This window comes from Neofelis nebulosa, chromosome 1 (assembly GCF_028018385.1).
Source record: "Neofelis nebulosa isolate mNeoNeb1 chromosome 1, mNeoNeb1.pri, whole genome shotgun sequence".
NCBI classification, from domain to species: Eukaryota; Metazoa; Chordata; class Mammalia; order Carnivora; family Felidae; genus Neofelis; species Neofelis nebulosa.
Genome location: NC_080782.1, coordinates 159,386,230 through 159,529,959, shown reverse-complemented (window position 1 = coordinate 159,529,959; position 143,730 = coordinate 159,386,230). Strand labels below are relative to the sequence as shown.

At 48.7% G+C, this 143,730-nt stretch overlaps 1 protein-coding gene and 1 long non-coding RNA gene across 2 annotated transcripts; one reads left to right on the top strand and one right to left on the bottom strand.

Annotated features, from left to right (window-relative positions):
- Nucleotides 1-39,878: 39,878 nt before the first annotated feature.
- On the bottom strand, nucleotides 39,879-78,986 carry LOC131506891 (uncharacterized). Its single transcript, XR_009259217.1, has 6 exons — nucleotides 78,878-78,986; nucleotides 65,264-65,394; nucleotides 61,846-61,992; nucleotides 56,347-56,454; nucleotides 48,573-48,678; nucleotides 39,879-42,287 (listed from the first exon to the last, which is right to left on the bottom strand). It is a non-coding gene; the product is annotated as an uncharacterized LOC131506891 (long non-coding RNA).
- A 2,175-nt stretch (nucleotides 78,987-81,161) lies between these two features.
- LOC131488312 (nuclear pore membrane glycoprotein 210-like) lies at nucleotides 81,162-142,610 on the top strand. Its single transcript, XM_058690038.1, is given in 33 exon segments — nucleotides 81,162-81,609; nucleotides 82,139-82,245; nucleotides 84,013-84,117; nucleotides 84,200-84,301; nucleotides 92,431-92,491; nucleotides 92,494-92,558; nucleotides 93,640-93,767; nucleotides 93,857-93,992; nucleotides 95,597-95,659; nucleotides 95,827-96,006; nucleotides 99,061-99,140; nucleotides 100,214-100,346; nucleotides 101,454-101,612; nucleotides 104,679-104,770; nucleotides 106,386-106,560; nucleotides 107,980-108,155; nucleotides 110,138-110,358; nucleotides 111,583-111,719; nucleotides 114,496-114,613; nucleotides 115,636-115,782; nucleotides 117,339-117,589; nucleotides 118,577-118,793; nucleotides 120,567-120,766; nucleotides 129,380-129,405; nucleotides 132,545-132,782; nucleotides 132,814-133,010; nucleotides 134,116-134,237; nucleotides 134,448-134,533; nucleotides 134,636-134,708; nucleotides 138,529-138,594; nucleotides 140,764-140,948; nucleotides 142,115-142,163; nucleotides 142,528-142,610. Coding segments are annotated over 33 exon segments (4,545 nt in total). The 5' UTR covers nucleotides 81,162-81,242.
- Nucleotides 142,611-143,730: the final 1,120 nt, after the last annotated feature.

Sequence of the window (143,730 nt, the reverse complement as noted above, 5' to 3'; positions counted from 1 at the left end):
TTAGGATGTGTGAAGTGTTTGCTTTAACCATGGAACTAAACCCCACTTGTTGCCAATGACAGGCAAAGAAGTCAGACTAGGGGATGATTGTGTAGTGCTCAAAGAGCAGGCAGGTCCAATACAATCAAAGGGATGCATGAATTCACGTAGATTAACTGATTTTTAAAACAAAGTTGGCTAGATTTGTGTGTAGGGAGACATGTTTTAAAAATACATGCAGCCATCTTCTACAATCCAATTAATGGCAACAGCTTTATGCAAGGACGCTGAAGAGTAGGCTGGAAATATAAATGTCCCAAGAAGGAGGGCTCTGCAAACAGGGCTGCCTCAAGACAGCTTTGCTATATTCTCTCGGATCCAAAAAGGGAAGTTTTGTCAGGTCCTTCCCTCCATACACACACATCATTTGATTTGGATGTCACACGTATGATTACATTTAACTGGGAGGACCAGTGGAAAACCATAGCATTAACAACATAGTTTTTTGAGGAGAGATTCTTTCTGCCAAGTGCAAAGGAGATAATTCTGAAAGTGGTGAGCTAAGAACTGCTTTCAGCATTTTTTAAAATCTAGAGGTACCAAGATAAAAAATCTCTGCTCATTATGGCACTGCTTCTTAATAACCAAATCCGGGGAGTGACCTGGGTTTTCATCATTTGGGCTCCTGGTGGAAAAAAAATCATAGCCCATATAGAAGAGATTATCTGTTTACATAACTTATAGAAGTTAATGTCTGTGTGTGTCCATGTGCCCAGTTTCTGGAAGGTTACAGAAGAAGTAAACAGAAGTCATCTCTGGAGAATAGAACAGATTGGGGAAGGAATGTCTTTCCCTCTCCAGTTTACACCCTTTTGTCCTAGCTGAAATTTTATGCTAAGTATTACTTTTATAGTAGAAAAACTAGCCATGAACATATGTTTAAAAATCACTTTAAGAGCCCAGAGGCCAGGAATCCCAGAAAGCTCAGTCTCAGCCCTGCTCAGTCACCAGGAAGCTATAAAGCTAGAAACGCTCTACAGCTGTAACACTCCCTACAGTTTCCAGGGCCTACACTGCCTCCCTTTATTCCTGTAACACTGTCATAGGTGTCAAGACAAGACACTACTCTGATTTCACGCATAAAGAAATGGAGGTTCTGAAGACTAAATGTCCTGCCCGGGGCCACGGGGGCTACAGCTGGGGAAGCTGCACTTGAACCCAGGCCGACTGCCTCATTGCCATCCTGCCTTCATTCTGGAAACCTTGTGCAGGTCACGTCTGGGTCTTGGACCACCCATCAATAAAATGGAGACATTATCATAGGCATCCTTTCAACAAATAAGTAAATAGTAGCTTATTTTCCTAAAGACAAAACTGAACTCAGGTCAAGTAACTTCTTGTCCAGGGACAGACAGCACTTGAACCCAGAAGCCCTCTCACTCCGTTTCCTGGCTGCTATTCCAGACATCTCTCCCAATTGTCCCTTCCACCTAAAACAGGGCTGGTTTCAGGCGCCCAGATGTTCACAACAGTCTTGATTTTCAAAAATACGTGTCCTAGTACATTCATGGCAGGGACAAGGGCTGATAACCCATCCACAGAGTCACCCACTGTTAAAGCATTTGCCTAAAATCTGCTCCGTGCCCCAGAAGACCTCAAGCAATCTCAAGGATTCCAAGCTGCTCTGCAGGAAGGAAAAAATAAACTTCAGCTCTGCATAACACTGACAATTAGGGCAGAAACTTCCAAGGAAAGATTCTCAGGACTTTTCCCCAAAGTTGGAGCCTGCACATTCCTCCAGGAGATGCTGGGAGAATGATGGTCTCCCCCATTCCCCTGCCTGAGCTATGCCCTGATCTCCAGTGCCCACTCCAGCTGTGCAGAAACAGACTTGCCAGCCCTACCTGCCCTTCCCCACAGTGTGACAGGGAGAGAAGAGAAGTCCCTCCTAAGATATGGACTAGACGTGATCCGCGCAGGGATGGGAGACAGGCACTACAGTCGTACGGGCTCACTTTTAGCACATGCCATGAGAACAGCTATCAATGTGTGAAAAATACAGTATAAATGTAATTCCTCCTGCCCAGGAAAAGCAAAACCCCATCCAGAAGAGCCGGGAGGAGGAGTCCAACAGAATGGCCAATGCAGAGGGAAGTAGCTCCATCTGTAACCCTAACACACAGGGAGCTCACCCCAGGAACCTTTCACACTTGAGGCCTAGCTCCCTTGGGGCATCAGCCACTGGCCACAGCTCAGGAGCCTGTAATGGGCCTGGGGCCCTCACCCACACCCTGGGGCCAGCCGAGGGTCATCCCTGCAGGGCCCTCAGAGTCCTCTCCCAAGTGCCCTGCAATTGCTCTACAGTTTCCAATCAGTGCAAACTCAGTGTCCAGTTAATCTCTACAAAATCAAAATCTCTACTTGGCTCTATTCATGAGCAATCTTGTAGGGAAGCCCCCACATGGCCAGCTGAAATGCTGTGAACACACACAATGACCACGCACAATGTCTGGCTACACCAGTGACAGTGAATACCTAAGACTGGGACTAAGACATTCACTTGTATATGTGAGTTGTTTTGTTTCATTTCGTTTTGTTGTCCCCCCACTAAGATTTAAAGCCCAGATAGCCAAATAGTTTTGTGGAGACTGGTCATTGCTACACATTCCTGTGGCATGTGGTTTCTGTCCAGGTCTGGAGTAGCAAATGGCAAACCTTTAGATTTCCAAATGGTGGCCAGCTTTATTAACAATATCCAAGTCCTTCTGAAGGAAGCCTGCTTTCCTCCACACAGGTTGGCCCTGCCAGGGCCAGCGACAGAAGCCAGAGATACCCAGGAACCCGTGAACTCAGAGGTGCCACATGAAGACTTCAGAAGAAAGTGCAGTGCAGGCTCCAAAGGGGCAGGTGGAATCTTGAACTCTAACTCACCAGGCACTTTCCATTCACTTTCCTCCTCATCATTTTCCTCCATTTGTGGATAGGTCCCCAGGGTCAGAGAGTTGCTGAGAATTAGGCTGGTTTTGGGGGTAATGCAGGAAAAGAAAAATGCCCACCAAAATATCAAGGTGAGGAAAGGCATTTGGGAAAAGGCGATCAATGACTTTTTATCCCACAACAGAAATTTTCCAAGCATCATTTTCCCCCCATCATTGAATGCAAATCCCCAAGACGTCTTTGTATTCTTGGAGCCCAGCTCTTTTAGGAGGACCCAACACCACAGAGTAGCCCTCCCAACGAAGAAATCCTCAGAATCCCACAGCCTCAGATCGCTGTGTGACTTACACTGTCAGGGCAAAGCTGTTGCATTAACTCCCACATGTCCCTTCCCAGCTTCTACATAGTCATGTACAACGTGACAGCCACACCATGAAAGCTGGAATCTGCTCTCCACAGAGGAGTAACTGCATCCCCACAAAATACAAAGGAAGTAGGCGAGACATGTCACCAAAGAAGAGAACCCCTTCTAACATAGCCATTTATTCTTTACACGTTAAAAAAAAAATGCTTATTTTTGTTTTTTTTTCTTTCCACAGAAAAACGCCATTTCCCTGAGCCAGCCAGACCTGACACATTAGTTTTTTTTGAAATAACTCAAAAATCCAATGGAAGGCAGGAAAATGCCCCTGCAGAGGCCATGGCATAAAGATGCACAGAGCTCCAGAGGTCCTGGAGCTACCACTAAGCATCTTAGTCTTTGGTTCACATGCACAGCGCCACGCAGCCCTGGATAGACTCAGAAAAGCCACTTAGGATTCAATCTTGTTCCTTGCAACACTAGAGTGGGCGATTAAGAAGACACACATCAGAGCCAGAGGGAAGGGCTCTGTTCAGATCTTGATGCTGCCTCTTACTCTGTGATCTAGTTACTCCAACACACTGGGCCTCAGTTTCCTCAACTATAGAAATGGGGATGATAAGAGCATCTACCCCACAATATTGAAATGATTAGATAAATTTATAGAACATAGTTAATATACTTCTTGAGATATAGCAAGCATGATGTAAGTGTTGCTTATTATTTTTTTTAAATTAATGTTTATTTACTTTTGAGAGAGAGAGAGAGGCAGAGCATGAGTTGGGGGAGAGGGGACAGAGAAAGAGCGGGAGACACAGAATCCGAAACAGGCCGCAGTCTCTGAGCTGCATTGGCACAGAGCCCGATGTGGGGTTCGAACTCCCAAACCATGAGATCATGACCTGAGACGAAGTCAGATGCTCAACAGACTGAGCCACCCAGGTGCCCTAAGCACTGGCCATTATTAGCTAGAATTGCTTAATGCACTGAGGGCCTACTAAGGACTGAGAATACAAAAGCTTCTAAATTGCAATAATAACTCTATTCATAAATTTCTGACTCGGGTACTTGAAGGTTATTGGTGCTATGCATTATCAAAATATACTAGTGAGGCCTGCAAATTCTGTCGATTCGAAATGTGTACACCTAGATATTTTTTAAGGTGTACACCTAGACTTCCAGATGTGCTCACCCTTTGTTTTTCAGGATGTAAAACAAAATTCAAACACAGCATGTCTTATACGTGGATTGGCTTGATTCTGTGGTTTGGTCTCTTCTGGCAGATGCTGCATAGAGAAGGTGGGCATGTTCAAATGCCAGCTGCAGTCCCTGAAATCTTGAAAGACCTGTTCCAAGCCCTTAGGATCTAGCTCTCACTTACTGATCCATGAGACTGTGACAAATTGTGCTTCTTGATAGAACTGTATTCAAACCACCATAGTCCTTTGCATCTAGCCAGAACCTACATAACCAACAAATACACCGCTGCATTCATTTTCCTAGAGACCTGATATTTACTGTGCACCTACTATGAATGAGACGCCGTGCTAGACACTGATATACGTACACTCTCTGCCCCCACATAGCCATCCAGGCCGATTTTTTTAATCATGAAAATACACATAAAAGTATAAATTGAGATAAATGTATGAAGATAAAAACAGGGTTATGAAAGTTTATATGGAAGAGACATAATGGACACTGGCCTTAGCCAGTTCTCTGCTGGAGAAATGACATCCAAAGTGAGACCTCCAGTTTCTGGTAATGGTAGACTAGGTAATGGTAGTTGGGCCAACTGTACCACCAAAAATAATGAGCAGATTAAAAAAAATGTCAGATAAAATTATTCTTTAAACCACTGAAAAGTATAGGTGTGCCTGGGTGGCTCAATCAGGTAAGCATCCAACTCTTGATTTTCACTCAGGTCATGATCTCGTGGTCCATGAGATTGAGCCTGCATCGTCCGGCACTGTGCTGACAGCATGGAGCCTGCTTGGGATTCTGTCTCTCCCTCTCTCTTTGCCCCTACCCTGTTTGTGTGAGCAAGCGCTCTCTCTCTCTGTCTTTCTCTCTCTCAAAATAAATAAATATTTGAGACAAAAAATAAATAAATAAAGCATCAAAGTGTAGATGAGATAGTAGTGAAGAACTAGGGAAATTTCAGAGAAATAGGAACACAAGGAGCCACTTTTGCCCTGAGGGTATTTGCCAATTCTGAAAAATTTGTTGTTTACAAGCCACTCAATCTATGGTATTTTGTTATAGCAGCCCAAACAAACTAAGACAGAAATAGCAGACTTGATGGGATAAGACAGAGACTCCAGCCCTAAACTTGGCTTAAGTTGGCTCTGGATACGAGGCATTAAGCAGAAACAAATACTAGAGGAAGGCACCTTCGTAACAGGTCCCAAATACAAATCAGCACAAAAACCAAAGATAACTAAGTCCACAAGGAAAGAAGCACCATGAGTAAGAACTAGTTGAAAATAAAAATAATAAAAACAGAACTACAAAAACTTCAAGTATTGGAACTGTCAGACCATAAACTCTGCTTACAACATGGGAAGATTTTATTTTTTTTTTTTAAATTTTTTTTTTCAACGTTTTTTATTTTATTTTTGGGACAGAGAGAGACAGAGCATGAACGGGGGAGGGGCAGAGAGAGAGGGAGACACAGAATCGGAAACAGGCTCCAGGCTCCGAGCCATCAGCCCAGAGCCTGACGCGGGGCTCGAACTCACGGACCGCGAGATCGTGACCTGGCTGAAGTCGGACGCTTAACCGACTGCGCCACCCAGGCGCCCAACATGGGAAGATTTTAAAAAGACCACTTGGAAAATATGTACCAGGAATAGGAAAACCAGTGACCTAAAAGATTTAAAGAAGAACCGAATAGAAATCTAGAAATTAATATAGTACCAATAATTCAAAACTCAAGATTTTAATACCAAAATAGATACAGTTGGGGAGAGATTTGAAAAATCAGACGAAATTATCCAGAGTACACCATTTAAAGCCAGAAAGGATGGAAAATACAGAAGACAGGATAGAGAATGCAGAGGAAGAGAAAATGAAGTGTTCTGTAATCAAGACCTCAGAAAGAGAAAAGGGGATGCCGTAGAGGTAATATGTGAAGAGATAAAGGCTGATCATTTTCCAGAATTTTTGTTTCTTTTTTTTAATCACAAAAATTTTTTTTACATTTATTTTTGAAAGTCAGAGCACAAGTCCGGGAGGGGCAGAGAGAGAAGCAGACACAGAATACAAAGCAGGCCCCAGGCTCTGAGCCATCAGCAAAGAGCGTGACATGGGGCTTGAACTCACAAACCGTGAGATCATGACCTGAGCTGAAGTTGGACAATTAACCCACTGAGGTACCCACGTGCTCCTTTTTTAAATTTTTTAATATTTACTTTTTAATATAATTTTTGTCAAATTGGCTAACATACAGCGTGTAAAGTGTGCTCTTGGCTTTTAGGGTAGATTCCTGCAGTTCATCGCTTACATACAACAGCCAGTGCTCATCCCAACAAGTGCTCTCCTCAATGCCCATAACCCATTTTCCCCTCTCCACCACCACCCCCATCCAAGCAACCCTCAGTTTTTTCTCGGCATTTAAGAGTCTCTTTTTATTTTTGAGAGACAGAGCGTGAGCGGGGGAGGGGCAGAGAGAGAGGGAGACACAGAATCCAAAGAGCTGTCAGCACAGAGCCTGACACAGAGCTCGAAACTTGAGATCATGACCTGAGCCAAAGTCAGATGCCCAGCAGACTGAGCCACCCAAGTGCCCCTCCAGAGCTTTTGAAAGACATTAATAGGTAACTTTAAAACCTCATTCAGTTCTAAGAAGGAAAAATGAAAAGCCAAACCTTAACATAATACGATTAAAATGTACACCACTAAAGATAAGGAGAAAAATCTTAAAGGCATTCTGAAATAACGCCAAACATATTACCTTCAATAGTGACAGCCTGACGGGTATCCTCTCAGTGAGGACAATGCACGGTAGTGGAATTTTTCCTTTAATGTGCCAAAAGAAAATAACTCCCTACCTAGAATTCTATACCAACGAAAGCAACAAAATCATCCAAGGATAAAGGTAATCAAAATATTTTTTTAAAAACCAAGAGTGTTTGCCATCAGCATACTGAAATGTGAATTGTAAGGGCAATTTTAAAGGACGTACTTTAGGCAGAAGTATCCTAAATGATAGACTTGAAGTATAAGAAGGAACAAATGGCAAAGAAAGTGGTAAATATGCGGTACTATCAACAAAATATTGGCTATGTAAAACAATAACAATAATGTTTTATAGTCTCCTTTAATTAAAATTTTTATCATCAATAAATAGCATGTAAGATGAGCATGGGGAAAATAAATGTAATTATTCTAAGAGCCGCGTATTATCTGAAAAGAGGGTAAAAGTTTGATTAAACTTTAAAGTTTGAAAGTTTGAAAAATTAACTGTTAATTTCCAAGGTAATTACTAAGAGAAAAAGACATTTTGGAGTCATGCTCACATGTATCCCAAATGCAACTCCTTATCATCCTCACCACCATGATCCAGGCCACACCATTCCACTGCTGGCCTGACTCATGACTCTGGTTCTGCCTTTGCTCCTCTGCTTTCCACTCGTGCACGGCAGCCAGAAGGATCCTGTTAAAACCCAGATCACCTCTCCTCTGCTCAGAACATTCCAGGCTCCCCACGCTCCCCCCACCTTTCTTCAGGGCAAAGGCAAGAGTCCCAACTGTGATCTGCAAAGCCCTATGTAAGCTGACTCTCTGCTGCCCTCCGACCTTGCTTTTTATCCTTTGCCTCTTTATTCTCTCTGCTCCAGTCACACAGGCTCCCTTACAGTCTTTCCCTTGCTGTTCTCTCTGCCCAGAATGTTCTTCTTCCATTTCCGCAGAACTCATCCCCTGATTTCCTTCAGGAATGTACCCAAAGATCTCCCTGGTCCCCTAACATCTCAGGGTCTGCCACCCCCTAAAATTCATATCCCACTTTCTTAATGTTTTCTCCTTAGCAGTTACAATTAGGTAATGATCCCTCATCTTGTTCGTGGTCTGTCTCCCCCACCAGAATGTAAGTGCTTGAGGGCAGTGATTTTGTGTTTTGTCCAGGGTCCAGCCCCAGGGTCTACTACAGTGCCTGGAATAAGGTAGGTGGTCAAAACATCTGTGTAACAAGGGAAGGAGTTCTGCGGGTCACTGGTCTGGCTGGTCCAAGGTCTTCTGGTGGCCCCTTCTCCACTTGGTCACCAGACCCAGACAGCAAACATCTCAGGCCTAAGGGGACAATTCCAGCAAGGCATGATAAAGGCCCATCCCCATAGCTTGGGCACGGTCTTGGGAGGGGACTGCACAGACGTCCGCTCCTCACAAATGCCCCAGCTTCCACAGCTGCTGCTGTGCACCCTCATCTCTGCAAAGGAAAATACCCCCTGGGATGTCTTTAAAAACCAAGTCCCATGTAAACCCTTCAGCTGTTTACCTGAATTCCTTTTAATCTCCTATAGAGATGCCACTAAATAACCAGCTCTCAAGGACTCAGAGGGGGTGGGGAACACCAACTCCTCCTCAGAAAATGTTTTTATCACCCTGCTGCTGAGAAAACAGGATTTAATTTCCATGAAGAGAAGTACAAAGCAATAGAGAAATTATTCATATTTTTCCTCAGTGCTGGATTATCTAACCAGGGGTCTCAAAGCATTTAATCTCCAACAGGTAAAGGGTTTTACCCAGGCAAATGGACCTTCAGACAAAGATCTCGAGCCCCACTTGCAGGCTTGTGTGTGAACCTGCTGGACCTTCCATTTGACCTCATCGTGGAGGTCATGAAATACTCTCAAAGGCAGAGCCATTCACAAATGAGAACTTTCTCTTTTGGGGTAGGAGGTGGGGGGCAGAGAGGGTCTCTTCCATCTCTGTGGTTCATGGGATGTCTGCTGTCTCATTCCACATCCAATGGCATTACCTCTGAGAGGAGCAGGACACCCCAGTGGATCTCAAGACAAGAAGCACCTGGAAGGCCCTGAGGCACTCTACTCTCTGAGAAGTCCCTTGTACAATGTCCCAGACAACCGGGACCCCAGGTCCACTGTTTTCCCAAATGCTTCTGGGGATAGGACATTCACTCCCCGTCTTCTGGAAAGCCTGTTCTTCCTAAGTGCCATTGGTCCCCCCGGATTACTCTTTTCAAAGATCCTGGGTCTTTGTAATCACTGAGTGTTCACACTGTGCCCAGCACTTTACATAAGTTACCTCATTTAATTACTCTAGTCTGAGGAGAGAATTGCCATCCCCATTTTCAGATGGGGAAACGGAGGCTTCCACTACTTCCATCCCTTCCTAGTCGCTCTCCTTGTGACGTGGATTCTAATGCGGCATTTTATTTTAGGAACGCTGCAACCATGACTGTAATCTCTTTACCTCTTATTCTAGAAACACAGGCTAGCACATGTAAACACACTAAAGTCTTCAAAGACAGGGAGAAAAAAAAAAAACAAAAAACCACAGCATGCTTAGCCTAAACACCAAGAAAGAATCTGAAGAAACTCAGGTTCATCACAATATCAAATAATGTGGCAGGTCAGCCTCTTAGCTGATATGACTCAAAATTAGATGCTGACCCTGTGCACCTTAAGTTCACCAAGGCCCTCTATCGTCTTTGAAATAGCTTTTAGAGTACTTTTAGTTTTATGGGAAAATTAAACAGGAAGTACAAAGTTCCGAAATACCCCCTGTCCCCAGAAACACAGTTTCCTCTCTTATTTACATCTTGTCTTAGTGTGGTACATTTGTTATAACTGATGAACCGATATTGATACATTAGCATCTACAGCTTCCTTTAGGGGTCACTCTGTATTATGTTCTATGGGTTTGGACAAATATATAGTGACACGTGTGCATCATTACTGTATACAAAAGAGTCCACCGCCCTAAAAACCCCCTGTGCTCTACCTGCTCATTCCTCCCTACCACCCCCCTCCACAACTCCACCCTCTGGGAACCGCTGATCCCAAATGACAAGAAACCCTGGAACTAATAAGCAATTAGAGCAAGGTTGCCTAATACAAGCAATTGCTTTCCTATATCCTAGCCATGAACGATTGGAACTTGAAATTAAAAACACATTAGCAAAAAACAAACAAAAACCAAAAAAATGCTCAGGTATAAACAGATATGAAGCTAACAAAATATTAACATGATGCATAGGAGGAAAACTATGAGCCTCTGATGAAAGAAATCAAAGATTTTCGTAAATGGCTATTCCTTCGTTGAACTTGAAGAGCAAATCCTCCAATCCCCTCTGTTACCCCGATCTCAAATTGTAGCAATAGTTAACAGACAAAATCTCCAAGCAGAGGTAGCCCCATGGATGTGCTGCTACAAAGTTCAGGCCCTCTGCCTACTGTGGGCTGTGGCAGGGAAAGAGGTGCCCAACGGCGAAGGCATGTAAAATACAAATAAGTTCTTAGTATGCATACGTCCCAAACATTGCATGGAACATATTGACACTAAAAAATTAGAAGGTAACTGTTAGTGTCAGGCGTTGTGCGGGGTAAAGATAGGAGTGAGAGTCAAAAACAATTTTTGCAGTATAAGGCCTTATTGGGAACTAAGGTTCCAGGCGAGGTTCCATGACTCAAGGAGGGAATCAGGGAAGTCTCACCCAGGTATGGTGGGGTAGGGTTTTTAAGCTGTAGCAGTTCCGGGTTTAGGCTCAGGTGGGTCTTTCTCTCCTGCCAGGTTGTGCTGTTGCTCGGTAATTGGTTGACCTTCAGTTGTTCTGGAGAGCCGCTGGGAGCTCTCTGTTGGGTTGTGCTGGCGCTCGGTGATTGGTTGCCCTTCAGTTTCTTCTGGCCCGCTGGCGATGTTTCTTCCTGTGTGCTGGCGAGAGGGCCGTCCCCCTCCAGGGACATCCTAACAGTAACTTGTACTAAAGCTAAATTTAAAATTTACCTGGGGCTCCCGTATGTTTATTTGCAGTATCTTGCAACCCTACTCCAAGGCCTCACTGAAGCCAGACTGGGGGTGGGAGGAAGGAAGACAAGGCAAAGTAACAAACCTGTTATTGTACCCAGTGCTTCATATTTTTCAAAGCTTTTTCAACTCTGTTTCTCCAGATTTGCTACATGTCTGAGAGGAAAACAAGACAACAATCTCCACCCTCATTAACCAGAGGAGAGGGGGAAGACAAGCACCAAGCAATGGAGCCAAGACTGTGAGAGTCAAGAACACAGCTGGCTCTCATTACGCCTTAGCGCACCTGTTCAATTAGTCCAGTGGTTGAAACGTGGGATCACCTGGCGAGCTGCCAAAAGCCCCTGAGGCTTGGGCCCCACTCCTAATGCCTGGGGATCTTTTAAAAAAACTTCATGATAGGGGTACCTGGATGGCTCAGTCCGTTGAATGTCTGAGTTTGGCTCAGGTTATGATCTCACAGTTCGTGGACTGGAGCCCCGCATCGGGCTCTGTGCTGACAGCCTAGAGCCTGCTTCGGATTCTGTGTCTCCCTCTCTCTCTGCCCCTCCCCTGCTCATGCTCTGTCTCTCTCCCTCAAAAATAAATAAACATTAAAAAAAAAAAAACTAAAACACTTCGTGGAGGAACTGCTTTTTTGGTTTTTAAAAATGTTTAGTTGAGGGGCGCCTGGGTGGCGCAGTCGGTTAAGCGTCCGACTTCAGCCAGGTCACGATCTCACGGTCCGTGAGTTCGAGCCCCGCGTCGGGCTCTGGGCTGATGGCTCAGAGCCTGGAGCCTGTTTCCAATTCTGTGTCTCCCTCTCTCTCTGTCCCTCCCCCGTTCATGCTCTGTCTCTCTCTGTCCCAAAAAATAAAATAAACGTTGAAAAAAAAAATCTTTAAAAAAAATAAAAAATAAAAAAAAAATAAAAATGTTTAGTTGATTTCAATCAAAAAGTCACAGGCAGCTGGTGGCTATATATTGAATACCACAGATCAATAATCTCACCCATTTCTCCCCACCACCATGTTTTTCATTTTTAAGTTTTTATTGAAATTCCAGTTAGTTAACATACTACCATGTTGTTTTAAAGCAAATCCCAAACATATTATTTAATCCATGTACCAGTATCTTTTAAAGCTTTCCAGATGATTTAACTGTGAAACCACGGTTGGAAACCAATCACTAGTCTATCAAATACTCAAAACTGTAACACTTCGTTTACTTAGGGGACTTTCAGCAACTTCACAACCTTGACAACCTGGTTCTATCCTTGAGTGCATATCCCATCACCTGATGAGCCCAGACTCTACTCCCAGAGATCTGGATTTGGGGAGATAACTTTTTCTCTCCCTCCTCCTCTTGCTCCTTCCCCATTTTCCCACAAGCTCGTTATGTGATTCTAATGTTCAGTCTGAATTGAGAAGCACTGCTTAAAAGTCTTTCTATATAAAGCATGTTCCACAGACCAGCCTCACCTGGAAGCTGGTTGAAAACAGCAGAATGTCGGGGCCAAACCCAGACCTTCTGAATCAGAATTTACATTTTAACAAGCTTCCCCAGATGCACACTGAACATGCACACTGAAGTTTAAGGAGTACTACTCTAAAGCAGTGGTTCTCAGAGTGTGGTCCCCTGACCAGGACCCTTGGGCTGCAAACTTGTTAACGGTATAAGTTCTGGAGCCTCATCCCAAGCCTACAGAATCAGAAACGCATGGGGCGCCTGGGTGGCGCAGTCGGTTAAGCGTCCGACTTCAGCCAGGTCACGATCTCACGGTCCGTGAGTTCGAGCCCCGCGTCAGGCTCTGGGCTGATGGCTCGGAGCCTGGAGCCTGTTTCCGATTCTGTGTCTCCCTCTCTCTCTGCCCCTCCCCCGTTCATGCTCTGTCTCTCTCTGTCCCAAAAATAAATAAAAAACGTTGAAAAAAAAAAAAAAAAAAAATTAAAAAAAAAAAAAAAAAAAAAAAACAGAATCAGAAACGCTGGGGGGCAGGCAGAGCAAGCTTTATTTGTACTTTCACCAGCCCTCCTGGTGATGCTGAGGCACATTCTAGTTCAAGACCCACTGCTCTGGAGTCTAGAACTTGGCTGTATTGCCCAAGCAGCAAGTACTGCTTACAAAAACAACACTTCACTTCAAAAGAGAAGCTGAAGCCATCCTTGGGCTTCTACACAAACAATTCTACATAAATTAAGATATCTCTTTTTAACTCTTTGACCTATGAAAACAAGGAGTGCAATTAAAAACAAAGCAACCTGGGATCCTTAGGAAAGTATAGGCCAATAACTGATGTTCCTAAAAGCATCCAAGATACTAAACATGTCGGTGATGTTCCATACATTCTCCTTGAGAAGGCACCCAAGTTTACATTTTAGAAATAGTTCTATTACAATGTTGTACATTTCTTCCAAGCAAAAAAGAATTGCTTAGAATAGTCTATTGTGTCACATAGTTCATTCCTAAAATGGAGAGGTGGGGAGGGGCACAAGAAGAAAAGTCCTTCTAGGATGGCATGGGAGGACCCAACACCACTCTCCGGAGAAGCTCCTGTTAAGCTTTTTGAGGTCTTGAATTCTTCTGAGAATTGGAGCAAAAACCTTCTGCCTTTAAAATGCGTGTCCAGAATGTACATAAAATTTTTCACACAGTGTCAGAGGAGTCAAGGCCCCTAGGCCAATGGGTATGATGCTGAGGATGCCTATTCCGGTACAGAAAGCAGGCAGAGAGAAGAGAATGCAGCTGTCTCCGGGGGAGAACCATCAGACCCCTGCCAAATCCTAGCTTATTCTCTCACCAGCTAAACAACAATCAGAGATTCATATTCCACTGAAAAAGTGGGTGCAGGAAGGCCGGTTTTACTGCTGCCATCTACGAGTAAGGAAACTGAAATCCAGAACAGTGAGAGGCTAGTCTAGGTGGGCCAGTGACAGTCAAACTCGGGCTTTCCACTGGCCCATCTCCTGCATACTAGGATGCATGAACTCTGCCTTCCTCACAGCTCCAGGACTGCCAGGCACACCGGTCTCTCTCTCTTTACTGCCCACCTTTTAGAGCCCATCTCCCACACACAGTCACAGCCTGCCATCCATTACCCTTTGTCCCCTCCTGACCAGGGAAAGCCAATTTCTGCCTCCAAGCCTCTATTCCAAGCTGGGTAGGGTTGGCCAGCCCATCCTTGAAGCCTCAATGAATCCTGAACAGGAAGAAGTCTTAAATCAATGACACTCTGGTGCTGACTGTTGTAATGCCTTTTCCCACAACTAAAAGCATGAGATCCTTACGAGTAGAGTCATGTGCCTCATCTCTGCATCCCCAGAGTTGGTCAATGAGCACTCAACCAACCGATGAGGCAGGGAGGTCAGACACCACTCCAGACTGTGGAGATGAATAATGGAGAAGACTTCAGGCCTTTGCAAGTGTTAGTTTACCCTGGTATTGTGTTTGCAGACAAGGCTGCCTCCAGGACTAAACTTTAATCCCCTGAGGACGCAGGTGAGTTTCCTACCTTTATGTGAGAAGTACCAAGGGCCATGTTGTATAGGTGTTATATATAGAGCGGGTGGCCTTAAGACCCTCCATTTTCCTGAAGAGTCAAGTTCTTCCAAACAAAGTAGCCATAGGGTCTAGGCTGAATGCTAATGAGATATCAGGAAATGGGGAGCCTAATCCTACACACCCGCCTTTCAGGAACCCCAAACACACATTAATGGGACAAACTGCAGGTCCGGCCGCCCTCTCCCACAGCCTCACAGCTCCTCAAACCACACACGCTGTCCCCAGCTTCTCTCTTCTCCTCCAGCAGAGCCCCAGCAGGCTGCTCTTTGCAAAACTGTTCTCATCCATCACGCTCTGACCTGGGGTGGGAGGGTGCCTGTGTTTCCAGCACCAATGTTGCTTCTGAAGAGCTTGCGGAGGACATGGCATCTGGCAAGCTTGGAGCCCAGGGGCACACCACACAGGTGACTGTGAATGCATGTGAATGTGTGTGTACGTGAATGTGCACAAGCATGTACAAGCACAATTCTTGGGAGCTGGAACACAGTTGACTTTAGTAACTGGCTGCCTGCCCTGAGTCCTAGCAGCAAGCAAAGCCCTGGGTATTGCGCCCTTATTCCTATCACCTGTAAGGGGATGAGGTAGTATACGTTTCCCAGCACAGCAGCCCTTGGGAATGGGCCTCAGAGGTTGTGACTCAAGTTCAGCTCCAGGAGCACAGACAGCCCAAAACGCCAGGCAAAGAGATCCTTGCCCCTCAGGCTGCAACTTGATGTCTCCTCGTACAGTGTCACTTTCTCTCCTGACAGTCTATTTGAAGAGCAGTGATAACCGTGAAATAAGGCAGAGAACAACCTAAGAGAGGCCTAATGTATTGGTAAGCTGTGCAGTCAGAGAGTTCTGTGGGGCTTCAGAAATGAGGCCAAGCTGCACCTTGCGGAGGGGTCCCGGGGTGCTATGGCGGGGGCGGGGTGTGAAACTTGCAAATGTGACGGAGGAGGTAGTAGTCATGTATGCTAGGAGACAACATGGTGAGGAGTGCAGATGAGCAGATTACAAATATATTCTCAAGATAAAAAGGACATGGGGGCAGGAAAGAGTCCTTTTGCTCCCATTCCAACTTGTCAGAGGTAAAATTTTGTGTGTGTACACATGTCCAGCACATATATGTGTGTGTGTTTCTTTTTGCACGATCATACCATATCTATGATTTCAACTTACTTACTTTACTCAACCATTAGTTTTGAACATCTCTCCCTGTTAATATATAAAAATCAGCCTGAAAACTTGTAATGGTTGCTTATTCCATTACAGGAGGGTACGGAATGCCCCTTAGCTGTAGGATTTTTGTTTGTTTCCAATATTCTGCTATTTCAAATCCAGCAACTTGTCTTTGCCAGTGGGATAACCCTACAGAAGAATTTCTGGGTCAGGGGCAACTCCAAGTACATTCTTACCAACAGTTCAAATGGCACTTACTGAGCATTTGCTATGTGTACACAAGTGGTAAAATAAAACGGCTTTTAATGGCACTGAAAGTGAACTGATCCTGAGCTACTGACCCCAACAAGGAGGAGACCATTTATTGAGGGATGAGTTCAGGGCCTTTCTACTCTTTGTATATATTTTTCTATTGCATGCACATATATATTTTATTATAAATATTAAATGTGCATTCTAACATGTGAGTTATGAAACATCAGTGCATATCAGGTAATTACATGGCATATTTACCCCAATCTAGTACACATCATAAATTCTTTTCACTGTCTTCAGCACAACCCAGTGTGAGATTAAATTATGTGCAAAAAAAAATTTTAACCTTCACTTTTTTAGAATTCTCTCCCAGGGGTTTCAAGAATTGCCTGTGGGTGAGAACCAAATTAGTCTGTAGCCTCAAACCCACTCCCACCCCTCATACCACCCCAGCATGAAGGAACATTAACATCAGGCAATAGTTCAGCTTGCTGATTTTCCAGCTGGAAAACCAGTGAGTAGGAAGCAGGGCTCCGTACTTGGGTTCTGATTTCCTACAAAGCCAAATTTTCATTGCTCTCCCCACGCAGACCCTTTCTCTGCACCCACCCTTTGATCAAAAGTGAAAGTCACTGCCACAGCACACAAGCCTTGGCCTCAAAGATCCGTGTTACTCACTGGTTCCCAGAAAAGCACTTGTCTGGGACACGGCTTAAGGAGCAGCCAAGAAGAGTTCATTGATCTCTGTCTCCAGGGCTCAGTGGCTTTGGCACCAAGAGGGGCCAAGACTTTCCAGATGTTCCACGGAATGGCTGGACCAGCTCCAGGAAAGCCCTGCAGACCTACAAAGGGACGCCTGTTCCCCAAGTGTGCGCCATTCTAAATCACAAGCTCTCTATGGAGAGCGCCCTCCAAAGCAGGCAGGGCCTTCATAGAGAGGTCTGCAGGGTCCTCACTCCGTGTCCTGGGCCACCACCCAGCTCTGGAGCTCTGCCACTTCCATGACACCCCTCCCCCAGCATTCACATGCACAAACATTTCCCCCAAACTACCAGCTCTGGTTTCTATAGCAACAAAGCAAAAGCCAACAGGGTTTGAAAAAGCAGCACACTTGATGGCAACCATGCAGATGGGCAGAGAAAAAATCCTGGGAAACTCTGGCCTCTTCCTAGCAATCTGCCCTCAGAGGAGTGCCAGCCCACCAGGGGCCAGAGCTACAAATCTAAAAACTGAGCTCTCTGCTCCCAAGGGTGCAATTCCCTTCCTTTGGCTCCACCTACCCTCCCTGGAAGAAGAGGGCCAGAGAATACACCGAATAATGCCCTACACAAGTTGGAAAGTTATCTGAACAGGGAGAAAATCCTAAATACAGCATTGGGACGATCACACTGCGATGATACCATGACTGCTACGAATACCACTGGCTCAAACTCACTGCACATTTTTGAGCATGTAGTTTGTGCCAGGCACTAATCCAGATTGCCAGGAATGCAATGACAACCCAGCAAGATAAAATATTTGCCCTCTACAGCCTTTATGCTAGAAAAGCAAATAGATAACAAGTGAAAAAAAATGTCAATAATAATTTCAAAAGGCACCCAGTGCAATTAAAAAAAAAAAAGCAACTCAACAACAAAAAAGATTTCCAGAGAAGATGTTATGGTATAGAAATGAAGACTGTATGACAATGTAGAAAAAAGTACACTTTCCATCTATGTGTATGGTGCTTGACTTTCAAAGTGGGTTTTCATGCATATAAACCCCTCCCGCCGTCACTCTCTGTTAGTGAGTAGGATGGGAATGCATCAGGACGCTCACTTGATTGAGCAGAAACAGAAGCCCAACCGTGTGAAATGACATGTTCTAGGTCCACACGTTTCACTCCTAGGATCTCTATTTACCAGATGGCCATAGAGAGAATGTAAATATCAGCCTCATATAAACATTAGGGGAAGATATTGACAACAAATGTAACTGACTCTGAAGCTATAAGATTTAGAAAAAAGCTATGTAAAAGTTTAAAAAGTAACGAACAACTATCTTTCAGGAGTGATCAAAAACCTGTAGATACATAAAAAGTTTCTCAATATCACTAATAATCAGAGAAATACCAATTAAAACTCCGAGGAAGCATTCCCCACCATACTAGCAGAAATGTAAAAGTCTGATAATACCAACTATGAAGCTATAAAGCGATTGGAAACCGTAAACATATCTGGTGGTAGCAGCAACTGGCATGATAGTTTGAACAACAATTTATCATTACCTAGTAAAGTTGAACATACACAAAAATATTGAGCCATCATTTCCACACGAAAAGAAACCTAAAGAAACTGTAGAAGCAAGTATGCCCCAGAACACAGTATTGTCCCTGATAGCAAAAACTTAAAAACGACCCAGGTATCCTGAATAGAACACCTAAATGAATTTTAATATATTAATGTAATAGAATAAAAAATGAATGAACTACAGCCACCCACATCAATATGGATGAATCTCAAAAATATAACACTGCATGAACCACAAAAGAATTTACATAGGATGTTACCACTTAAATAAACCTTCAAAAGTAAGTAAAAACAGGGGTGCCTGGGTGGCTCAGTTGGTTAGGCGTCTGACTTCAGCTCAGGTCATGATTTCACGGCTCGTGAGTTTGAGCCCCACGTCGGGCTCTGTGCTGGCAACTCACAGCCTGGAGCCTGCTTCGGATTCTGTGTCTCCCTCTCTCTCTCTCCTCTTCCCCCACCACTCATGCTCTGTCTCTCTCTCTCAAAAATAAATAAACAGGAAAAAAAAAAAAAAGAAAGAAAGAAATTTAAGTAGGTAAAAAAAAACACACAATGTATTATTTAAGGAAACATACATACAGGTGGTCAAATCATAAAGAAATGGGAGAAAACAACACACAATTCAGGACAGTAGTTACCTTTGGGGATAAATGGTGAAGACAAGATCAGCAAAGGGTCACAGGGGACTACAAAGGCACCAGAAATGTGCTTTTTCTCTATCTGGATCATAGGTACATATGACCCATGATATATAATATATAATTTCCAAATAAAAATAGTGGGAAGAGAGTAAAGGAGAGAGAGCGTGTAAGGCTGATTTAAATTAACCTCAAAGGAGAGATTGATACAAGGGAAACAGATCACAAGAGGGTCTTATTTCCTCCAGTCAAACCAAGAAATGATCATTTTTCATTTTCTAAGGCAAGACAGTCTGGTGAGGGCCTCGGGCAGTATGGGAAGGAAATTGAAAGTACTCTGGTTTGATTTATGTTCTAAAAAAATTAAAAATAAGAACAAAATAGGTCCTTCTGCAGTGCAAGCTAGGTCTTTCTAGTTCGCCTGGCAGTATAGTGGCTTCAAAGGCCATAATTACAGCCAGGGAGAAGTCCAGTGGCTAGACGGACATCTGTAATTAGGCAGGTGAAGTCTGCCTTACAGGCTCCAGGTGCTTGGCCGACAACCCTGCTGACCCCAAACCCACCTATGACAGGCAGTTCTCGGCATCCATACATTTCGCATTCTGACAACACACATGGATGCTCGGCTGACAGCTGGAAATCGCGTTTCACAGTGGTGTTCTCTGCCTGCCAAGCCACTGTGCCACCTTCAAGCCTTCACCATACTTTCCTGGACAACCGTCACTCATTAATTCATGCAACAAACATTTCCTAAGTATGCCTGGACTCTGGTGCTGTGTGAGGCCATGAAGGTAGAGCAGAGAACAAAACAGACATCGTCTCGGCCTCCATAGAACTTAGAGTCTAAAGAAAGTGATTTTGCAATTATCTTAATATTTTGCTGTTTCCTGCTTTTTTTGTTGTTAAATGAAAATAATAGTAAGAAAAAATGAGGATATTGGCCTTTGTGATAAGATACATCTTTTCTACTTCGGAGAATAGATTCTAATATAGCAAATCAGCAAAGGGTCCTCAGGGGGCTGCAAAGGGCCCTAGTTAGCCTCAGCTGGACCCTCCCAGCCTGTAAACAGGTCGACAGGTTGCCCAAATGACCAAGTGGGGAAGAATGCTGGAAATAGGATTAAAGACAGTATCTAAACAACAAGACACAATGAGAGCCATTTTATAATATATTTTTGTTCTCTGACATACGTAGAAAAATGCTGCTACAGACCACGTCAAAATAAATTACTGCCTATACTTTGTTCTAATAGATTTATGGTTTTAGGTCTCAACATTTAGGTCTTTAATCCATTTGGAGTTTAGTGTTGTGCATGGTATAAGAAAATGGTCGAGTTTCTCCTGCATGTAGCTGTCCAGTTTTCCCAATATCATTCAAAAAATGATATTGAAAAGACTCTTTTCCCCACTACCTTCATCATAGATTAGTTGGCCATAAACATGTGAGTTTGTTTATGGGCTCTCTATTCTGTTCCATTGATCTCCATGTCTGTTTTTGTGCCAGCTCCGTATTGTTTTGATTACTACAGCTTTGTAATGTATCTTGATATCCGGGAGGGTGATACCTCCAGCTTTGTTCTTTCTCAAGATTGCTTTGGCTACTCAGGGTCTGCTGTGGTTTCATACAAAATTTAGGATTATTGGTTCTGATTCTGTGAAAAATGCTGTTGGCATCTTATAGGGATTGCACTGAACCTGCAGATTACTTTAGGTAGTGTGGACATTCTTTTTAATGTTTATTTATTTTTGAGAGAGAGAGAGAGAGAGAGAGAGAGAGAGAGAGAAATGGGGGACGGGCAGAGAGGGGGGGATACAGAGAATCCAAGGCAGACTCCAGGCTCTGAGCTGTCAGCACAGAGCCTGACACGGGGCTCAAACTCATGAACTGCAAGATCATGACCTGAGCAGAAGTCAGACCCTCAACCAGCTGAGCCACCCAGGTGCTCCAGTAGTGTGGATATTTTAACTGTATTAATTCTTCCAACCCATGAGCATGGAATATTTTTGCGTTTGTTTGTGTTGTGTTCAATTTCTCTCATCAGTGTTTACAGTTTTCAGAGTACAGAGCTATTATTTCCTGGTTAAAATAATTCCTAGGTATTTTATTCTTTTCAGTGCCACAGTAAATATTTTAACTCTCTGCAATGTAATGTCCCATTACAACATTAACTCAGTTATTCAAACTTTCACTATTTTCACCTCCAGACACCTTTTTAGAAGTGTGTACAAATTTAAGGACCTACCTACAAACATAGCTGTTGGTTCTCTGAGCATGAGGAAATTCAAGAGATACTTAGGATTTCATCTTTCTGTAAGGATTGGTCTTTTCTTTTCTTTTCCTTTTATTTCTTTATTTCCTTGTTTCTTTCTTTACTTCTTTCCTTTTATTTCTCTCTTTACTCCTCTATTTATTCCTTTCCTTACTTCTTTTTTTTAACAAAGGAATAGTTAGATATTCCATAAGTATCAAGAGGTTAAACCAGCAACACATGAAAGTTCTGAAGGTAAAATATCAAGCATTTAAAAATATATAGGTAAACGTTAAGGGGAAATGGGTCACGTGCCTTCCTGGTGCCTCAGCTCATACAGGCAATAAATTATTAACTGGAGTCTTCATACCAATACATCACAAACCATGGAGAGAATTTATCTACTCAAAATCAAACCATTTCTCAGGGCAAGAAGTTAAGTCAAGTCTAACCACAGGAACTTCCATTCTTCCTACATCTATAGCTCCTAGGCTTCTTAAATGTGAGGAGAAAGAAACTCTTTACTCACGGCACACATGAACTGATGCTGTTTCCCCAAAGCCTGAGGAGAAGATACCCTCAGCACGCATGAACTGATGATCTTTCCGCTGAGTCTAAGGAGAAACTCCTGATGCCCAGCACACATGATCTGGTGCTGTTTCCCTCAAGTCTGAGGAGAAACCCCTTACGCCAGCACAAATGAAATGACGCTGCTTCCCCTAAGTCCGAGAAGAAATTCCGTACCGGCAGCACCCATGAACTGATGCTGTTTCCCTCAAGTCTGAGGAGAAATTCATTACCCCCAGCACGCGTGAACTGATGCAGTTTCCCTTGAGTGTGAGGAGAAACTCCTTACCCCCAGCACACCTGACTTCCTACTATTTCCCTGACTCTGAGGAGAAACCCGTAGCCCAAGCACACAAACACTGAACCTGTTTCCCTTAAGTCTGAGGAGAAACTCCTTATGCCAAGCACATATCATCTGTGGCTGTTTCCCATAATTCTGAGGAGGAACTCCTTACCCAGCATGCTGAACTGATGCGGCTTCCCCTTAGTCTGAGGACAAACTCCATGCCCCCAGGATACATGAACTCATGCTGTCCCCCTAAGTCTGAGGAGAAACTCCTTACCCCCACCACGCATGCACTGATGATCTTTCCCCTAAATCTGAGGGGAAACTCCATAATGCCCAGGACCTGTGTACTGATTCTGTTTTGCCTACGTCTGAGGAGAAACTCCTTACCCTCTGCCCACGTTAACTGATGCTTTTTCTATTAATTCTGAGGAGAAACTCCTGACCCATGGCACGCATGAACTGGTGCTCTTTCCCATAAGTCTGAGGCGAAACTCCTCACCCCAAGCACACATGAACGGATGCTATTTCACCTAAGTCTGAGGAGAAACTCTGCACTACTGGCTTCCTCAACTGATGCTGTCTCGCTTCTGTCTGAGGGGAATATCCTTACCCCAGGCACACTTGAACTGATGCTGTCTCACTCCATTCTGAGAAGAAATCCCTTACCCTCAGCACCCATGAAGTGATGCTGTTTCCCTTACGTCTGAGGAGCACGCATGACCTCATGCTGTATCCTTTATGTCTGAGGAGAAACTCCTTACCCCCAGCACCCATGAACTGATGCTCTTTCCCCGAAGTTTGAGGAGAATCTCCTTATACCCAGCACACATGCACACATGAACTGATTCTGTTTGCCTTAAGTGTGAGGAGAAATCCTTAGCCCCAACCACATGAACCGATGCTGTTTCCCCTAAGCATGAGGAGAAACTCCTTAACCCTGTACACATGAACTGGTTGCTTTCAGCCTTTCTTATTGCCAAGTAGCATTCCATTGTATATACAAACCAAATCTATTTTATCCATTCATTAGTGGATGCACATTTAGGCTCTTTCCATAATTTGGCTATTGCTGAATGTGCTTCTAGAAACCAAACCATGCCATCTGCAGCAAGATGGATGTAACTGAAGGGCATTATGCTCAGTGAAATAAGTCAGGCAGAGAAGGACCGATATCATATGTTTTCACTCATATGTGGATCTTGAGAAACTTAACAGAAAACCTTTGGGGACAGGAAGGGGGAAATGAGTTACTAACAGAGAACAGAGAAAAATTAAAGAATAAAAAAATAGTTTTAGACAGATTTCTTTTTCTTTGTATATAATACTATTTTGTTGTAAATGATAGGCACCCATAGATACACATTTAAGTAATCAATGATGAGGTTCTCCACCAGGGACACCTGTTATATTGATACATCCCTTCCTTATTTAAACCTAGCCCAGGAAAACTTTGTTTGCTGTTTTATTGTTGTTGTTTGTCTGTTTTCACAAGTGTAAGCCAAATATATTCAATAAACATGTTAAAATAATAGTTCTGTTTCCAAAAAACCATTGAAGTCAAAGTGTTTTAAATTAATTCTATTTGGATTTCAATCCATCTTTCTTTGTTTTTGAATCCAATTAATACTAATTTGTGTAAGGGGCCTGGTAAAACCAGAAATGCCCTTAACCCTTTCTATGTTGGGAAAACTTTGAAGTTTATGTCACTAAGACTGAGAGTCTTTAATTATAACACTGGGAAGTACAGGGGTTACACTGCAGTGATCAAGGCACTTGTCTTTCACCATCACCTTCTGTGCTCATGTAAGTACAGGGAGGGGAATTCTCATCCACCCACTGGGTCACACTCTGATTCCATATATTCAAGAAGGCAGGTATGCCAAGGGGAACCCTGAGGTGTGCTGTGTCCCAGAAATACACCTACCCTAACAATGTATTTTTCCCTCAGGGTTCCCACGCGCTAGATCTATGAAAAGAACAGAATCAGGGCCCAAGCCTGGCACAGAATGATTCAGTGAGAAGCCAAGACGTTCCCCATGCTGCCTCCAAGGCAATGATGGGGCTACAGAAGGGGAGTTTCAACTCAGTCCTACACACTGCCCACATACTTGGCCGGCCCCCGAGCCCAAGCTCTCAGCCTGAACTGCAACCTGAACCTCCCCTCATCTCAGGCATCCTGGGGAACCACTGCCTGCTGTTGCTTTGGATCATGTCTCCGCCCAGGACCTACCCTAACCAGAGCCTTGCCTCTGGCCTTAGGTGTCCCTCGTCCTAGCTCTGAGGAATCAATGGAATTGAGGCCCATGACCTCGCAAATCTTGTCAGGGAAGAAGGGGGAAGATCACCATGACATTTTCATGTATGGGATGGAGCTCCAGAAAGGGATCCCCAGCTAAAGCATAAGCCTTTCCCACAGGATCAACCAACGCCTGAACCCAAATCCTAAGGCTGACCGGCACCCTCACATTGCCCCCAACTCACCCTGCCCTGGAGATCACTGCACAGCTGGCTGTTTTCCCCTTGCCACCTCCGGGAACCGAACCCTAACCCCATGATGCCACTGCACATGCTCCTGCAGATAGGAAGAGAAAGACAAAGTCATTATTTCATCCCATGTAAATGTGAACTAAACACTTCTTTCAGATCCTCCATTCTTACTAAGGAGCTTCTATTACCATAGAGCAAAAGTCAAACTTATGAGATCTATTCAGAATTTAACCCAGAAATGACTTTCAGAAAATTTCTTTTCAGAAAGAGCTTTAAGCAGTAAAAGATAAATTCTAGATTCCTTTTGTCTATGTTCATGAATTTATTTCTTACTCAACTCTTTCCCTTACCATTTATGTAAAATGAGCTTTAGATTTCAAAAAAATGCAAAATTTTGATACCCAGTTGAAAAATACATTGATAATTAAAGACATCATAAATTAGTGCTTATAGGCACTGCATGAAAGGAAACTGGATAGTCAAACCTAATTCTGTAACCAGGCATAAACTGGTCACTTTGGGGAATAATGATTGAAAAAAAATGTCCTTTTATATTTCACTTTAATCCCCTATATTTTCAATGTTCTTAACATCAGCAAGTTGGCAATCCATAACCTGTATGCGTAAGTTCAAAGAGAGATGTCCTCCAGACATGGTCCCCTGTTTCACTGCTGGTCTAGAGAAGAAATAGGTGCAATAGCCAGAATACAGGATGAGTTGAGTGCTCAGAAAAAAATCACAGCATGGACATAGTAGGAGAAGGAAAGAACTCTTCTGACCTCTTACTCTAAAACATGATACAAATCCAGTTCCAGAATCAATTCCCTTAGTTAAAAGATGTACCGAAGGAACTGAGAATGTTGTAAGATGCTGTCCCATATTTGTAGGGCATTTCCTAAAATGATCCAATTAATATTAGCAGGGTCAGTTTATACTGAGAAGCTGGTGTCCTATACTGCATCCTGGCTTTGCACTTTCAGTCCAGGTAAAGTGGTCATGAAGCTTGTGGCCATGGTGTACTGGGAAACACATGTCTGGAACTTCATCACTGAAAACAGCTTAAGACAAAGTGCCCTCATTTCTCATCGACTGAGGCTACAGAACACCACCATGAGTTGGAGATATAAAGAAATTTAATATCTGAACTATCGAAGGGCCCATATAGTGGGAGAGGCAGATACATAAACAGATTGTTTTAAAAACACTGTGGTCAAAGGTAACACCCGAGAGTAAAAAGTTGCAAGGTAGCATAAGAAGTTGTTTGGAGAAATGACGAAATAACTCATGAAGCAGCAAAGGTTGAAAGTGGCTGCCTGTAGGAAAACATACTGTTGACTGTTGTAGACTGCTGACTGGTATTTTAAGGTTTGTGTACATGTAACTTTGATGACAAACACATAAAATTTGTTTCTTTTTCTTGGTTTCAACATCCCTGGGGGAAAAAAAAACACCCATCACCAACCCTTGATATACATTCTTTTATTTTTTTCTTCAAATTTCCTCAAAGGTGTTTTGTTCAATCCTTTGTGAAAACATACAGTGGCAACACAATGCACCCAATTTTTTAAAAATTTTTTTGAAATTTATTGTCAAATTGGTTCCCATACAACACCCAGTGCTCATCCCAAAAGATGCCCTCCTCAATACCCATCGCCCACCCTCCCCTCCCACCCACCCCCCATCAACCCTCAGTTTGTTCTCAGTTTTTAAGAGTCTCTTATGCTTTGGATCTCTCCCACTCTAACCTCTTTTTTTGTTTTATGTTTTCCTTCCCCTCCACCATGGGTTCCTGTTAAGTTTCTCAGGATCCACAGAAGAGTGAAAACATATGGTATCTGTCTTTCTCTGTATGGTTTATTTCACTTAGCATCAGACTCTCCAATTCCATCCATGTTGCTACAAAGGGCCATATTTCATTCCGTCTCATTGCCACGTAGTACTCCATTGTGTATATAAACCACAATTTCTTTATCCATTCATCAGTTGATGGACATTTAGGTTCTATCCATAATTTGGCTATTGTTGAGAGTGCTGCTATAAACATTGGGGTACAAGTGCCCCTATGCATCAGTACTCCTGTATCCCTTGGGTAAATTCCTAGCAGTGCTACTGCTGGGTCATAGGGTAGGTCTATTTTTAATTTTTTGAGGACCCTCCACACTGTTTTCCAGAGTGGCTGCACCTGTTTGCATTCCCACCAACAGTGCAAGAGGGTTCCCGTTTCTCCACATCCTCGCCAGCATCTATAGTTTCCTGATTTGTTCATTTTGGTATTCTGACTGGCGTCAGGTGGTATCTCAGTGTGGTTTTGATTTGTATTTCCCTGATGAGGAGTGACATTGAGCATCTTTTCATGTGCCTGTTGCCCATCTGGATGTCTTCTTTAGAGAAGTGTCTATTCATGTTTTCTGCCCATTTCTTCACTGGGTTATTTGTTCTTCGGGTGTGGAGTTTGGTGAGTTCTTTATAGATTTTGGATACTAGCCCTTTGTCCGATATGCCATTTTCAAACATCTTTTCCCATTCCGTTGGTTGTCTTTTAGTTTTGTTGGTTGCTTCCTTTGCTGTGCAGAAGCTTTTTTATCTTCATAAAGATAGTTCATTTTTGAACTATAAATGAACAGTAGTTCATTTTTGCTTTTTAATTCCCTTGCCTTTGGGGATGTGTCAAGTAAGAAATTTCTACGACTGAGGTCAGAGAGGTCTTTTCCTGCTTTCTCCTCTAGGGTTTTGATGGTTTCCTGTCTCACATTCAGGTCCTTTATCCATTTTGAGTTTATTTTTGTGAATGGTGTGAGAAAGTGGTCTAGTTTCAACCTTCTGCATGTTGCTGTCCAGTTCTCCCAGCACCATTTGTTAAAGAGACTGTCTTTTTTCCATTGGATGTTCTGTCCTTTGTCAAAGATTAGTTGGCCATACGTTTGTGGGTCTAGTTGTGGGGTATCTATTCTATTCCATTGGTCTGTGTGTCTCTTTTTGTGCCAATACCATGATGTCTTGATGATTACAGCTTTGTAGTAGAGGCTAAAGTCTGGGATTTTGATGCCTCCTGCTTTGGTCTTCTTCTTCAAAATTACTTTGGCTATTTGGGGCCTTTTGTGGTTCCATATGAATTTTAGGATGGCTTGTTCTAGTTTCGAGAAGAATGCTAGTGCAATTTTGATTGGGATTGCATTGAAAGTGTAGAGTGCTTTGGGTAGTATTGATATTTTGACAATATTTATTCTTCCAATCCATGAGTATGGAATATTTTTCCATTTCTTCATATCTGCTTCAATTTCCTTCATAAGCTTTCTATAGTTTTCAGCATACAGATCTTTTACATCTTTGGTTAGATTTATCCCTAGGTATTTTATGCTTCTTGGTGCAATTGTGAATGGGATCAGTTTCTTTATTTGTCTTTCTGTTGCTTCATTATTAGTGTATAAGAATTCAACTGATTTCTGTACATTGATTTTGTATCCTGCGACTTTGCTGAATTCATGTATCAGTTCTAGCAGACTTCTGGTAGAGTCTATCGGATTTTCCATGTATAATATCATGTCATCTGCAAAAAGTAAAGCTTGACTTCATCTTTACCAATTTTGATGCCTTTGATTTCCTTTTGTTGTCTGATTGCTGATGCTAGACCTTCCAACACTATGTTAAACAACAGCAGTGAGAGGGGACATCCCTGTCGTGTTCCTGATCTCAGGGAAAAAGCTCAGGGAAAAACATTGAGATAATGTTAGCTGTGGGCTTTTCATAAATGGCTTTTATGATGTTTAAGTATGTTCCTTGTACCCCGACTTTCTCGAGGGTTTTTTTAAAGAAATATTGCTGAATTTTGTCAAATGCCTTTTCTGCATCGATTGACAGGATCATATGGTTCTTATCTTTTCTTTTATTAATGTGATGTATCACTTTGATTGATTTGTGAATGTTGAACCAGCCCTGCATCCCAGGAATGAATCCCATTTGATCATGGTGAATAATTCTTTTTATATGCTGTTGAATTCGATTTGCTAGTATCTTATGGAGAATTGTTGCATCCATATTCATCAGGGATATTGGCCTGTAGTTCTCTTTTTTTACTCTGTCTCGTAAACGGTCTCGTAACGGTCTCTGTCTTGTTTAGGAATCAAAGTAATACTAGCTTCATAGAATGAGTCTGGAAGTTTTCCTTCCCTTTCTGTTTTTTGGAATAGCTTGAGAAGGATAGGTGTTATCTCTGCTTTAAACATCTGGTAGAACTCCCCTGGGAAGCCACCGGGTCCTGGACTCTTCTTTGTTGGGAGATTTTTGACAACTGATTCAATTTCTTCGCTGGTTATGGGTCTGTTCAAGCTTTCTATTTCCTCCTGATTGAGTTTTGCAAGTGTGTGGGTGTTTAGGAATTTGTCCATTTCTTCCCAGTTGTCCAGTTTGTTCGCATATAATTTTTCATAGTATTCCCTGATAATTACAATGCACCCAATTTACATGAATCAACACGTCAACAAATCGTCATACATGATTTTTGAACAAACAGTACTAAAGTAGCTCATATTCTGTTTAACTAAACTTATGGTGCTGCAACAAAGAAATAGCTAACATGAGAAAGAAGATTCCAGTTTCAATCTGAAGGAAGGTTATTTGTGACAAGTACCATGAAACAATGATTTTATCACATCACTATCTTAAAGAGTACCATTTTTCAGAAGTTACAAAGCACCAATACTCATGTAGAATAAGATCTTGAAAAGATATAAACTTAAGGCAAAAGGTCTCCATTTTTTGAAAATTAATTGTCTGAATGATTTGAATTTTTCTTTCAATAAATTAAAAGATCTTTCAACATGAAGGAAATATATACTATGTTCTGACACCTCAACTAATTCTGCAGACATTCAGCTCAGCTGAAAGCTTCTGTAGGACTACTTTCAAGACCAAAAAGTGGAAACCAACAATCAAAAGCCCTTTCAATACTCAAAGACAAGGACTCTGGATATGGGATCTAATGAATAAGAAAATTTAAGTATCACAATAAAATACTTTTTTAGAAAACAGAAAGGACTGGCAATATACAAGTTAGGAACAAAAGCATGTATATGTTTACCCCCACTCCCCAAATTGTTTAAATAAGCACTTGAATCCTATCAGCTAAAGTAACAAAGAAATTCTTTTTGGTGTGTGTGTGTGTGTGTGTGTGTGTGTGAGTGTGTGTGTGTAGTACTAGGTGGAAGATAAAACCACAATTCCGTTTAAGGAGTCAAGTTCTGTAATTCTAATTTGATCAAATGAGTCTGTTGTATTACGTGTTCATAATAAGAAAGTTATACATTAATTTGTACATTATATGATTTATTTTCTTCTTTTTCCTTGAAATCTATGATTAAAGGATAGCTTCAAATTATTTTGAAACTCACAGAGCAAAAATTATGTCAAATGGCTTTGTAGGAAAAAACAGCCCCTCTGAAAATAAGAGGTCTAAGTAATTATGTGCAAATAAAACTTCAAAATAAGGTAGCTGAAAATATATCCTTCTTAGAAGTGTCCCTTCTGTTGTCTCTATTTAGAATATAAATAATTTCAGTGGCCCAAACAGTAACTTTCTTTTTTTAAATATGAAGTTTATTGTCAAATTGGTTTCCAAACAACACCCAGAGCTCCTCCCAACAGGAGCCCTCCTCAATGCCCATCACCCAGCCTCCCCTCCTTCCAATCCCCCATCAATCCTCAGTTTGTTCTCAGTTTTTAAAAGTCCAAACAATAACTTTCACTTCACTTTTTCTTCTCCATGATGTTTACTCTTACAAGTAAGAGTAATTTTAGCATATGCTAAAAATAAAACTTATGATTCCTATATACTTATGCTATATTTCAGGTATGGAAGGCTGAACATAAGTAATTTCAACCTAGAACATTACTTGAACATCACAAAAGAAAAAAGAAGACAAAAAAGATTTCTCCTCACATCACTTGGACTACTAGACTATTCATAGAAAAAAAGCAAAATATAAAATATATAGTTTTCAGCAACATGTAATTATCCGGAAATAAAATTCACTAAATGAGATAAGACACCAGGATTATGAGTATGGAGTACTCAGAGTCGTTCAAAGCAGATGAGAAGACACTTTGGGGAAACGAAATCCATCCCAAACAATATAATTTTATCTCAACCCTCTAAACACCACAACTTCACCGCTTATACCATAAGCCTTCTCAACAGTTCCCATTTTCTTCTTCTCAAAAAAAAAAAAAAAAAAAGGTTTTAGAGTCCTAATTTCCAAGTGACATTTCAACCCCCTTATTTTACCCTCATTCCATACTCCTGATTTATAAAAGACGCTAAAGTAATCATTTTCTTCACCTAAGCAGTTAGAAATGACCATGCATTGACTCAAAATTAAGGAATTAAAGTTAAAAAATCAACTGAAAATACACTTATTAACATTTATACTTTTATGTAGTAGGGACACCACATAATACCTCATTCTGATTAACCTCTGGCTCTTGAGATAGTGAGGTCAGAAAATTAAAATGAGTAATAGATATGTAAAATACTTGAAGTGTGCATCTATCTTGAATAGGATGAGTTAATAAAGTGACTGAAATTATGTGATTATAAATGTTTACTGTAAAACAGTACAAGATTGATGTTGTCAAATGGGGAAAAAAGAAAAATCTTTAACTTGACTAAATATCTTCAGTACTGTGGAAAAAGGTCTCAAGGTTGAATAGTAACTAGAGAACAACAGCCACAAAGGAAGACCCTTTCATGCATGCACACACATGAAATAACAAATAAGGAAACCCCAACTCAGTACAGTACATCAATGACTGATACTTAAATGATATTTTGATATCTAAAGAAAAGCTAAAATGTTGACTGCCATTGATAAAAAAGCATTTCACCAATTCATACAAATGATACTAAACATTTTTTAAAAGATGTCCTGTGAAAACCAAGCCACAATAAGTTACTGTTTTCCATTAAACATGCTGAATTATTTGACCCCATATTCCATACACTTTTATTGTGTTAAATCCTAACTGTTGTGACAGCATGCTTAGTAACTAGGGTACATTAGTTTACATCTTTTTATAGATAATCTAAGAGGGTTAATTTTTTGTGCTGACAACTCAGAGTCTGGAGCCTGCTTCAGAGTCTGTGTCTCCCTTTCTCTCACCTCTTCCCCACTCATCCACGCTCTCTCTCTCTTTTTCTCTGTCTCTGTGTCTATGTATCTCTCTCTCTCTCTGTCAAGAATAAACATAGGAAACTCAAAAAAGAAAAGAATGACTTTAACCAAGAAGATGAAGACCTCTGTACTTAAACCAAGAAATCAGTGGAGAAAGAATTTGGAGACAGAAATAAGCGGAAAGACATTCCATGCTAGTGGATCCCAAGAATTAAGATTGTCAAAATATTCACACTACTTAAAGCCATCTGCACATTCCCTAGGTACGATCCTTATCAAAGTTTAAGCACGTCTCCAAAACTAGAATAATCCTTCAATGTGGACAGAACCACAAAAGGCTCTGAATACCAAAGTCATTTTGAGAAGGAAGAACACAGTTGGATGCATCATGGTTTCTGATTTTAAACTAGATCTCAAAGCTACAATAACCCAAGCAGTACGGTATTGGGGTAAAAGCAGACACACAGATCATTGGAACAGAACTGAAGGGCCAGGAAGAAACCCACACATATGTAACCAATTAATTCACAACAAAAGAATCAAGAATATAACATGAGGAAAAGGCAATCTCCTCAATAGACGGTGTCAGAAACACTGGGCACAGAAAAACAACACGCACAGAAAAACAACTTGACGTCAATTTACACCACACACAGAAACAAATTCAAAATGTATTAAAGACTTAAGACCTAAAACCAGAAATATCCTGGATACAAACTTGGGCAGAAGGTGGGGTATCACACAACTACGTCCTACGTTAGGAGATTATAGGGAAGGCTTTGCAAAGCAGATCACTGCTCTCTGGCCTTGGTGCAAACAGCCAGCAGCAGTTCACTCACCTACTTGGTGTGTATCTGGGGGGCAGGCTAGACTTCACTGATCCAGTGGATGTGTATCTAGGGGTTGGGTTCTGCATGTGCTCACAAAGTCCTTAGAACATGTTGTCGCATGGAATATTTTATCCTATCTATATTTGGTTTTCACCATGTCTTCACTACGTTCTTTCCAATATGTGGCCCACTGACGTGTTGTACATTGTTTGTAGGCTTAATGAATATGGGAGCTTGAGAGCAGCTCACGGAGATGTCCCTTAAACTCCCTCTCTCTCTATGGGACGCCTGGGTGGCCCAGTCGGTCAAGCGTCCGACTTCAGCCAGGTCACGATCTCGCGGTCCATGAGGTCGAGCCCCGCGTCAGGCTCTGGGCTGATGGCTCGGAGCCTGGAGCCTGTTTCTGATTCTGTGTCTCCCTCTCTCTCTGCCCCTCCCCGGTTCATGCTCCGTCTCTCTCTGTCCCAAAAATAAATTAAAAACGTTGAAAAAAATAAATAAATAAACTCCCTCTCACCTCTCTTGACTTGCATGGAGTCTTAAGCAATCCTTTCTGCTCTCCTTGGCTCTGCTGGACAAACCCAAATGTCAAAACCACGAGGATGTTTTTCATCTCAGTCTAAACACTGAGTTTTTGGATTCGACACCAGAAGCCAAAGGTACGAAGGAAAAATAAAGAAGTGGGACTACATGAAACTAAATAAAAATGAGTTCTGCACAGCAAAAATATCTTCAAAGGAATGAAAAGGCAACATAGTTAATGGGAGAAAATACTTGCAAACTACATACATGGTAAAGGGATAATACACAAAAGATATGAAGAACTCCTATAGGACAACAATGCAAAAGCAAAGAGCAATGATGAAACTGGCAGAGTCCTCAAGAGGCATTTTTCCAATGAAGACATGCAGATGGCCACCACATACATGAAGAGATGTTCAATGTCACTCCACATTAGGGAAATGAAAAGCCAAAGCCAAAGAGATATCACCTGAAACCTGTCTGAATGATCTTATCAAAAAGACAAGAAATTACAAGGGTTGGGTAAACTGTGGAGGAAAGCGAATCATTGTGCTCTGTTGGTGGGATTGGAACTTGCTGCAGCAGCAGTCGAAAACAATATAAAGTTTCTTCAAAAAATTCAAACTAGAACATCCATATCATCCAGCAATTTCCCTCAATAACCCCCCTAGGTATTACTCAGAACACATGAAATCACTAACTCCCCAAAATACCTTCACACCTGTATTATGCCACATTGTTTTGAATGGCCTGGAGGGCATTATGCTAAGTGAAATACATCACACAGAGAAAGCCAAATACCAAATGCTCACACATATATGTAGAAACTGAAACAAAAATAAGAAAACAAAATACAAAAATCCTCAAAACATAATAAAACAAACTCATAAATACATAAAGATGATTGCAAAGGTGAGGGGCAGGAAGGAGGGAAATAGACAAAAGACATAAAGGGCAAAAGACATCAGCAAATAAAAAAAGACCATGTCAACAGGGAAATAGAGAGTAAATATGACTTCCATAGCTCAAATTCTAGCTTCCTCTATTTCAAAGACCTTAGTTCATTCCATTACATTCACCAGACCTACCTGAATAATAAGGAATTATGATGACTCAGAAGTTTTTGAAAGATGATTTCTTTACTTAGTATTTCATATCAAAGAGGACAGAGTGCTTAGATTACTAGCTATGTCAGATTTTCAATTATTTTTATGGTTTATTGAAGTATCATTATATCACAAAAATCTCCTTAGATCTAAGTGGACACTCTCATCAGTCAACATATGTACATACCACTAAAACAGTACAATAAAGGTAAGGTACATTGTCCATCACACAACAGTGAGTTTTTCCTCCTTGTTGTAGCGAGCATTTTGTGATGAAAACATTTCGGGTATCGAGCACATGTATCAAATTCCATGCGATGGGATATGAAGAATATAGCAATCATGGTAATCATGAAAATAACAATATTCAAGATAATCATAATCTCCTTAATTTCTGAGAGAGACAACTCACCCCCTGCCCCGCAAGGACAAAACAGATGCTTAGGAGCAGCTGCTGCTGAAAGTGGCCTACACCACACCATGTTACTGAAAACCTAAAGTACCAGTCATCTTGATATGTAAGTTTGTGAAAGCCTCTGCTCTTAGGCTTTTGCTTTCAGTGAGGTCATGGTGCTGCCTTCAGGATGTTTTCAACCTTTGAGACAATATTGGAACAGTCTATTGAAATGAGATATTCCCATGCAACAAAACAGTGTCTTTGGAAAGAACTGGGACCCTATCGTGGTCCAGACTACATACAGTCCACAGCACCACACACACACACACACACACACACACACACACACCAACAACCTGGGAGAGGGAGAACCCATGGAATGAAAGAGCATTTTCTCAAGAGCTGATTTCAAAAGGAGGCTGAGAGGTAAGCAGTGCCTGCTGACATACACATGCACTGGTTTCTAGGACATGGTGGTCTCAGAGTCAATTCTCCCTCATGCTGCCTGGTGAGTCCCAGAGGAGATGTGATTCTTAAGGTATGAAACTCTTGGAACACGGGATGAATGCAAGAGAGGAGGTGCTCCACAGAAACATGAAGCACCACGCCTCCCAGATATGAAGAACAAAACCGACAAGTCTGCCTGGAACAAGGAGCTTTTCCACCCGCCTTCCTTGGGAGACTGCGAAGAAGACGTTCCCACCGAACATTTCCCAAAGATTATTTTGTGCTGAATCCCAAAAACCCAGTCCTCTCCAGCACACAACTCCAAGTACAAAAGAGTCTGGACACCCTCTAAAAGAACGAAGCTCCACTTGTTCATCGCCCATTTGCTTTGAGTTCAGTGATTGAATGCAAATTGCCTTCAGAAATGAAGAGCTCAAAGGGAGTTGCACAACCCCTAATTCAGACTCCATACCCCATAGTCCCATTAACTCCCATGTTAGAGGGCCGCCTTTAGCCAAAAGTGGGGTGGGATCTCCCTGCCCCATCAGAGGGTGCAACCTTGCTACCAGGGGTGGGGTGGGGCAGGGCAGGGGGTGTGGAGGGGGGAGGCAGGAGGCTTGTGTTGACCTGCCGCTTCCACTCTAAATGGCTTCAACAAGTTCCTTGGCCGGGCTCCAGCAACTCAAGCCCACCACCCTGACTCTCCCCGGAATGTTGCTCTGCAAACTGAGGTCCCTGCGCTTCATTTTCACAGGCAGGATTGTTTCATCCTGCTCATGACTGCGACTTCCCTGGCCCTGCCTTGACATTTTCTGACAACCGCAAGTCCACGCGTTCTTTCCGTTTGTTTGCACCTCCACCCTCCAGCCACCAACCCAGTCAGACCTCCAAGGGCACTCAGGGTGTCCCCTCTCTGTACCTGTGCTTCTCCCCACCACCGGAGCCTAACCCCCTACTCCATCTCGGACCCTCCTCCTCCAGGGAGCCAGGGTACAACCCATAAAGGTCACTCCTATGACCGCAGCCAGAAAGGAGCCCAAGAAGAACCCCGTAGCATGAGGGAGGGGGATGGGGATGAAAGGGGAAGACAGAGAGGGGCAGGGGGAAGGCCACATGGCACCTTGTCACTAGGATCCCTACCTTGGCAGCGCCGCGACTGAGGCAGGTCCTAGAGGGAGGCTGTGGGTCTCAGCTGCTCCACCTTTAGGCTTCTCCAGATGGTCTTTTGGGGGCACCTGGGGGCATTGCATCATGCTCAGCCCCTGGCAGTGTTGGTGCTCCAGGAGTGCAGCTGCAGCTGAGAGGCGCCTTTGGGAGCACGTCCTGGGACTTGGCCTCTGCCTCCAGGAGCAGCAGGAGCAGCAGGGCCACCACCCTCCGGGGCTGGAGGTTCATGGCTCCCAGTCCTCCCTGCAAGTGCCCCGCTACCGCTACCTCCACAGCTACCTGGACACAGGTGCCAGGCAGCAGCCATGTCCCTGGTGGGGGAGTGGGGTGGGCGAAAGCCCCTGGCTGGCAGAGAGACTTGGGAGCTTGGGGTGGCAGGTGGTCTGGGAGCCAGGATGCATAGCACAGCTGCACCCTCAGCCGCATCCCTCACCGGGCTCCGCCCCTGACCCATGCTCCTATGCGCACCCGTGGGCTCACTCCTGCACACCTCTTGGATCCAGGATCCAATTCCCTCCCCGCCTCCCCCACCCCCCGCGGGGGACACAGCTGCTGGGTGCCAGGGTCTGCAACACCGCACCTCTGTGCGCCCACCACGTGGTATGACTGCCTGCCCACCAGCCTGGCAGCCAGGAGCCAGAGAGAGGGCTCCAGAGACCAGGCTAGTGGGAGAGGGACTGTCAGGTGTCTCTTCCCCAGGTGGAGACCTCCCTGTCATCCCTGAAGAGACCCAGGAAGGTTTTGAAAAGCTGGTTTCACAGGGAGGTGGCTGTACATGAACTTAGCGCTCCCTCTTGCATCCTAGGCCTCTGTGTTTGTTCCTCAGTCTCCCTCAGGCTCCTGCTAACTGTGGACATCTGCAGCTGTGCACCCTCCCCACTCGTGACCCATGACTGAAAGGGCAGCCCTGAGGGACAGGGAGACACACTGGGAATACGAGACTCCTTCCACCTCCCTCCTCCTTGAAATGTCGGTGCTTTTCAGCTCTGCATGCCTTTCCCATGGCCCTACCTGGACTACACCACCATTGGTCCCACCCTCAAGTCCACTCTGCCATCGCTGACTTTGTCATGTCCTTCAACTCTGTGGAACTGCCTTTCCACCTCCACTACCTCCCAACCCCCATGTTTTCTTCACAGTGTGCCTCGGATCCCAACTCATCCGTGTGATTTTTCTTTTCTTTTTTTTTCAATTTCTTTTCAATGTTTATTTATTTTGGTGACAGAGAGAGACAGGGCATCCTACGTGCAATTTTTCAACAGGCATCTATTGAACGTGTAAGGTGTACCAGACCCTGATCTGGCGGGCCAGTGTGCAGAGGTGGGCAAGAAAACTTATGCCTGAGGTTTCAAGGGTAGCCACAGGACTACCATACAGGGTGAGGAGGAGTAGAGAGACCAAATAGTCAAGGGTTTATACGAAAGGAGCATCAAGGGCACGAACCTACGCAGCACTGGAAGGAGAGCAGGGAGTCATGGAAATATAGATCATTGAAGGCTAGTCCCAATCTCCAGCCTTCATCACATGTCCTCACCTGAGGACTTGCAAATAGGCACCCCCAGACTGGACCGGTTAGAAGCAGGACTTACAGGAAAAGCACAAAACTCGTCTGTGGACTTCATGGTCATGGTAAGGGCGCCATCACACAAGCCCACCAAGGGACTCTGGACTCTGGCAACTTGGACATACTGTGTACAATGAGGACCTGTTAGGACTCTTTCAAGTGCACCAGTGAAGAGAAAACTAAGCCACAAGCCTAGGAGAATAGAGATGCAAAACCTTTCTCCCCCCAGGGGCAATGTAAATGATCTCATGCTATACAAAAGCCAATGACCTCTGCTAGCATTAAAAACTTTACCAGTTTTCTGCCTCATTGATCAGTCTCATCCCAGAAGTGGACTCCTGCTTCATTGGCTCTATACACACCATTTGCCTGCATTCTCCTTGGAAGCAGCTTCCTACCTACCAGAACCCTGACGTGTGTCTCCATGTCATGGCACGTATTGAAATGTAAGTGAATGATGTTTCCATTTCATTTTGAACATTATGCTGATGCCTCCCTCCTGGCTCTGCATCTCCACTGAGAAGACTGTTTAGCTGAGTTTACTTTGTGTGTGTGTGTGTGTGTGTGTGTGTATACATATATATGTATATATGTTCTTTATCACTGTGTAGGGCTCCCTAGTGTGGATGGAATGCTTTGTTTATCCATTTGAGGGACATTTTGTTTGCTTTCAGTGGTTTGGCTATTACACATTACCCTGCAGTGAACATTTGTGCTCAGTGTTTTGTGGGATTTTAAGTTTCAATTCTCTGGGATAAATAAATGTCCAGGAACCTGACCGCTAGCTTGTAGGGTTTATGTTCAGCTATCAAACTGTCTTGCCAGAGTGGCTGTGCTATTTACATTCCCACCAGCAATGCATGAGAGAGCCGCCTCTTTCCAACATTTTATCTTTTCACTGTATTAGTTGAACTAGCTCTTCTAACAGGCAGGGAGTGATTACTCAGTCAGTTGTCATTTGTATTTACCTCATGGCTAGCGATGTAGAACATTTTCTCATGTGCTTATGCCACCTGTATGTTGTCTTTGCTGAAATGTTTCTTCATGTATTTTGTCCATTTCCCATTTGGAAAATGTTTTCCTTATTATTTTTTGTTATTTTTTGTTGCATTCTGAATTTTTTTATACTGTGTAGATACAAGTTCTTTTTGTCACATGTGTGGTTTGCAAACATGTTCGTCTAGTGTATAGCTTGCATTTTTATCATATTAACAGGATATTTTTTTAATGTTTACTAGTTTTTTTGAGAGAGAGACAGAGTGCAAGTGGGGGAGGGGCAGAAAGAGAGGGAGACACAGAACCTGAAGCAGGCTCCAGGCTCTGAGCTGTCAGCACAGAGACTGATGTAGGGTTCGAACACATGAACAAGGAGATCTTGACCTGAGTTAAAGTCGGACACTTAATGGACTGAGCCACTCAGGTGCCCCTACATTATTTTCAATATAATTTACATTATAGTATCATCATTATAATTATAATAATTATATTTATTATTTATATAATTAATAAAATTATAATATATGTTATATTGTTAGCTAACAAACAGGGTCTTTAAAAGAGCAAAATGTTCTCTCTCTCTGACCCTCCCCCGTTCATGTTCTGTCTCTCTCTGTCTCAAAAATAAATAAACGTTAAAAAAATTTTCAAAAATGGGGAACCTGGGTGACTCAGTCGGTTAAGCATCCGACTTCGGCTCAGGTCATGATCTTGCGGTTCTTGAGTTCAAGCCCCGGGTCGGGCTCTGTGCTGACAGCTCAGAGCCTGGAGCCTGTTTCAGATTCTGTGTCTCCATCTCTCTCTCTGACCCTCCCCCATTCATGTTCTGTCTCTCTCTGTCTCAAAAATAAATAAACGTTAAAAAAAATTAAAAAAAAGAGCAAAATGTTTAAATCTTGATAAAGTCCAATTCACCATGTATTTTAGTTTCTGAATCTTGCTTTATTGCAATGTGTAAAAATGCACTAAGTTTAAGCCAATGGATAAATATCCATAATGCACTTTCTTACAGTTTCTAGGGTAGAAATCCAACAAGGGCACCAGTGTGGTCACGTTCTGGGGAGACTCATCTTCTTGGCTTGCGGATGGCCACCTTCTGGCTTTGTGCTCACATGACCTCTCTCTGTATGTGTGCATGGAGAGAGTGTGCCAGCTCTCTGGCATCTCTCCTTGTAAGCATGCTAACCTCATCATGAGGGTCCTAAACTTGTGACCTAACATAACCTCATTATCTTCCAAGGCCCCACATGCAAGTTTATGGGGATAGAACTGGAAAATTGTGAATGGGGTGGGAGCATAGTGTAGTCCATAGCATGTTTCTTGGTGGACTTCTTGAGGTTTCAACTCTTTGGTATTTACACATTTTCTTAGATCATTAGGTTCATATCTTTTGTCAAATTTGGCAAATCAGCCATGATTTCCTGAAACAATTTTTTTTTTATTTTTCTCTTGAAAAATATTTTTAGTCCCTACTTTTTTATATTTTCTCTTTCTGAGACTCCTGTGACATAAATATTAGTTTTATTCTTTGTGTTGTCTGTGTGTATGTTTGTATTTTAAAAATTGTAGTCATTATCCTTTTCAGTTGTAATTGTCCATTATGTACTTCTTTACACCTTTCTTCCTTTCCTGAGACTTATTCTCATTTGTTTCAAACACTTTTGTAATTGCTTGCCAAAGCATGTTTTTAATGATGTCTCCTTTCAAATCCATTGGGAATCCTAACTCTAGGTCATCATTGGCTTTGGGGGTCTGTGAATTGTGTGACATATTAAAGATGACATTTCTCTGGGGTTTATTTGGCGAGTGTTCTTAATTATTCACCTTTCATATTTAGGGTGTGTCATAAGACTCTGGATGTTCTTAAATCCGGTGTGTTAGCAAGTGGTGGGTCAATAAGACTGTGACTACCAAATGTAGCCCCAGTTCTGTGCCTAAACCAGAAGGAGCACAGTGAGCCCTGGCCAGACACAGCTGGGAAGATACAGGGCAGCAACCTGTGTGGAAAGTCACATCATCATGGCTTTCTTCTCTACAGGCAACGATGAGTGCATCGGGTAGCTAAAACACATTGTTTGCCAAATGTATTTCCAAAGATGGAAGGATAAGTACTTGTAAAGACCAAAAGTCTGGTTGACAGTGGGAATTATTGAGGAAAAGTGTGTTGTGTGTGTTGAGGGCATTTGAGAAGTTTAGTTTATTCTAGTAGAAGTAGGTAATGATGGGTTTTAATGGGATGGTTGTCGTTGATGTTGGGCTTGCTCAAAACTTACATCCAATTGGCTCCTCTTACTGGTGTCTTTAGCCTAAATATCATCCCTCCCAAGACCTGCCAAAGGGAGCCAGGTCAGATAGAGGAGTGAGCCCTGAACTGGTGTGCTGACTTGTATGAGACATGACACATCCACTCTAGCCACACTTCCTGAATGCCTGCTTGGGAATGAACTTTGCCTCATGCCCACACCACAGTGGAGTCACAGAGGAACATGCTGGTGGTCAGCTCATCTGGCAACCTCAAGGCCAGTCCCTCCCTCTCTCTGCATAAACTTGGGACAGGAGTGGGGTCCTCTGACATTCACCTTGGCACTCCATAGGAGATGTGGAACATTCACTATTAATCACAGGACCCGGGGTCTCATGTTCTTCCTTCAGGCATACACCCAAGACCATTCCCATCCCTAGTCCAGCCTTTTCTGGGGAGCATGCCCCATGTGCCTGTTTCCTGACAGGTTAATTCTTCCTCTCTTTAGGCAAAACCAGCATCTTCACTTACACTGGAGAACACAGCAACACAGAATGGCTGCAATAAGTTGACTTTTCAGATCACCCCAATTAGACAGGATGAGGGGAATATCCTTGTACCTCCCAATGTATGGATCAGTCATTTCAACCCAAATATCTCCCTACCAGAACTTTCCCCAATATTCCATCAGTCTGGCCCCAAAGATGGGGGAGCTCATTCATTATGGGCTAAGTAAAACATATCTTTGGGAAGTTTTTTTGTTTTTGTTTTTTGTTTTTTCCAAAATTAACCCTGACCCTTTCTTGCAAGGAGTCATTTTCCTGAAATGGAAGTGACGTCTATAACCACTTCTCAAAGTCAGATACTTCAGCTCCACATGGGAAACCTGAAGATGAGTTCAGCTTGTTCGTGCTGCACGCCCCTCGGTGTGGCAGCAATGGGAGGACCGGACTGCAGGGTGGAGGACCGGAGGGGCTGAGACAGGTACAGTTGAGCAATGGCCCCAATAGACTCACCAGAAACAGGGTTGTGAGTGTGTCACAGGACAGTGAAGCTGAAGGTGGACCATGATTGCATTGTAGAAACCTTTGTAGACATCTTCTTTCTTCTCTGAAAATGGAGAATGCACTGTGGAGTTATACAAATCCATAGAGATGTTCCCCTTCAGGAAATGGCTCACGAACCGTGAGATCATGACCTGAAGCCGACGTCGGACGCTTAACCGACAGAACCACCCAGGTGCCCCTAAAATGTAAACATCATTAATCACAATCCACTGTGATTCATTTTAGGAATGCATGGGTGGTTCACAATTCACAGGTAAAACAATTTTATAAATCATACTTAAAAAGATGAAGGGTAAATAGCATACGATCATCTCTATAGATGCAGACAAAGCATTTGACAAAATACATCATCTGTTCATTTTAACAACTCAACAAAGTGGGTTTAGAAAGTATATACCTTGGGGCACCTGGGTGGCTCAGTCAGTTAAGCATCCGACTTTGGCTCAGGTCATGATCTCACAGTTCGTGAGTTCGAGCCCCACATCAGGCTCTGTGCTGACAGCTCAGAGCCTGGAGCCTGCTTCACATTCTGTGTCTCCCTCTCTCTCGGCCCCTTCCCTGCTCATGTTCTCTCTCTGTCTCAAAAATAAATAAACATTAAAAAAATTAAAAAAAAAGAAAGTATATACCTCAACATGAAAAAGGATAAAAATAAAACATGCTAACATACTCAATGGTGACAAAGTGAAAACCTTTCCTCTATGATCAGGAAGGAAGTACAGATATCAACTTTCACCATCTTTGTTCAACATAATACAAAAAGTGGTAAACATAGCAATAGGATAAGAAAAAAAAAAAAAAAAGAAAAGTCATCCAACATGGTAAGGGAGAATGAAAACTTACTATTTGCAGATGATATGATACTATATACAAAACCTTAATTAATCTACCAAGAAACCACTGGAATTGAAAATTAATTCAATAAAGTTATACAATACACAATTATTATGCAGGAGTCTGTTCATTTCTATATTCGTGATGATGTAGCAAAAAGATAAAAAATCCCACCTACAATTGCTCCAAAAAGAAATTATAGCTGAAGACTTCCATAATCTGAGACATCCAAATCCAAAAGATATAGAGAACCCCATCAAATTCAACAAAACAAGCCAAAATCAAATACATATTGTAATACAATTTGTAAAATATAGAGATACTAAAAACATCTTGAAAGTAGAAGAAAAAAGAAATCCAAATTCTAAGGAAAGACAAATGATGTTAACAGCAGACGTCCCCCACAGAAACCAAGCCAGCCGAAAGGAGTGGCATGATATATTCAACACACTGAATGGGAGAAATGTGTAGCTGAGAATACTCTATACATGAAGGCTGTCATTCAGAATAGCAGAGATACATAGTTTCCCTGACAAACAACACTATATTCGTTCATGACCATTAAACCAGACCTTCAAGAAATAGTAAAAGGGAATTCTTTGAGTGAGAAAGACAAAAACAACAAAGACTAGAAGGAAAAAGAGAAAATCTCCGTAAGCAATGACAAAACAAACATGGCAGTAAATTAATAACTGTCAATAGTCACTCTGAATGTAGACTACATGCTCCAATCAAGAGACATAGGGTGTCAGAATGCATAAGGAAAACAACACCCGTGAATATGCTGCCTTTAAGAGAATCACTTTATACCTAAAGACACCTGCACACTGGAAGTGAAGGGATGGAGAGATATTTATCATGAAAATGGATGTCAAAAGAAAGCCAGAGGAGCAATACTTACATTAGAGAAACTAGATTTTAAACCAAAGGCTAACAAGAGATGAATAAGGTCGCTCTATCATAATAAAGAGGTCTAATTAACAAAAAGATCTAACAATTGTAAATATTTATGCCCAAATTGGAACACTCAAATACACAGAACAGTAACAAATACACAGGAAGTCATTAATAGTATTAACAGATGTTAATGCCACAATTACAGCTGTGGACAAATAATCTAAGCAGAAATCAACAAGGTAATACTTGCTATGAAAGACACACTGGACCAGATGGATTTAGCTGATATAGTCAGAACTATCCATATTAAAGAAGCAGACTACACAGTCTTTTCAAGTGCATATGGGACATTCTCCAGGGAGGATCACATACTAGGTCACAAATAAGGTCTCAATAAGTGCAAAAAGATTTAGATAATACTATGATTATTTTCTAACCACAATGCTATGAAACTGGAAGTCAGCCACAATATTTTTTTTGGAAAACCACAAATACGTGAATGTTAACATACTGCTAAAGAATAAATGGGCCAAATTAGAAATTTAAAAACATAATGAAAAATATATGGAAAGAAATAATAATGAGAACACAGCAGTCTAAAACCTTTGGGGGACACCTGGGTGGCTCAGTCGATTGAGCATCTGACTTCGGCTCAAGTCATGATCTCACAGTTCATGGGTTCGAGCCTCGCATCAGGCTCTGTGCTGACCACTTGCTCAGAGCCTGGAGCCTGCTTCAGATTCTGTGTCTCCTTGTCTCTCTGCCCCTCCCCCGCTCATGCTTTGGCTCACTCTGTTTCTCAAAAAAACTAAATAAATGTAAAAAAAAAATAAACCTTTGGGATGCAGCAAAAGCAGTCACAAGAATGAATGATGAGTTGAGGTGCCTGGGTGGCTCAGTTGGTTAAGAATCTGACTTCAGATCAGGTTGTGATCTTGCTGTTCATGAGTTTGAGCCCTGCATCTGGTTCTCTGCTGCCAAGCTCAGAGCCTGGAGTCTGCTTCAGATTCTACGTCTCCCTCTATCTCTGTCCCTCCCCTACTCACTCCTCTGTCTCTCTCTCAAAAGTAAATAAGCATTACATTTTTTTTTTAATTTTTTTTTTTAATTTTTTTAACGTTTTTTATTTATTTTTGGGACAGAGAGAGACAGAGCATGAACGGGGGAGGGGCAGAGAGAGAGGGAGACACAGAATCGGAAACAGGCTCCAGGCTCCGAGCCATCAGCCCAGAGCCCGACGCGGGGCTCGAACTCACGGACCGCGAGATCGTGACCTGGCTGAAGTCGGACGCTTAACCGACTGCGCCACCCAGGCGCCCCGCATTACATTTTTTTTTAAAAAAGAATGAATGATGAGTGATTTTAGCATCTTTCCATGTGTTTGTTAGCTATCTCTATATCTTCTTCAGAAAATGGCTATTACTGCCTTGTGACCATTTTTAAGTTGATTATTTGTTTTTTGGTGTTCATTTTTATAGGTTTTTTTTTAATCCATTTTGGATACTAACCCTTTATCAGGTATGATGTTGGCAATGACTTCTCCCATTCTAAAGGTTGCCTTTTAGTTTTGTTGATAATTTAGTTCACTGCGCAGAAACATTTTATATACATGAATTCCCAATACTCTATTTTTTTTATTTCTCTAGCAAAAGAGACATGTCTATTATGACGTTGCTTCCAGAGGGGAAGATGGCGGTGTGGGAGGACACTGGGCTTACCACGTGCTGCTGATCGCTGAGATTCCACCCACATCTGCCTAAATAACCCAGAAACTGCCAAAAGACTAGCAGAACGGACTCTCCGGAGCCAAGTATAGACAAGAGGCCCACGGAAGAGGGTAGGAAGGGCAGAGAGGTGGTTCGCAATACACGGATTGGCGGGAGGGAGCCAGGGCAGTGGAGGGGCAGCCCGCCCTGCAAGGCAGAGCCCCCGAATTCTGGCTTGCAAAAGTGGAGGGGCTGGACTATGTGAGTTCTGACAGCCAGTGGGACTTAGCATCTGGAATGTTAAAAGTCAACAGCTCTGCTCTCAGAGAGGAGGGAGGGTGAGAGGACTCCAGGAGGGAGAGTTGTTGAGCCCAGGAAGACAGAGCTCAGCTCAGCAGGGAACAAAGGCACTGGCAAGTGCAATTTCCCTCTCCCATCCCCCAGCTGAAATTCCAAAGGGAACCAGTTTCCATCACTGAACTTGCTTGCAGCGGGCAAATGCCCAATGTTGTGCTTCTATGGATCCATCTCTCTCACTGGCCTGTCTCCCTCATGGTGCTCTAGGGCCCCTCCCACAGGGGACCACCGGTGGCAAAGCTAGCTAAGCCTGACCCTCCAGCCCCTGTGCACCTCGCAGATCCACCCCTTCTAATACGCCCTTGGCCAGTTCCCATCGAAGCAGCACCACAAGCCTGGCAGTGTGGATGTAGCCCAGACAAGGGCCACACTACTCCACAGTGAGTACTGCCCCTGGGAGAGGGGAAGATAAGATACACACAAGTCTGACTGTGGCCCAAGCAGTGGGCTGGGGGCAGACATCGGGTCTGACTGTGGCCCTGCCCACCAACACAAGTGACTCCAGACAGCACAGGGGAAGTGGCTGCAGTTTGGAGTCACCTCAGGGACTACCCAAAATGATGAAACGGAAGAATTCTTCTCAAAAGAAACCCCAGGAAGTAGCCACAGCTAATGAATTGATCAAAAGCGATTTAAGCAATATAACGAAAAAATAATTTAGAACAATAGTCATAAAATTAATCGCTGGCACTGAAAAAAGCATAGAGGACAGCAAAGAATCTATTGCTACAGAGATCAAGGGACTAAGAAATAGTCAGAAGGAGCTAAACAATACTATAAATGAGGTGCAAAATAAAATAGAGGTGGCCATAGCACGGATTGAAGAGGCAGAGGGGACAATAGGTGAATTAGAAGAGATAATTATGGAAAAAGAGAAAGCTGAGAAAAAGACAGATAAAAAAAATCCAGAAGTATGAGGGGAGAATTAGAGCACTAAGTGATGCAATCAAATGGAACAATATCCATATCAAAGGAATTCCAGAAGAAGAAGAAGAGAGCTACCCCAGGTAGCTTCCTCACAGCTCCAGGGGAAAGTGGGGAGTAAAGGTGCTCCCTCCTGTATCTTCTAGTGCCTTCTCCTAGCAGGCTCCAGGCCTGGCCCCTTCCTGAATGTTCATACCTACTTCACTCAGGGAGTGGAGTGATCCAGGACTGCCTGGAAGCACCTCAGTGCCAGGCAGTGCCAAGAGCTCCCTGATGGGTGTGAGATTCTAATTACCACCTCGTGGCTGGAGGCCGTTGCCCTCCTCAGCCCTGTGAGCAGTGGCTCCTCTTCTAACCCAGGTAATTTTCCTTGTAAAGGTTGGGTTGTGCCCCGCCACCCACGTGGTCTTAGGCTGAGCCACAAAATCTGTGGGGTGCTGGCCCTGGGAGGGCACGGGCCTACTACTGGGCCTTCTAGGGACAATTCCTGGATCTGTGCACAGCAAACCCCAATAATGCGAGAGGTTATGGGTCATCTCAGAGGGTTGTTGCCATGCTCAAATAAGCAAACGTGGGGCGCCTGGGTGGCTCAGTCGGTTAAGCGGCCGACTTCGGCTTAGGTCATGATCTGCCGGTCTGGAGTTCGAGCCCCGCGTTGGGCTCTGTGCTGACAGCTCAGAGCCTGGAGCCTGTTTCAGAGTCTGTGTCTCCCTCTCTCTGACCCTCCCCCGTTCATGCTCTGTCTCTCTCTGTCTCAAAAATAAATAAACATTAAAAAAAATCAAATAAGCAAACGTATGCAAACTTTTACTTTTCACGTAAGTTGTTATGGACTAAAATGCTGCCACAGGGTTAATACTGTAAATGCTAGCTGTCGCTATTGTTGGATTTTAAATTGTAATTTTCTTAGGTCCAAGTTGCCCCAAAGCAGCCAGAAGACCTCCTGAGCATGCTGTCCAGAGCCACATGATGGAGCATCTTGCCTTCAGTCCCTAACACCCCTGGGGGCAGGCAGGGGACAGGCTGTTACAGTCAGTATACAGGTGAAGAAGCTGAGGCTCGTGCAGGGGGTGTCCTCATCCCCAGGGGACGCTGCTCAGGCCCTTCCAGCCTGCCTGAGTGACCCTGACATCTACCTATGCAGCTTCTGTGTGAGGGGCTGGAGGGGGTGCAGGTGTACAAATCCCACCACTCCCTTGCTCCCTCCAGGACTTTCAGGCTCTGAAGCCAAATAAAGCACCAAAGCTCTCTCAGAGCCTGTGGCCTGGACAAGGGATACCAAACAGAGTTTCTCCTCTCCCAAATCCAGAGGGCTGGTGTCTATGGGAAAATCCCTAACTCTGCTCACCAAGTAGCTGCAGGTACACACACAGCTAACCTGACTCAGCCACCCCATGGTCGAGTGGACAGACACTGCATACAGCCCACACTGACCCCTGCTGCGTGCTGACTCTGCCACTGTGAGCGGAGCCCACGGAAGGCCAGCCCTCATCAGCAGTACCCTTCCTCCCTTGAGGAGGTACCAGTCCTGGGTGGGCAGAGGGCCCAACGGGGCACCTGTCTCCTCCTCTACAGTCCATAGGCCCCACCTGGAACACGCCCAGACCCACCTGGGCAGGCTTGATCGCCACTGTGTTCCCAGCAGCCAGGCAGTCAGCCGTCTTCCAGGAGAGCATCAGCAGGGGATAGTTCCAGGGTATGACGATGCCACAGACCCTGTGGTACAAAGAAGTGGGTCTTTGTCTCTCCATTCGGCCTGGGTGCCAGACTGCACCTGCCAGCTGCTTCGTCTCCCCAAGCCTGACCCCTTTTCCACTCCAAGCATCTTGATATGGTGCCCAAGGTCCCCCTGAGAGAGCTCATCCCTGGCCTTCCAGTCCCTGATGGGGCAGTATGTCCGGCGTGGCAATAGCCCCTCTTCCTGGCAGGGCACAATGCCAGGGAACATGGTTTCTCATTGCAACTGTCAGACCTGCCTAAGGACAGTCCAGTCGGGCATGACACCAGGCAGTGAGGGGTTGACAGCAGGCAGGGCCAGGGAGAAGGACAGGGATCACCCAGGTGGGCAGAGAGAATATGGGAGAGAGTTGGAAATGGGTGGGCCAGGAGGAAGTCAGCGAGAGTCCTCTTGGGTGAGGCCAGGGTGTAGTTCCATAGAGAAAAGGAAGCAGTCAGCTGAGAAGGCCTAACAAGGCTTGTCTGCTCTGCATTAAGAGATTGTACCCAGCATCTCTGTGCCCTCTTGGTCCCAGACAAAGCCTCTGGGTGAGCAATGTCTCCATCAAAGGGAAGCCCCTCATGGTCCTGGGGGGCCTAATGATGACACGTGTGGTCCCAGCAGCCTGCTTTCCCCTGACTCCTGTAAAACACAGGGCACTGTCTTTATCAGTGTCAGACAATTAATGAGGCCATCCACACAGAATTGCTCAGGCTACCTAGCTTGATTTCTTCATCATATTAATGATCATAATCACCACAGAATGTTTCCCAAAAGATGACTTAGCTGAACCCAGGAAGGGGGAAGAGCGTGTGTGAAGGCTGAGGTTAGGACAATCTGGGGACCAGCACACCATCCTGGGAACAACAGGGTATACTCAGGGGTTTGGAGAGCCACTCCCCACCCCATGTACACCCAGCAGACCCAACAGGATGAGAAAGCAGAGGAAGCACGGTGAGAGTGTCTAGAGAAGAGGGTGAGGTCATCAGGATTGTGGGGGCTCCAAAGGAGAATGGACATAGGAAGTCCCACTGTCATGGCTGAACTGTACTCCCCAAAATTCGCAGTTGAAATCCTAACTCCAGAACGTCCTTATTTGGAAATTAGGCCATCCCAGATGTAATTAGGTAAGACGAGGTCATACTGAAATAGGGTGTGTACCTAACCCAATAGGACTGATGTCCTTCAAAAAACAGCCATGTGAACAGACAGACATGCACAAGGAGGACACCAAGTGAACATGAGGGCAGAGATTGGGGAACACCCAAGACTGCCAGTAAGCCACCAGAAGCTGGGGGAGACGCCTGGAGCAGATTCTCCCACATACCCTCAGAAGAAACCAACACTCTGACACCTGAATCTGGAACTTCCAGCCCCAGAATGCTAAGGCAACAAATGTGTGTTGCTTGAGTCTCTTAGTTTCAGTACTTTGTTATGGCAACTCTAGCAGACACATAAACCCGCCCATATAGGGACAACTTTCCCAGTCCCCCAACTCCTGGGAGGTTCTGCATTAGTATCCTCCTCAGTCTGATGGGGACAGACTCCTCGGGAGGCATCTGCAAGAGCAGTGACCATGCATTTCCTGTGGCTGTCAGCCAGGTGGCCCCTGGTCCCCCTGCCCAGCCCTTCTCAGGCCTGCGCCCAAGGAAAGGGCTCCAAGCACATGGGCTATGCAGGGCTCTCACTCTACACTCTGACACCTGGGCAGGGGAGTTCCTTGTTGTGGGGCCTGTCCTGGTGCACTGTCTACATATTGTGTCCTCTGGGGGACAGGCTGGGTGGGGAGCCCTGCCCTGAGTCAGTGCCACATCCCACCCAGGCTGCCCCCTCTCTGGGAGCTACAGGACAGGGTTTTCCTGTATCCACAGCCCACTCTCCCAACAGGGGCTGCTCTCACCAGCAGACCTATCCTTCAGGACCTGGTGTGGTCATCTGTACTCATTTCTCTCAATGCAAATGACATCTGAACACATTCTCCTTCTGACACCCCCCCCACATTCCCAAAGAAGCTGAGTGCCCTTGAACACAATCCACAGGGATGTGAGGTCCCTGCTGGTGGATCCCAGAGGCCCCATGTTGTAAGGGGCACAGGGTAGGTGGGAATGCTTGCTGGGTGCTGACCACACTGGGCCTCTGGTGCACATTTGGTGATTTTAGAGGGCATTCGTCAGTGTGCTTCCCTCACACGAGTTTCTCCTGGAGCTGTTCCACGTGGTCCTCATAGCTCTCACTGTCCCATGCCTTCACACAGCCACACGCCATGCCCTGGTTAGGAGGCCGCAGAGTTCAGCATGGGTTGTGCAGGGGTTTGCTGTCAAGGCCCCAGAACAGCTTCTGTGAGTGCTTTTGGGTTTGTCTCCTTGAGCACCTGTGCCAGTGAGTCACCATAGTTGTGCCTGTGGCAGGGTACATTTGGAGACTGAAAAGTCACTGCCAAGTTGCCTTTCACAAAGGTGGACCCTCTGCTTCTCCCACCCCCCACAAGCAGTGTGAGGAGACTTCTCTCTCCCTAGGCCTTGGGACCATCTGATGGTGAGGCATAGCCCCTCACGTCTGGGTTTAACATCATTTCCCCAATTCCTACTTTTTTCTATGTTGATTGGGCAGGTGCCTGTCTACTGTTGAGCACTAGTTCCCATCCTTTGTCTATTTCTCTATTATTTTTACACTGCTCCTTGGTGCCCTGTAGTTCTTAATTTTATGCATATTCATTATTATAATCTTTGCACATAAAATTTTTCAGGTGTGCCCTCTGTTTCCCACTATGTCGCTGACTGATACACGGCTATTGTGGGGCTTAAGTAAAATTATACTCATAAGGTCATTGAAACAGTGCTTGGCACGGAGCAGGTACTTTAAATGTGAAAGCTGTCTTATTTGCTAGGATATAAGTCCCCCGAGGGCAGGCAATGCCATCAGTTTTGGTCATCGTTGTATATCCTGCGCCTGAAATGTATGGCATTTAGTAATCGGTGAATAAATAGTGTTTGATAGATGCGGAAAAAGGGGATGAACACTCACACTACAAATGGCGCAAAAAGTGCCTAGTGTGTGGTGAGTCTTTGCCTGGCGCTGTGATTCACCCAATAGGCTCCTTCCTGGTCAAGGCCAGGTTGTGGCTTGCTCTGGCCTGGTTGATGGGGATGGTGGAGCCCTGGAAGAAGCAAGGGGAGTCACTGGTAGGGGGCTCCATTGCTGCCTTCCCCTTTCCCCCTGGGCAGCCAGACTGTGCTTGGGGCTCAGAAAGGAACAGGGTCTTGTCTCCATCCTGAAATCTCCATGACCGAGACAGGTAGGAGACCCAAACCTTCCAGACAGAGGTATCTGAGGACTTCAGGTCCAGGTGGAGAAGGCAGCCATGAGGGGCAAGGTGCCTCCTGCACTGAGCCTGGCAAAATCCTCAGACAAGAAGCTGGTCTGGGTACAGGTAAGGCCTCTGGTTTTGAAACTGGTGCAGAGAAGGGAGGAGTTGGGGGGCCAAGCTGTCTCTGGAGGCTGTGCTGGCCCAGGAGGCCCCAGCTGGGGGTTGGCTCCAGCCAACAGTGATGCAGCAGCAGCAGGAGAAACAGATGTTAGGCCTGCCATAATACATGCACCTCTCAGCCCCATGGAGAGGATAAGAGGCATGGAGCCCATTCTGGCAGACCCCAGTGAACTTGTTGGTGATGGATATCTCTGGGGAAGGGTTGACCCATCCCTGCCTCTGGTGGGAAAACCTCTGAAAATGGCTCCCAAGGTCACATCCTGATCCCTAGTATCCAGGAGCTGTGGGCTACCCCTTCCGCAAACATGCAGAATGGCACAGTTGACCTGAGGATAGGGAGACGATGCAGATAACCCCAGCATGGCCTCAGGAGCCTCCATAAAGTCAGAGTTTTCTCCAGTTTAAGAGACTCAGAAGGACGCCAAACCTGAGAAAGGCAAGGGGATTGGGGGGCCAGAGCGAGGTCAGAGCAGGGCCTGCAATAGCCTCGGCCAGCAACCAGCAAGGACCTGGACCTTCAGTCGTACAACAACAGGAGCTGATTTCTGCCAACACCTGAACAGGCCTACAGGCAGGGTTTCCCCAGACCTCCAGATAAAGCCCAGCCTGGTTATACCTTGACACTGACCTTGTGAAATCCTGGCATGGAACCTAGCCAAGCCTGCCTGAATTTCCCATCTGCAGAAATGAGAGCTGATGGGTTGTTTTAAACCAATAAACTGGGGTCATCTGTTATGCAGCATGTAGGCTAACACACTGCCCTAGTTTCCTGCTGACCCCAGCCTGCCTGTGTGAGCTCTCACTTGGTGGGCAAGAGCTTCAGTCCCACGTGAATTTTGTCACACCAGCAAGCAAAGTAGTGGAAGGTCTGGATGGACATGACCAGGTGGGTCTTCAGGGCAAGTGTGTAGGCAGCATCTGCATCCAGAGCCTTGATGGTGGCCAGCTCTTCCTTATGCTCTTCCATGAGGTCCGCCAATGAGGTCAAGGGGTGGGGGAGGGGAGGGAGATTGGCTCAGGATGCGACCAGCCTTGCCTATTCTTTCAGGGCCCTTCGTCAATGAACAAGGGGCTCTGGCCTGCACAGCTAGCTCTGCCACACTCAGATGTGCTGACCTCAGTTTCCTGATCTATGAAATGGGACAGTAAGGTTTACTTTGCTGGATGGCTATGAGGATGATGCCCTTCTGTCCCTCTCTCCTCTCCTCTCTTTTCCTTTCTTCCTTTGTAAAATATGGATGGAGTAACTATTTTATAACGCACGTGATTCTGCAAAGCAGTCCCTCTGCCTCTGTAATAAGGAGGTCACCATCCAAAAAGGCCACCCTCTCTGTCTCTGGACAGCCTTGACCAGGGGACAGCATGTCCAGCTCAAGCACCAGCAGATCCAGTGGAGTGAGCCCCCAAGGATGGCATCTGTCGGGAGGTAGAGGGGGGATGATGGGAGAGATTCAAGGGAAGGTTCGTCTACACAGGCCTCCTGAAGTGTGAGCTCTATGAAATCCAGTTGCCCTCCTGTGATTCCGGTGGGTGTGCTTCTGTGGACAGCCTAGGAATTAGGACTGTGCCCCCTTCTCTGATATAACGGAGCCCAAAAAGCAGAGTGCCCAGGGGACAGGGTGTCCAGAGGAAGGTGGAGGCCACAGACCCAGAGCAGCTCTCAAACTTGTGCATGGGGGAGCTCTGGCCCAGAGATAAGTCTGGGACCAAAGACTGCTGACCAGCTCCTCTCTGCATTCAGCCATGGCATGGCCTAAACACCCCAAGTACACACTCACACTCCCTGGGAAGCCAACCCTAATTCCTGCCCACTCCTCACCAATAACATATCCCTCCAGTGTCCTGATAGCATCCTCTACCTTTCTTCAAACCTTGCATGACTGTTACAGATATTCACTTAGTTGAGCATTCCAGTATTATTTGCTTCTCCCTGAGGCCTGGGACAGGATTTGGTCCCCTGCTCCCTACTGGATCTGCTACACCCACGGGGCACACAGTCAGTATGTAGCATAAGACTTGTGAGTGAAACTGTGGGCTGGACAGACACAAGCAATCTAGTGGCGTAGCCACACGGTTACCTCACACACAGTGACACACCCAGGTAATTTTCTAGTTAAGAATAGCAAAGGTGTAAATCACTTTTTGAGAAGCTTTATAGACCAAATAAGAAAAACACCATGTTGTGGCACTTCAAAGACCAGGGTTCTATCAACTAGAAAAACAGATGTGTCACAGGTATAAATCTGTATTATAAACAAGCCAAAGTTGGTCTTTGTGTATTGGCCTCTAGTTGTTCAAGTCTTCACTGCAGGGTGAGACCTGTCAGCTTAAATGCTTGCTGGATACCCATTTATGTCTCCAATTATTTTAAATGTAGTCCAAACAAGCAGACTTTAGCTGTTTAAAGTCTTCTTGCTTTGCATCACCCACTTGACAGCTATTATCGTTGGGAGAGATGGACTATGCATTTACAGCTGCTGCCTTCCCAGACCTCTGACCCAAAGATCACTGCTCTGCTGCTGAATAACTTTGCGAGGACTCGGGATCCCGCCCTGTCTGATCACCCAACCTCCAAAAGTTCCTTTGCACCCTTCCCATTTTGAGTAGAGACCACCCCACTACCGTCTCTGGATGGTCTCCCACTAAGGGGATGTCGCATCCTGAAGCCTGTTGCGTGTTTCTACTTCTCATAGTCCTATCTTTTCCCTCGATCAGCCCCAAATACCTCCAATTCTTCCAGACAATGTCACTTGCACGTGATGTGGCCATCTCATAAAGCCCTGAAGTAACTATCACCTGAGCACACCATTCGGGAGGCTCAACGAGAACTGAGTAGGATTGTTCACTGTCAACTTTGTTGAGCTGTACCTTTGCCTCCAGCATCCTGTCTACAGAAAGCACCAGGGGGGAAGGCATTGAAGCAACCACCATCATCCCAGAGGTCCTCAGGACAGTCATGAGGAATGGCAAGTGTGGGGTGCCACACAGGCTCAGCCTCACTCCCATCAACCTGGGCCACCACCAGATTCTTGTCTGTGAACCTAAGGAAGTGTCTAAACAAAAGGTGACAGCTTCCTACAGACTCTGCCACCAGCTCTTGGTGGCCCCACTCTGGCAGCTGTGGACACTGGCCTCTAGGTTCCTGAGAGGATCTATCTTCTCCTTCAATGGTTCTTGGGGCCTGTCTCGTGACTTTCTCTAACCACTTTTCTGGATTTTTCTTCCTAGTATCTCTCACAATTGCATAATGTCTCAACCCTCTAATGTATTCTGTATTCCATAATATGTATCCATGGTGGTCTAGTTTCCTCATTGAACCAGGGGCTGCTCCCTTCTGAGCCAGCAATGGGCGAACCTCCACCATGGGGACTGGGAGGTCGAATGAGGCAGCAAGGCCAGCACCCTGCTTGTTACCACAGGCACGGTACACCCTCCCTGCCCAAGGGCCCAGCACCCAGGCAACCCTGTCCACACAGCTTCCCTTCAGGGATTCCCCAAACAGGCCTCAAAGTGGTAGCAGCTCATGTTTCTGCCTGACGATCCCCTTGTTTGTGTCCCCACACCCGGTCTACCCCTTTGTCAATTATTTTCTTTAAACTCCCTTCAACTGACCCATTTGAGCGTGCTGTTTTTTGCAGCCCCTGAGGGATGCTATACGTAGGGCAAAACGGAAAACTGAGTAGGCACCTGTAGGAGTAAGTGTTGTTTCAGGTAGGTGTGTGTTTGTGTGTGTGTGCGTGCGTGTGTGTGTGTGAGTATGATATGCGCATACTGGGTCATGACATGAAAAGGTCAAGGTCCAGAAAATCTGACAAACATGGGATTCAAGGAAGAGTTCCCAACAGTGGGGTGTCACATATTCAAGAAGGGAACGCCCATGCTGAGATTATTGTTGACACGTGGAGGGGGAAGGAATGGCTTCATTTCTTGCATGGGGATGTTAGCTCTGGTCCCAGTCTCTGAAGCAGGCTCCAGACCTTTGGAATCCTCCCTCCTCCCAGCTCCAGCTCCCCTCTGGGCCATTCCTGTGGAGGGAGTGTAAACTGACTGCAACCATTCTGTGTGCAAGTAGAGGCTCCCTAAGCCAGGATCCCAGACAACAAGTGGAGTAGATGAGAGAGGAGGCCTTGGAGGGGGAAGGTGGAGGGAGAGCAGGAGGGAGTGCAGGAAGTGTACTCACACATCCATCCGTTGGGTTGACGGTCTCCTAGGTCTTGGCACCCCAAACACATCCCCAGTGAAGAGCTGTGGGCATCTGGAGGGTCAGCTTTTTCACCACCTTTTCCACCTGGGAAGGGAATTTTTGCACAGATTCAGTGCAGTGTGGAGTCTTCACAAGGTGCATTAGTGACAGATATGAACCCACAGAGAGACACAGGAAACACAGACAGATATCCACTCATGCACACACGTGCACGCACACACACACACAGAGCCAAGGGGCCAGGGCTCAAGGCCCCTTGGCCTTGTCAGGTCTCTTTAGCCAAATCCAGTCCTGCTGCCCTCCTTATCCCAGGGAGATATTATGTAGGCAGCGGTGGCAGCTGAGCAATAAGAAGCGATGATGAGCATGGAATCTGAGGTCAGGCTGCTTGGGCTGCAACCCCTGTCCTGCCACTTACCCGCTGTGTGATCTCAGACTGGTTGCTAGGCATCTGCAAGTAGGAAGTGCCAGTTGGCAGACAGACACTTGTGAGTCACCAGACATGACACCAACTCCATCGCTCACTTCCCTGTAGACCTGAAATTCCAGACGGAATGGCATCCTCTGAAACACCATCTGTCTCCTGAAATCTGTTCATCAGTCATCTGACCACAATCCTAAGGCCAACCTGGTATCCATCCTGGCCACCTACACTTTCTTCATCAGCTTTTGATCCAAACAAACTATCCCAAATTTAATTCCTATAGCAGCTCGTAGCCTGCCAAGACACCTCAGGATGATTTTTCAAGAGTTTCTTTTAAAAATATGCTTGCAGGGGTGCTTGGGTGATCTCAAGATTCGGGAGTTCGCACCCTGCATTGGGCTCTCCACGGTCCACACAGAATCTACTTCAGATACTCTGCCACCTGCCTCTTTGTCCCTCCCCACATACTCTCTCTCTCTAAAAATTGAATACAACACTTAAAAATTAAAAATAAGTTTGCAATTATACCATCACACTTCCATATATGCAAGTTGAATGTATAAGATCACTTGTTTCCCTTATTGGGAAAATGTTCTCAATTACTCATTCTCTGTCTCTTTCTCTCCTTCTCTTTCCATATAGCTACCTCCCTCTCTCCCTTTCTCTCTTTCTTTTGACATTTCAACAAAAAGAATTTAATGCATGCAGTTGGTTGCACAGGTGATGAAAGAGCTGAGAAGCTATGAGTCAAACCAGAGATTAATAACAGCAGGAAGCCCCTGCCATTACTAGACTAAAAGGACAAATGGAGGAAGTGGTGGTCCCAGAACTAGGGTTTAGGGTCCGCCAGCAAAACTAGAATACTGGAAGGGTGATCTGGCGGAGGCTGGAGCCACAGCAGCAAGGAGGAAACTGCTTGGAAAAAACACCATAGGACACAGAGGGTAGGAAGTACTCTGTAAATGCCAGTTCTTAATATCCTACTCTCATATCTTTGGGGGTCAGACTTTGTCCCATAGACAACAATTTCCTCTGTTGCATTTGCCTAACTGTGCTGGCAGCCTCAGGCTATCAGAGTTACCAGGGAGAGTTTGGGATATTGAAGGTGGGCTCTTGAGTGCCCTGGATTCTGGGATGCTCAGTTTTTCCCCATGTGTCATTGAGATCACGGATGTGAGTGTTTGAGAGGTCTGCAGGGCCAACCCCACATGGAGGGGCCCAGGACTCACAGAGTCAATGATGCACTCGCTCTCTTTGTTGTCCCCTTGTAGCTTCCTCACTAATAGTTGGATGAAGTCCCCCAAAGGTTGTTGCCACATAAACATCCTCATTTTCTAATTCCAGTTCATAACACATCTCCTTCATTTCCTCAACCAGTCTGGAGAAAAGAAGATGGGAAAGTGGGTGCATGGAAGAGGCTTGGCAGACCTGCATCATTCTAGCGGCAGAGGTTATGGTGCCAAAAACATTTATCCAGAAGGAAACTTCATCTCCACAACCAAACTGTCGGTGTTAATCTTGAACTGGGGTTAAGAGCCCAGTCCATGGATTCACAAGGCCCTAGTTTCAACCTATGGCTCCACTACTTACTAATACATGACCTTGAACAAGTGGAAAACTCCGAGCTTTAGTTTCTTCACCTGCAAAACTGCAATAATAGCTCCTCTACTATTTTCTGATAAGTAAATGAGATAATCTACATTTTGAGAATAATCAATAGGAGATTAAGAATAGACACTGAAAGATATGTTAAAAGAATGAAAAGGTTGACACTCCTCAGCGGCTCAGGAGGTTAAGAGTTCAACTCTTGATTTAGGCTCAGGTCATGATCCCAGGGTCATGGCATAGAGCTCCACACTGAGTTCTGCACTGAGCGTGGAGCCTGCTTAAAATTCTGTTTCTCCCCCTCCACCCCTCTCCTCCAATCTCTCATTCTCTCACTCTCTAAAAAATAATAATAATAAAAAGAATGAAAAGGCAAACCACAGATTAGGGGAAAATATTTCCAAATAAAATACCTAATAAAGGAGTTTTACTCAGAATATATAAAGATGTCTCAACTTTCAATACTAAGAAAAAAACAAACAATCCAAGTAAAAATGGGCAAAAGATTGAACCGATCCTTTGCCAAAGAAGAAATGCAGATGGAAAAGGCATATGAAAATATGTTCAACATCACAAGTTATTAGGGAAATGCAAATTAAAATGACAATGGGATATGTCTACACAATTACCACAATATCTAAAATTAAAGTCTGACTATATGTATCACTGGTAAAGATACAGAGCAACTGATCTCTCACACACTTCTGGTGGGATTGTTTAAAATGGTACTTTGGGGGGCGCCTGGGTGGCTCAGTCGGTGAAGCCTCCGACTTCAGCTCAGGTCACGATCTCACTGTCCTTGAGTTCGAGCCCCGCGTCGGGCTCTGGGCTGATGGCTCAGAGCCTGGAGCCTGCTTCCGATTCTGTGTCTCCCTCTCTCTCTGCCCCTCCCCCGTTCATGCTCTGTCTCTCTCTGTCTCAAAAATAAATAAACCTTAAAAAAAAAATTTAAATGGTACTTTGGAAACCATGCTGTGGAGCAGTTTGGCAGTTTCCTAAAAATTAAACATGTACTTCCCATTTCACTCCCAGATATCTACTCAAGAGAAGTAAAAACCTACCTACAGAAAGAAAATGGTAGAGTAGGAAACTCCAAAGATCCATTCCTCCACATAAACAGGTATTGAACTGGCATAATTGTCCTGAATCAAATGTTCTGGAACTCTACGAGTAAGTCAAACATTTCAAACACCCAGGGAAGAAGATGATGAAGAGGCTGGTAAATGTTAGCAAATTTCAGCATTTGGTGGGGTGTTACTCCCCATCCTCCTGGTAGGAGGCATTGGGGGAAGCTGAACTTGCTCCTGGTACAGCTTTCTGGAGCCAGGGTGGGCAGTAAGGACCTTCCCCTCCCTACATCTAGATTGTGTGTTCTTCGGGCCGATGCTCCTTTTGATCACTGAGGGGCCAGCACAAAAACTGGCAGCCACAGTTTTAACCCTCAAAGACTGGAGAAGCTCCCAGGAGATTTAAAAAGGCAGTACTTTCCCCCTGCTCTTTTGGGAGTCTGACATTTAAGAAAACTGTTTTTAGGCCACTGGCTGATCACAGAGATAACAGAAAGTAAACTTCAATTACTACATACAATGAGGAATTGACACTTTACAAAAAAAGAAAAGAAAAGAAAAGAAAGAACAAGTTTGGAAAAGTCACAAATGGATAAACTCAACCCTTCACAAGCAAGACTTAGCAATCACCGAAGGCTGAGAGGATTACTTTTTCAGAATTACACGACACTCAAAATGTCCAGTTTTGAACAAAAAATAGTAAAACACACAAAGAAACAGGCAAATACAGCTGATTTTCAGGAAAAATGTAAGAATTTAGAAACAATCATCCTCTAGGAAGACTAAATATTAGACTTATTTGTCAAAGATGCTAAATCAACTCTCTTAAAGATGTACAATGAATTTAAAGGAAACCTTGGACAAAGAACTAAAGGGAATAAGGAAAATAATGTAAGAAAAACATGAGAATATCAATAAAGACATAGGAAATTTAATAATAAACCAAACAAATTCTCAAGCTGAGTACAATAGCTACAACTAAACACTCAGTAGAGAGGTTCAGTATCAGATTTGAGCAAGCAGAAGAAAGGATTGGTGAACTTGAAATTATCCAGTCTGAAGAGAAGAAGGAAAAAAAGGATGAATAAAAATGAACAGTCTGTGGGACATCATCAAAGTCATCAACATTCTCATTTTAGGAGTTCCAAAGAAGAGGAGAGATAGAAAGGGCAGATAAAATATTTGAAGAAATCACGTTCCAAAAGTTCTCAAGTCTGAGGAAATACATGAATGTATACATCCAAGAAGATCAATCAATTCCAAGGAGGATAAACTCGAAGAGATTTACACCATGACACATTTTACAGTCAACTTGTTGAAACCCAAAGAAGGAATTTAGAAAGCAGGAAGAGAAAACTAATTCATCACCTACAAAGGATCCTCCCTAAAATGAAGAGCTGATTTCCCTTGGGGTGCCTGGGTGGCTCAGACGCTTGAGCACTGAGTCTGGCCCAGGTCAGGATCTCATGGCTGTGGATTTGAGCCCCATATCAGGATCTGCATTGACAGTGTAGAGCCTGCTTGAGATTCTGTCTCTTTCCCTCTCTCTCTGCCCCTCTCCCACTACCAGTTTCTCTCAAAAATAAAATTTTAAGAACGTTTAAAAAGTTATTAATACAAAAAAAAAGGAGCACTAAAGAGAATTTCTTGGGCTAAAATGAAAGGACACTAAAGAGTATAACTCCAAGTCATAAGAAAAAAGGTAAGGTTACCATAAGAACACTGGTAAAGGTAACCACAGGGGTAAATATGAAAGCCAGTATTAGTGTACTTTTGGTATCGTTTGCAACTTCTCTCTTTTTCCTATATAATAGCCAAATGCAGAACACAATTATTTTAAATCAATATTAATGGCTATGAAATGCATAAAGATTAATCTGTGACAACACTAGTTGGGGTAGGAATAGAGACATACAGGATCAGAGTATACACTATTGAAACTAAATCAGCATTATGTAAATTACACTCTTATATGTTAATTGTAATAACTTTTAAAAAAAGGAATCAAAGTGGTATAGTACCCAGAAAAGGGAGGGCAGTAATAAAGAAACTGAGGAACAGAAAGCATAAAAGATGTACTAAAAACAAACAGGTAAAGAGAAGTAAATCCTTCTTTATTACCAAACTTGTTAAATGAAAATATAACCCTCTTATTAAAACATAAATTGAAATGTGGGATAAAATACATCCTCCATCCAGATGCTAGACATTCACTTTAGATGTAAGTACACACAACAAATTGAAAGTAAAAAGATGGAAAATGTATCTCATGCAAAGAGTAACCAAAAGACAGCTGGGTTTCTATATTACTATCAGAAAAAAATAGACTTTAGGGGCGCCTGGGTGGCTCAGTCGGTTGAGCATCTGACTTCGACTCACGTCATGCTCTCGGGATCCATGAGTTCGAGTCCCACTCGGGCTCTGTGCTGACAGCTCGGAGACTGGAGCTTGGAGCCTGGAGCCTGCTTCAGATTCTGTGTGTGTCTCTCTGCGCCCCTCCCCCACTCATGCTCGTGCTCTCTCTCTCTTTCTGTCAAAAATAAATAAATATTAAACATATTTTTAAAAAGGAAAAAGAAAAAAATAGACTCTAAATCAAAACAGGTTATGAGAAACAGAGACTATTAATAAAATGTTCAACACAACAAGAGGATATAACAATTATAAACATACAGGCACCAACAACACAGCCCCCAATATATATATATAGCAAAACCTGAAGGAGAAATAAACTTTTCTACAAGAGTAGTTGGAGACTAAAATTGCCTAACTTTCAATAATGGATGCAACAACCAGAGAGATGAGAAATAAAGAAACAGAGGAATTAAACAATGCTATAAACCAATTGTATACATACAGAACCAACATATACAGAATACTCAACCCAAGAAGAGAAGAATTCACATTCTTCTCAAGAAAACATGGAATATTCTCCGGGATACTATTTGTTAGGCTATACAATAAGTCTTTTTGCTGTGGTTTTTTTATTTGTTTGTTTATTTTTCTGAGAGAGAGAGAGAGAGAGAGAGAGAGCAGGGAAGGAGCAGAGAGAGAGACACACACAGAATCTGTAAAAGGCTCCAGGCTCTGAGCTGTCAGCACAGAGCCCGACATGGTGCTCAAAGCCACCAATCGAGTGATCATGACCTGAGCCAAAGTGACATGCCTAACCACCTGAACCACCCAGGTTCCCCAGGCTACACAATAAGTCTTAATACATTTTAAAAGATTCCAAACTTATACAACATCTTTTCTGATCTCAGTGGAACACAGCTAGAAATCAGTTGCCAAAGAAAAATTGGAAAATTCACAAATAGGTAGACATTGAATGGCACATGCTTAAACAACCAATGGGTGAAAGAAGAAATCACAAGGAAAATGAAAATGCCTTTAGTCAAAGACAAACAAAAACACAACATACCAAAACTCATGGGCTTAACAAAGGTAGTGCAGGGAAATCTGTATCTGTAAATGCATACACTGAAAAAGATCTCAAGTCAATACCGTAATTGTACATCTTAAGGAATTTTTTAAAAGGGTAACCTAAACTCAAAACTAGTAGAAGGAAGGAAATAATAAAGATTAGAGCAGATACAGATAAAAGAGAGAATAAGAGGACAATACAGAAAATCACTGAAACCAAAGTTGGTTCCTTGAAAAAAAAATCAACAAAACTGACAAACAGGACTGACCAAAAAAAGAAAAACAGAAAAATACTTAAATTACTAGAATCAGAAATGAAAGTGATTATACCAATTATACATAAATAAAAAGGATAAGAGAATACTGTGATAAATTATACACCAAAAATTTGATTACCTAGGTGAAATGGACAAATTGCTAGAAACATGCAATCAACATAAACTAACTCATGAAGAAGTAAAAAATCTGAATAGACCCATAAATAGTAAAGAGATTAAATCAATAATCACAAAACCCCCAACAAAGAAAAGCCTGGGGCTGAATGACTTCACCAATCCTTCTCAAAATCATCCCTCCCATAAAAACTCTTTGAAGAAGAATGAATATGTCCCGATTAATTCGATGAGGTCAAAAATACCCTGATACCAATGCCAGAAAAAGACACTATAAGGAAAGAAAACTCCAGGCCAATATTCCTGATGAATAAAAATGCAAAAAAACCTCCATAAAATACTAGCAAGCTGAATTCACTGTGAACAAGTGGAATTCTCAGTTGCAAGGATGGTTTACCTTATGGTCAACAGGGCAAGGTTTCAGTTATACATGATGAACAAGTTCTGGAGGTCTAATGTGCATCAGATTGACTATAGTTAATAATATTCTATCGCGTACTAGAAATTTGCCTTAAGAGTAGCTCTCAGGAGCCCCTGGGTGGCTAAGTCGATTAAGTGTCCGACTTCAGCTCAAGTCATGTTCTCTCAGTTCATGAGTTCAAGTCCCACATCGGGCTCAGAGCCTAGAGCTTGCTTCAGATTCATTTCCCTCTTTCTCTACCCCTCTCTTGCTTATGCTCTGTCTCTCTTTGTGTCTCAAAAATAAATAAATGGTGAAAAAATTTTAAAAAGAGTAGTTCTCAGATGCTCTCACTGCCAAAAAATAAAAGTAACTATGTGAGATGGACATGTTAATTGGTTTGATTGTAATAATCATTTAACTATATATATATGTATATATATATGTAACTATATATATAACTATATATATAGCTATATATATTTATATATATATATATATAACATAACTATGTATGTATGTAAATATATCTCAAAGTATACTATTTTATACCTTAAATATTTACATTTTATTAAATAAAGTAAAAATAATAAAATGACTTTTAAGCTATGAAGCAAGAAAAGGCAGTAATGGAGGAAGAAAGACTTATTTGCTTACATAAGAAGCACAACTGGGTTCTGTCCTCAGTGCCTCTTGCATGGTCAGATAAAATTATCCCCAGGTTTTTGATTTAAGGTAGAAATCAGTTAGCTACAGCCTATTTTTATAAATAAAGTTTGATTGGAACACACACATGCAAAGATTTAACATCCTCCCCACTGCCCCCCCTCAAAAAAAAACCCCGGCATATTATATATTTAAAAAAGAAAAAAACTTGACATATTATTGGTGCTAAAAAGCAAACACCACAGTGTTTCAGGGTATAAAAGCAATATGTGAAAATCAGTAGCATTTCTATACAGTAGAAATGAACACTACAAAAATGGAATTGAGGAAACAATTTCACTTACAATCGCATCAAAAGGAATAAAATAGCAATAAAGTACCAAGGAGACAACAGAGTTGTGCACTGAGAACTATAATGTATTGCTGAAGGAAATTTTAAAAGGCCTGAATAAAATGAAAAAAAAAAAAATCTTCATTTCCCTCAATTAGAAGATTTAATATTGTTCGGACGAACCACTACGCAAAGTGATCTTCAGTTTCAACGATACCTCTATTAAAATCTGAACATGTTTGCTGGTTTTCTTTTGTTTTCCTTTGTTTTGTTTTTACGTACCCAGGCCCCCACTGATCCCCCAAGACAGCTCACAGAACTCATGAAATAGTCATAGTTGTCGCTAAGATTTATTACACGGAAAGGAAGTAAGGGAAAAATAGCAAAAGAAGTAGGCATAAGATCAAAGCCAGGAGGAAGCCAGGTGCCAGGTGCCAAGGACTGTCTCCCAGTGGAGTCACAAAGGCCATGCTTACTTCTTCCAGCAATGAATTGTGACAACACAGGTCTTTACACCGTGTCCCCAGAGACTCAGCACCTTAAGGTGCCTTCTAGCCATCTAGACACCCGCTGCCTTGTACTTACCAAAACGACTCCCCAATGCAAGGCAAGTGCTCAGCATAAGCCACGTTGATTGCGTGATTTAGAGGCGATTGATTGTAGACTTCCAAATTTTGGTCCAGCATGTAAAGAGTTTGGAGGTCATCACTCCCATTCTCACAAAAAGAAAAAAAAAAAAAAACTTGAAATCAAAACTCTTCTAGGATCCACAAGAGAATTGAGGTCACAGGGCAGAGTGCTGCCCCCAACACTGGAGTGGCACACAGAGAGAAACACAGCTTACTTGAGCAGAAAGACACAAGTAGGAGTTGCTGACAGGAACACTTTAAACCGTAATTCAAGAGTTGCTGGAGGCACCATGTGAACTAATTGGGAATTAAAATTATTGAGAACCAAATAAAAGTAAGTTGAGAACTAGTTGAGAATTAAAAACTCCTGGAGATCTGGTCTTATGGGGGACCCACACTTTTGTGAGTTTTACCTCCAGTAGTCGCAAATCAGGTTCTCATGTGAAAGATGGGAGGAAAATCCCTTACTGCTTCTGGCAAGTGGAGGGGAAAGTAACCATTATGAAATACCCCCCAACAGCGTTATGCTCTTAACAAAGCCTGCCCTCAAGAGAAACTATTTTATTGGAAGTTAACAAACCTGAGGGAAGGGTAATACCTATCTGTGGCCCTCTCCACATTTCCTGAAACCCCAGAATAGAGAACTGAAATAAAGATACTTGTGAAGGTCATATCCCAGGGGTACAGGCTAACTAAAAGACTGACCTAATCATACAACTATCCAAGGTTTCCTTTCCCATCACATCTTAACACTGTATCAAGAGCACTCCGGCAAAATAATAGGGGGTTATTGTGAAAAGAAGGAAGCTTCTCTTTAATTAGTCTCTAGGAAGACCCAAAGACAACAGGGAACACAAAAACAAAGATGCCCCCACAGCATTCTGCTCTTAACAAGGCCTGCCCTCAAGAGAAACTTTTTTTTTGGAAGGCAACAAATGTGAGCGAAGGGTAATACCCACCTCTGGCCCTCTATACCTTCCCTGCAATACCAGAACAGAGAACTGAAAGACACTTGTGAAGGTCATATCCCAGGGGTACAGGCTCACTGAAAGACTGAGACCTAATCATACAACCACCCAAGGTTTCCTTTCCCACCACATCTTAACACTGTATGAAGAGCACTCGTGCAAAATAATAGGTGGTTATTGTGAAAAGAAGGCAGCTTCTCTTTAATTCGTCTCTAGGAAAACCCAAAGACAACAGAGAACACCAAAACAAAGATGCTGACAACAGAGAACACCAAAACAAAGATGCTAGAAGTTTTATTCTTTGACACCTACAGCTATAACACAGCCTAACCCCTAACCAGATAAACATAAAACTTCACACTAAAGGCCTATGTACTCTAGTTTCTATTACTCAATATTGTACATCCCCCTTTCAACAGAAAAATACAAGCCATGCTAAAAGTAAAAATAAACAGTCAGAAGGGACCAAGAAAGGATAAGACCCAGACTCAGATATGGCACATTTTGGGAATATTATATGGGGGAGTTAAAGATTAATATATGCAATATGATAAGGGCTTTAATGGGAAAAGTGGACAATGTGCAAGAAAGCAGTAGCAATGTAAGCAGGGAGATGGAAACTTTAAGAAAGAATTAAAAGGAAATGCTAGAAATAAAAAGTATAGTAACAAATGAGGAATGTCTTTAAGGGTTCATCAGTAGACTGGACAGAAGGAAGAAAAGGATCAGTAAGTGTGAAGGCAAGTCAACAGGAACTTCTAAAACCAAAACACAAAATGAAGAATGAATGAAAAAGAGCAGAATGTCCAAAACTGTAAGACAATTACTAAAGGAATAACATAAATATAATTAGAATATTGGAAGGAAAGGTGAGACAGGAATCACAGAAATATGTGAAGTAATAATTTCTGAGACTTTTCCAAAATCAAAGAGAGACACTAAATCACAGATACAGGAAGCTCAAGAAACACCAAATACTATTTAAAAAAAAAAAACTCCATATATACATAAGCACATCATATTCAAAGTGTAGAAAATCAAAGATAAAGAGAAACTCTGGTAAGAAATGAGAGGAAGAAGTGTCTTACTTATAGAAGAACAGGGTGATATTTACATTGGACTTCTCTTCAGAAACCATGCCAGTAAGAAGAGAATGGAGTGAACTATCTAGCGTATTGAAAGAAGTTAACATAGGGGCGCCTGGGTGGCGCAGTCGGTTAAGCGTCCGACTTCAGCCAGGTCACGATCTCGCGGTCTGTGAGTTCGAGCCCCGCGTCGGGCTCTGGGCTGATGGCTCGGAGCCTGGAGCCTGTTTCCAATTCTGTGTCTCCCTCTCTCTGCCCCTCCCCCGTTCATGCTCTGTCTCTCTCTGTCCCAAAAATAAATAAAAAACGTTGAAAAAAAAATTTTTTTAAAAAAAAGAAAGAAGTTAACATAGAATTCTGTATCCAGAAAAAAAATATTCTTTTTTTTAGATGTTTATTCATTTATTTTGAGACAAAGAGTTCACACATATGAGCAGGGGAGATGCAGAGAGAGAGAGAGAGAGAATCCCAAGCAGTCTCTGGACTATCAGTGTGAAGGCAGACATGGGGCTAAGTCTCATGAAACCATGAGATCATGATCTGAATCAAAATCAAGAGTCAGACGCTTAACCAAATGAGTCACCAGGCACCCTGACAGCAAAATTATTCTTAAAAAGAGAAAGAAGGGGTAAGTGAGTGGCTCAGTCAGTTAAGGTTCTGACTCTTGGTTTTGGCTCAGGTCATGATCTCATGCTTAGGAAGACTGAGCCCTGCAATGGGCTCTCTGCTCTCAGCATGGAGCCTGCTTTGGGATATTCATTCATTCTCTCTCTCTCTCTCTCTCTCTCTCTCTCTCTCTCTCTCTCTGTCCCTGGCCAGTTATTGCTCTATCTCTCTCTCTCAAAATAAAAATTAAAAACAAAACTTTAAAAAATGCTTTTCAGGGGCGCCTGGGTGGCTCAGTCGGTTAAGCGGCCTACTTCGGCTCAGGTCATGATATCGCGGTCCGTGAGTTCGAGACCCGCGTCAGGCTCTGTGCTGACAGCTCAGAGCCTGGAGCCTGTTTCAGATTCTGTGTCTCCCTGTCTCTGACCCTCCCCCATTCATGCTCTGTCTATGTCTCAAAAATAAATGAACGTTAAAAAAAATTTAATAAAAGAAAAAAAATGCTTTTAAGTGAAATAAAAATAGACTTTCTCAGAAAAACAAAAATTGAGGAAATTTGTTGACATTACTTGCTTTGTCTTGGAGCCCCTCACACCCTCACGACGATACACACAGATATACTAGATATAGAGGGGGGAATAAATATACATAAATGTGTGTGTGTGTGTGTGTGTATATATATATATATATATACACATATATATATATGGATAGATAGATCCACATGGGTATATATACAGAGTGATAACTATAGATCTATTTTCTTCTCTGTCATCTGGGAGAGCCAAGAAACAAAAATACATGAGTAGAGAGGAGCACACTTTTCACCCATATCTTGGTTTCTAATTCCATTCTTCAATAAAAGGAAGCAAGGGTCCTAGGAGAAATGCCTGATTCCAGGGCTATGGCAGGGAATATACAAGAACATCTTGTAGTGTCACAAAGAAAGAAGAGCTTGGAAAAGGATGGGGGACATGTCAAAGGTATACAAGACACAACTGAAAGAGCTTTCACTAGACAAAGCTTAAACAATCTGAGGGGGGAAATCCATAAATTAGTATTGGATTTAAGCCAAGAATAAGACATATTTAGAGCTCCATACTGATATAAATAAATGACTTAATAAATGAATAAGTAAATGGGAGAAAAGAGACAACTCTCCATGTAGGAAATTTTTAAATAATTTAGGTAAATACTCTATTTTCAGGAGCCTTGAACATGGGCTGCAGAGAGTAGCTTCCTTCCAAAGAATACAGTATGGAAATGTGAGGAAAAGAGTCAGTTCACAGTAGAGACACCTTCCAAAGAATACAGTATGGAAATGTGAGGAAAAGAGTCAGTTCACAGTAGAGACACCGACAAGCATGAACTCAGCCAGGTGATTATGGTCACTATCAACAGTGATACATCGTGTTGATAGCATGCTCCCTTGATATGTGAGGAGAATGACACTTCATCTCTGTTATTTCCTCAAACCCATACCCCTTTCTAATTATGACGGAACACATCAGATAAATCTCCACTGAGGGATAGTTTTAAAGGGGGCCAAGATGGCTGAACAGCATGGATGTTCTCAGCTTCTGAAACGCAGCTACATCATCTCCAAACCATTTTGCATACCCAGGAAATTGATCTGAGGATTGACATTAACAATCTGCATAACTTGGCCTCAGAATTCAGCAGGAATGTGCTCTGGAGAGGTGAACTGGGAGAGAGAAGCCATGGAGGGTAAGGAGCTGTTTTTGCAGCAAGAGGACAGAGAAGGGGGGGGAGGGTGTGGTACAAAGGGAGAGTACAGGAAAAGCACTCCCCACAAAAGTAGCTGGACAGAAAGAGAAAGAGTAGAAACAGTCACAATGGACTGAACAAGAAATCTGTTCCCCAAAACCACTGACAGTGATAAAGGAGATGGTTTCAATACCGTTAGGACTCTATAAACAGGGGAGTGCAAAGTCAGAAATTCTGGAGCTCAATACCAGGTGGTTCTCTGGTGAGGAAGCAAGGCAAATCCTCAGAAGCACGCAGTGAGATCCAAGGGGTCCATAGGTCACATGGGGAGAAACCCTTCCCCTGCATGGAGGTCATTTTTTATTTTATTTTTTGAAGGTTTGATTTTTTATTTTTTTTAATATTTATTAATTTATTGTCAAATTGGTTTCCATACTACACCCAGTGCTCATCCCAGCAAGTGCCCTCCTCCCTGCCCATCACCCACTTTCCCCTCTCCCCCACACCCCCATCTACCCTTCGTGTGTTCTCAGTCCTTAAGAGTCTCTTATGGTCTTCCTCCCTTCCTCTCTGTTACTTTTTTTCCACTTCCCCTCCCCCATGTTCTTCTGTGAAGTTTCTCAAGATCCATATAGGAGTGAAAACATATGGCATCTGTCTTTCTTTACCTGGCTTATTTCACTTAGCAAAATACCCTCTAGTTTCATCCACATTGCTGCAAATGGCCAGATTTAATTCTTTCTCACTTCCAAGTCATATTCCATTGTATATATAAACCACATCTTCTTTGTCCATTCACCAGTGGTTGGACTAGGATCTTTCCATAATGTGGCTATTGTTGAAAGTGCTGCTATAAACATTGGGGTACAAGTGCCCCTATACATTAGCACTCCTGTATCCTTTGGGCAGATTCCTAGCAGTGTCATTGCTGGGCGATAGGGTAGTTCTATTTTTAATTTTTGGACTCAACTCCACACTGTTTTCCAGAGTGACTGCACCAGTCTGCATTCCCACCAACAGTGCAAGACAGTTCCCTTTTCTCCACGTCCTCACCAGTACCTATAGTGTACTGATCTGTCCCTTTTAGCCACCCTGACTGGCGTGAGATAACATCTCATTGTAGTTTTGATTTGTATTTCCCTGATGATGAGTGACGTTGAGATCTTTTCATGTGTCTGATGGTCATCAGTGTGTCTTCGTTGAAAAAGTGTCCATTCATGTCTTCTGCCCATTTCTTCATTGGATTCTTTGTTTTTTTGGGTGTGGAGTTTGGTGAGTTCTTTGGAGATACCAGATACTAGTCCTTTATCCAATATGTCATTTGCAAATATCTTTTCCCATTCTATCCTTTGCTTTTTAGTTTTGTTGATTGCTTCCTTTGTAGTGCAGAAGCTACTCGTCTGGATGTGGTCCCAATAGTTCATTTTTGCTTTTCATCCCCTTGCCTTTGGAGATGTGTCAAGTAAGAAATTGTTATGGCTGAGGTCAAAGAGGGTTTTTTTTCCTGCCTTCTCCTCTAGAGTTTTGATGGTTTCCTGTCTCACATTCGGGTCCTTCGTCCTTTTGGAGTTTATTTTTGTGAGTGGTGTAAGAAAGTGGTCTAATTTCATTCTTCTGCATGTTCCTCTCCAGTTCTCCCAGCACCATTTGTTAAAGAGACTGTCTTACTCATTGCTCCTCTTTCCTGCTTTGTCAAAGATTAGTTGGCATACATTTGTGGGTCCAATTTTGGGGTCTGTATTCTATTCTATTGGTCTATGTGTCTGTTTATGTGCCAGTACCATACTGTCTTGATGATTATAGCTTTGTAACAGAGGCTAAAGTCTGGGATTGTGATGCCTCCCACTTTGGTTTTCTTCTTCAATATTACTTTGGCTATTCGGGGTCTTTTGTGGTTACATACAAATATTAGGATTGTTTGTTCTAGCTTTGAGAAGAAATCTGGTGCGGCAAGGTCAGCAATGCAGTGTGCAGGAGGAAAAGGTGGTCCTTTAGATCACCAGGTTTAGAAAGAATGCGTGGCCTGGCAACTTGAGGGACAATAAGAAATGAAAATGAAATAGGTCAGCTTGTGTTCACAGCTTAGCATTGCATTTTAATTAAAACACAAAATCATAATCTTTTTTTTTTTCCCCCTTGTGGTCCAGCATGTTAACTGGTGGATTACTCCAGCTCACCCAGGGGATGGATTTGGGGGATGAGGTCAGCATGTGATACATTCCGCCTCCTTGTTAGGTTCACTGAGAGCCAGTGCAGTCCTTCCATCCGTGGTCATTCCTTAGCTCCTGAGGAAGGAACAGTCCAGAGTCATTTCCTCCATCCAAATCTGGCTGCAATGCCTGATCCCGCACAACCACTGCAGGCTTCTTCCGAGGGGTCTGAATTGAGAAAATTCTCCGGAATGCATGGAAGTTGTGAGTTTGGGTCCAGAACACTGCAAAAAAAAAAAAAAAAAAAATGAATGCCACCACAAAGCGGCTCAAATGAATCTTTTGGTTTCCTAATGGGTATGAAAGTCATGACTAGACTGGAGTCTATCATGCACAATAGCATTATGTTGAAAAAATAATGTACATACCATAATTAAAAAGCACTTTACACTCGTTAACATTTTTAATATATTCATTTTACTCTTGAAAGAGAGATGGAGCATGAGTGGGGAAGTGACACAGAGAGAGGGAGACACAGAATCCGAAGCAGGCTCCTGGCTCTGAGCCATCAGCACAGAGCCCAACACTGGGCTCGAACCCAGGAGCTGTGAGATTATGACCTGACCTGAAGTACATGCTTAACCACCTGAGCCAACCAGGTGCCCCTTAAAAAACACGTTCTTTTTAGAAAAAAATGCTAACCTTCACCTGAGCTTTCAGCAATAGGTAATCACTGATTGTAGATCACCAGAGCACATATAATAATGAAAAGAATATAGTAAAGGGCAAAAGTTAGCAGAGACCTGGAGGCAGCAAATGCTCTAGGAAAAGTGGCCCCCATAGACTTGCTCTACTCACGGTTCCTACAAACCCTCAATTTGCACAAAACGTAGTGTCTTCAAAGATCAAGAAAGCAAAGCACAATAAAATGAGGTAGGTGTTTCCTGGGTAAATTGGAGGGGGAGGAGTTGTCTACTTCCTTGTTTGGTTACTTCAGGCCCAATAAGGTGGAGGCACATCTCTGCCGATGTCTCCTGCATCTGCTCTCAGGGTATGGGGTCACCATGGGAAAGAGAGAAAGTGGGGGGAGATGAGTGGGGTTATTCTGGAGCTGGGGTGCAGGGAGAGGAAGAATTCCCAGTAGGTAACTACATACTTGACCACTGGCTGTCCTTCTGGCCCATTTTTGCTTGTATCATGTCCTCCTCATTTATATGGGTCCTATGAAGACACTTCTTTCACATCGCGAGTGGCCAGCACAGATGCATGGGCACTCTGAGGGACAAGGGATTTTGCAAGTGTTTCTTTTGTAAGCTCCCAGTCTAAGCTTGGATCGGCCGAGACAAGTGAGACATTAGGTGCCTTCTTAAGGTGAGATCCTTAGTTGCAGGCAGGGCACAGCTGAGATCCCCTCTTCTGTGAACTGAGTTGTGTTGCCCACAAGCACCTGTGTTGGAGCCCCAGCCCCCCCCCCCCCCCCACTGGGAAGGTATTAGGAGGCAGGGCCTTGGAGAGGTGGTTAGGGTGGAGCCCATGGGATCAGCAGCCTTATGAAGTCAGTACACAGCTTGCTGTTTTGATTTCTCTTTCTCAGCTGTGTGAGCTTTCCCCAGAACCCAAGCATGCCAGCATGCTGGCATCCTGGTCTCAGACTCTCAATATCCAGACAGTAGGACACCTTTCCCCCAAAACCAGAGGACCCTACCTCTGTCAGGTCCTAGAGAAATAATTTAGCTAAAGGACAAGTGAGGTGAGACCACAGACCACACAGAAGCTGCATGGGTGGGCAGGATATTGCTTCTGCCTGACCTCTTCCTCCAGCTTTTGTGGGATGAGGACTGTCTGACATCTTGTGTGGGCTACCATGGGGAGCATTTCTGCTGCCTGCTGAGTCAGCAACAAATCTTGCAGCAGGATAGGGTGTGCACTGCTTCAGAGACCAGCCCCTTCACTGTCTGATGATCCCACAAATTAGAAAGGTCTTCCTTGTTCCAAGTCTTAGGTTCCAGGTACTCACCTGATGCACAAAGATCAGAATCACACTTTGGCAATTCCAAGTGTCAGGTGCTATCTCGAATCCCCAAAACCCTATGGCTCACATGATTACCCCTTACAGCCCTTGGTACAGATGACATATCCAAAGCATGTAATAGGTTAAAATTGATCCCAAGCTGTGTGGCTTGTAAGTGACTGCCAGGCAGCCAGGCTTCTGGTGGTGCTCCCATTCTGGACTGGGGTGAGTACCAGATGACCAAGGACTCTTAGCTGCTTCCTCCTAGCAGGCCCATTTGGTTTTACTTCCCTCCTCTGCATAAGATACAAAAGGGGCAACAGTAAAAAGTGACCGTTAAACAAGAGGAGATATGTCAATTCTAGGCATGAAAACATATCCAGGGGAACATGGGTGGCTCAGTCAGTTAAGTATCCGACTTCGGCTCAAGTCATGATCTCGTGGTTCATGGGTTTGAGCCCCACATTGGGCTCTGTACTGACAGCACTGAGCCTGATTTGAATCATCTGTCTTCCCTTCTCTCTGCCCCTCCCTCTCCCTCTCCCTTCCCCTCCCCCTCTTTCTCTCTCTCTCTCTCTCTCTCTCTCTCTGAAAACTAAACACGCCAAAAATAAAAACACACCTAGCATTAGGAATCATTCATGTGCTGGCAAAGGAAAGTCACATGTGTTGGGATCTGTGTGCTGTATGGAGACAGGACTCAAAGAGAACTCCAGATGGGTCACAGACCTGTATAGGAGAAATCACACCAGGCCAGCTGAACAGGCAAGTGAGACTTTATTCAAGACTCCTGCAACAGGGAAGAGAGAGAGAGAACTTTACTCTGAATACAAGATGGGTTTTACAGCCACAGGCAGGGAAAGGGAGTGGATGGAATATTACCCAAGACTGGGCCTCCTGGGTGGCTTCTGACATCGGCTCAGGTCATGATCTCACAGTTCGTGGATTCAAGCCCTGTGTCGGCTGTGTGCTGACAGCTCAGAGCCTGGAGCCTGCTTCGGATTCTGACTCTCTCTCCCTCTGCCCCTCTCCAGGTCATGCTCTAACTCTCTTTCAATAAGGAAATAAATAAATAAGTATTTGAAAAGTTAAAAGGAAAATGATCCAGGTCAACCTGAGGGGCACTTCCGTCACTGGCCCGTGTGTCAACTGGACCAAATACATCATCTTCATGTCCAAGGACCCTGCCCCTGGGAAGGGATTTTATTCCAATATTCCCATTTCACCATCAAGGAGCTCTTTAAAGAACAAAGAAGCTGTGGAAGCAGAGGGTAGTCTTCATTCTGTAGGTCATCAAAGGCAGTCTAGGGTAGATAACTGTCACCACACACACCCTTGCTGTGTGCCTGGATTTTCCCATGTCATTTATGGGGCATCACTCAGCTGTGCACTTCGGTGTTCATTGTATGGAGTGAATGAGCCGAGATGCTGCTTCTTTCTCTCTAAGCAATTTGCCTTCAGGAACTCCAGAGAAACAGAACCAATAGGAAATCGTCTATCTATCTATCTATCTATCATCTATCTATCTATCTATCTATCCATCCATCCATCTATCCGTCCATCATCTATTATCTATAACCTATCTTATCTAGTTTCCTATCACCTTTCTATCACATATCTATCAATCTAGCTAGCTAGCTCTCATCCTCCTGTCACCTATCTTTCTTATTCTTCTATCTATCATCAATTATCTATCATCTTATCTATATATCTAGTATCTATCTATGTATATATTATCTATCTATCTATCTATCTATCTATCTATCTATCTATCTATCATCTATCTATTGGAGAGATTCCTTTAAAATAATGTATCTTGGGGCTGTGGAAGTTTGGTGAGTCCTACGGTTGAAGGGGAAGGCTTGCTGGCTAAGGACTCAAGAGAAAGTTGAAGTTCAAATTGGAAGGCTTTCCACCATGGAACTGGGAAGAGCCAGTGTTACAGATGGAACCCAAGGGTACTCTGCTGGAGAGAGCCTCATGGCCTGTGAGAGTTTGGCCTTTTACACAGGCCTTCAACTGATTAGATGGGGTCCACCCACATTGGGAAGAACAGTGTGCTTGACTCAATGTCCACTGATTTCACTGATAATCTCATCTAAGTAACATTCGCAGTGAAACATTCACAATGATGTTTGAACAATTATCTGGCCACTTGGCCCAGATAAATTAAAAGCAATCAACCACACTGTTTCCTAGAGCATGACTGTTCCAATTGGAGCGACTTCTCCTTTGCTCCCTCTTGGCTTGGCATCCCTCTGGATCCATTTATTTTGGGGACCTTGTGAGCACACTGCATTATTGATATATTCTGATTTTCCTCTCCTTGATTTAGCTCCCATGCAATGAGTCCCCACAGCAGAGAATGGATTTTGCAAAAATGCAATCATGTAGAATGAAATCTGTTCCCCTGGCATGCAAATATTCTCTTTATGGCCTGTCTCTGAGGCCATTGAAACTCTGGCCACATTTGGGATTTCCATGCCTCCCTCTCCCACCTCCTTGTCTGATGCACACAGTGACTTTCGTGCCTCGGTGACCCAACTTTTCTTGGCAGATTGACAATATTTTACTCATCATTCTGCACTCTGAATGTCTGTGTTCCCACAAATTCATCCATTGAGATGATAACCCCCAAGAAGATGATGTTAGGAGGAAGGGGCTTTGAGAAATTAGTAGGTCATGAAAGTGAAGCCCTCATCAATGAGATTAGTGCCCACTTCAGAGAGGTTCCTGAGAGATCCCTTGTCCCTTCCACCGTGTGAAGACACAGCACATAGACAGTCATCAGTGCCTTGAAAGAGGGCTCTCAGAAGAACCTGACCATACCACAACCGGATGTCACATTTCCAGCCTCCAGAACTCTAAGAAATAAGCTGATTTTGTTCCTAAGCTATGCAGTCTGTGGGCCAGGAACTGAATTGGTGCTCATGGCCACCTGAGATTTTTTCAGGGAGGAAGCCAGAAGTTTGTCCTGACAAATACAAGGCTGTATGGCTCTGCAGAAGTTCATCATGAGCCCAGACCTCAGCCTTTCAGAAACGCTTGGCCACACCCTGGAGCCAAATGCTATGCCTGACCAGAACACTAACACACACCCTCAACTCACTCCTCTGGGAAGGTTAATCCCTACATGGCTGTTATTTCTGAGGCTATGTCCTCCAGTGGCTTGATCCTAACCCCACCCATGGTTTTGGCCCTCAGGGGCACACCCACTAGGTCTCATCAAAGAACTGAATCAGGACCCATGCCAGGCACACAATGATTCAGTGAGAAGCCCAGAAGTTCTTCATGTCACGTGCAAGGCAATGATGGGCTAGTAAATCTTTTTTTTTTTTCAACGTTTTTAATTTATTTTTGGGACAGAGAGAGACAGAGCATGAACGGGGGAGGGGCAGAGAGAGAGGGAGACACAGAATCGGAAACAGGCTCCAGGCTCCGAGCCATCAGCCCAGAGCCTGACGCGGGGCTCGAACTCACGGACCGCGAGATCGTGACCTGGCTGAAGTCGGACGCTTAACCGACTGCGCCACCCAGGCGCCCCAGTAAATCTTTACTAGACATTGCAGAGGAGATACCAAAATAATACCAACACAATATTCATGAATCACAGTCAACCGAAGGGTGCTTGGGTGGCCCAGTTGGTTAAGTGTAGGACTCTTGATCTTGGCTCAGGTCATGAAATCAGGGTGTGTGAGATTGAGTCTCGTGTGGGGACAGCACAGAACCTGCATGGGATTCTGTGTCTCTGCCCCTCCCCTGCTCACACTCTCTCTCTCTCTCTCTCTCTCTCTCAGGTGTGACCAGACAGTTTGAAGGAATGAAGCCCCAGGAAACAGCAGCCAGATACCTTGCTTGCAAGATTCCCAGCAGCCCATTCAGGTGAGTGAAAGACCCACTTCTGGGAAAGTGCCAGAACCTCGGGATATTTTGGAGACCTTGAGAAGAAAAGAGTTAACCCAAATCAGTGGGAACTGCAGGCAACGTCTGATGGCAAATATCTGGCTTGGCCTCTGCCCTTGAGGAGCTGTTAGAAATTAATCTGAGATTTCATAGGATAAGTTCCAGCAAAGTGGGTTGAAAATAGCCTACATGATCGAGGGCTATCCTTGCTGCACTTATGTAAAGAACCAGGACAAGAATCGTGAAAATACACTTACTTTGCAAACAAATTAGTCTCACTTGCACCACAGTTGGAAGTAAGGGGAATAATTTAGGTTTTCGTAGTTGTGATTTCAGCATTTACCATGACCTGAGTAGTTGCAAATAGAGTTTCTTGTGTACAGACCTTCCTACAGTTGCTGTAAAGAAAACCCTCAATTGACAGAGACAGACAGGATGAGTGGACACAGTACCATGGTCCTCAGTCCCCACAGGCAGGACGGGGATCCCAGAAAATGGAATTCAAGTCATGACAGAGTGAGTTTGGAGACCATTAGCATGCATATTTGGGGTGGTTAACTTAAGAGAACAATGAAGATTCACCACACAGTTGTGTGGACGTTGGATTCTAAACCTGTTCGCTGTGAACTGTTTGCTATAAACTATGTGAGGGCTGGATCCTTCCACGCTCTTGCAACATCTCACAAAAAGTCTCCAAACCCACGTGTGCAATTTTCTCCTATTTCTGATTTGGAATCACTGAGGACTAAACTGGCCTTTTCCCAAAGCCATGCAGGCTGAGGTGGGACAACAAGAGGCTTCCAAACCAACATCTAGGAATTTCCACCTGCTGCCTTCAGAACTCAGAACTGGGGTTATAATCTGCCCCAATCTTTAACCTTTGTCCTTTTGTTTCCACGGAAACACCCCTTAACATCCTGATACAAACACGTACACCCCAACTTTGGTGCACCTGAACCCCCACCTCCTGAAATGAGGCACAACCACAGGGCGCTGACCTCTTTGTAGGACTAAATAACCTGACTTGATGACAAACGAAACGCCACGACTGCAGGGCATGTCCAACCCTGTTTACACCACATCTCCCAGGGCCTGTGAGCCTCGGGTCACTGACCTCACCTCCAGTTTCTCAACTGGGACAGGAAGGCTGGGCCACAGGGGAGAAAGAGCCAGGCTCTGCGCTGAAAGAGGACGCTCAAGATGCCGTCGTGTGTTGTCCCTGCACTGCGGGATCCAAGACGGCCCCTGGGGGAGGAAGGGAGGAGGGCCAGGTGAGAGCCACCAGGTGATTGGACACCTGGTTAGGATCAATATGAGAGGCTCTTGGTGACTGGGCAAGTGAGCAAGATACGTTGAGAACTTCCTCTTGATTGGATACAGGAGTGACACCAAGATAAGAGCCACCTGGTGATTGGACACAGCAGCGAGCCCATCCTGAGACAGTAGGAGATAGAAACGGGAGGTCCACTGTAAGTGGGGAAGCGCTTATAGAAGAACTTGAACAAAGAGTCTGGGTCTTCTTAAGAATGTATATGAGGGGGAGTCAAGCTCCTTCTTCCCCCGCCTTGCCAGAAATTGCTCTCTGGGACTGCCACGGAGGCGGGGGCGGGGGGTGGGGGGAGGGGTGGGCGGTCCCTGCTCTGCTCCCTGTCACTGCTCGTCAGCAAGCCAGGTCCAGGCTGCTCTGCCTGCTGAGGAGCCTGACACCCTTGCAGGTTGAGGCCTGATCAGGCCGCTGCGCCCCACCCGCAGTCTTGGTGCTACTGTGGGTGGGGGCTGCTGGTTCTAGCGGCCCCTGGTAAAACAGCCCCAAGGAGCCCATGGAGGTGCTGAACACAGCACCGGGCATGCGTGCAACTTCATGTACAACCTGTACTCCACTGAGAGGAGCTGGCTGCTCAAGGAGCCACACCCCCTCCATTCCATTACCACCGCCCAGGAAAAATTGGAAGCGCCATCACCCACAACAGGATAACTGAGATAGGTATTCATCCACATTGCAATATCTTTCATAGTGCTTGGCTTCTTGGATAATGCGAATACGATTGTTGCAGGCATATTGAGATGTCTATTGGAATTTGGGGGGAATATCAACTATGGCAGCTGCTGCTTTGGGAAATCTTGTGTCAGATTTATCTGGACTAGAATTTGCAGGCCCAGTTGAAGCTTTTGCTTTCAGATTAGGCTTGTCAGTTCCTGATTTTACAACAAAACAAGTGGACACGTGGCAAATACATGTTCGTGGAAACATGGCAAAGCTGTTGGTGTGAGTATTCTAGGAATGTTTCCTTTGTTTTTCTTTGGAAGAGGTGAAGAAGATTAAAAACTGGAAAAGAAAAATTAACCCTCTTAGATTATCTATAAAAAGATGTAAACTAATGTACCCTAGTTGCTAAGCATGCTGTCACAACAGTTAGGATTTAACACAATAAAAGTGTATGGATATGGGATCAAATAATTCAGCATGTTTAATGGAAAACAGTAACTTATTGTGGCTTGGTTTTCACAGGACATCTTTTAAAAAAATGCGCACGACCGCCCGTGTCCCTGCCTGCACGTTTGTTACAGTGAGCCGACCTCTTGCAAATGGTCTCATACGACCCTTGGTTAAAACAGAGTCCTGGGAGGTGGGCCCTGTTGTGACTCCCACTGGCTTGCCTGGGGTGGTGACAGGCCGAGCTTCCAGGCCAGGCAGGGGGACGCGGATGCCTATGTACCTAGGGTCCCTGCTTCACTACCTGCCCCACCTGCCCCCTTGCCAGGAGGCGGGGAGGGTGGGGGATGAAGCAGCGTCTGGGAGGAAGGAGGGCGACTTGGCTTGGGTTGCCCAGGGCGGGTTTGCCTGGGGAGCAAGAGGTAATGGTAGAGTGGTTAATAATTCAGGGTTTGGAGCCGAACCCTGAAGGGTGTGCCACTCATTCTCGGAGTTGCCTTTTATTTGTTCCTTTTCTTCCCTGGGACTCTGCTTCCTCACCCTTTATGTATGGACGACAGCTCCCATCTCATTGGGATATTTAAGGATCAGGTGAGAACTTGGCTCTGCAAGGAGCCTTGCAAGCCAAATGGCTCTGGAACATTTTGGAGGCTGTAACTGGCGTTCCTATGAAACCCAGGTGGGGGCAGCCTTCCTCTTGGAGGGTTGGAGGGGCTCGGTGGGGCAAGGAGGAGGTAGCAAGGATTTGGAAAGGTGAGGCCAAGAGAGGAAGGAGAGAGCAGCCTGGCTGGGGGAGGGCTCTAGGGCGGGGTGTCTTGACCTTGGCACTCCTGACCTTTGGGGCCAGATCCTTACTTCTTGAGGGCTGTCCTGTGCGTTAGAGGGTGTTAGGCAGCATCCCTGACCTCTACCCACTAGATGCTGTTGCACCCCCACCCAGCTATAAAAATCAAAAAGGCTTTCAGATATCGCCAAGGCCTCCTTGAAAGGGCAAACCGGTCCCCCCTAAAGGACCACGGGGTGGACTAAGACACCAGGTTGGACGAGCCTATGAAGCATCTTGACCGCTGCACAGCAGTAGTTAGTGACTTGCCCCCCTCCATCGCCAGGATGCCGGGAGCCCTTCCGAAGGCAGTCAGCCAGGTTCAGGGTGCACCACATGGTCAAGAGTGGCTGTGTCCAGGCCTGGGCTTGGCCACGACATCTGACTTTTGCTTCTCGCAGGTTCCAGTCTCCAGCCACCGCAACCCCCTGCTGGACCTGGCCGCCTACGACCAGCAGGGCCGCAGATTCGACAACTTCAGCTCTCTGAACATCCAGTGGGAGTCGACCAGGCCGTCGCTGGCCAGCATCAACCTTGACCTGCCCATGCAGCTGGTGGCCCGGGACGATGGGAGCAGCCAGAAGAAGTTGCACGGTGAGCTGGGTGGTGAGCCCGACGACCCAGGTCAGAAGGACAGGGTGTCGTGAAACCCCAGACAGACGAGAGGGGTGCTGAGGAGGGCTGGCGGCTACTGGGGGCTTTCGTCGGGGACTCCCCTTTATCCAGAACGGAAGGGAAGCAAGTTCACTCCTCTGCTTTGATCCTGCACAGACGTTCTGTGAGGCAGGAACTGGAATCTCTATTTCAGGGATGGGGACACGGGCTCAGGGTGCACAGCAGGTGTGTCTCCCATCCCCGGTTGTACGGATCAGCCAGCCTCTGGGACCCGTGCTGCTCTGAGTCATGCTGCCTTCACAGACCCCTCGGCAGCCACACATGGAGTCCTGTGCAGCTCCCCGAAGCTGCACCGTGGGCCTTTTGCTCAGGGCCCGCTAACTCTTATGGTGCATGCAGTTTAAACAGACTCAGTGATGTATGTTTAGGACTATGGAGATTTAAGACTGCAAATCACAGGGAGGCAGGGGGCAAAACCCGACACCCGTTTTCCTCTCCCGGGACTCAGGTTTGCAGACCATCTCGGTGCACGAGGCGTCGGGAACCACAGCCATCTCCGCCACCGCGACTGGCTACCAGCAGTCCCACCTCAGCACGGCCAGAGTGGTGCAGCCGGTGCGTTCCCAGGCCCGCCAGTGGCGGGGAGGCCCCCGCGTCTGCCTGCATCCTGTCTGGCCTCCCAGTGTCCTGAGTCCCTTTGCTGGGTCGCACCCTCTGTTCACTAACCCATCCCTGAATCGAGCGCCTTCCCTCTGGCTTCTGGCCGCCAGTACCCCTGCCCCACACGCCTGGCATTCAGGCAGTCTGGCCCTGTCACCTCGAGGCCCCGGCGCACAGCTTTGGGAGCCCTCAGCCTCGTCTGTCCAGCCTGTTTCCCCCCGCCCCCCACCCGTGGCCCTGACCTCAGACCCCGTCCGAGGTTGTGCCCAGGTGGCTCGGGCTTCTGTGCCTTTGCAGCTCCAGTCCCCGCTGCCTGGAATGCTGTCCCCTCACTCCCTTACTTCCTGTTTGTTAGGCTCAGCCACAGTGTCAGCCTCTGGGAAGCAGTCCCTGAACCCTGGGCACACAGTAGCTGCCCAAGGCCTCAGATCCCCCTGTGCGCCCCCTGGTATGGTACAGACATCCCTGCACATACAGACTGTTGCCATCGTCTGCATACGCTTGGGTCAAGGCCCGCTGACCCGAGCCTCCCCACCCCAGCATCTCATGGGCCCCCCGCAGAGGCACTGCTCCTGGGTGGCAAATGGGTGCATGGAAGGGCTCCCCAAGAGCAGTCCTGCTGAATGATACCCACACCAACGTGGGTTTTGAGTAGGGTGAAGGCAGCAGATAATGGCTGGAAGGAGAGGGTGGGATGGGGTTCCAAGGGACCCTAAGTTCCAGCAGACGGGGCTTGAAATTGTCTCCCGGGTAGGGGGGGAGCAAGGGGGTGGAGACCCCAGTGGGAGCGGCACTGAGGCTGGCCCTGAAGGAGCACACCTGTACACCCCTGGTGGCTTCAGCCCGAGGTCGTCTGTCCCCACCTGCACAGGGAGTCCCTTGGCTGTGGGTGGCCTCGCGGGCCTCCCCCTCCAGGGCATCTGCACTTAGCCTCGTTGGCCTGTGGGCTTTTCTCTAGCAGTACTGCTCACGCCTTCACTTCTGGGTGTCTGCTCATTTGAGAGTCCCCCCCCTACCCCCCTCGCGCCTACCTGGCCCTTCGTCGCCTTCACAACCTGTCCTACGCGCTGACACAGGCCATTGGTTTCCTGTCCCTTATAATGTAATCCTGTCATTGGATTAAATCGGCATCATTGCCTGAGGACCGCTGTCGAACCCCCAGGGCTAGCACAGGGCTGGGCGGGGACGGGTGCTGAAGCAGGTGAGTACAGGGCCGGGTTGGGTCCAGCAGTCTCCCTGGAAGGACAGGCAGCAGCTTCGCATACGGATACGGGCAGCACCCAGGGGAGTAAGGGCTGTGCTGCATCCCCCATGAGCCCCCCGTGAGGACGCCTCCACGCCCCCTCCTCTCAGCACCTATATGCTGTTTGCCCGTGTCCCCGTCCCTCACACAGGGCACTGCAGCAGGTCATCTGCTGTGCACCCCCACTTTCCTGGAGTGCGTGGGAATCACCACTCTCAGGGGGCCGGGCCACCTGGGGTGGGGCACCGGCCTTGGCAGAATTCTGGTTGCCTCAAAGGAATGTGTCCTCTAAGCTGGGCTTGAAACATGATGGTTTTACTGGGGCTTATATCCCCAACATAATGAGTGCCCTGGGGTGACGCCAGGACCTGGGGTCTCTATGCTCCTTCAGGGCAGGGGTCGGTGGGGGGGGCGACCCGCAGACTGGCCAGGGTTGGGCCGTTGCCTATGGATCTAATAGCACTGCCTCACCCCTTCAGCACGACCCTCTCACGCCTGTGTCGGCCTCCATAGAACTCATCCTGGTGGAGGACGTGAGGGTGAGCCCGGAAGAGGGGACCATCTACAACCACCCCCATGCGCAGGTACGGTCCCTTCCACCTGCCACCTGGGCGTGACCCACGGGGGGGCCTCGCCTTCGACACCCAGGCCCACCCTTCCTTGCAGGCTGAGCTGCACATCAGAGAAGGCTCTGGCTACTTCTTCCTCAACACCAGCACCACAGACATCATCAAGGTGACCTACCAGGAGGCCAGGGGCGTGGCCACGGTGAGTACGGGCCCACCTCCACCGTCCTTGTCATCCCTCGTCCGGTGGCCTTGTGGTTATCAGATTGGTTGTGTCAGAAGCAGGTGCTCAATCGCAGCAGATGCGACTTGTAACGTCTTTAGAGTCTCTGACTCATTGTTCGCGAAACTTCCATCATTTGTGACTTTTGTTCCTTCTCTGCAAACTACCCACACTCTTAGTTAGCTAAGGGTTTCCTGTCAATCAGTCTGTGAATTAAAACATTATCATATAAACACAAGTCTGACCACCGTAAGGAAGATTGCTTTTTTTAAAACAAAGTTTACTGATTTATTTTGAAAGAGGGAGAGAGAAGAGAGAGTGGGAAACAGGCTCTGTACTGTTAGCACAGAGGCCAACACGGGGCTCGATCCCACGAACTGTGAGATCGTGACCTGAGCCGAAATTAAGAGTTGGACGCTGAACCGACTGAGCCGCCCCAGGCCCCCCAGGAAGATTGCTTTTGAAAGATGTATCTGCTTTTTGTGTTTTTCCATATTCCTTTCTTGACCTTCTTCCTATTCTTGCAAATATTGACTTAGCTGTGCCTGTGATATGGAAGAATTTAGTATTCTGCTTTGGTCAGCGGTTACACCCTTAGTTTCCACCCCCCCCCCCCTCCGTGTTGCTCTGTAGGCTGGCTGATTATTTCTATGCTGTCATTTGTACTTAGCCATTCTCTCTTTGTAGAGCATTTCGGTTGTTTAAATCTCTCTCTCTCTCTTTTTTTAAATAGCCGTATAGTTGTAACAAAGGGTAAAAACAAACGCCAGTATCCTAAATGTCTGCATATCTGCACAATGAGTTATTTTTGCAGTTACGAAAACCGAACTTCCTTTAAAATAAACTCACTACGGAATGTGTCAGAGAACGTATCAGACCACTACCAGAAGTCATAAATGTAGGCGGCCAAGAACAAAGACATGACACCTAAGTCGTGTCATTAAATTGCCACTGTGCTGTTGCCTTTGGGCGGCTCCAGAGGTCCTTTTCTCGGTTTGCATTCACTGACCATCTTGACACGGGTGTCACGAAATTATTTGCCTCTGGAGTGGGATAGGTGGAAAGTAAATGAGGGACATGAGCAGGGTTTCCCATGAGGAACGTACCTGGAAGTGTGGGAGAGGCTTAGTTTCAGTGTCAGAGAGTAGTAGGGGGTGGTGGGGACTGTGGCAGAGTGGAAAGCAGAGACTGTGTCTAAGGGACAGCTGCGGTGTGCCTCTAGTGGCCTTTTGTTATTTTTAAAAAGGTTTTTATTTTTGTTTTTGAGAGAGAGAGAAAGCACACAAGGGGGGGTGAGGGGCAGAGGAGGAGAGAGAGAGAGAATGAATGAATGAATGAATGAATCCCAAGCAGGCTCCATGATCAGTGCAGAGCCCAGGGCAGGGCTCCATCCCACAACCCCGGGATTATGAGCTGAGCTGAAATCAAGAGTCCAACGCTCAACCACCTGAGCCACCCAGGCATCCCTTTCTGTTGGTTTTTAACAACAGCTTAATATTGTGGTATAATTCCTATGCCATACCGTCCACCTATTTAAAGTGTGCGATTCAGTGGTGTCTAATACATTCCTAGGCAGGTGCAGCCATGACCACAGTCAGTTCTGGGGCGTTTTCATCACCTCAAACAGAAACCCCGGACGGTTGAGCCATCTCCTCCCTGCTTTTACACACACACACACACACACACACACACACACACACACACAAGAGTGTTGGACTTTGTCAAATGCTCTGTGTCTCTTGAAATATTGATGTGGGTTTTTGTTTTTTATTCTGTTGATATGATGAATGGTGTTAGTTGCCTTTCAGATGTTAAACCAACCTTGCATTCTTGGGACAAGCGCTACTTGATCGTGACATATAGTTCTTTTTATATGGAACTGGGCTAATATTTTGGCGTGCTAATATTTGGCGGGTTTGTGTCGTTAAGAGTCGTAAGAGATGCTGGTCCGTGCTTTTCTCTTCTGTGATTTCTTTGTCCAGTTTGGGTATCAGGGTAACATTGGCCTCACCGAATGGCTTAGAAGTGTTCCTTCTTATTTTTGGAACAGTTTATGTAGACTTGGTAATAATTACTCTTTTAAAAAAAAATAAATGTTTATCCATTTTAGAAAGAGAGAGCAGGGGAGGCGCAGAGCAAGAGAGGGACAGGGGATCTGAAGCGGGCTCTGAGCTGACAGCAAGTGAGCCCCATGTGGGACTCAAACTCATAAACTGTGAAGTCATGACCTGAGCCAAAGTCGGACGCTCAGCTGACTGAACCACCCAGGCGCCCAGCTAATAATTACTCTTAAATGTCTGGTAGGATTAACCGGTGAAGCCACTGGGCCATCATCTTTCCTTCGTGGGTAGTTTTTTGATTATAAATTCAGTCTCTTCGTTTGTTATCGGCCTATTCACATTGTTTCTTTCTGAGTCAGTTTTGGTGGCTTGGGTCTTTTGAGGACAGTTGAGGTTTTTCTTTGTTTTTGTTATTTGTTTTTACATTTTTTTACATTCTTCCAGTGGTCGGCCTTGGTCTTTACCTGTCTGTGGAAAGGACGCTTTTCCCTGGTATGGCCCTTCAGTGAAGGGTGAGGAAACACGTCATAATGTTCCTGTTCCTCTCAGAGGCACAGTCTCACATGGCAGGACCTGTGAGGTGTGTGGCCGTAAATCAGAACAAGAAAACACGATCTCTCAGCACGTGGGAATAAATGTGTGCTGCTAGAAGCCCGAGATCATAGGAAGCTGTCCCCTGAGCATTTTTGTTCCCTTTATGAAAGAAAGAATAATTCCCTGGCCATCCCTCCTGCCATGTAAATGAGTGTTTGTTGTCACATCCTTCATATTAAAAGGAAAAGCTCAAATCGTAAATAATTCTGACTGCTTGAGATATGCCTTGCTTTGCTTTACTTCTGGAAATTAAAAATAACTCCCCTGTTATCAGGAAGAGGGAAGTTTCAGGGCCCCTGGGTGGCTCAGTCAGTTGAGTGTCCAACTTTGGCTCAAGTGTCGTAGTTCACTAGTTCGAGCCCCACGTCGGGCTTTGTGCTGGCAGTTCAGAGCCTGGAGCTTGCTTCAGATTCTGTGTCTCCCTGTCTATCTCTGCCCCTCCCCCACTCGTGCTCGCTCGCTCTCTCTCTTTCTCAAAAATAAACATTTAAAAAAATGAAGAAGAGGGAAGTTGCAGTTCAGAAAAATGTGCACAGTGCCAACAATACTTGGGGACCCCTTTACTCATATTTACCTCGCACCATACGTTTTGAGTAAGTCCTGAGGATAAACCTACAGCCAGAGAGAGAACTTTCCTCCAAGAACAACTGCTTTGAAGAGCCCGTGTTGGACTGGGCTGCCTCTGTAGGTAGTGAGTGCCCCGTCTCTGGAGGCAACCAAATGGGAGCTGGGACCCTTGTCTGGAAGACTAGAGATGGGATTTCAGCATCAGAGGCAAGTTTCCCCAGGCGACCTGTGAGCCCCTGTTCAGTCCTACAATTCTGCAGTTCCCTGTGCAGTCCCCCTCAGCAACAGATGCTAGGCTTCTCGAATCAAGACAAATATTAATGTCCCCATTTTACAGATGGTTCTAGTAGAGCTATAGCCCTTCTCTCTTGCCTGTGGACTGGCCCTTTGCTCGCATGTCTCATTGCTTCGTGGCCCTTATGGAATGGGACACGGTGCCCAGTGCAGACATCCCACAGGACAAGCCTAGCACACTATGGACGTACCAGCAGCAGCCCGTGTGACAGGCCCTACAAGAGTCGCTTTTGCCCCAGAAGGTGTCCTGAAGGCACCTTGAGCCCTGGTGTCTCTGCTTCCCATCACCTGTGCAGAGACCTCTGCACCTTGAGGTAGAGACTGGGATCCGGTTCCCCCTTGCCTCTTCTGTAACCTTCCAGGGAAGTTTTTCATGGAGCGTTGACAATCTGTGACAGATCCTAGCAGCTTCTCTCAGACGGTTGTTTCTGAAGGACGTTTACACATTTCTTTGGCATTTTCCAGCTGCTAATTAGCAACATTCTCATTTCCCTTAATCACAGAGACAAGAAAGCCCACAGGAGTTTTTCAGTTAGCTCATAGAAAATGTTTCTTTCTTGGGGCGCCTGAGTGGCTCGGTCGGTTAAGTGTCCGACTTCGGCTCAGGTCATGATCTCATGGTCCGTGAGTTCAAGCCCTGCGTCGGGCTCTGTGCTGACAGCTCAGAGCCTGGAGCCTGTTTCAGATTCTGTGTCTCCCTCTCTCTCTGCCCCTCCCCTGTTCATGCTCTGTCTCTCTGTCTCAAAAATAAATAAACGTTAAAAAAAAAATTAAAAAAAAAAAAAAGAAAATGTTTCTTTCTTTCCTATTGATACACATTCGGGATGCAAGAATGGCTTCTGGGTGTTTCGGCTTCTGAGCGTCTGTCTCTGGAAGGCAGCCGCGGAGCTCACGCACCGGGCCCATTGTGGAGGCTATTATGTCCCCACAATGCATGGAGGGCTGTGCGGAATTCTGCTCACACCCCCTAAAACTCTGCAAGGGGCCTTCATTTCAGTTTTGGCTGGGTTGCCCCTAGGAGTGTTTACCCGAGTTAAACTTAGGGTTTCTTTCTTCTCACCGATTCTTTATGTTTCAAACCAAGTCGTTCCAACAGAAGGATCTTATAATCATGCGATTATAAGAGCAGCAGGGAAGGCCCTACTGTGCGCCAAGCACTTTGTACCTGTAACTAACGCATTCATCTCTCAAAGATTGGTGGCTGTCATGTGCCTGGTCCCGGTCCAGGCACTGGGAGTCCGTGGGGAACACCTCATGAGCCACAGTGTTTCTGCCCATTTCCTTGGTCCCGTGATGCATAGCCGATCATGGTGACATTGTACGTCTGTGGAAGCGCGTCAGGAAGGAAGATGAGGCGGGTAGCAGGTGCGAGCCTTAGGGTTTGAACTTGGGTGTGTCCTGCTTTCCCCCTGAGTGTGACCCGTGGACAGAGGTACCCGTCCCAGTCCTGGCCCTGCAGGAAGGCATAGGGCTGGCTGGGGTCCCTGGCTGGATTTCCACCCAGCATCCAAGCCAGGGTTCTTCTCGGTGTCTGTGATCTTCATGGGCTCGTGGTCACCCCCTCGGGGTCTCGATGGCATCCAGTCGGGGGCACAGACCCCAGTGCTTGCGTGGCACGGCCTGACCCACCGCACAACATTGACAAGCACGCTATATAATAGGAAGCGGGAGCTGATGGCTCCTGTGACGTGTGGAAATATTTATACGGTCCTTACTCTTCTGTGAATGCTACCTATCAAGGGACAAGTCTGAAGTGTGTGGGGGCCCAGGGAAGCGAGGAACCGGGATGATGCGGGCAGACCCTCGGGGCCTGACGGGGGCCAGTAGACGTCACGGCTCCAGCCCACTCACGAGCTGCCTCCGGTGCCACTGACAGTGTCTTACTGAGCAGTAATGCATTCATTGCCTCTGAAGAGATGACAGGACTTTCCTCTGGGCTCAGTGTTCGCTGAAGTTCTCAGGTGGCACCTTCAACACTTGGAAATTAGAATTCGCTCTGGGCTTGGATTTTTCTCCTCCTCCTCTCCTTCATACTCGTGCCTCAATGTCGGTCAAGAAGCAAGTGGACCCGGAATGCCTGCAGAAACAGACGTGCACAGTCTAGAGTTTGCAGTGAGGCAGGCCCCCACTCTGCCTCCAGCTGCCTGGCATGTCCCCCCGCTTCCCCCAGAGCAGCTTCTTCGTCTCCCAAGGGGCCTGGTGAACTCTCTCCCTTAGAGCTTTGTTCGGGAGGGGGGGGGGGTGGTGAGGCGAGCTGATGGGTGCCAGCAGGCAGGCCGGCCGGCCAGGCCACGCAGTATCTCCGTGTCTGTCACCCGGAAGGTGGCCGGACCTCCAGCCTCTGGGAAATCAAGCGGAAGACGAATAACTCAGGCACACCTCATCCGGGTTGATGTGCCCTTGAGCTCAATGACACCGGCAGGGTTTCCAGCTTGGCCGAGCTTGCTAATGGGGCTGGGGCCTGCCTCAGCTCTGGCCTTTTCCGGCCGGCCCCGCCCTCCTCCCCTGCCCCCAGTTCCATTTTGGTTGCTCTGGCAGAGTGTGGCAGAAGGAGCCCTGAGCTGGGAGCTTGGGCACCTGGGTTCTCTCCCCAGTGCTGCCCCTCCAAGGCTGGGTGCCCATCCTGAGTGGGCCTCAGTTTCCCCATATGTGCATTGAAGGAGTTGGATCACAGCACTTCCCAAAGAGATGAGGGTACATGGGGTTTGCAGACTTTTTTTTTTTTTCCCTAGAATTTCTAGGTTTTAGCAAAGCTAAAAGTAAAGCTAAGGAAGCAAGCTGGAAAGTCAGGTTTCTTTGGTGTAACTGCAGTGACCTAGAGCTGTGATCCTGGATCTTGACCTGATTGGTACATGTTTATTGGTACTGTGCTGGGTGCCAGGCTCAGCCCTGAGGCTACAGCTGGCGAGAAGACAGCCTGAGGGAGGATGGACACTAGACCACGGTCTCCATCATGGCCAAATTATATGCAGTAAAGCTGCACTAGGAGAAGTGAACAGAGGTAGCTCTTAGCTGTCTGGTCAGGGAAGACTTTTCTGAGGAAGGATGCTTGAACAGGGGCCTGAAGGATGAGCAGGAGCCAGCAGGTGAAGACAGGGTGCAGGGGAAGAACCCCAGATCATTAAGATGGACTGTGTGGTCTGCAGGCAGGCAGGCAGGCAGGTGCTAGCTGGCTTTGGAGAACAGAGCAGAACTGTGGCTGGAGCCTGACAGTGGTGAGGGATCATGGTTTACAGTGACATTAGAGCCATGGGCAAGGGCCAGCTCATGCCAGGTTCTTCCAGGATGGGCTAAGGATTTGGACTCACTCTCTGGGCAGTCTTTGAAGGATTTAGAAAAAAAAAATTTTGAGTGCTTATTTATTTTTTGAGAGAGACAGAGTGTGAGCAAGGAAGGGGCAGAGAGAGAGGAAGACACAGAATCCGAAACAGGCTCCAGGCTCTGATCTGTCAGCACAGAGCCTGACGGGGGGCTCAACCCCACAAACCGTGAGATCATGACCTGAGCGAGAAGTCAGACACGTAACCAGCTGAGCCGCCCAGGTGCCCCGTTTTTTGAAGGATTTTAACCTGGATATGATGTGATCATTTTTGGCTATCTCATTAGGGTCAGAAATCTGCTTTTTATTTCCCCCACTGGTTCTTGATATTGAAATCCTAGCTTTGCAAGCACTGAACCATTCACTGTCAACATCCCCTGCCCCCCATGAATGTAACACCACAAGCTGCAGGCAGCAAAGCCAGGGTTAGAGACAGGAAGCGCCGCTCTGGATTCACCCACCAGCTCTGTGGCGTACCCCACTTGCCCAGCCCCCAGACCACGTAGTTGAGATACATGCCTTAACAATACAACATGTCACTACAAGTGCATCTACAGCGTGGGAGAGTGATTACGGTGCAGTTTATTTGGGGAGAGATGCTTCTGAACGTGTGGTCCCAGGAAGCAGATAGGGAAAGAAGGAGGTTTAAAATTGGGGGTGGGGGGTCTTTGCAGTGAAGACCGGAACACAGTAACCCGGGTGTGTCCATCTCCTCGGAATGTTCACCAGGTCTGTACGTCAAGCACGGCTGAGGCAGAGATGAATGAGACTCACAGAGCTAAACCTTGAGACTGTGGTGGCCTCTATGGTCTCTTTGCAGGTTCTGAGATTCTGCAAGGTCAGGTTAGGACTTCCGAGTGAGAGGTTTGTTTGGAAAGGAGCTATGTCATGCATGACACTCTTCCGTCACCAGAGCTGCAGAGGCAGTGGCCTGCACAGAAGCTGGGAAATCCCGGGTTGGAATCCTCATTCTGCCTCCGAATTGCTCTGTGCCCCGTGGCCATCGACTGCCCTGCTTTAAGCAGCTTCCGTTTTCTCCTTCTCATAAATTGGAGTAAATGCTCTCGGAGATCCATCCCAGTTTTACCATTTTACATTTCAAGCACTTCCCCTGGTCGGCAGTGGGGGCTCATGGCGAGGGGTGGGCAGGGCAATGCTTGGGTTAGGATCTTCCTCTGAGCCCTGGCCCAGCCGTCTCCTGGAGATGGTGTCCCATGGGCAATGGGCCGATGCCATGAGCGGCTGCAGGACTGAGCCCCACTCCAACCTTCCAGGTGTTCCCTTTGCTCCCGGGCGTGTCGACCGTCATGATCCATGACCTGTGCCTGGCCTTCCCAGCCCGGCGAAGGCCGATGTCTACGTCTCGGACATTCAGGAGCTGTACGTCCGTGTGGTTGACAAGGTCAGTAGCCACTCCCTAAAAGGCCCCTCGCTGCTGATTCACAGAGGCTGGGAGAGCGGTGTTTCTGTGGGAGTTATCTTCCTCGTGCCCTGTTTCTGAGTCCCTGTACCCAGCTCCGCCTGCCCCCTACCCCCACCCCGCCAAGTTGCTTTGAGCTTATGATGTTGTCTCACCTCTGTCACTCCGCGTGTGTGATGTCAAGCAACCTCTGAGGTTATACTTCTTCCTGCCAGTTGACATCGGGAAAGCTCAATTGCGAATCCCGCCCGACGTCGTCTCCTCGTGAGCCCCGACTTGGGGATTCTCGGTCTCTAGCTGGTGTAGTTACTAACTGGCCAGGCATACCCCTTGCTGATGGTGAATTTTCTCCCTAGTGTGAGGGTTTTGGAATCTCATCAGCAAATGAGTAAAATGAGCTATGCCAAGTGCTTTTGCAAAAGGAATGCGTAATAGGTCTAGGCTTTTCTTTAACGTAAACAGGGAATTTTTATTACTGCAAATACCTGAAGGAGCTGCAGCCAGGCTTATAGAGGGCTGCTGTCAGGTTCCTATCTTCCTGACTGGAGAGAATGGTTAGTAATTAAAAGGGGAATGTTCGAGCAGCTTAGAGTGCTTGAAAAGCCACTATTCTCTCACACCGCCTCATATGTTCCTTCTGTGGTTTTACTTCCACTGGTAATTTGCTGATGAGAGTTCTACTTCTTCACTAAGCATTTCTGACTCTTGGTATCTTAAAGTTCTTACTGTACATATTATATGGTGCCAGATGTGAGCTGTTCAGTCAGTAAGCACTTATGGAACTCCTACTGTATGCCATTCTGGCTGTGTCTTTTCACTCTAACTAGATTCTTAATTCTTTAAGAGCGGAGAGCGTCATTTTTGCATTTAAGGATCCCCAAAGCTCTTTGTGTGCAGTAGGCACTTAATTAATTTTCATCTGTTGATTGGCTGATTGTCTGGAGTTCAAGCTAGGTCTGTGGGTTTAAGGTTGACGATGCTTTCACAGAAAGCCTTAGGGTACAGTAGGTGATGAAACTGGTCATTCAAAGGCTACCCTGAGTTTCTGTCCCCTATGATGCAGGTGGAGATTGGAAAGACGGTCAAGGCATATGTCCGGGTGCTGGACTTTCACACGAAGGCTTTCCTGGCCAAATACTTTGCCTTCATGGACCTGAAGCTCTGAGCAGCCTCCCAGATCATTACATTGGTGTGAGTCCTCCTAGGGGTCAGAGGAAGGCATCACAGGGACAGGACTGGCAGGTCCAGGGGAGAGGTCCCAGCCCTTCCCTCTGTTCCAGGGCCCTCGATGAAGCCCTTGATAACTATACCACCACGTTCCGCGTCCACGGTGTGGCCATTGGCCAGACCAGCCTCACCGCAACCGTGAGTGATAAAGCTGGACAGCGAATCAACTCAGCCCCGCAGCAGATTGAGGTAAAGCTGTTTCCCTTCCCACCTTCCTGTGTGGGATCAGTCCTGCCCTTACTGCATGCGTGCACGGGGTGGGAAGTGTGTCATTTCTGTGGCGGGCCAGGGAGTTATGGGGGTAGCCCAGGAAGCTGCCGTGGAGAAACCAGGTTAAAATCTATACCCTGCAATGTCCCCTGATTAAAAGGGAGCCATCACCAGTCCCAGGGATCTGGGGAGGCAGCTCCAGAGGGAGGGATCTGAGTGGCTTTTACCTCCTTCTGGGACAGAGTGGGCAGGATGTGGCTCAGAGAAAGGGAGCCGCTCGTCACACAGCCGGGGAGTGGAAGAACACTCTTGAAACCCTTTGGTGCCAGAAGGGAGCGGCTGGGTAGAAGCCGTGGGCAGATTTAGGCTCCTGTGTGGAAGCCCATCTTGACAGTCGGTCTGAACCCACCCTTAGAAGCAGTGGGCTTTTGTCGTGAGCTCCTGGAGCAAGCAGGTCCTGAGTGAGGGAGCTCTGGGGCACCCCGCAGTCATCTCAGTGTGTGACTTGGGACTCGTCTTGTGGCATTAGGTGTTCACACAAGCCTCCCAGTCCCCGCTGGCCAAAATTTCCCGGCCAAGTTTTTCCATCAGCTGCTTGTCTCCTGCCAGCGTCCTCCACGGGTCTCGTCCACCCAGGGGCGGATAGACTTTATATTAAACTGTGCCGGAGCTGGTGGTTCTGGTTCGTGCCTCTAGAAGGAAGGGCTCCTTTCTTCTGGTGAAGAAGAATTCATTTCTGCCATAAATAGCTCAGCCCTGCGGAGACTAATCCTGATGCACAAAGCAGCCCCTCGGCCGACCGACCGCCACACCCCTTCACTGCACGGGCTCTTCCTGTGCTCCTGCCGGGCGGGCACTGTGGGGGGGTGCAGGACGATGGTGTTGGGCTTCTTTGTGCTGCAGAGACCAGGACATCCTTGTCCTTGACCCCCCACACCCCTCTTTCTTCATCTGAGAAGTTTTGAGGGCATCGAAGTAGAGCACTATTCTCAGGCAATTTATCAGTAGAAATTGGAGAAGTTCAGCGAAATGGAACATCTTGAAGGCACTGGAATGTAAACCTTGACGTGCATCAGAATCCCCTGGAAGACTTGTTAACATATAGATTTCAGGACTCCCCCCGCCCCCCACCGCCCTGCCTCATTCTGGTTTCATAGACCGGGGTGGGCTGGAGAATGTGTATTTCTAACGATTGCCCGGTGACCCTGGTGCTGCTGGTCAGGGGACCGTGCCATGAGAACCACTGCTCTACGCAGGGGTCTCACGTGAATAAAATTGTCTTTGTTTTCATGGGGTTTCACATCTGGTGAAATGAAGCATCGTTGTAAACAACAGAACATGCCCCTGAGAACCACAGATCCTCAGGCCCATGGGCGGGCTGAAATCCTGGGGGGGGGGGGGGGGGGCGCTCAGCCCCCCCCCCCCCCGAGCTGGTCAGGACCCCAGGCCCTCGCCAGTCCCTTCTAACAGAGGAGGGATGTCCAGGCACCGTGCCTCCCTGAAAATATTCAGGGGTGAATTCTGCCCAGCTGTGCGAGCTTGGAACACGATGGCCCCCTTCTCTCTTGTGTCTCCACACGCAGGTCTTTCCCCCGTTTAGGTTGATACCCAGGAAGGTGACGCTGATCATTGGGACAATGATGCAGGTAGGAACCAAAGGCCGCGTGCTCGCCCACCCCCACCCGTGGCCCCTGCCTAGCTCCAGGCTTGCCTGCCCTCCTGGGCGCCAGAGGGCTAAGATGGGGCGCTCCGGGCCCTGAGCTCTGAGGATGAGGCGGAGGCTGATGGGCACTGCTATTTCCCCCTACGCCAGATCACCTCGGAGGGTGGCCCCCAGCCCCAGTCCAACATCCTCTTCTCCATCAGCAATGAGACCGTTGCCGTGGTAAACAGTGCCGGGCTGGTGCGGGGGCTGGCCGTCGGCAATGGCACCGTGTCTGGGGTCGTGCAGGCCGTGGACGCTGAGACTGGCAAGCTTGTCATCGTGTCTCAGGTAACGAGCGTGGGCTCCACTGGACGTGGGTGCTTCCGAAGCCTCCCTGGGCATGAGCCCTCTAAGTGCTGGGGTGCACTGTGCCCCTCAAGAGCTGGGGTGCTGGTCAGCTGGGATGGGGAGGAAGTCTGTTAACTGGGTTCTGGCTCTGCTCATGAGGACCACCCCTCTCTGAGGGTCCTGCTTCTGCCCTCTGAGTCCACAGCCCCTGTCTGCCACCTGACCACCCACCAGGGCCAGCCTAGCCAACTTGGGACCCCAAGATCGCTCAGAATTCTCCAGACTGAGTCTCCCCAAGTGCTCTTTTTTTTTTTTTAATGTTTGTTTTTGAGAGAGAGAGAGCACATAAGTGGTGGAGGGGGGGAGAGAGAGAGAGAGAGAGAGAGAGAGAGAGAGAGAGGATCCAAAGCAGGCTCTGTGCTGACAGCATAGAGCCCAACATGGGATTTGAACTCACAAACCGTGAGACCATAACCTGGGCTGAAGTCGGACGCTTAACTGACTGAGCCACCCAGGCGCCCCTCCACAGCTGCTCCTTAAGGGACAGAGCCTGGTCTTCAACCCCGTCCCTGCCCTGGGGGCATTCTAGTGCATGATGGTCACGCAGCCTGCAGCCCTCTAGTTCTCTCAGCACCCCTGCCCCAGGGTGTCTACGGCTACCCTGTTTCCAGACGACGGTCCTGAGGCACAGCTAGTGGGCCAGGGCTTGGGGACATTCTGATGGAAAAGGGGTTACTGTTAGTTCCGACACGCTTCGTGGATCGCAGTGTGTGTTTTCAGGGGCGTGGGTAGCCAGGCTGCTCTAAGCATGTGGACGATCGGACATCAGTAGTGTTTCAGACCCAGAGTTCTATTTCCAGGAGAAAAGGAGACCCTGAATCACGCAGCAATGAACTTAAGTTATCCCCCAAGCCTCTCGGCTGGACTCGGGGACTTTTGCTAAGCGCTTTTCTGGATCAGCGGAGACAATGGAAGGCCGAGCTAGGGGAGTCCTCCCCCCAGGAGGGTCTTCCTGCCCCTCATTAGTGGCACTGACACTAGGCGGGTGAAAGTCGGTTTCTAAGTCCGATAGTTTCCCTTGTTTCCCAGGGGGTGGAGACCTCACCGGGGTCCGGAAGGGAGACGGGAGATGGTTTCCACCTCCTGAGCAGGGCTCAGAGTGCTTGGATTCTCCCTGACGGTGCCCTGTGGAAGCGTCTCAGGGGAGACTGCAGCGTGGACATGACCGTGCCAGAAATCTGGGCTCTAAGAAGAGCATTGTTTTGTGTAACGTGACTGTGGACGGCCTTTGCAGAACCCTGTCACCCTGCTCCTTGTCCAGCATTCAGGGCCCCCTGGAAGGAGTCCATGAGCTCCCATGAGCTCATAGCATCTGAACACAGGTCACCCAAGGGAGCTGGCTCTGTGCACTGCCCTGGAGATGTGCCCTTCTTCCCTGCAGCTGACTTTGATCTGACATTGAGTTCATTGATTTACTCCTGTTTGCCCGAGTTTCAGTGTCTCTGCAAGTAACCGGTTAAGCCACAAAGTCCTTTTGCATCGTGGAGGTAGATGCCCTGATTGTACCTATTGATTTTTATAAAGACAAAGTGTCGGGAACGTGAAATCTGCCCTGTGGCATACAGCAGGATTCAGATAGACGTCTTGGAGGAGAAGATGAAGGACCAACGAGGCCTCGCCTTTTTTTTTTTTCTTTTCTTCTGAAGAAAGGATTAGGGCTTCGGGAACCAGCCTATTTTTCTCCCCCCTGGGGGCCCAGGTGGCTGAGATGGCAGCTGGCTGGAACTATGGCCAGAGGAGCTGACGGCCATGCATTTCCCTCCCAGCCACTTCTCTCTCTCTTTTCTTTAAATAATTTTTTTTTTGAGAGATAAAGTGTGCAATGAGGGGAGGAGCAGAGGGAGAGAGAGAGAGAGAGAGAGAGAGAGAGAGAGAGTCCAAGCAGGCTCCCCACTGTCTGTATGGAGCCCAATGTGGGGCCTGAACCCATCAACCGTGAGATCATGACCCGAGCCGAAACCAAGAGTCGGACGCTCAATTGACTGAGCCACCCAGGCATCCCACTTCTCTTTGTGGTCTGACCTCGCTGGGCCACCTCTCTCCGTGTGTCTCTCATCGGGTGGGGTGGGAGAGGAACTGGGGGAGGGTCTGGCACCCCTGGGCAGGTGGAGTGACTTTGCCAGCAGTTCCATCTGAAATCCATCTCCTAGAGCCCCGGCAGGCAGTGGTTCAGCCTGAGGCCCACGTGTCCACAAAGTGTAGGGGGTTCTGCTCAGTAGCTCCAGATCATAGAATAGGCACCCGTGGCCAAAGCATGGGCCAGGACTGGCAAAGGGAGACTGGGCAGTGAAAGGGACAAAGGCAAGGAAGAGAAGGAAGAGGATGGATGTTTATTGAGTACCTACTATATGCCAGGCATTAGCCTGGATCACAAGACACAGGGTGGGCTCAGTATATAAAAAAGGCTTAAGGGTTTTAGTAGCCTGGGCTCAACAGAGTCAATAGCACTATAAAGAAGCCAGATAAGGTTAATCTTTGACCAGATTAACAAGAGTATAGACTTCAGAATGAAGGAAAATATACAGTCGGCTCTAACCAGACTCTATCTGTATCCCGCATTTGTCCCAACACCCTGATCATTGACGGAGAGTAACACATTAGATTTAGGGTCGGGAGCATCTGGACTCCTGTCTTGTGAGGGCCACCCAACCTAGAGAAGAACAGTGTCCGGTCACTGCCCCCTAGTCTCTCTGGTGCTGACCCAGAACAACTCCATCTAATAGGTCTGCAGGCTCAGAGGACAAGGCTGGGAGCCCCAAGGGAACGGGAGGAACAGTGGCCAGATCTGTGTGGGGTGAGCCACCCACAAAACCAGGCTGCCTTGGGAAGAGGAGGGTGATGCTGGACATCCGTGAGCACCTTCCAGCCATGCAGCTCCCAAGCTGGCCTTGGCAAGAGCCTCCCTGTTTGGAGGGGTCCCTTGGTGAAACACCTGTTGTTGGCTGATAGTACCCCTCTGCCCCAGCCAGCCTGAGCCCAAAGCCCTTTCCCTAGGACCTCATGGAGGTGGAGGTGCTGCTTCTCCAGGCGGTGAGGATCCGTGCCCCCATCACTCGGATGAGGACGGGAACCCAGGTGAGACGGGGACCCCTCCAGCACCTGCTGCCGGTGTCGCTGTCTGAGCAGCCCCCTGGCGGGTCTCAGGCTCCGAGTTCTGGTTCAGGCTGAGCTTGTGGGGAGTGGAAGTTGCTGCTAGGTCGCTGTTTCCTCTCCTGCTCAACCCCCGCTTATCTCTGGGGTCAGACTGAGCTTTAGGACGGAGCCCTACCGTTTCCTGCTCTAGGCCTCGCAGGCATTCTGTGTGTTCTCGCTCCCGGTGCAAAGCCCTCGTGGGCATAGCATTTACCCTTCTCCAGTTCTGGGTCCCCCTCCCTCAGCACAGTTATTGAGTGATGCCTGTGTCTCCCTCCCCCGAGTCTGTCACCCTTCCACACCTGGAATAGCACCTGGCAGGGAACAGGAGCCAACGCTTGGATAGCAGGACCTCAGGGCTTTCTGTGCGGTGACTCATTGGACACTCATCAACAAGCTGTGAGGTGGCTCCTGGTGTCAGTCTCTATGTTACGGGTGGGGAAATGAAAGCCTAGAAAGCTTATGGCCTCTGCCCAAGGTCGCATGGCTAGTAAGTGCCAGAACTGGAAGTTGACCTAGGCGGCCTGGCATGGAGTCCATTCTTCCCGTTAGCGGTATTGCCTCCCCTGGTGGGCACTCAGGAAGCACGGGTTGAGGGAGCCCGTGAACCCCACCTGTGCCCATTCCACGTGAGCAGGGAGCCCCTGCTAGATTGAGAGAGGAGCAGAGGCACGGATGGCAGGGTGGCCTGGGCTGGGCTGGCCGGGGGGCTGCAGGCCCCCTGGAGCTGTAGGGGGCCACGTCACCAAGGGGGTCTGTCAGCCAAGGTGAGACGCCGTGCACAGCTCAAGAAGGACCGCGTGCGGAGGGGCTGGCTCTGTCTCTTGTTTGCTCATTTGCTATTTCACCAGAGCTTCTCGCCCCTGTGCCAGGCCCTTCTCTGGTTAGGGAAGAAGGGCCCCCATTGCACAAAGGAGACAGGAAAGCGCCTGGGCTTGGAGGTGCCCAGGGCTTGGGGGGGGGGCACTCTTGGCGGTGGGACTCTGCTGGTCACAGGCCTGGCTTCTCTCCTGCTGATGCCTGTTTACATCACTGGGATCACCAACAGCCAGAACCCTTTTTCCTTTGGCAGTGCCGTGCCGGGCCTGACCTTCCACTGGTCTGTCACCAAGCGGGACATCCTGGACATCCAGGGGCGGCACCAGGAGGTAACCCCCCCCAGGGTCCCCTGCCCCCTGCATGCACCGGCGTCCGGAGCTGGGAGGGTTCTCCCCACGTTTCTGCACGTGAGCTCTGCCCGCTCCCTCCCAGGCTGGTCCTGGCCCTGTCCTGCTCTCTCTCAGGGCTCGTTGGGACACCTTCTCCCAGATCCTGCCACCGCACTGTCCACCCCCCACCCCCAGTGACCTGCCTCCGTTCCCAGTCCTCTCGTGACCAGGAATATGGGCTCCTAGCTCTCCCTCCTTCCCGGTCCCGGACTGCCTGCAACCCTTTCCACTTTAAGCACATTCTTGCTAAGTGCCAGAGAGGGGCGTCGCGGGTAACCCGCTTCAGAAGGCAGCCTTGTGGGGAAGTCACAAAAGTTCCAGGCCGTCACAGGGTCTTGGTCAGGGCCCCTACTCTGTACTTCTGACCTTCTTTCTGAGGCCATGCCTCACAGCCCTGGGGCTTTTTCCAGATTTACCCCAGAGGGCAACCACCCCCACCCCCCTCCCCTTAGCCCTTCTTAGAGGGACCCTGGCCTCTCCTCAGACCTCAGAGCTGGACGAGTAGTTATAACCCCCTCGTTGTGTTGATGAGCCCATACGGAAGGGACATGCCTGTCTGGCCCAGGGAGCCAGTGGGGAAATGGGACAATGGGACCAGGTTCCAGCCCTGGTGACTCTAGTCTGCCCTCCCTGGGTCATACAGGACTCGAGTGTGGGGTGGTTTTGAGAGGTTTCTTCTTGCCTTGTCTGTGCATGGTGGGGAGGGTCCTGTCTCCAGTGCCAGGGGCTTCCTCAGACTGTTCCCATAACACGGACATCCCAGAATAGAGGGTCCCTTCGCGGAAAACTGCCAGGTCTAGCAAATACCTCTCGGTTCATCACCCACCCCACATGCTAAGGGCTCTGAGAAGCTCTGCCCGCCTAGGTTGGGCCAACATCCCCAACATGCACCCATGAACCTCGTGAAACTCCGCCTCCCGCACCCGTGACGGGTTAGCGGGCCCTGGCTGGAGCGGTGAGGCAACGGCCTTTGAGAACAGGCAGGTGGATGTCGGGGGGACTGGAGCCCCTGGCCCTCCCTGAGAACCTATTTGGTGTCCATCCCAGGCTTCGCTCTGGCTCCCGTCACAGTACAACTTTGCCATGAACGTGCACGGCCGGGTGAAAGGCCGGACCGGGCTGAGGGTGGTGGTCAAGGCTCTGGACCCCGCTGCTGGACAGCTGCACGGCCTCGCCAAAGAGCTCACTGACGAGATCCAAATCCAGGTGAAGGACAGGTGGGCAGAAGCCGCCGTCAGAGGGAGAGGAGGTGCCAACCCAGCAGCCTCTCCCCCCGGGGACCATTCGGGGGCACATCAGCCCTTCTGCCACCCCACACCTGAGGAGTTCTCGGGCTGCAGGGGAGCCCGCAGATGGGGCTGCCTGAGGGCATAGGGTGGGGGCGGGTGGCTGGCAGTCCAGGAGGTCCGAAATAGCTTGATGTATTCCCTAAAGAGCGGGTAATCCTGAGCTGGGAGTCTGAGGCACCTTCATGGTAGAAAGAAGCCAGAGAACTGTCTGAGTGGGGCATTAATTGAATTGTCTGTGTTTATTTCGCAAACACTCACAGACCACTTACCAGAGGCGGACTTGCCATTCCCCAGTCCCCAGTGTTGCCTCACCCGTGAAGTGCCTCCCGAAGCCTGTGGGGCAGGCGCTGTGGGCGTTGCTGCTTGATGATGAGCCCGAGGCCTTAGGGGGGAGGGGTCAGAGTGTGCCCCCAGGTTGCAGTGAGTGGGTGGTGGGTCCTGAAAGGCCTGGAGGGCTGTGCTGTGTGTACGGCCTGGGAGACGGTGTGACCCATCGATTCACAGATGGAAACCGAGCCTCAGAGAGGGAGGGGGCCTGCTCCAAGCCTCCAGAGGAGCCCTACTGAGTCAGGACCAGGAGCTCAGCAGTTTTTCTCCCACCCAGGCCTCAGTGCCTGCATCTCTCTCTCCAGTCTGCCCTCCTCCCTCCCCTGACTATCGGAGCCCCTCAGTGAAACTAAGGATCTGGGACCCAATAACTTCTGGGATACCTTAAATGGCAAAGAAAAATTGGGGGTACTTGGGTGGCTCAGTCAGTTAAGCGTCCGACTTGAGCTCAGGTCATGATCTCACGGTTTGTGGGTTCAAGCCCTGCGTCAGGCTCTGAGCTAACAGCCCAGAGCCTGGAGCCTTCTTCGTATTCTGTGTCTCCCGCTCTGTCTGCCCCTCTCCCACTCATGCTCTGTCTCTCTCTCTCAAAAATAAACGTTAAAAAAATTGCAAGAAAAAATTGAAAGCAGCTCCTGAACGTGAGAAAAGAAACAGATCAGGTCCCCTCTTCAAGAAGAAATAAAGCATTTTCTAACCTAGGTGCCTACCTAGTCAGGGGTAAAGATTTTCAAAGAAAGAAACTGTCATTTACCAACCCCCCTCACCTCGGGCCGCACATGTGTGCATGCACACACACACAGACACAAACACACACAGACACGTAACATACATACGCATGCAGAGACACAGACACGTATGTATACACAGATAAATACAAACACAGACACGTGCAAATAGATGTTCTTCCCAGTTAAAAATGAAAGCATGTCTGGCACCTCCTCATTGGATAAAGACGGGGCTTTGCAGCCTTCGAATTCTGTGACCTTGCATGAGTCACTGAGCATCTTTGTGCCTCAGTTTCCCTAGCTGATAGCAGTTGGAGGTTTGGGTATGTCAGAGACTTAGCGATGCTGGATCCAGCCCACAGATGTATTTGATTTGGCTCATTCTGTGCTCTGAAACCATTTTTATTTGTTGCGAACATTGAAAAATAGGAAGATGTATAAAAATCCAATAGGCAGCTTGTCCTGAAGATACATGGCATTTTTCCACATGTGCCCAAATCAGCAGGAGATGGGAAGCAGCCCCTCCTGGCCCCATTGCCCCCCGCTTCTCCCCGATGGTGAGACCACCTGTCAGTTGCCATTGACCGTGGTGCTTGCATTATTCCTTTTCTTAAACTTGAGTTAACAGGAAAGTAATATCTCTCTTGCACCTTAATTTACCTCTAAAGAGGGACAATAGGGGCGCCTGGGTGGCTCAGTCACTTAAGCATCTGACTTCGGCTCAGGTCGCGATCTTGCAGTTCGTGAGTTCAAGCCCTGCGTCGGGCTCTGTGCCGACAGCTCGGAGCCTGGAGCCTGCTTCGGATTCCGTCTCCCTCTCTCTCTGCCCCTCCCCTGCTCATGCTTTGTCCCTCTCTGTCTTTCCCTGAGAAATAAACATTAAAAAAAATAAAATAAAGAGGGACAATAAAGAATATGCATTTAAGACAAATAGGAAGTAGGAGGAGACATTTTTGCATGTACTTCCTGTGCAGTGCATGCATCCGAGTCAAAATCAGGCTGCTCCACTCTGGGTGCCACCTGCCTAGTGGAAGGACTCCCCTGATGCCAGAAGCCCATCTAGCTCCCAAGGTCATTTATCATTCACCATTTCGGAAGTGCTGCCACGCACATTGCTACTGGAATCCTGCGGCTCTTTGAGACAGACATGGCAAGGATTATTAGTTTTAGACCCATTTTACAGATGAAGAAATCTAGACTTACATATACGATCAGAACATAGCAGTGCTGGGAGGGAGGGAGTTTTCTTGGAAAACCGAGCCCTTGGGATCCAGCCAGTCTGATCAGATCGGAAGCCAGTGGGGAGCTCAGAGCTGTGCTCAGCATCCAGACCCGGGTGCCAAGGAAGGTCCTTCCAAGGGTTCCTAGAGAAAGGGACTTGGAAGGGTGGTGGGCAGTTAGGGTGCATGTAGGGAGGGGTCTGGAGTTACCATAAGTGCAGCAACCATGGGCTGGGGAGCCGTCGAGGGCCCCGGGGCTCCTGGGGAGCGATGATCAGATTCACTCGGACATTACCAGGTTTATCATCTGCCCTGGTTCGCCAACATGCCCCGTACCCACACTGTGCGGATCCCGCAGGACCGTGGCAGGAGGGAGTGAGATGGGGGTTATTCTGAGATGGGCACACTGAGGAGCAGCTGAGCAAGACCCTGGGTCCTGTAACTCTCTACGCTGCCTTCTGTGCCCAGAGAGATGTCCCCACCACCGGGAGTCTAGGGAGGGGCCCGTGCTTCCTGGCTCCGTGAAGCAGATGCCGTCGGGGCCTCTCTTAAAAGTCAGCCCTCCCCGTCCCATCCCCAGCCACCTGACAGGTGCTGGCAACAGTGATCCTCCTGTCTCCACCCCGTTGGTCTCCCTCCCTGGAGGGGAGCTGGTGCCTGGCCGTGACTCCAGTCGCATGACAGGAAACAAAACTCCCTCCATTCTAGGTATTCGAAAAGCTGCTGCTGCTGAGCCCTGAAATAGAAGCAGAGCAAATATTAATGTCGCCCAACTCGTTTATAAAGCTTCCGACAAACAGGTACGTGACTCAGCGCTTGTTTGCAGCTGGGCTGAGACGCTGCGCTCGGCACCCGACGGCTCATTTGTCAAAGTTGTCAGGAGCCGCGGGTGCTTCAAGCGAACGGCATCTTCCTGGGCTTGAAGTGGGTGCGGCTTCTGCATTTCCCCCTCTCTCCGCCATGGATGGCGTCTTCTGCTGTTCCGAATCATGTGTTCCCAAGGGTCCTTCTTATCTTCCCCGTAGCCTCGAAAGGTTTTAATGCCCACTGCTCAAACCCGCTACCTTAAAGGGAAAGAAGTGCTACCTTGGAAGAGTTAAATTTTCAAATGCCCCTTTGTCTTCAAGGCTTGCTGTTCAGTGTGAATAATTCCTGACCCAGCAGCATGGGCATCACCTGGGAGCCGGTTAAAATGCAGACCCCGGGCCCCACCCCAGACCTGCACGTAACAAGACCCCCACTCGATGGGGATGCACATCGTTGTCTACAAGGCACAGGTGTAAAACACGTCTGCCAATGTCATTCCCACCTTGCATTCAAATGGGGTGCCTTTGGTGGCAATGACTTGCACGTGACCTACAGTTGCACGGTGGGGGAGGGGCTGTAAGGACCACAGGAGTGCTCGCGTGTTCCGTGGAGCGCACACATGTGGTGGTCATTCGTGCACGTGTCTAGATGCCAGGCTGTGTGCTAGGCTCTTGGAACAGGTGCATGACGTGCTGGTGGGGAAGCGAGAAGTACGGCACGAGAAGGGGACAACGAAACAAGGTATAACGGTTAAGCCAAGGCCCAAAGAAGGGCCTTCTGTGCAAGGATTTAGGGGAGGCCTGTCTGAGATAGTGAGGCTTGAGCTATTAAAGGATGAAGAGGAATTCTGCAGGTTCCCAGCAAGGGGTTACCGATGGGGGAGAAAGTTGAAGCAGAAGCAGTAACATTTACTTTAAGGTCATCTGAGGAGGGTCTGTCGGCCTGCACGCAAAGAGCACGGGGAGGGGGACAGGCCCTGGGGGCTGAACACCTTTGCTCCCTGCTGTTTCTTTGTTCTGTAGTAAGCCTGAAAGAGAGTATGAAACACTGAGATGTGTCTCCCACCCAGCCCAAACCACTTTCTGAGCCAGCAGCCCATTTTCATCCCGTTCCCTGCCCTTGGAAACAGGACAGGGCAACACCATTGCTTCCCTTTCACAGCTGGGGAGACCGAGGCCAAGAGAGGAGGCAAGCAGCTGTTTGCGGGGCATTGGGACTGCACTCAGCTTCTGCCTGGCGATGGTCTTTCACTGTGCCAGGCTGCCTTATGGCAGCAAATGGGGAAGTTTGCCCCAGAAACGATCTTTGACAGCATATGTCCCATGCAGCTGATGAGAGGAGCTCAGGCCTCAGCCTCTTCTCCCAGAAGCAGCGCCCTCTTTGGAACCATCGGTTTTGCAAATTAAGTTTCCCGTGGGTGACTGATGAGGCTGAAGTTGAGCTGAGCACCCAGGTCCTAATGCACAGTGGGGCTAAGATCAGGCCTTTTCCTTCTCCCAGGAGCCATCGGGAAGCCCAGATGGCTGGATCTCAGGGCAGGGATTTCGGGCCCCTTGCTGTGACCGGCTCCCACACTCTGAAAAACCGAGTCTGTTTTTTTTTCCAAAGGGACGGAGCAGCATCTCTGAGCTGCCGCGTCCTGGACGGGCCGGAGAAGGTTCCTGTCGTGCATGTTGACGAGAAAGGCTGCCTGACGTCAGGGTCCGTGATTGGGATGTCCACAATCCAAGTGACTTCCCAAGAGCCTTTTGGGGCCAACCAGACCATCCTCTTTGCTGTAAAGGTAGGTTCATGCTTTCCTGCTTTTTGGAGTAATAAAAGCAATCGTGTCGAGGTAAAAAAAAAAAAAATCTCCCCTCGCAGGTATAAAATAGATCTATCACCTTCCAGCTGAGAAATTGTAGGTAAGAATTTATTGAAGAATAACTTGGGAGCAGAGGTCCTAGCTGAAAAGTTCTAGCATCTTCTAGATGTCAGAGCGGAAGATCCTTGGAGATGGATTGCAGTGGCCTCATTTCATAGATGGGGAAACTGAGGCCCAGCGAGGCCCGTGATTTGCTGGGACCAGCACCCATGTCCTGACTGGGCAGCCGGCACCTGGAACGTGATAGGTGCCTATGCACATTGACTGCATGTGCTGGGCACCCGACACAGAAATGGTTGCATTATACACGTGGCAGCATGTGCAGTTCAGTGACCCATTTTACAGGCAAGGACACTGGGACTCACCATGGAAATGACTCGCTCAGTGAGTCACTTCAGTGGTGGAGAGTCAGGGTCTGGTCAGCCGGAGTCAGGTCGTGTCATCCGGCCGCATCACGGCGCTTCCCATGTCCCTCTGCCCTCCGTGCTCCGTGGTGACGGGGACTTTCTCCTCCTCGAGCATCCTCGGGTCGGGTCCCCGGAATTTCCTTCCACTATCTCGTCATAGCCACTTTCTGAATCCTGGGTGACAGACAAGATACATGACTTCACGTTTGAGATTTTGCCATGGTCACAGATCTGTTTCCTTAATTAATGTCTTTTTGTTTCCGTAATTAATGCCTGGCAGGGAACCTTCAGCCTGGTTTTTGAGTCGGTGAAAGCAGCTTCCTGCTCATCCTACCTCAGCAAGTATGTACTGAGCACCAGCTGAGTAGAGGTCGCTGCACCCGCCGATCTTTATCCAAGAAATTGGGTCTTCTGAGCGGAGCTAACTTTCTGGCCAGGATAGATTTTACCCGGAGTTGGAGGGCCAGGGCTGCTCTCCCTGGAGCTTGGGTTTCTGGGCTCTGGGATTCTTTCCCTGGAGCACCTGTCAGCACGTCGTGGCTCCTGGTTAATACTTCCTCTGCCGTCCAAGTGGGCATTACTTCCACTTTAAACACCCAGAGAGCCAGGTTTTCGAAGGAAACTGAACATCGAAAGCCCAGGGGAAATTTTTGCCAATGTGAATAACGATCTAATTTTTCAAAGTCATGGGTTTTGACTCTTGTAGATTGGGGGGTTTTCTTCTAGTGAGGCCCGCCCACTGTGTGGGAAGGTGGGATTCTTGTCGCTAGGTTGGGACGCTTAGCGGACCAAGGCCTTTTCTCTTTCCATGACCCCTGAGTCGATCAGCCTCCCGATCCCTCCCGAGGCGGGCCCCACTGGGGGCAAGTGACTCCTCCCTGGGAGGCTGGTCCCCAGGGCAGTCATCACCACACCTGCTCACTGTCCCCAGGTATCTCCTGTGTCTTACCTGAGGCTCTCCATGAGCCCCACCCTGCACACCCAGAACAAGGAGGCTCTGGCAGCCCTGCCTTTGGGAATGACCGTGACCTTCACCGTCCACTTCCACGACAACTCCAGAGATACCTTCCATGCTCACAATTGGGTCCTCAGCTTTGCGACTAACAGGTAGGATGTGGGTGGTGCTCATCTCCCCCGTGAAGATGTGTGTCAGTTGTACTTGGATTTGATGTATGGGTGTGGCTGAGTCCACTAGACCCTCCGTGCCACTGGAAGGAGAGCTTTGTTCCCTGCAGTCTTGAGGAGGGAGCGTGTCGTGCTTGCAGGACCACAGGGGGAGCACTGGGCTTGGGCAGGAGGCAGCGGTGAGGGGAAGGCAGGGCACAGAGCCTGTACTACCTCGTGGCGGGAAGCTGTTGGCGATATCCCGTGGCGGGCCGGAGGTGAGACACAGGTGTTGGGGTTTGTGATAAACTTTGGTGTACCCGTGAAAGCCGACTGCAGGGGAGACGTAGCCACCCTGGCCATTGCACTGGCCCTGTGATCAGCGGACGCAAATCAGTGATCACAGACTTTATAAAAGTTGGTCAGAGCAAGGCACACACATTCCAATGCTCTGGTGCCGGGGAGGAAGGGGTCTGACCTTCACTGCATCCCCTTGTGGGTGTACAGGCCTTTCCACGTGACATCTCGCTGACTCCTCACTGCCGCCTGTTTGTAGAGGCCCAGAGAGGTCAAACCACTTGCTCAGGGTCACGCGGGGTTTGAACACCAGGCTCCACATGAGGTTCATTTTGGCTGGCCCTGTAAATACCCCAACAACCTGGGGTTTCTCTTTAATGTTTATTTTTGAGAGACAGAGCGTGAGTGCGGAGGGGCAGAGAGAGGGGGACACAGAATCCGAAGCAGGCTCCAGGCTCCGAGCTGTCAGCACAGAGCCCGAAGCGGGGCTTGAACTCACAAACCGGGAGATCATGACCTGAGCTGAAGTGGGACGCTTAACCCACTGAGCCACCCAGGGGCCCCACCATCAGTCTGTTTTAATTAGACCTCCAGGCGATTCTAAAGGTTGAGAACTACTGCCCCGGGGGCATGCAGACTAGCTCAGAGGAGGAGAGAGAAGCATCAGGCATAGGAAGAAGAACGGCTTGGGCAGGGGTTCTAGGGCCTATGGGGGGGCAGAAGATTGTATTCAGGTGTGGGTGACCATTGCAACTTGGCCTCCTCACAGGCCTGCTTAGCGCGCCCAGGGCCAGGCGTAGGGGGGCTTAGCATGGTGGGGGAACTGGGGCTTGGAGTTGGAGCCCGTTCAAGCCCTAGCTCTGGCCTTTGTGGCACCTTCCCAAACAAGGCGGCTCACCACTCCAGGCCTCTGTTTCCACACCTGTCATGCGGGGAACATGCCTAATCCTCGGGGCCGGCAGCTGAAGCCATAGTCGTGAAGGCGTCTGGCAAATTGTGGAGCTCTTTGCACATTGTACGGGCCATCCATGAGTCTGGGATCTAGGCCACCCTGGAGGAAATGGAGCCAGCTCCTCCCAGCCCCTCAGCTACCCCACAGAAGTCCCGCCAGCCCTTGAGCCTCTCTCCTAGAGACCAGCGGGAGCTCCGAAGAGAGACGGCGTGGCGGAGGAGACGAAGCCAGAGACCCTACCCCTCAGACCTGCCGGTCTGGGCCTTTCCACCAGAGCGACATTGGCTGGTGTTGACCAAGCACTCACTGTGCCAGGCACTGGTCTCGGTGCTTTATAGCTACTGACCTGGTTTAGCGCTTACATCCAGCCCTGGACGTGGGTACATATTATCCCCGTTTTACCCATGAGGAAGTGGGCAGAGGCCATGCCTCCTGAGAATGTCCTTGTTCCCTGTTGGGAAGGGACCAGCAAGCATCTGGAAGCTCGCCTTGCCCTCTGACCTCAGCTTTCCCTCCTGGGACGTGGGGCATGTGCTGTGGGCCACGGGCTCCTCCCCGGGGGAGATGAGATGAGACCAGGTTTGGGCAGCTGCTTGGTAAACTTAAGCTGGAGGGACGCCCTGGAGCCACCGTTAGCAAGAAGCTTCGCCCAGCAGAGGACTCAACTACGTTTCTCCCTCCGGAGTTGGGGGCTCTTTCCTGAGACTGAGAGCCCGCATCCCCCTCCTGTGCCTAGAGACGAGTTCGTGCAGATTGGGAAGGGCGTCGCCAACAACACCTGCATCGTCCGGACCATCAGCGTGGGCCTGACGCTGCTCAGCGTGCGGGACACGGAGCACGTCGGCCTGTCCGACTTCGTCCCGTTGCCCGTCCTACAGGCCATCTCCCCGGAGCTGTCCGGAGTGGTGGTGGTGGGGGACGTCCTCTGTCTGGCCACAGTTCTGGTTGGCCTGGAAAGTGAGAGAGAGAGAGAGAGATACTGGCCGGGGTGGGTGTGAGGGGCTTCCTTTTGAGTCCGGGGCAGCCCCAAAGGTGGGAGCGGGCTCCTGTCGTGGGGGTGAGACAAGCAGGGCTGGCATGACGTTCAAGAGCAGGAGTCAGAAAACCACAGGCCAAATCCAGCATGCTGTCTCTTTTTGCAAACACAAGTGCCTGGGAACTCTGGCACACCCTCATTTACATGTTGTCAGGGGCCGTTTTTACCCTCCAACTGCCGGGTTTGAGCGCTGGCATCAGAGACCTCTGGGCCCGCACGGCCCAACAGATGTGCCATCTGGCCCTTTGTGGAGGAGGCTGGCCAACCCGTGCACTCGTATGGCTCTGTCCGCTAGAAGTTTCTAGCACTGTGGAAACATCCCGTATCTACACTGTCTGCCACGGGGCACTCACGATCCAGTACTCTAAATGTGGCTAATGCAACCGAGGAGCTATGTGTTTCATTTTAATTCATCTGGTGGCTAGTGGTTACCATGTATCGCCAACAGCCTACATCTGGAAGGAAATGTAAGGAGAGAACAGCTATCGGGCCTGTTCCCATGCCACCTGTAGATTCACCACCTATGTTACTCAACTTCTTTTTTCAATTTGACTCCCTGGTTTTTTTTTTTTTTTTTTACCTAATTAAATTCATTTCAAAAAGACATTCAACACTGCCCTTAAAAGAAAGCAAATACAATTTGCCAGAAATAGAACGTGGCTGTTGAGTTATTTTGTTGTATCTGTTATATAATGCAATTGGCTTTTAACTGAGAAACGCTCTTGAACCTGACACTTGCTTTGTTTGCACAAAGGGGTTGATAAACAGTCAGGGGTGGGCAGGGCTGGTGCGTGGGGAGGTTCGGCACCCGGGTCATCCCGGGACAAGGAAGTGATCAAGAGATTCCAAGCAGGGAAGCACTGGAGTGAACATAGGGCCAGAGGTTCGGTCTGGGCAGGGTCACAGCCGGGCAGAGAGCAGGTGTGCTCCGGGGGGCCGCAGCCAGGAGCCAGGGGAGGTGAGGGGCGGGGGCGAGAGCCAGGGTGCAGAGGCCAGTGGCGTGGATTCTACCCTGAGGGTGATGAGTGAGCTCCCCCGGGAGCAGGGTGGAGCATGGTGGTGGGGCAGTGTCACCCAGATGACAGGGCTGGGCGGGAATGGCAGACGTGGGAAAGATGAGTGACAGCCAGGGCTTTCTCTCCCAGGCCTCTCCGGAACCTGGAGCTCTTCAGCTCACAGCATCCTCCGCATCGACCCCAGGACGGGCGTGGCTGTGGCCCAAGAGGCGGGATCTGTGACGGTTTACTATGAGATTGCTGGGCACCTGAGAACCTACAAGGAGGTAGGGCTTCGGGGCATACGTGGCTCACCCTCTTGGGGTAGAAGCCTCGGCTTTCTATCCTGAATGGCACCCTTCCCTTAAAAAAAAAGAAGCACCAGCACCCTGCTAGGCAGTCAGGATCCGGAGTCGTGAGTCTGGGGTCTGCTCCCCACTTCCTCCGGGATTGGAACAGGTGCCCTTTCCTTCCCAGGCCCCTGCCTCCCACGCTCAAAATGGTGTCATGACAAGGGCTGACCTCCTGGGGCCGCCCCCCAGCTCCCACGCACGCTGGCGTAAGGGCACGAGTGTCCCCTGTGGGCGCTTCCCCAGGAGTCTCGGGGCGGGCGGGCCGGCGTGGCCATTTGGCATCACCGGCAAAGTCACTTTTTGAGTCTTTCTGGAGGTGAACAAAACCGTTCTCTCTTCTATTTATCTCCAGCTGAGAATGAATCAATGAGCAGCGTCTGGCTGCGTTCCAAACGTGTCTCATTTTAGAGCCAGCGTGCACGTGATCGAATCCAGCAGTTTAACCTAATAGCTTGCATATTTAGTGCCAGGGCTCTGCAGTGGGTGAGCGGATTGCAGATAGAGGCACCTTGTGACTAATAAAGCTGTGCTCTCCCAGGAGGAGCCGCGGAGAGTGGGCAGGGGCGGGTGGGAGGGGGGCTGGAGGAGAGGGCACAGCGTAGGCAAAAGTGTGCAGGGCTCAAGAGTCGAGCCCTGATGGCTGGAACATAGGCAGTGGGGGGAGTGTGGAGGCTGGCGTTGCAGTCAGATCGTGTGATGCACATTGTGTTCTGGGTAGTTCCTGGTTAAGCACGTGAGCTCTGGGGCCAGGCTGCCTGGGTTCAAATCCCAGCCAGGCCACTGAGAGGCTGTGTGGCATTGGATAAGTTATTTCACCTCTCTGTGTCTGTAAAATGGAGGTAAGAGGGCCAAGAGGATTAAGAGTTAACCTATGTGAAGCACTTAGAATGGTACTCAGCACCTAGCAAATGTTCAGTAGGTATTAGCTGCACCTGTTACTATTCCGGAGCAAAGAGGAGAAGCTTATGCCAGACCCAGTAGGGATTTATCAGGGTTTTGGGTTTTTTTTTATTTTATTTTATTTTATTTTATTTTTAATTTTGTAAAAAAAATTTTATGTTTATTTATTTGGAGGGAGGGACAGAGAGAGGGGGTGACACAGAATCTGAAACAGGCTCTAGGCTCTGAGCTGTTAGCACGGGGCCCGATGCAGGGCTTGAACCCAAGAACCGTGAGATCATGACCTGAGCCAAAGTCAGACGCTTAACTGACTGAGCCACCCAGGCATCCCTATCAGAATTTTTTTTTTTTTAAGTAAAGAGTGATCCCAATCAGAGGTAATGTTTGGAATGAGTATCCAGTGCCTGGTGGAGTCTAAGAGCCCAAGAGATGGGGAGTAGCTGCAGGGGTAGTGAGCCAGGAGACAGGATGGGCACTCTGCTGGCCCTGTTGGGTGGGCAGAAACTAAGGGAAGGTCATCAGAGCTTGGTGACCATTTGGAAGTAGGGGTTGAGGGAGAACCCTTTGGGGGATGACCTCCCCGGCATCCGGACTGAGTGACAAGGTGGATGTCGGTCCTTTGCCCTGATGGCAGTAGGGGGTTGCAGAAGGAGGGGCCGGCACTGGGGAAAGATGATGAGTGGATGGAGGCGTGGCCAGTTGGAGGCCTTTGCAGCTCCTCTAGGTGAGGCCTGTGATGAGGCGGCAGGTGTTTCTGGAGCTCCAAGACAGCAAGCTGGAGATGGGGTGGGAGTCCACAGCACAGACGTGGTTCTGGAAGACCTGAGAGTGGACGGGTGCACATACATGCAGCACATACCACAGCAAGGCCTTGGGCCCCCTCTGCCAGGTGTGGGGGGAGGAGGCAGAGGAAGCAGGGACAAGATGGCAGGCAGCCAGGAGTACAGGAGAAGGTGGGAAGAACCAGGGCCCGGATGTGAGTGCCCACCAGCGAGCGTGGAGGTGATGGGGCCAGCCTGATGGCCTGCCTGTGCTCTTGTGTCAGCCACAGGAGCTGCCTGGGCTTTGGGGAGGAGTGAGACCCCATCCCTGCTCTTTACAAGATCACGTCCCGCTAGAAATCCTGTGGGAGGCAGGAAGTGCTCAGCGCCTGCCCAGAGGTGGGAGGACAGGCTGCCGGCTGGAGGGGACCATGCTGGAGCTGGGCCTGCGAGGGCCAATGGGGTCAGGCTCTGTGGGGGGAGGGGGGAGGGTGATCCCAGCTTAAGAGGGGCGCACGACTGGCATGTTTGGGTGCAGCCAGTGCAGGCTGGGCCAAAGGGAGTGAGCAGGGGAAAGTCTGGGAAGACTGGAGTCTGGAGGGGCGTTCAATACCCAAGCTATGTGAGTTGCCTTTTGGTCAAGTTGATTTATTTTGAATAAATGACGGTAAAGTAAAATGGCTCCTTCTCTCATTGCTGAAAGACTAATTAAGCAAACTGATGAACAGAGAAGTGATCTGCCGCTGTCCCAGGAGCCAAACCCCACAGCCCACCCCGGACTGAATGCATTCACACCTGCTGTTCAGCACCGCACTCTGCTGTTAGGAAAAGCAGCTCGTTCAGAGGGAGGCAGAGTCTGACCGGCCTGGGGTCTAAGCCCAGATCTGCCACATCTGGCCAAGTCTCAAAAAGACGTGGAGCCTCAGTTTTGTCCCCTGTGCAATGGGCAGTGCCTGCATCCCGGGCAACGGGGTGAGGTCACAAAAATGCCCGTCACTGAGCCCACACGTGGTCGGTGCTCAGTGCAGCTGCCTCGGCTCCCTCCCCAGATAGCGATCGGTGTCCCTCAAAGGATCGTGGCCCATTCCGTCCGCCCAGGCCAGACCAGCTTCCAGGAGGCCTCCAAAGTGACCGTCACCTTGGGAGACAGAGGCTCTAACCTGAGAGGTAAAGAGTGAGGGGCTTGCTTGGTCTGGGGAGGGGCCCCGCCAGTCCAGTCGCAGGAGCAGGGAGGAGGCTCCCCGTGGCCCTGCTTAACCTCACGCCAAAGGCAGAGAGAGCATTTAACCCCTGCTGGCCCATTCCTTCCAGCTTTTTCGAAATCCGAGTGTTCTTTCTAAAAGAGCCCAGCACCCAGAAGCTGCCTGTGTCTGAGCTGGAAGTGCCACTTCAGCCCCAGGGCAGCCGAGTAAAGAAAGCCCCAGTTGACTGCTGGTAATCCCAAGAAAGTAATGATTTAGCAGGCCTCGCCGCCGATTTTGATTTTTGTGATTACCTTTTCCAAGTCATGCATAGAACATCCGACCCTGGCCCTGCCCGTGACAGCCCTGGACAGCAACTGCCAGAAGTAAATACATCGATGTGGGCTGGTTTGGTGTTTTTTGTTTTTGTTTTTGTTTTAAACCACGTACCCAGTGGAATTAAATACCACTGTTCTTGTTCTGATTGATGACGTAGCTTTTCTGCATCATATAACCTCTCTTTTCCTACCTCAGGGCACGGGGCCAATACTGCACAATTGCCGAGATGATACTCAGTGTATTAGTGGGAAACTGTTGCCCTCCTGAAGTCGAGAAATAAATTGCCCATTTTCCCCCTGCCGACAGGAACAGACGATGTGCATTAGTGGGCCCGACCCATCTGCTATGCTGCGGGACGCAGGCTCTGTAGCCCAAATGCTGAAATTCTGATCTGAAATTGCCCACGATGCGGAATGACCCTCCTCCCCCATAGAATTCTCCCCAGCTCTTATAAACCGTGGTGCTGTCACGAAGCTTTGGGCAGCCCTCGGGGGGCCCTGTGTGGAAGGAATGTGGGGCGTTTCACGGCCCGGCTAGCCTGCACCTGGCCTGCTCTTGCTCCCTCGTTTCGGGGCTCTAACAGACGGATGCAGAAGCCTGTGCAGGGGGGCCGGGGTGGGGCGCCTAGTAGGTCTGGCCCATGCCCTTCTCACCCCTTCCCCTCTCCAGGTGAGTGCTCTCCCTCCCAGATGGAAACCATTGAGACTCTGCACCCAGAATCCCTCATTAGCTGCCACCTCCAGTTCAAGCAAGATGCCTTCGATTTCCCAGCGCGTGACGTTTTCACGGCAGAACCAGGATTTGACGCCACCCTGGGTACGTTTGCAGGGGTTTGCATGGGACGACTGGCTTGCATGGAAGGTTCCTGTTGGCGTGCCGGGCTCACGGCAGCCATCTGTCCGGAAGGGCCATGTCTGTCAGGAGCCCAGCCTGGCGGTCGATGCCACCACTCTGGCCTGTCATTCATTTTGGCCGCCGGGCGGGGTTGGCGGTCCAATGCTGGGCGCTGGCTGTCCTTGGCACCCACCTACATGCAGCAGGCAGGACACATTTCAGAGTTGGAAAGGCCGGGGTTAGGTCCCTTTCTGCTCTTCCTGCCTCAGGGCCAGTGGGTGTTAAGGCTGCCTCCCTCTGTGAAATGGGAAGGATGATGCCTTAGAGCTGAGCGGTGCAAGCGAGAGCTGGGCAGAAGGGCCCTCGTTAACTAGCCAAGGGCCCCACAGTGTGTCCAAACAGAACTTCCACTGCCCCTGATGCCCGCGCCACGGGCTGGAGTGACTGCCTGGCCCCGGGCATGCCGGCCACGTGGTGCGGAGTGTCTGAGAAGGGGGGTGCCCACGTGGGGTGCTTCGAGGGTTCAGTAGGATAGTTCCTGCCATATGCTGAGCACAGTGCCCAGCATATACTATCGAGTCCTCGACAGTAGCTGCCCAGTGTCATTATGATAATGAGTGTCGATGAGCATTCGGACCATTCTTCAGTTCCTTCCAAGAACATGCAGCCCGGTCTTAATTAGGAGGCGTTAGCGAGGGCACAACACCAGACCATAATAAGCCCAGCCTGCAGCTTGCCATGGCCCGGGGTCAGCACCCAGGCCGCTGCCTAAGATGCAGGAGGTATGTCCTCAGGGCACCTGTGTGGGGCCCAAGTGCAGGGACAGAACAGGTATTTGATGGTCCCGTGCCCTGTTTATTGGCTAATGCAGCCCCGTGAGGGGGTGTGAAGTTATTCCCACTTGATCCGAGAAAACCAGGCCAGCAAGGAGGCTGACTCACCCAGGGGCACTTGGCTGGCAAGGGCACGGAGGGGACTCCAGCCCAGGCATCCGGGTTCCAGGTACTTTCCAGGGCATTGCTCAACAGTGTGCATTGAACGCATTTATCTACCCAGGGCCAGGCGTGGAGGGTCCAACAAACACCAAGGTAGCCCCAATCCACACCTTCACAGGACTTCCTGCTGTTATCTGGGGCCACGGGCCATCCTGGGAGTCCGCTCCAGCTCAGCCTGTAGCTCAGCATCGGGTCACGGTATCCGTTCATTATTTACTCACCCCCATCCTGAGAGCCAGGATGGCTAGGCCCTGAAGTGCAGAGCTGGCCCAGACGTTCCTTCCCCAGGCAACGTCAATGCAGTGGGGATCTGGCGAGCAGAGGATTCTGAGGAGTGAGCGAGAGTGCTGGTCACAGAAAGGGTGTCCAAGCTGGATCAGGGGTGCTGAAGAGGGACGTCCCTGGAGGTCCCTGGAGGAGGTGACGCCTCACCTGGGCTCTGAAGGATGCGTAGGAGTTTTGCAGTTAGAAGAGCAAGGAGAGAGTGCAGCGTCCGGGCGTGGGTGGGAGAGGGGACAACTCAGAGCTTGCTTGTCTCCACAGGCCGGTACTTCTGCTCAGTCACGATGCACAGGCTGACGGACAAGCAGCTGAAACACCTCAGCATGAAGAAGACAGCGCTGCTGGTCACCGCCTCCATCCCCGGCAGCCACATCTCTGGCGAGCACGTTGGTGCCGAGGTGCCCTTCAGCCCAGGGCTTTACACTGACCAGGCTGAAATCCTTTTGAGCAACCACTTCACCAGCTCTGAGGTCAAGGTCTTTGGTACCGTGGAGATTCTCGAGAACCTGGAGGTGAGTGGCGTCCATGCATGAGCCGGGGGCCTTGGAAAGGACCGGAAGGCAGGGAAGACGAGGTGAAACGTGGAAGTCGTGGACCACCTCTCTTTAAAAGTGAAAAAAAGATTTTTTAAACGTAGATACCCTTAACCTTTTCTTTTCCCCCATACCATTATCTGTGAGCTTGTATCATTGAATTAGTTACTGGGAATGCTGCCGGACTTCCCCAACCAGGAGCTCGGTATGCGAGGGCAGTACTTAGCACAGAGCGTACCTAGCACATAGTATGTGCTCAGTGAACACTTAGTATGTTCAGTGAATGAAGTCAGTGCAGGAACGTACACTGACATGGGGGAGGAAGAAACGCTATAATCCCTAACTTATCACCGATGCCCGCGCAACTGGGGACGAGTCCCTAGCCCTGGGCCTCAGTGTCCCCATCTGCTGAATGCCGGGTGAACGATGTCCTAGGTCCCGCAGCCCAGCAGGCCGGTAAGAGATCTGGGGTGATGTGACAAAGGGGTTTTTGGCTCCTCCGTTTGCCGTATCCCTGGTCTCACTGCAGCAAACGTGGACGTGGATGAACGTTCTTGGAGCGAGACGGCGATGAATTCATTGCTGCTGATGGAGGGTCTGCCAGTCCAGGGGTTGAGCTGCTGGCGATCGGCCATTAACAGAGCTCCAGGCTGCTGCCTTGGAAAGTTGGCGTTTGGTGGTAGTTCATGTTGGTTTAGCGTTTTTTAAAAGAGCACTTGATTAGAATTCAATGATATTGATTTGTCCTTTCCTTAAAAACACTCCCAAGTGTAGACAGTATGCTCCTTCCCTGACTTTGCAGATTTCACGCTGTCACTTAGAAGTACCCAGGCGTCATCGCCTACCTAGGAAGGTGGACCAGGGAAGGGTCCCCACCCCTACCGTCTGGGCCCCAGAGGGAAGCACAGCATGTCAGGTGGAAGCGGGGGTGGGGGTGCCGCTCTCCAGCCGCATTGTCTCTCCCAGGTGAAATCAGGGTCCCCGGCTGTGCTGGCCTTTGAGAAGGAAAAGTCTTTGGGGCTCCCCAGCTTCATCACATACACAGTCGGCATCTCGGATCCCACAGCTGGCAGTCAGGGGCCTCTGTCCACCGCCCTGACCTTCTCCAGCCCCATGACTAACCAAGCCCTCACCATTCCGGTCACCGTGGCCTTTGTGATGGATCGCCGAGGGCCTGGTCCTCGTGAGTCATGGGATGGGACACCGCTGGGATGGACCTGGGCGAGGAGGGCCGGTCCGGGTGGTCTTGGCTGTGGGTGGAAATCTGGGCAGGAGAGCAGGAGGGGGGCGGGTCAAGACCTGGAGGACTCAGAAATGCAGATTGTCCCACAAAGTGGATTTGGCCCATTCAGGTAGCTAGAGGGATCCTGTTGAAATGTGACTGGATTGTACCCCCTCCTCTGCTCAACACTGCTTTGGCGCCCACCTCCCCTGGGGGATAAAGCCCAAGCCTCTCCAGTGTCTTGAAAGGCCGGCCCCACATAATCTGCCTCCCCAAAGCATTGATGACTTGTCTCCCCGCTTGGGCACCTTGCTACAGCCACGCTGGCCTTCTTCCTACTTTGGGAACACGTGCAACTCCCAGCTAAGCCCTTGGCATACACTGTTCCCTCTGCCTGGGACGCCTCTCTCCCCGATAGCCCCTTGGCCACATCCCCACCTCAGTCAAACCCGCCTTTCCTCACACATTCCCTGCTCAGATATTAGGAAATTCTGAACCTTACTCCCACGTAAATCCTTCTCCTTCTTCCATAGCCCTGTTCCCCACTGTCAGCCTAGGGAATAATTACTACAACTAATTATAATTTCCGCTGGTCTTCCCCAACTAATTATAATTTCCGCTGGTCTTCCCCAACTGGGAGCTGAGTACTGCATGTGGGGACAGCACTTAGAACAGGGCCTACCTAGCATATACAGTAGGTGCTCAGTAACGGATGCTTCATTTATCCCACAGTCGTGTACGAGCACCTGTTGCACAGCAGCGTGTGTGCTGGGCAGATGCCTGAGAAGCCCTCACCTCAAACAGGGCATGGACTATTACAGACGCAGCGAGAAAGGAATGATCCTAAACATGGGGCTCAAGAAGTGGGGGGCACACGGAGCGGGTGATTTTACACTTGCTGGCCTGAGGGTGTGGTTCAAAGGGACTGCTTCCTTCAGGTCTGGAAGGATGAGTAGCCAGGGGGAGGGCCGAGCAGTCAGAAGGGCCCTGGGGTGAGGTGCAGGGTGAGGGGGCGGGCCACGAGGAGCCTTGAACCCCCGGCCAGGGGCTTGGGCTTTTTCTTGAGAGCAGGGAAGTGGCCTGGTCAGGTCTGGAGAGGAACAGCCTGAGGGGTTAAGGCCAATGTCAGGGGCACTTGAAGAGGCCACCTCTTTCCCCCCATCAAGCAGGGATGTGTCCTGACTCAGGACAGCCCATTTAGGGGAGGAGGAGGGGCCCAGGATGAGGCAGAGGGAGATGCAAGAGGAAGCCACAGTCTGGGCCACCCCGAGGCAGGGCCCCAAAGGAGGAGTGGCTTTGGGACAGCTGATGCCGGGCTCCCGTGGTGCATGGGGCTCAGTTCTGAGGGCGGCAACATCCCTGTCCAGAGCCTCTGCCCAACCCTGACCTCCGTTTTCATGACGGCAGCTCCTGGCTTGACATCTTCCACACTGCCTTGCCTTTCCGGGCACGTGGCTGACTCCCGGGCCACCCTTACCCTCCGAACTCCCCCAGACAGCTCTGCTCTTCCCTGGAATGGGTATGGAAACTGAACCCTCCTCCCAGCAGGGCCTCGGGTGGACGCAGGTTGGTTCAAGTGGCCCAAGATGGAATAGGACGGATCGCTGGAGTGACAGCCCCATAGGACCGGCTGCTGCCCCAGGCCTCAGGCAGGCCGCCTCACCCTCCAGCCACGCACAGACGCAAGGGGACTCCATGCGGCCGTTTGGTAACTTGTCTTTCCATTGACTACAGATGGAGCCAGCCTTTTCCAGCACTTCCTGGATTCCTACCAGGTCATGTTCTTCACACTTTTTGCCCTGCTGGCTGGGACTGCTGTCATGATCATAAGTGAGGCGGGCTGCATTGTGTCCCCTGGGCTGCCCCCCACCCCTGACCCCAACTCTAACCAGCCATGTTGTCTTGCAGCCTACCACACAGTCTCTCTCCCACAGGCAATGGGGAGCCATGGATGGTGCTTGAGCAGGAGCCTGATATGTTTGGGCTAATAAGGGTATCCTAGGGGTGAATGTGAGGGTTGAATCGCTTTGGTGGTAGCTGGCGGGATGACTGGTGAATCAAGGGAGTGGATGGGCTGTATCTGGGGAAAACACTGTCTCGCCTGTGCCCCTTTCTCTTCCCCAGGCTTCTACTTCTGGTCCTTTCTGTCTAGTCCCCTCCTCTGTCCAGGGCTCAGTGTCCCCCTCAGTTCTGATCAGGTGCTCCCAGTTCTGCAGTGCTGAGGGTCCAGTGAAGGAGTAGCCCCAGTGCCCAGGCCCCAGGCTGCCTTCTGAGCCAGGTCCTCAGGCAGCACATTTGCTGTCCTCAAGGGGCTGCCCTGTCCTCCGCAGCAGAGAGGTTAGACGGCAGAAGGATAACTGAGCTGGGCTGGACAGGCCAGCAGGCCAGCTCCCCGCCAAACCCTGGCCCCATTTACCCAATAATGACCACTGTGAGGGGCTGAAGCCCCTGGCTCTCCTTGCCTGATTCTGGACATCTGAGAGAGAGACAGAGAGAGAGAGAGAGAGAGAGAGAGACTAGCCCTTAGATTGAGAGCATGGGCGTCACCTGGAGCCCCGCCCCAGACCTGCTGGATCAGAACCTGTGCTTCAAAGAGACCCCCCGGGGACTCGTATGCACTTTTCTAATTACCGAGTAATCTGAGCTAGTTGAAGCAGAAACTATAGATAAGCAAGAAGAAAAGAAACATCCCCTCACAGCCCCTCTGCTGATTGCATTTCGATTTCCTGTTCTTCCTTCCAAGATTTTTTTCTTTTATATAAATGCTTACAGAAAAATTGTGTTTCTTGCAAAAGCATCAGCAAGCAGTAGAGATTTTGTAACCTATGTTCTTCATGCATGTAAATATATCACAGGCATCTTGCCACATCGGCAAGTGTGGGTCTGTATCCATTAGTGATTCATTAATGTAAACATCCTTTCAACAAATATTGAGCACCCACTGTGTGCCAGGCGCTGCGCTAGATGGGGAAGTGAAACAGATCAGTTCCTACCTTTGTGGAGCTTACGGTCCAATCGGGGAAAAAGATAAACCAAGAATCACACCAATCAATCCAGGGACCACGGCGCGTATGACGGGTTCCTGGGAGGCCCACATTATTGCGGGATGTGATCTGGGCAGGGAGGGCCCCCACAAGGAAGTGAGGACTGGGTTGGGATTTGAGGAGTGAGTGGTAGTGACCCAGGCAAGGAAGGGAGGGAAGAGTGATCCGGGCAGGGGGAACAGCGTGAGCAAAGGCTCTAGCTGGAGGGGATGTGGCTATTGTGGCTGACAAACGGCACAAGAGAAACAGCTGATGCAGGCAGATAGATGCAGCACAAGTCAGAAAACCAGTCCCTGGGGAGTGGGCAGCAGCTGGTCTCCGATGTTTTATTTATCATTCTAAAAAAAAATTTCTTAATGTTCATTTTTGAGGGAGTGAGTGGGGGAGGGGCAGAGAGTGAGGGAGACACAGAATCCGAAGCAGGCTCCAGGCTCCGAGCTGTCAGCACAGAGCCCGGTGTGGGCTCGAACCCACGGACCGCGAGATCACGACCTGAGCAGAAGTCGGACACTTAACTGACTGAGCCACCCGGCTGCCCCTATACCATTTTCTTGTTATAAATGTTTCCACTGTTTTGCTGGTCCCCGAAATGTGCATCCTCATTCGTCTCTGTGCACTTGTCTGATTATTTCCCTAGGATAACTTTCTTTTAAAAAAACTGTTTTAATGTTTGTCTTTCAGAGCGAGGGCATGCAAGCAGGAGAGGGGCAGAGAGAGGGAGGCAGAGGATCTAAAGCGGGCTCCACACTGACAGCAGAGAACCCGACGTGGGGCTCGGACTCAACAAACAGTGAGATCATGACCTGAGCCGAAGGCAGATGCTTAACCAACTGAGCCACCCAGGTGCCCCTCCCTAGGATACCTTTCTAAATATGGGCATGGGCTTTCCTCTGGGTGGGTATTGAGAGTTGTTGAGCCAAAATCCCAACCTGGATGTAATTTCTGGAAGCCCCTCCATGAACCAGCTGCCCCAACTCAGTGGCTGTCCCTGTTCCAGTTCAACCGGGGGAGTCAGCTCCAGGTGGCCGGGGACAGCCCGAGATGGGAACCAAAGTCCTGCTGAGGACAGAAGGGACAGAAGCAACTGAGGTTCCCTGCTGATGGGAGGGGTAGTGCTCACAGTCCTGAACTTCTATTACCCTCTCAGCCCGGTCTGTACTGGGTGCTGGGGCCCTGGGAGGCCTCCGGCCCACTTCTGCCCTTCCAGAGCTCATGGTCTAGCACGGAGAGAGCCCAGGCTTGGACCAGGGCCAGAGTGGGAGAAGTCCTGAGGAAGCCCCGGAGGAGGCCCCAGCCTAGTGCTAGGACGGAGGGGATGGTCAGGGAGGGCTGCCTGGAAGAGGGGACGCTTGTCAGACATCTCGATGAAATAGTAAAATATTTTCTGGTAAACAAGAGAAAGAAGGGTCCCCAAGAAGAGGGGCGGCAGTTGCTAAGTTGACGGGGACAAGACAGGGGATTGCGTGGGCGCTGGGTGGGCGATGGTGGGGGAAGAGAAGTGTCTGGCTGAGGTCAGGAGGGTGTTGAGGTTCTGCGGCGGGGGGCGGGGCTTCTGGGAGTCTGCTGTAAACACGTAAGAGAATGAAGCCAGGCGCTGGGCCGGGCCGCTGTTTTCCACGTGCAGGCTCTGGAATCAGGAGGCCCGGCTTTAGATTCTGACTCCACTTCTCCTGAGCTCTGTGACTATGAGCAAGCGGCTGAATCTCTCTGTGTCTCCGTTGCCTCCCCTGGGAAATAGAAGCAGTAGTGGTGCCTCCGTCACCTGGGCTGATTTGAGGTTAAATGAGTCAACCGATGGAAAGTACTGGGCGGAATTGCTGGCCTACAAAGGGCCAGCTGGAGGCCAAGGACATATCGGTCACCCCCCTGCTCAGGTTTCCGGTGCTACAGTGTAGACGAAACGAAAGCTCCTTGCAAGGGGGGGTAACTTGTACATACTGAACAACATCCAAGATGCAGGCGTGTGCCCGGCCCCCTGCTGGGCAGACTCACTTCTCCCGTGGAGCTGACGCCGTGGGGGGAGAGACAGAAAAACACAGACACGTAAGATCACCTCAGAGATCATGCTGAACGCTCCAAGAGGCGTAAGACCGGATCGCGGAAGAGAGGACGATGGCAGTGACGGTGGGATAGTGCTCCAGTCTGGTGGTCAGGGAGGATTTCCGCAGCAGTGACGTTTGAGTTGAGGAATCTGCAAAGATGGGGCAGGAAGAGTGTTCCGGACTGCAGGAACAGCACGTGCAAAGGCCCTGAAGTGGGAATGCTAGCGGGTGTGATCGTGGAATAGCATGGGGACAGTGTGGCTGGAATAGGGCTGCCAGATTTAGCAAATACAAACATAGAGCCCCCAGTTACATTTCTGAAATGAGAATTTCAGATAAACGGCAAAAGAGCTTTTAGTATAAGCATGTCCCCAAATGTGGCACAGGGCATCCTCATACTAAAAAATCATTTGGTCTTCTTGGGAGATCCCAATGTAGCTGGGCGCCCTGTATTTCCTCTGGCAATCCTAGGCTGGGGGGGAGGGGCAGGAGGGAGAGTTGGAAGAGAGAAGTCAGCAGCAGAGGCTTGGCGGGCCTGGGGAGGTGGCTGGGTTTTATTCTTAGGGTCATGGTTAACAGGGACCGTGGCCTCCAGCCCCCAGCCTGGCCCAGGTGCTAACTGGGTGGGCGTTCTTCACTTAATGGAGGACGCATCCATCGGGGACCCCAGAACAAGGGATTCAAGTCGCCCACGTTACCAAGAGCCCTCCAGAAGATGATTCATCCCAAGTACCAGACAAGAGAGCTAGGGCCGCACGTGGTCTCTGGAGGCGAAAACATCCCTTGTAGAAGCGACAGGGAGGGTCAGAGGTAGTACGGGACTGATGTTAAAATTAGAACAACCGTGTTCTCTTAATTAGAAATGCAGGCGGTGCCACATGAATCCATAATGGGCTTCCTGGCAGACTTCTGGAAGGAGGGGAGGCTGGATGGGGTCAGCCGCGTACATATTCATGAGGATCCAGGAGAGGGTCCCTGGGGGACGTAGGCCTGCCTGCTTGCAGGAGAGGCACAGCGGGGAGGCGTGGGTGCTAATCCCTGCTCTGCCACCGACGGGGTGAGCCTCCGTGACCTCATGCCTGCCTTGCTGTCTCCGAGCCTCCGTTTCCCCATGTGTACAGGAGGGACCCTGCACTGGGGGGAGATGGAGGGAGGAATCGAGTTCAGGATGAGATACTAAGAGATGAGCACTGGAGGGAGGCAGTGACTCTGAGCGACCACCCAGCAGAATCAGGGACTGTCATGTGGGCTCTGCTGAGCTCGCAGACTCTCGGCTTGCTGGGCGAATGAATGAATGGGTGAATGAATGAATGCAAGTGGACTCCTTGACAAACCTCTTCCTTTGTGTGGGCAGGCCTATCTTAAGGCTTCTGCCAGGTCCTGTTTGGCCCATCCACACCACATCACGTCAAACGTATTAAAAGGCACCCACATGCCTCATTAAATAGAATTTATATATAACTGTATCAGAGCTGAGTTGAAATGCCATTGACTAGTTGACTAATGTTACGTTCTCTGGACATTTAATTAAACATTCATTCATTTTGACGTGTTTGTCAGTGTGTTTCTTTCCTCCCTTCCCCACTCCCCTTCTCAAACATATTCATGGGCCCCTGAGAGGCTCCTGGCTGAAGACGCCTAGGGGAGAAGGCCTTGTCTCAGGGCCTCAGGCTTCCTGTCTGTAAAAGGGCAGAGATACGCATGCCTCCCATGGTGGGTGTTGTTAAAGCTGTTCCCCCTCAGATTTATTGCAGCAATGGCAACTCTAAGTCCCTCCCAGGGCGACACTGTGCTGGGCAACTCACGTCTTCCTTCCTTCCTTCCTTCCTTCCTTCCTTCCTTCCTTCCTTCCTTCCTTCTCCCCTCCCCCCTCTCTCTTTGTTGTTTATTTTGAGAGAGAAAGAGAGAGAGCACATGAGAGCACAAGCCGGGAAAGGGCAGAGAGAGAGAATCCCAAGCAGGCTCCTCACTGTCAGCGCAGAGCCCGACGTGGGGCTCGATCCCATGAACCATGAGATCATGACCTGGGCCGAAGTCAAGAGTCAGATGCTCAACTGACTGAGCCACTTGAGCGCCCCTATTTCCTCATTTGATTGTATGGCCTCCACCAGCTCTCAGAAGTAGATATTCTTATGTCCATTTTACAGATGAAAGACGGAGATTTGGGGTGGGGTTAGGACCAGCCCTGCGGGGCCCTCATACACCTGAGACCAAGTCCCCAAGGGTCGTTTGAGATGCGGACAAAAGCACACCAAACAGCATAGGGTCATAGGGAGAGAAAGGTCTCTCTTCTTCAGTCCCTCTGATTATATGAAGGGAAGGGCTCAGCTATGTGCTACTGGGCCTTTAACACCTCTCTAGCCCTTGTTAATCTAGAAAGAACAGCCATCAACTCACAGTGTAGAATGACAACACCTTCTATCCAGATACTAACATTTTTTCCATCCTGTTGTATTATAAACTTCTAATTATGGCAAGTGCTACAAAGCTTTATTTCAAAAAGTTTCTTAATGTTTATTTATTTTTGAGAGAGAGCACGAGTGGGGGAAGGGCAGAGAGAGAGGGAGACACAGACTCCGAAGCAGGCTCCAGGGTCTGAGCTGTCAGCACAGAGCCCGACGCGGGGCTCGAACTCACAGCCCGTGAGACCACAGCCTCAGCCAAAGTTGGACACTTAACCAACTGAGCCACCCACGTGCCCCAACAAAGCTTTATTGCAGACTAAATATGTTTCGGTAACAAAACTTTTAAATTAAAAGTATTTTGTTAAGAAAAGTAAATCAAAGAAAAAAATCAAGAATGCATTTAGGAGTATCTGGTGATGGCAAAATTCACAAAGGCAGCATTAATGACCAAATTTGGGGTTACGTTGAGGGTGGGCTGCGTGTCCTCGGACAAGCCACACCCCCTCTCTGGGCCTCTTCATTTGTCATAAAGGGATTGTTTGCCTAGACAGGCGTCAGTGCTAACAATGTAATTCTGAAGATTCCTTTTTCTGAAGGGAAGATCAAAGGCTTCCATTTAGGCCCAGCAGACAGTGGACCAGGGGCACTTGGAACAGGCCTGAGTCCTGATACTATGCTCTGTGCTCACACACTCCAGGAGCTTGGCACTGGGGGTGTCAGACCTCGGGAGGGTCTTCAATCCTACTTGTTGTGGGCAGCTGCTCCCAGGGGCCCTGAAAGCAGTTACCTGTTTGTGAAAGGCGGGACAGCTGAGGGATGAGCACCCTTCTGATTTGCAGAAAAATGATGACTGACAAGGTGACTGCATCCACCAGCGGGCCCTCATCTGGGCTGACCACAAAGTGCTCCCCAGCCCCCCACCGGGCAGGGCCAAATGGCCAAGTTTGAGGATTGGAGGTCTGGAACATCAGCACAGGTGAGGCAGGGGGGCGGGGGGGGCAGGAGGCGGGAGCTCCAACCTGGAGGGGGTCTTGCGATGCCTTTCCTCTTGTAAATACAGGCAGCTGGGCATGGGGACAGTCCTGAGAGTCTCAGCCTTTTAATAAGGGAGTTGAAAACATTAATGTTTATTGCACTTGTTGATCTGTTTGGACTCATTTGGCCACCTTAGTTTATGTTTTTAATTATAATTTCATTGTTTCATTTGTAAACCGATCAAACTGGTTTTGTTCCATTTCTCCCCCCTACTGCTTTGAAAATCATGCCTTCTCTCTCTATTTTTCTAATGGCTACTTTGATATTTTTAACATACATACTTAGTTTCCTAATCATGCTTACTGTTTAGTGGTGTCTCTATTCCAACTCCATCGTGGTGACACTGACAAATCAGAGTGTGGAGTGCGGAGATCAGAGTGTGGAGCAGGGGACGATGTTACAACATCTACCATGTGCCAGGTTCTTTCTAAGCGTTTCCATACGTGACCCCATTTTGCCGTCAGAGCAGCCTGGAAAGGGGGCTTAGTCTGCCCATTTACAGATGAGGAACGTAAAGTTTAAAGAGACAGTTGAGAGAAGAGAGTTACCTTGGGTTAAATAGCAAGTTGGTGGCCAAACGGAATTTCTGAGTCCTGATCCACCATTTTTTGTTTGCCTGTCTGTACTTTCTCCTACTTGTCTGTGCTTAATAAAGGGTCAGGCAAAGCAGAGAGTGAAGACAGAAATGCCAGGGGTAGGGATGAGGATGTGCAGGGGGAGGATGGAGCTTCCTCCCTGATCATCTGGCCCCTAATTCCTGCCAGCGAGGGTTCAGGGAACCAGGGAGCCCAGCAGAGCTCTGGGAAGGATCCCTGTGCTGATTCGGGTCTGCACTAGGAGCTCAGGGACTGCCCCTGCCTCGTAACACTGCAGGCTTCTCGGTCACTTATTCCCTCCTCCATGCATTCGTTCATTCGTTTGTTCATTCGTTCGTTCTTTATTCATCACATATCTCCTGAGCCCTTCTTTGTGGCAGGATGTGGGAGTGGAGGTACAGGGATTCATCATACATGGTTCCAGCCTGCAGAATGTGGTGGAAATGACAGACAGATGTGCATAGAGAATGTAATGCCCTGAGATTTTTTGTTTTCTGTCAGTTAATTATTATGGCTGTGTTTTGAAAAGGCAATACATGTGCGAATGGAAAACGATATCCGACCTCTACGAAAGTCTGTAGGGTCAGTCTTCTTCCTGCTGCTAGGCTCTCAACACTTTGTAAAATGGTAAAATATACATGAGGAAGTAGAAGAATTCAGAGGCATCACTTTCAGCACTATCTGGAGTGTATCCTTCTGGAAATAGTCTATACATATTCAAGCACTCAATCTGCATATCCCTTCCTATCGTCACACTGGTAGAAACATCCGTGTCTACCGTTCCTGTGCCCAACTTTTGTCACTCCCTCTGTCCTGAGGTCACTCTCGTCAATCCATAGGGAGCCACCCAATGTCCTCTAAGGCCGCAGAAGGTCCTCAGAGCAGACTCTCCATGATTCCTTTGAGCACGCGAGTGAGTTTATCATGGGCTAGGCTTCTAATACTGGAGCTTTCGGGTCAAAGGGTGCGTGCATTTGACATCTGGAGGACAGTTCGATTCTCCAGTTGTCCCTCGAGGAGCTTGTGCCAATTGTCACTCCAGCAGTGACTAAGAGTTAGTGCTTGTTTCTCTACAGCCCCATCAAACTGGTAAAGACCATCTTTTAAATATCACAAAGAACCAAAAGGAGCCTTCAAGTGGGCCAGGGAAGAAGTCTGAGAGGGCTTCTGGAGGGAGGAGTCACTTGGATTGGGTCTTGTAGGATGGGTAGGAATTTGCCAGTCTGGGGAGTACGGGAAAGGGAAAGGAGTATCTGGGAGAAGGAACAGCATGTGCAAAAAAGCAAAGGCATTAGAGCATGTGACGTGTCTAATGTGAGGAAATGCAGAATGGTAGAGTGGAGAGGAGGGAATGTGGGTGTCCAGAAATGGGGGGGGCACTGGTAGCTGTACCTTGACCCCTTTTCTCTGTCCCCTCTATGATAGAGTATGAAAGAAGGCTTCACTTCAAGGTGAGGTCTTGTGAAATAATAAACCACTGGAAATGGTGCAGGGTGGGGGGAAACCATGTATATAGAGCCTGGAGTTTAAGGACAAAACCCTCTGCCTCTAACCTGCTGGGTGGCGTTGGGCAAGTGACTCTTGTCATGGGTTTCAACCTCATCATCCGTACCCAGGAATCCATGCTGGGCTTGTTGGCACGGCCCCAGCTCGGGGTGAAGGGAAGGTGGCTGGAGCCAGGGTTTAGCAGGCAGTTGCTGTCCTGGCATGCGGGGACTTCAGCTCTCCTCAGGCTCCACTCATCTTGCCTCCACCTCCAGAGCCCTCTGTGCTCTTCCCATGGCCTTCTACAGTGAGACTCAACTTACCAAGCAGACACTGCGTGTTTCAGCAGGTCCGCTAGCTCCTCACGCTTGCCGGGAGTGGGAAGATCGGAAGGGAGCCCCATGACACAGTGTCCCCCCGGGTAGGCAGACGGCCGCAGTAGCACCTAACGTCATAGTCACCGACATCAATGGAGGGCATGTGATGGCACATGGAAGGCGACAGCTACAACAGAGATTGGTCCTGCCGAGGAGGGGCTGGTTTACGATGCCATCAAGGGGCCCTGGCCGCTGGGGTGTCCTGAGAAAAAGCCCCTTCCCTCATCCCACCACAGTCCTGGCTTCAAGCTGCAGGAAGAGATGGGTGTGCCCTTGAAATGAAATGTAAGCCTCACTTACGGAGCCCCTGTTGCGCACCTGGTGCCACGTAAGCCACAATTACACCAACGGCCTGATGCTGCCCCCTTCTTGTCTCCACACCCTTGGCGGTGCACGGCATCTCCCATCCAGGGGCTTCCTTTGAACCTGGCTCGACTCAGGACTTTGGCCAACAGAATGTGTCCAAGTGACAGGCCAGCAATGCTATTTCTTCAACAGGAACACAATGATCTGCGGCTCCTCTGGGCCAGGCCTCTGGCGGGAGGTTGCAGATGTGCACTGGGGTCAGGCAGGACGGGTCTCCCCCACGGTCACATCGATGTCCCCAACTGGGCAGGGGTTCTGGGAGGGATTCATGCTGAGCCTGGAGAAACTGGTTACCCACCCCTGGCTCCCCACCCCACCACCCTGCACCGCATGGGGACTCTGGAAGAACGGTCAGTCTTCTTAACTAAAGCCATTCTAGTAAATAATCATTTTTTTTTTCCTTTTAGCAGCTTCATCAAGGTTCAATTAACATACCACACAGTTCACCCTTTAAAAGTATACAACTCAACAACTTTCAGTACAGTCAGGGAGTTTTACAAACACCATCACAGTCCATTTCAGGACATTTTCTTTACCCCATAAAGAATTCTTCACCTACCCACTACCCCCAGCCCAGCCCTTAAGTGACCACAGATCTGCTTTCTGTTTCTGTGGATTTACCTGTTCTGGGAATTGTGCATAAATGGAATCATACAATACATAGTCTTTTGTGCATGACTCCTTCCACTTAGCATAACGTTTGGAAGATTTATCCATATTAGAGCACATGTCAGTATTCTATTCCATTTTATTACCAAATAATACTCATGGTATGGATATACCATTGTTATGTATCCATTGTTCAATTGACGGACCTTTGGATTTATGTATAAGATTTTGTGTGAATGTATGTTTTCAGTTCTCCCGGCTGTACACTTAGGAGTGGAATTTCGGGGTCATATGGCTTCAATGTTTGAGGAACTGCCAGATTATTTTCCAAAGCAGCCATACCATATTACATTCCCACCAGCAGTGTCTGAGTGTTCAATTTCTCTACATCCTTGCCAACACTTATTATTTTTTGTATTATTAATGTTAGCCAACCTACGGGCTAAATTAATTTTAGCCACACCCACAAGGTGTGAAGGGATATCTCAGTGGTTTCGATTTGCGTTTTCCTGAGGGCTACTGAAAGTGAGCATCTTTTCATGTGCTTATTATATCTGCTTGGGGAGAAATGTCTATTCAGATCCTTTACCCATTTTACATCGGGGTTATCCCGCCTTTTTAGTTATTGAGCTATAAAAGCTCTTTAGATATTCTAGATACAAGTCTCTCATCAAATATATGATCAGCAAAAACTCTTTTTCCCTGTTCTGTAGGTTGTCAATTCCAGTTTCTTGACTGGTGTCCTTTGAAGCACAAACGTTTTTGATTTCGGTGATACTCAACTGATCTGCTTTTCCTTTGGTTGCTTACGGTTTGGGTGTCATTTATAAGTCGCCGTGGTGTTGATTTGCATTTCTCTAATGACTAATGATGTTGAGTATCTTTTTTTTAAGGTTTATTTTTGAGGGGGGGAGAAGGAGAGAGAGGGAGAGGGAGAGGGAAAGACTGAGAAAGGGAGGGAGGGAGGGAGAGAGAGAGAGAGAGAGAATGATCGGGGTAGAGATCGGAGAGAGAATTATCTCTCTCCAGGCAGAGAGAGAGGAAGACACAGAATCTGAAGCAGGCTCCAGGCTCTGAGCTGTCAGCACAGAGCCCTACATGGGGCTCGAACTCATGAACTGTGAGATGATGACCTGAGCTGAAGTCAGATGCTTAACCACTTGAGCCACCCAGGTGCCCCTTGGGCATCTTTTTATGGGCTTATTTGCCACTGGTTTGTCTTCTTTGGTAAAATGTCTGTTTAAATCTTATGATGCATTTTATATTGGGTTGACATCTTGGAGGCATCAGGGCCACCAACCCGTTAGAACGCAGAATGGACGGTCTAGGAAACTTGTAGAGGTCTGCAACCAAACAAACCCGGCGCTTAGGAGATCGATGTTTTTTAAAAATTCAAAGTTCTTCTGAATTTATTAACTATTTTTCTACTCACCCTGAAAATCGTTTGCTGATGGCAATATGAAGATATATTTTGCCGAATTTCTTTTTAAATTAAATGTATACATCAGAGCGGCTGGGAGGCGGCGGGTGATGAGGCGGTAGTGGTTCGCGCGGGGGCGCGGGGGCGCGGGGGCGCGGGGGCGCGGGGGCGCGGGGGCGCGGGGGCGCGGGGGCGCGGGGGCGCGGGGGCGCGGGGGCGCGGGGGCGCGGGGGCGCGGGGGCGCGGGGGCGCGGGGGCGCGGGGGCGCGGGGCCCTCCCTCCCGCCTCCTCCCGCGCCGGCCGCTCCGGATCCCTCTCCCCCTCGCGTCGCAGCCGGCACTTTGCAAAACTCCTCGCTTGCCCGCGGCGGCCGCAGCGCCGCGCCGCCGCGCCCCCCGGGCCGAGCCCCGCGCCGCGCCGCGCCGAGCCACCGTCCCCGCCGCGCAGCCATGGCCGCCCCGCCGCCGCCGCCGCCGCCGCCCCGCCGCCCGCTGGCCTGAGGCGCTGCCGGCCGCCGGGCGGGGGCCATGACCAGCGCCGCCGAGCCCCCCGGCATGGCGGCCGAGTACCTGTAGGAGCTGACCCGGATCGTCGCGGCGCAGCAGGAGCTGCTGGCGCGCCGGCGGCGGCGCATCGAGGAGCTGGAGCGCCAAGTGGCGCGGCTGAGCCGCGAGGACGCCGACCTGCTGGAGCGGCACCGGCGGCACCTGGCCGCGTGCGCTCGCCGCCCGGACCCCAGCCCTGGCGCCGGCCCGCAGCCGCTCAGCGTCATCCCGGAGCTCGGCTGCCGCCGCGACAAGTAAGCAGGCACCGGGGGCGGCGGGCGTGTCGAGGGTGCGCGAACTTCTTGGGGAGGGGGGCCCGCTCCCCTCGGGGCTGGGCGGGGAGTTGGGCGGAGGCGGGGAGAAGCCAGTCCAGAGGGCGCGCCGGTGGACCCCAGACCCGGGGCTGGAGCTGGGGCGGGGACCGGGTTCCCTGGGAAAGAGGTTCTGGGGCGCTGCCTGGCGCTTCCACCCGCCCGCTCTCCGAGGACGGACGGCTCCGGACTCGGGCTCCAGCGACCCCCGAGGCTCGGTGGCGGGATCGGCCTCGCTACTGGGTGCTTGCTGTCCGCGCGCAGAACTGGGGCTCTGGGTTGTGGGGCCAGAACTCCTGACCCTGAGAGCCCGAGACCCAGTGGGAAGGGGGTGCGGGAGGCGCAGATCCCGCCCTCGAGCGGGCCTGGGTCACTCGCGTCTCTGTCCCTCCGGGAGGGACCGTATACTCCCTCTAGCTGGAGATGAGCGAGTCTCTTCCCTCTGGACGCCTCCGTCTCCTCCTTCGCGGCCCGGGGGTTATACCCCGCCCGCCTCACCCTGGGATTACCCCTGGCTATTTCGGACCAAGGATTAAGCGGGGGGACAGGATGGGGGCGGGATTGCCCGGCCGCGCTGGCCCCAGGCGTCCTGGGGTGAGCTCACAGCTTGCGTGAAGCAGCCCGTTCGCTTTCCAGGGTTGCCCAAGTCGGGTGCGGGGCTCCTCTCCGCAGAAGTCCGGGTGCCTTTCTGGGGAGAGACAGGGGGCACGGGGGCTTCAGGTGACTCCAGAGTTGGATTCCGGGGTGCTGTGAGCCTGTCTGCCCTCTCCGTCCTTCTGTCTTTGGGACCACCTGGCCACACTCCATGGTTTGGACCCGGGGCAGAGGAGAAAAACACTGTGTTGGGCGGGGTGGGGGGGACGGAGGGAGGAAGGAGGATAGTGATCAGTAGCTTCAGGAAAGGTTTCCTGGGAGGCTGGGGGTAGGCAGGGATGATGGGGGAGGAGTTGACCCTGACTCCCAAATCCTGTTGGGGGTGGGGGGGGAGGGGCTCCTGATTCCCAGAGTCCAGGTACAGCCATCTCAGACCTGGTATCTCCCCCACCAGGAGCAGCTGTGCCAGGCTGTGGTGGTGGGACAGAGGACCCCTGCCTGTCACCCTGCTTCCTGCACCGGTTCTGGGCAGTGCTTCTGGGCTTTCGTGGGCCCTGAAGAAGGAGGGCTGTGAGGGTGAGGTCAGGGCGTGGGTCAGCCTCATGGCTCTGGGGTGGCAGGCCCACTAGCAAACTCCTGCTTTCTCTTTATCCTGGGAAGGTTTCGTGAGGCGTGTGGATAGCTCCTAGCTGGTGTCAGCGAGAGAAAGCAGAGACCCTGCTCCCTCCGTGCGCCCCACCCCTGGCTCTCTGGTGTCACTCAGGTGTCACTCAGTCCCTCCCACAGTGGCTGTGGGTTACTTGGTGCTATTGCAGGAGATCGAGCCCCGCACCCTCCTGCAGGGACTGAAAGAGAAGCTGGGGATGGCCCAGGTGAGGTCCTCAGCAGCTCAGGGAGGCGACACACAAGGGCAGGGACGCACGGTCCACTTTCACAGGCAACAGTGACACACGCTGTTGGCAAATGCCTCCCAGCACCGTCCTGGGGAATGCATTCCTTTCTTCTCTTCAGAGTCACCTCTGGTGACCAAGAGGGAGGATGGAGACTGTGAGTCCTGCTTGCTGTGGGGAATCCCCAGCGTTGCATCTGGGCGGTGGCCTTGGAGGGGGGAGCTGGGGATGTGGGTGTGGGGTTTATTTCACAAGTCCCCAGCTCTGTCACACTGGCTTCCCTCCACTGAGATACAGCCAGAGCCTGTGATGGCATCCCCTTTCAGAGGAACCGCAACCAGTCAAGTTCTAAGTCAACTTGCATGTGCACACCAAGTGCCTGGGGATCCTGCTAAAATCCAGATTCTGACCAGTAGGCCCAGGGCAGGCACACAAGCTCCCAGGAGCTGTGGATGCTGCTGGCCCCCAGAACGCACCGTGACAAACGAGACTGTGTGGCACCAGCATATTAACAGAACAGGTTGGTCCGTCGAGATGGAGCGCGCCGGCCCATTTCTAGCATCCACTGCATGTCCCAGCCTTTTGGGAGGCCGCCTCCCTCCCTTCATAGGAGGCTCTTGGGGGGACGTGGTATCATACGTGCCTTCTCACACCCTTGGGATTCTGGGTCACTGGACCGTGTAGGGGGAGTGAGCTGAGGGCTGCTTTTCCACACCTGGTTTTGACGTGCCCACCCACTGTCCATCTATGTAGCAAAATGATCTATGCCTGAGGAGCATGGTTTCACCAACCCCCTTGAGAGCAGCCAACTTTTATGAAGTGTCTACTGTGTGCAGAACTGTTAGTGATGTGCTTGGAGACACAAAGGCAAGGGCAGAGAACAGAGGAAGAGGAGAAGGGGACACGTGCAGACTTGGGACCGATGGCCGGCTCTCAGCCAGTGACCATGGGACAAGTCATGCCTCCTCATTTAGCCTCAGGGTTTTTTTTTTGTTTTTTTGTTTTTGTTTTTGTTTTTGTTTTTGTTTTTAATGCACACAAAGCAGGGACGATCACAGCTGCCTCCCATACTTTTTCTGAGGGTTAAGGGAGGATAATGGGCATGGAGGAAACTGGCATACAGTAGGTGCCTAATGCATTTCAGATTCTTCCTTTGTCCATCGGTTTCTCTGTTCTTTGGGGCCCACGGTGCCCTGGCAGGAGGTGAGTGAACTTCCTGACAACCTGCCTGAGACCCCCTGGGGCCCGGTGCAGGGGGTGTGGAGCTAGAACGGCTGTCCAGAACTCGAGGGCAACTTGGGGTTGGCCACCTGGGATGGAGCAGGGAACACCTGCGCGTGAGCTTCCCGAGGCGACGGGCAGTGCAAGACCACAGCGTCGGGATGACTTCCTGCTGGGGCACTTGGCTCCACCTTCTCCCAGTGCTGGTGCACCCACCAGTGGGCACTGCCCGTGCCGGCTCCCAGGCCCTCCTGCCTGCAGACAGGGGTCCTTGTAGGCAAGGGTGCACAGAGCGTGTCAGGCTAAGGCACGCCTGGCTACCCATTTCTTCAGCAGCCGCCAGCTGCTCTGGCTGGAGTCAGGAGCCCTTTGGCCCCCGCCACCACGTGGACAGGCTGCACCTACGTATCCAGAAGGGAGAACAGATAGATGCAGGGGAGAGACCACTGAAAAGGCTCATCCTGGGACAACAGTGATCTCGTACCACCTCCCCCGAGCGTGGTAGATACTCTCAAACCCCAAACTTGAAACCCTTCCTCGGAAGTCCTCTGCTGGAAGATACCATCGTGAGTTTCTCAAGTTTGGGGACAACGGGAAGATGACAGGAAAAAAAAGAGGGTAACTTTGTTTCCGTTGGATTATTTAGTTGACGTTTTTCTGACATCAGAATTCATATCCAGTGTTTAGCGGGCTACGTTCTCATGATGTTTCTAGGACTGTTCCCTCCCGCTAGAGATTGGGGTACATAATAGACACTCAATAGATACCTGTTGAGTGGATGAAGGTAGGCAGGATTGATTAGAACTGCTGTGTTTTCCTTTCCAAAGTCAGCTTGAACTTGAGCCGGCCCCACTGACACGGAGCCAGATCTCTGGTCAGCAGGGATGAGTGCATTATGGCTACATGCACTGAAGGCCTCCCATGTGCCCCGCACTGCTGCGGGCGTGTGCATGTGTCAGTGCGCTGCAAGGGCACGGCGCTACCACGAGGCAGGAACGGCTGCTGCTCCCATTTTATGGATGCGGAGACTGAAGCTCAGAGGTCATGTGACTTACTCAGGTTCTCTCACCCCCTAGTAACGGAGCCGGGATTGGGGCTCAGGTGGCCTGGCTCTAGCCCCCTGCTCTCACCCACCCCCCAACAGCCCTCCCTGCTGCAGAATGATCAGGCGACCCTCCCCCTGCCGGGATCCTGCGTGACTCCTAGTGCCAGAGGAAGCCCAGCATACGTGGCTTTTGTCCTGCCGTGTGGGATCCCATCACCGAGTCCGGGCCCTCAGCATCACCCGAGGTGGCAGTGAGTGGGGCAAGGGTTGAGCGTGGTGACCCCTCCCAGCCTCCGATCTTCCAGAGTCTCCCAGCAGACGTAAACACCAGCCTGCAGAGGTTGGAGAGAGGGCCCTGTGAAGCGGCCTCCCTCGCTTCCCCGTCCCCTCCGGCCCTCAAGAGCTGTCACATCACTCCAAGAGGACGTTTTGCTGAAGCTCTGAGTTGGTGACTCACTCTGGGGGAGGCTTCCAGTGGCATTCAGTCTCTGTTGACTTACCAAACGAGCGCTCTCCCCGGGTCTGTGGTGACATTCGTGGTGATGGTGGTGTAGCAGTTCAGAGGGAAGCTTAAGGGTGGCCAGCGGAGAGAGGGGGTGGCAGGCAAGAAGTCACTGACGCAAGAAGCTGTACTCGGGAGGGTCCCGGCAAGACGCCTCTGAAAGCATGCCGTTCTGTTCTTCAGGGTAGCTGGAAGTACCAGACCTGAGCTTCAGGGTCTGAAGCCCCGAGAACCTTCTGTCCCTGTCTCCTTTCCCCCCTCTTAGCAGAGAGTGGGAACTGCGTACGGGCTGAGAGAGGCCTCAAGGGTTTTCCTGATCTGAGAGGGCGGCGGAGAAGGTGGCCGAGGGAGACACTGTGTTCACGGCTTCGTGAAAGAATGTTCTTGTTCTCCCGGCCAAGATAAAGCCGAGTACCCAGTGCCGGGGAGGATGTCCCCCGGCCAGCACGAGCTAGAACATGCTCAGAGAAGCTTGTCCTGGTTGGGCAAAATGCATTCAGCTCCGAGGGCGCGGGGTGAGGCGCTCTGATTTTTCCAGCAGATGGTAGAATCCGCAGAAAGATGAGGAAGAGCGTTTCTCTGAAGTTCTCCCCCAGCCGTCTGACAAGCTAAGCAAATTATTATTTTACAGCCTGGAAGATAAATCGTGAAAAGCTTCTTTATCTGGCTAGGCTTGGGAAAAAACAGGGAGCAGTGCCGTGCGTGTTCTCGTTCCCATGTCTGTTTCCCCCTCGGCTCTCTGGGTTCAGGCCTCCCGGAGCCTGTAGAGATCTCGGGGCTGTGCCGTGGGGGGGGGGGGGGGGTGAGCATCGGGAACTTGGGGGCATCAGCATTTTTTGTCATCTGGGTGGCTACTAGTCAGCTGTTTTGTCTGTGACAGTGTTTTGACAGCTGATCGTGGTTTCTGTTCTTTGCTTGCTGTTTGTGTAAGAAAGAGCGACGCTTTGCCTAACTTGGGAAGGGCACCATTCTGAGCTTGTCAGGGTAAGTGTCATCTGAATAATTGCCACAGAGCAGCAGAAAAAACAAACAAACAAACAAACAAACACAGACAAGCTGGGTGTTCAGCAAGAACTGGGGTGGGGAAAGTGCACTGACCTAATTGAAGCAGAACAGAAGCGGCGGATGAGGCCGAGAGGCGGTCCGGGGTCGCACTCATGGCCTGGAAGTAATCTGGGCCTCGACCTTGCCACTCCCCACCCGGTGCAGACCCAGGCCAGGCCGTGGCTGACACGGGCCCGGCTGTGAACCAGACTTGGCTGAGTGGCAACATCAGTGAGTGGCCTTTGGAGTCTGAATCCTGAGCCTCCGTAGGGTTTATATTTCCAGGAGGATATGCCAGACCAGTTATTGTAAACGCCGAGTGCTTCTGTTTTAAAAGGTGAGGAGCTGCAGCCTTGAGTTTTTCCAATGTGTCCCCAACCCCAGCTGCCCTGGCCTTGCTCTCAGGACCCTCTAGGCCGCCCAGTGACCAACACCTGAGCAGTTAAACCCTGCTCCAGTAGCCAGGGTGCAGGAACCCCGTCCTGCCTCCGCCACCTCCCAGCAGCGCAGGCTTTCCAAGTAAGGCAAAGCGTTGCCCTTGGCCTCCTGAGGCTGAGTATCTCCCTCCTCTCCCATGTAAAGTGGGGGAGGGCTGCTTCTGTTTGGTAAGATCAGAGTCAGCTGATAGCTGGTAGCTCCAGGGGCAAGAACAGCTAGCATACTGAGAATGCTTTTGAGGGTTGTTTTCCCTAACGTTTTATTACGAAAATTTTCAAATATGCAGAGAAATGGAAAGAACCGTACAAGGCAGAACACCCTCTCAGCTTCCGCAATCGTAGTTTGTTGTACTCTCCGCCGTATTACATGCCTGTCCGTTCTTGAGGGTATTTGGAACCATGCTGATGGAGAAGGAACATTTATGGAGCGCCTGTTGTATACCAGGAACAGGCTGAACAGTGCACACGTGCTTTGCAGTCTGCATGTCCTTTCATTCGTGAACTGTCGAACACTCGGGCACCTGAGCCCGATTCTTGTCCTTGATCCGGGCAGCGCCCCCACTGCCTCTACTTGGACACCCTTGAACAGGGACATAAGCCTGTGAAGAAGGTTGTGGAGATATCGGGCCGGGTAGGAAGTGGGGTCTAGTGGTGTGGCGCCCTAGAGCAGGAAGCAGATGGCCGCCCTCGGGCATCAACAGAGGCTTCCTGGAGGAGGTGACATTTGAGCTAGAAAGAGAAGGAGGAGGATGATATCAAGCCAGGGACACAGCACATGTAAAAGGGGAGGCGAGAGGCACCTGGCAGGTTTGGAGGGTGGGAGGTGCTATATGGCCACGCCAGGCCTGTGAGTGGGAACAGCTGGGCCAGGTGAGGTCCAGACAGGCAGGGACCAGCCCCGGGGCACCTGCTTAGGGCCTAGATTTCAGCCGGGTAGTGGGGGTGGGCTGGTGAACAAGACCGGCTCCCCCCTGCCAAGCTGTGCGTGCCGTGTCTGAGCCCTGCGTGTGAAATGCTTGCCTTTCCTTCTGGGAGGAGGCGAGATTCACAGAGCAGCAGGACAGAAACCCTGGGTTATTTTGCGCCTAACCTTAGAATACTCGATTGTAGTCAAACCGCGGTAATAACTGAGCCTGTTCCTCTGTGTCTCCATTGACGCACCAAGCCTGTGACAGCCGTGAGCTGTTGACATCCCATTTTGCAGATATGAAAACTGAGGCTCAGGGAGTTCTGAAGCAGGTTGTGCGCCATCACCCAGTGGCAGAGGCCAGGTTCCCACGCAGGTCTGTCTGCCGCCAGAGCTCACGCAGCTCACGGAGCCACACTGTGTGCCTTTGAAGCCGTTCGCTGCTCTGAGTAAGTGTTTTGTGAAACGTGTGCAGCTATTTCCAGATCTGTATGGCCGGTTCACCCAGACCACCCAGAATTAACTCCAGCATGGTCACCCGCCCAGGGGACGGCTATGGCTTTTCCCTCTAGGTGTCAGAATCGGCCTCTCGTTGTTGTGGTCCCCTTGGAGAATTTGTTTCGCCGCCAGGAGCCCAAATCCCTTTTTGGCAAAATTTTGATGGAGGCCTGCCGCTGGCGGGGTGGTCGTGGACAGCAGGTGCACATGTGCGGGGGAAGGGTCTCTCTAAGCTGTCAGGCGCCACCCAGCCCGTGCCGGGCATTCCGCTGTGAGTTGGCTTCACTTCCCCACTCGGAACATGCGGGCATTTGCTAGCCTGCTGGAGAGCTCTTCGTGAAGCAGCCTCGGGCCTCTCTCCATGTGTTCATTCATCAGGACACACTGGGACGCTTGGTCGTACGGTAGGGTGGACATATGTGCCCCTCTTCTGGCTCTGCTCCCTCCCCTTGTTGATTTGAATGGCCTGCTTGCTCTGAGGCAGCCCTTGCATGAAGAGTGTCAGGCCTTCTGGGGAGTCAAGGCACCTGGGCCTGGCCCCCCTCACCTCAACCACAGGGAAGCGGGCTTCCGAGGAAGGTGTCCTGGATTGGCAGATCCGGAGGAGCCTCGCGGCAGGTCATTTGCAACCTGCCTGTGAAGTGTCTGATGTCGCAGACTTAGATGCGGTGCTGCATGAGACCCCACTGCCTGCCTGGATGGTCTCAGTGCTCACACAGAAAGTCCTCAGCCCGTGTCCAGAGGTACGGGGGAGGGGGCAGCTGCTAGGGAGCCTTGCAGAGACATCCTCGAGTGCATGAGTGTGGATTATTCGGGGACAGGTTGCAAGGGTCTCTGGACAGCCTGAAACTGAACGTGAATGGGCCGGTGGTCCATGTGGTCAACTTGGGGGTAAGAATCTGATAGGGTCCTGGCCAGGGCACCAAGCTCTTCTTCCTGTCCCCGGGCCTGTGAAATGAACCTCTCTGAGCCTCGGCTTCGTTTTCTCCAACAGGGGAGAGTGGATCCAGGGGGACGACTGGATTTCCCTTTTGGGGTTGCCCTCAGAGGGGAGGGTGCCTGGCATGGCCAAGATGCAATGAAGAGACAGGTGTATCTGGAACAGAGTGAGCAAGGGGACAACAAGGGAGAGAAGGGGTACGGGACGCACAGCAGTGGGCAGGGCAAGCAGGGCTGGAGAGTCCCAGAGGGACTTTGGGAGACAGGCGTCCCTGGGGGGTGCCTCCCAGAGGAGGGCCAGGACTGGACTCAGGTGTGGATGGGACCCCTGTCCCCGGCGGAAGCAGGGGCCAGCGAGTAGGAGGCTTCAGGAGACGCTACAGGACTGGGGGCATGGGGTGCTGGTGGAGCTAAGCAGAAACACGTGGGTTGTGGATAAAAGGAACGTGGTCCCATCCTTTCCCCTCACCCAACAACTACCTGTCCAGATGGGAAGGAGAGAGCGTTGCTTAAGCAGGAGAAAAGCCTCCAGATGGCAGAGTGCATGTAGGTGTTTGTTGCCTGCAGTGCTCTTGGACAGGGGAGTGAGTGGGGGCCGGCTGACGTCCCTGGACCCTGCCTCCAGCCCGCCCCTCTCACTCACCCCTCTGGAGAAGCAGCCCATGCAGGGACACTCAGCTCCCCCAGGGTGGTTGGTCTAGATAGCTCCTGGTTGGGGCACACACATAGTACATGCTCATACGCAGGACAGGCACTGTGGGACCAGGCCACCCCCTCCACTATGATCTGGCTGTACTGCCTCTGGCCGGTTACTCAGCCTCTCTGGGTCTCAGTGTTTTCACTTGTAAAACGGGGTTATAAAATATCACCTCCCTCCGAGAGGGGCTGTGAGGATAAATCTGTATTACGGGTGAAGCACATTGCCCCTCATCCTTGCCAGCTTTTGTCGCTGCTGTTCCCTCTTACCTAGGCGGAGAAGAAATTTGATGTTCGAGAAAAGTCGCGGGATTTAGGATCCAGTGAGTGGGTTTTGGCGTTTATCTCTCTATCGTCTGTCTGACTTCTGCACATTTAATGTAGCCGATCACAAACCCAAGCCTTTGTAAGAGAGGCCGTGGCCATCCCTGTAACCCACAGTGAAAGGGGAAACTTAGGTTATTTCAACAGAATGGAGGCCTCCCCACAAAAAGCAGAGGCATCTGGAATGCTCTGCCTGCCCCCACCCTCCCCAGCCCATTATAGGCTCACAACTCTGTCTAGACTTCTTTGAGGCTTTACTGTCACCCAGTTGAGCACCTCTAAACTTTGAGGTACATAAGATACTCCACACCCACAAGGGGTGTCCGGGTAGCTGATCAGCCCCCACTCCATGCCCACCCATAGGCCAACCTGCCCCCTTCCTGGCGCCCACTGTGCCACCATACTGGGGCCTCACCACTACCAACTTTTTCCCATTTAGCGGGTGATCCTGCAGGACTGCAGTGAGGACAAGATGAAACAGGAAAAGCGAAGGCATTCTGAAAGCCGTAACCCGTTGTATGAATGAATGTCTCCTCACCCCGAGATGGAATGTGAGGGATTGTCATTGCCACCCTCCGTCGACAATGAGTAATAGTAGTGACAGCTGACTTGTTTATTACACACACTTACTACAGCTCTGGGAGGTACCACTGTCGTACAGGTGGGGAAACTGAGGCACAGAGAGGCGAGGGTGGCGGGGAAGGTTGTGGTTTGAGCAAGGATGAGCCAAGCACATTCCCCCGAGAGCTATCATCTAGACATCGGTAGGGGGCTCTTTAAATTTCAGCCTGTTGTGCTTAGAGAATACACTTTGTACGATGACCACCTTGTGAAACGGACTGAGACTCCTATTGAGGGCTAAGATAGGATCTGCCCTGGAGAATGTTCCAAGTACACTTGAGGGAAGTACGCACCTGCTGTTGGGAGGTGTTCTGTGTCTGTCTGCTAGGTCTGGTTGGTTTCCGGTGTTCGAGTCCGCTGTTTCCTTGCTGACCTTCTGCCTGGTTGTTCTACCCATTACTGAAAGCGGGGCATTGATGTCTCCAACTGTCCATGGGGAACTGTCTATTTCTCGCTTTATTTCTGTCAGTTTTTGTTTTATGTGCTTTGGGGCTTTGTTGCTTGGTGCATGTATGTTTGTAAATGTTGTATCTTCCTGATGGATTGATCCTTTGGTCCTTATAAAATGTCCTTCTTTGTCTGTAATAACAGATTTTGTCTTAAAGTCTGTGTTTGATATCTGCTCTCTTTGGCTATTTGTATGATATCCATTTTTCCATCTGCTTGAAAAATGCGTATTTATGTTTTGAGAGAGGGAAAGAGAGCAAGCCAGGGAGGGGCAGCGATAGAGGGAGAGAGAAATCCCAATCAGGCTCCACGCCGTCCATAAAGAGAGCCTGATGCCCAGGCTCGAATCCATGAGCCGCGAAATCATGACCTGAGCCGAAACCAAGAGTCAGATACTTATCTGACTGAGCCACCCAGGCACCCTCCTTTTTCCATCTTTTATATTCAGCACCACAGTGTTTTTGAATCTAAAGTGGCTCTCTTAGCACATAGTTGGAT